Genomic DNA, 142,829 nt, shown 5'->3' with positions numbered 1-142,829 from the left:
AAAAGTGATAGATAAAGGCTTATGAACTTTTTCCTTCTTTTATACACCAATTATTGGAGCAACCTGGAATTAAGTCTATTACTTAGTTCATCAATGTACAATCATACAGTAATTAATAATAAAACTTCTTGCTATTGTCTCTTTAAAGCAGCGAGACATGAAACTATATTATTAGTTGCTACACAATTATCTTTCTTCCATAAAGTTTTGGTAAAATATGAATGACTGGAGTATAAAATGACATCAAACCTGCCATGGCTCTAATTTTTGCAAAGTGGCACAGCTGTGCCCAATAAAAGGTCCTCTCCCTGGAACACAGTGCAGCATGTCATCAAGGGCATGTGCAAGAGCATACACAGCTTTATAAATATTATACTCAGGCCTGAGTTCAGTCACATCCAAAAGTTCAGTCTCAGCATTCCTAAGCTCTTCTTCTCCAGTGCAAAGTGTCCCACCATCTTCCAACCAGTCTGCTGAAAATCTACAGTGAAATGTATCTTCCCAAAACTGCTTCACCTAAAATGCACAACAACCAGAGAAACAAAAACAGGTCAACAAAAATAACCTACAGAAAATTTGACTTGAAGTTTATTAAGTTACCCTCTCACCATGTTGTTTGCACTATTCTGTTCTGCGGGATTAATTTTTAACAAGTAGTCTCTAAAGCCTGGTATTTCTCCTCGTCGGATGGCAATGCCTAGTGTTCCACCAAGGAATGGCATAAATTCAGGGGTATGGAGTCCACCAACTACTGTCCAAGCTTCACTGGCAATCCACTGCAAGCCTGTCACATTTTGTTTCACCACCTGTGGATTGCATTGCAGTTATGTTTTTACTCTCTTGTAATACATTACCTGCAATGTGTTTTATGATATTTTCCCTAACCTCTGTCATGAGATGAATCAGGTGTATTTGATGTGCAAACACAATGACAACACGAGCTGTGGATCTGGCCATCAGATCCACAATTTTCTTATATTCATTTGGATGATCTTCCCAAGGTAAAATCTCTGAGTAGGCCAAACAACCTCCACTTAATTGAAGAAAGTCAGACTTGAAGGATCTGGAAACATGGAGGCCATAATCATCATCACTGACTAGCAGACCTACCCATGTCCAGCCAAAGTGTTTTAGAATCTGAATCATAGCACGGACCTACATGAAAAGAGATTGAAGTTGTTAGTGTACATGTGTAAATATTCTTTTAGTGAAAATTTGCTTGTTCATGTCTAATATCAAAAAGTTAATTTAATGAAAGTTTAAAAAATAACATTAAATAAAAGTTAACTTCTCATGATAACACTTTTTACCTAAATACATTGTATTTTTATTTAAAGAAATACTTTTTGCAAATATGCAAAATTTTGCAAAAAGTATTTCTTTGACTGGTTTGGCTCATGTCTAAGTTTTCTGTCAGTAATTAACCTCAGATAAAAACTTAATTCTTATTGTGCAACTTTCTACCTGGAAAGCATCACTTGGGATTGTTCTAAAGAAGGATGGAAACCTCTGTCGATCACTCAGACAGGAGCAAGTGGCAAAATAACTCACCTGTCAAGAAGCATATATTATAAAATCCAATTGTGCAAATTGCAAGGGACATTCAGATAATTTTATTTAACAATGTAGATCAATTAAAATGCAGTATATCAGAAGCACACAAAAAAGTAGAATTGGGAAACTCACAATAGGAAGCTTGAATAAACCAAGAACACTTGAGGCAGCAATAGAAAATGTGGAGAAAGGATCACCCACAATCCCCACAACTGAAGGGGTCCCTGAACAGTTCTCCAGAAGCCAAAATTGCTCCTCTTGACCGCTGGCTAATGACAATGCTGCACTGAACCCAATCTCAAGTGTAGCACAATTGTCATAAAGGCTGTATCCCAGAGTCACATTAGGAAGTATCTTCGAATTCTTGTTTATCTCATCAATAGCAAAGGCCATGGTCATGGCATGTCTGAATCCAGGGGTGTCAAATCTAAAATACACAAAAAATGAAAAAGAGTAACTAAATTCTAAGCAATAATAGTAATGAGAGAATTTTGTCAGCTACATGGATGAGACTTACCCACGGCAGTTAGGCTGATCTGGCTCTGAGGTGAACGTCCGCTCAGGGAATACAGAACTGTAATGGACTTCAAATAACCCTCCCAGAATTACATCCCCAGGCCTGTGTATGCCATTGAGATTAAATTTATTTTGCAATTTACAGGATGAAGGTGGAAAGGAAGACTCCAGAAAGGAAGACAATAAAATCATTAACAGACAGATAAACATAAGCAAATATCTGACAAGAAAGCCCCCCATAACTGCCTCATTCTTTTTTATTTGTATTCATGGCTCCTTGATTTTATATAGAAGCCTATGTCAACCCCTTTCATCACTTTTTGATCCACACCCACCAGGGCATGGACAGTAATGTGGGATGGGCATAATAGAAATTTCATAATAACTGTGCTACATCAGCAGGTATTGTGAAAAATCCAAGCTCTTAGCAATATTACACATTTTATAAATAAGGTTAATTTTTAAAAACTGTTGCTTTGAAAATCAGAAGACTATTCTTAATCTACCTGTATTTCTTTGAAAATACATGCCAGTCACTGGTTATATAAATCCTATGATTTACAGTTCACAAGAAAATATAAGGCTCTCACCTTAGGTGGCACTTAGGTGGAAAGAGATCTTTAGAAAAATTTTTCTTGCATTGCCAAGGAAATGCACACTACATTGAATTTTGAAAATGATGACATACTTATTTTCAGTAAATTAAAAAAAATACTTTATTTACTACTACATTTACTGCAATTCCCCTATGCAAGGGCGTAGATTTGATTTTGGCATTGGTGGGGACAGATGATTCAACCATCGAACAGTGCCTTGTTTCTTTTTTTTTCCCTTTTTCTCTTTGCTTCTTGATAAAAAAAGGAGAAATATACTTGCCTACATATCCTATTCTACATGCTTTTAAACCATTTAAAATTACAATTCATGGTTTTATATGTGAATTAGATAATGTTAAATTACTATTAAACAAATGGCTGACTAAGTATTTTAGACTTTAGTTTACTTCAGTCATATTCCATATAAATCAGGTATCATACAAAAATAAAAATGGCTTCAAATACAGTCATGACAATAAAAGAATATGACTTTGAGGACTTAACAACATTACTTCAGTTATACTGCACCAACATCTCTGATACATTAGCACTAAGGGAACACTGAATGACCTGGTGGTTTTTGTCCTTAAAACTACTCATCTAAGATTACCACAAAGTAAAAGATCTCTCAGCAAAATTATGCAACATTTTAGGCACCATTGCCCCGATCAGATCAGTGAGCTGAGATGTTTTATTCTAAACATGAACTACTGTTACAGCAACAGACATGGACTACTGGTGTCCCACACCACAACTCAATGTCCGCTATGTGAAGGAGCCAAACACATGCCTTCTCCTCTCGTTAACTGAGATAAACTGCTGGCATATTGGTTTTACATCTATACTGTCCAGTGTCTCCTGGTGGACATACAGCAGCATTGTTTAATCTCATTTGAGTCATTGTTGACCTTACCCATCTTTTTAGTCTTCTGAGAGCACTGAAGCTTCTTTTAGCCTCAGTACATGCATTTTATCCTCAGATTAAAATTATTACTATGTGCTTGATATAATAATAAAAATAATGGATTGGATTTATATAGCGCTTTTCAAGGCACCCAAAGCGCTTTACAATACCACTATTCATTCACTCTCACATTCATACACTGGTGGAGGCAGCTACAGTTGTAGCCACAGCTGCCCTGGGGCAGACTGACAGAAGTGAGGCTGCCATATCGCGCCATCGGCCCCTCTGGCCAACACCAGTAGGTAAGTAGGGTAAAGTGTCTTGCCCAAGGACACAACGACCAGGACAGAGAGCCCAGGGATCGAACCGGCGACCTTCCGGTCACAGATGCGATTTCCAACCCCCTGAGCCACGGTCGCCCAACATGTACCTCACCTTTGGCCCTGGCTCTTCCCCTCTGACTGCACTAGGACATATTGCCACCTGATAAAATAACACATTGATTCGTGCCATATAAAAAGTGAGACATGTCAATTCAGATTCTTTGTCAAATATACACTAATAAATCAATTTACTTCAGCAGCCTAACAATTGTCATGATAATAAATACTAGTTAATCTATAGCACCAAATCATCAGTCAGTCGCCTGTGACCTCGCATCTTCACCTCTGTCTGAGCTACAACATGGCAGAGCTGCCTCTGTCACCTGATAAATAACAGTGAGACATTCCAAATACATGCAGTCACATATGTGCTTCAAATACAGTAATGAACCAATAAGTCATCATCCAATTTCACCTGTGATCTTGTATCACCATTATTTTCTATCACCTGACAAATAGGACATACCTGACAATAAGAATAAAATGTGGAGCTGCTTCAGTGTTTCTGTCAATTTGTGCAGATCTTGACTCATCAGTAATGTTTGTAGGGTGAGTGCATTTTTAAAACAATTTGTGTAAACTGCACTACAAGATGAAATATTTGCAAAATCATGACTACCTCATGATATTTTGTCTCAAAAATTAACCCTATGAATATGTCAGTACCATTAGGATGAAATTATTGTCTCACCAACATTTTAACGTTAGACATACAATTTTAACAGCCTCTGTAAACTAATATCCTGGCTTGCTCGAGGCTGCCGTTTTCTCTGACAGTTTCAATCAAAATTAGAAATGCTGCTCTGAGACTGAGAGAACTAATGCATGTTGTGCAGTTACTTTCCAAAACACGTTATTCATGGTTATATTTTTAGACTGATGTGGGCCAAAGCCTAGCACAGCCTGTAACATTATTATGACGGACACATTTTATGAGTGAACTTGGCTTTAAGTGACTTACAGGTTTCTTTGAAAAATACTTTCTTATATCCAGGTTCTTCCTTTTTGCTGCCATCCTCCTCTCCTCCTCGCGGCGCAGGCTTGCCGCTGCTAAAACTAAACAGAGCTCCTTGAAAGGCACAACCAGTCACTACAAAAAGTAATTTACACTAAACCACATTATTAGGTTAGCAAAGAGCAATATTTTACTTTTGGGTTATGCAAATTATTGGGTTGGAAAAACTGAAAACTTTAAGTTGAAATGTCTTAATTTTAAGTTGGATTAATGCAAAATGTTTATTTGACAACAATTAATTTATTAAGTACATGTAACTTAAATCAGTTGTGTTAATCTAATGTATTAACTTCATTTCAAAGAACTTAATTAAATTTGGTGTTACCAATTGAAATAATTCAATTAAGTTGGTTCAACTATTTTCTTTTTTCAGTGTAGCCAGTGACACAACAAAAAGTAGTCTCGAGTTCTTGCCGTTCTGTCTGCCTGTAGTTTGGGGGTGGTAACCGGAGCTTAAACAGGCTTTGGCTCCTAAGGCAGTACAGAACATTTGCCGCAAGTAGGAGGTAAATGGGCCCCAGTCAGAAACAATCTCAGCCAGAATGCCATGTAATTTAAAAACATGTTCAACTAAAAGATGGCAATCTCGGACGCCGTGGGCAATTTTTCCAAGGCATTGAAATTGGCGGCTTTGAAGAAATGGACTATGATCATGAGTATGACTATATCTTTCCTGAAAAAGCTGTGAGTCCTGTGACAAAATCTAAGGCAATGTGCGATCACGGGCGATGGATGTGGGATGGATAGTGGTTGTAACAGACCAGCCTGGGGTTGATTTTGGGCTTTATTTCTAGATCAGACGGTGCAAACTGCCAGGTAGTCTCTTGCATATCTCTCTAATGTCTCCCACCAAAAATACCTCTTGAGTAGGGTGGCAGTCTTCCCACATACATACATACTGCCGGTTAGCTGGACCCAGCCAGGATCTGGTTCTATGTATAAACTCCATGTGATAGTGTCCTGCACCTCCTACATTACTTCCCCCACTTCACAGTTAGCAGGAAGAATGGGTGCCACCTCCATGGTTTCTTCACCTGACTCAAACTGCTGAGAAAGAGTGTCTGTTTTAATATTTCTTGAACCTGGGCAATATGAAATGGAAAAATTAAAACGAGCGAAAAACAGTGACCACCTTGCTTGCCAAGCATTTAGTCTTTTAACACTATGTAAATATGTTACGTTTTTATGATTTGTCCATACTATTAAGGGTTGTTCCGAACCCTCCCGGTCTCCCACGGCGCAATTTCTCTTGGCTCTAGTCAAGCGGCGCATAAAGAAAGTACGGGGTTTTAGTCTGGCAGAGGTCTGTAAACCGCCCACCTGTATCTCCAAGACTATTTTTTTTTTTTTTTTGCCTGTCCCATTTGGTTCTTTAGCCGTCAGAATTGTTGTCTGAAGACCAACAAAGATACCCAATGGATTTATTTTGCCAAATGGATCATCGTGGCATTGCCGTATTGGTCCATTTGATCGACCTTTGTTTTTATTATTTATTTTATTTTATTTTCAGTTGTTACAAATGGGACAGACATGAGTGAGGGATAGGAAAGGGAGAAAGAAAGAGTAAGGAAAAGAAAAACAGAAGGGGAGAGGGACAGTGAGAAAGGGGAAAAAAAATCTCCTGGATGACCTGTTGAGAGAAAAAGAATAGAAAACAAGCAACAAAAAAAAAAGAAAAAGCAACATACTAAACACAACACCATCGCATTAATCTAGCTAAGTGTAAACAGCAGTAAATACTAAATATTGAATGTTGTTGTGCAGCACGCAGGAGAGACAGCACACAATGTGCTTTGAAGTAGCAGCCAAGAAAGGTGTGCGAACAGTGAACACCTGTGTGCACACCTGTGTGGATCAGCGCGCTTGTATTCAAATGGTTTCCACATGTAATGGTCTGCAAGAGGATGTAGAGAGCCATAGCCCCGTCCCGCAGGGCATGAAGCAGGCATGGAGGAGATCCAGGCCCCAGACATCCAGAGGCCCCAGAGTGCGAGATCCCAAGGAGGACCACCGGAGGGGCATCCGTGCCACCCTCATGGGAAGGGCTGAGGATCCCCAGACGAGGCGTCACCCAGTAGCCACCGAGCAGAAGCTAGAGGGGGCTGCACCGGTGTGCCCGCCGACTCTGCCGGCAGCCAGTTGTGCCAGAGTGAACCGAGCCGCAGGCCCAGAGGCCCGAGGGCCCCCCCCCCGCGCCCCGGAAGAGGCCTGACCGAGCAACAGGCGCCAGGCCCCACCAAGTAGCCACCGGGTGTGAGCTGGTACATACCTGAGCGCCCAGCCCCGGACACCAAGAACCACCAATGCACCGACCCCTGAGGGCATCAGTCACCGGCAGGGAGTGTGGTGAGGGGAGATAGGCCTCCACACTTTGGAGGGCCTGGGAGTTCCCAGAGAGGTGGAGTCTAAGACCCGACATGACATATAGACACAGACAAACAGGCACACACAGACACAAACATGCATTCCCACACTCATGCACACATATACAAACACTCAGCACTCACCCAACATAAGGATTGACATAAATGGACATGTACATACAATCACCCTCCCCAAACATACTTGGTCCAGGTACCCTCGACCCCAGAGGGGGAAACAGAACCCAGACCCAAGAGATGTTACCCTTCCCCCCGGGGTAGAGGCAAGCAGACCGTCCCAGGCTCTGCAGCAGGGAGGCCAATCAGACAGCCAACATCTCCTCCCAGCCCCCCCGCCCTGGTGGCTAGTAGAGAACGGGGGTGTGTGAAGACCCCATACCTCCCTCCTCCCACTCATGTGTAGTGTTGCTGCGTGTTGCTCTAAAGTGCATTTAAAACAAGGGAGAGCATGGTGCTGCTGCCAGAGAGCAGCAGGTGTTAGCACGGCCCATCCCGAGAACCCTCAATGTCTACATGGATTTAAAATTGAGAGGTGGGCACCGGCGCCAGAGGTAGGTTTGAATACACAGACCGTCCACTGGACGCCATTAACGTGCCCACCCTCAAGGCCCTATATATATGTGTGTGTTATGAGAGTGTAAGTAATGTGGATGTCTAAGTTGTGAGATAAAATTGAGGCACAGGTGGCCAGAAGGGGACGGGGGGGGGGATGTCTCCCCTGCACCCTGGTGACACACCCGCACCCCAAGGCCCTACCTGTGTGGGTGGGTGTGGTGGAGCGGGAAGAGGGAGGTAGTGATGGGGGAGGAAAAGAAGGGAGGGGGAGGATGCCCCTGCCTAGGGCCAGCTCCCCCGCTGACCCCAGTAGGCACCCCCCGTCCTCTGGTACCCACCAAGGCAAGGGAGCCCAGGCCCATCCTGACCGGGGCCCCAGCACGGAGGCGAAGCACCCCCGAACCCCAAGCCCCCACGCCTGCCCCGGATCCACTCAGGGGCAGCCAGGCCACCAGGCCAGTAACCTACGTTTGCCAGCACAGACCATCCTCCAGCCCCGCTGCACGCAGCCACGAGGAGAACAACCTCTAAGAGCGACCAGAGCCACTAACCAGGTTATGAACACAACCCCCGGGTTAAGCCCTCCAGGGATAATGTCTCTAGGGGTCCTCCAGGCGTCCATTGCCTTGACAGTGTGAGCAGTTGTTGGAAGATGTAAAGCCCATCTTGAACATCCGATGACCTGTATAGTCAACACGTTCTCACTCCCAACTCGTCAAACGTGTGACGCATGGTCAGGCTCCCTCTGCTGCACTTATGGACGCGCAGGGTACCCCCCTCGCGTCGGGAATTGACGTGAAGGGTCCTCCGATTGAAGAGATTGCCGCGGAAGAGCCTGTTGTCCGTATATTTATATATTTCCGAAATCACTTTGTAGTGACGTATACTGACCACAATAAATTATATAATGTAAACAACTACCTGAAAAACAGGTAGAACGATACTTTTGTATGGTTTATTGCATTTATGGAGGGAGTGATGTATGCTGGGTAATGGCACAGCTAGCTACTGGGTGACTTTATTCACCCGCTTCGGCTGTTATCAGTCCATACAATGGGCGTTATTAGCACAAATCAGTCCCATAGATATGGGCCATCTCCTGCTAGATTGTTCAGAAGGTTGTTCTCATCCATCCAGATGGAGGATCACTACCCAGCCAACATTTATATGTGGGGCCCATATGGTTTGGAAATGGGCTGAAAAATGGGCCCCATATAGGATTGTCCGCGGGTTCCGTAATGGCCCCATATTAAATGCCCATATAGGTGTTATGTTAGGAAAATCTGGGAACTAAATGGGCCCCAACTGGGAAAAGTACACAGAAACCCACCTGGGCCCCATCTTTCAAGTTTTTGTGGGTACCATGTAGGCACCACATAGGCTAAAAAGAGGGTTTTAAGTGGGATTGTCCGCAGGTTCCATAATGGCCCCATTTTATAAGCCCATCTCGGTGTTATATTGGTAAAATCTGGGAACTAAATGTGCCCCAACTGGGCAAAGTACACAGAAACCCACCTGGGCCCCATCTTTCAAGTTTTTTGTGGGTACCATGTGGGCACCACATAGGCTAAAAAGTGGGTTTTAAGTGGGATTGTCCGCGGGTTCCATAATGGCCCCATTTAATAAGCCCATCTCGGTATTATATTGGTAAAATCTGGGAACTAGATGGACCCCAACTGGGCAAAGTACACAGAAACCCACCTAGGCCCCATCTTTCAAGTTTTTGTGGGTACCATGTGGGCACCACATAGGCTAAAAAGTGGGTTTTAAGTGGGATTGTCCGCGGGTTCCGTAATGGCCCCATTTTATAAGCCCATCTCGGTGTTATATTGGTAAAATCTGGGAACTAAATGGGCCCCAACTAGGCAAAGTACACAGAAACCCACCCGGGCCCCACCTTTCAAGTTGTTTTGTGGGTACCATGTGAGTACCACATAGGCTAAAAAGTGGGTTTTAAGTGGGATTGTCCGCGGGTTCCATAATGGCCCCATTTTGTAAGCCCATCTCGGTGTTATATTGGTATAATCTGGGAACTAAATGGACCCCAACTGGGCAAAGTACAAAGAAACCCACCCAGGCCCCACCTTTCAAGTTGTTTTGTGGGTACCATGTGAGTACCACATAGGCTAAAAAGTGGGTTTTAAGTGGGATTGTCCGCGGGTTCCATAATGGCCCCATTTTATAAGCCCATCTCGGTGTTATATAGGTAAAATCTGGGAACTAAATGGACCCCAACTGGGCAAAGTACACTGAAACCCACCTAGGCCCCATTTTTCAAGTTCTTAGTGGGTACAACATGAGGAAAACATGAGCTAAAAAGTTGGAATGGCATTAGCAGTGGGTTCTGTATTTGCATCTTATTTCTAGTTTGAATTGACTAAGTTCTGGCACCGAGTGGGCCCCATGTAGTAAAACAGTCACAAAATCAATTTTTCAGACGGCTAATACGGGTTCTGTGACACAAAGACACCAAATATATTAAAGCTGACCGCAAACAAAATCTAGTTTGTAAATAAAACCATTTCAAAAATCACGAGGGTACACAAAACAACATTTTTCACATTTATTTTGTCCAACAACTGTGATTTTACGTAACTGTATTCCAAAGTGCGTAAACGTTTAAAAACTAGAAATGTCAAACTACAGCAAAATTCCTTAGATATTTGGAACTGTAGCAACATGGGGAAAAAGTCAGATGGAAAACTCAAAAGCTTATCTTGAATCAGCAGGGTTTGTTTTTTACAGAGCCGTAAGTCTATTTTGTACCCTTGCAGCCCTCGGTCCTCCTCTGTCTTTAGCTCCACTGAACCACTTGGACAGAGCCTTCTCTGCTTCTTGCAAGTTGACTTTTGATGTTAAATAATTCTTCAGTGCCTCTGCAAATGAAGAAGAAGAAAAACGGGCAAGCCAAAGTAAAGTTAATCTTAGCTTACTTCATTTGGTGATGATTTTCAAAGAACAATGTTTATTTCACTTTATTGCCTCAAAAAATATATACAAATTGCATGATAACCAATCTCAGTTACACTTTCAAACACTTTATTAAAAAAGTTTAGTTTTCTAAAGTTCAAATGTCTCAAGTGAAACTAACTTACCATACACAACATTAAAAAGACGCAAATCTCTGAACTTTTTTTCCCCATGTCGGCCAAGCATGTTGTACTCCACAGCCAGCTCAGGTGATATGAGGAATTTCATCATCCTTCTTGTGGCATCGTCTACACTTGTTTCCCCTGTATCTGCTACCATGGCAACCTGAGGGGAACATACAAAAAGGACAGATTAGATACTGGCATCTGGTTAGGATGCCTCCCTGGTGAGGTGTTTTGGGCACGTCCCACCAGGAAGAGACCCAGAACACCCAGGACATGCTGGAGGGACTATGTTTTTCGGCTGGCCTGGGAATGCCTTGGGATTCCCCCGGAAGAGCTGGGCCAAGTGCCTGGAGAGAGCGAAGTCTGGGCCTCTCTACTTAGTACCGGATTGGGTCGAGGGGCAGCAGCCTAAGCTTAAGATAATGGACCGGAATGGAGGATAAATGGACACTTTACATATTACTTAATGTTTACTGTGTGGTGATAAAAAAAAAATGGTAGTAAACACAAGCTAAACTAAAAAAATTAATTGCACTTCCTTAACCCTTTATCCCCAATAATGTTACGCAGGATAACTGGTAGGTCTGGTAGGTTTTTTCCTCTACTGTATACTATATGAATGTAATCAAGGATTAATAACAGAAAGAAAAAAGAAATTGAAATTTTGCCATTTTTACTAAAGGCAATCAAAATGTACATGAATAAAATATTTAAATTAGTCAATTCAAATTAATAACTCTAAAACACTGAACAAAATTAAGTATTTGACCCTGTGGTTTATTTTCGGACATCTCTTTTCTTCTAAAAGTCCAGGCGTGTTGGGCCCCTGGCAGAGCTCAGGTTTGACGAGACAGGTTTGGAAAAACCTGTCGCTGGCGACTTTTTGGGGGCTAAAGGGTTAAAATAAATAGGAATTGGCCAAAATTTGTATAAACTATGAAATAGCAGAACAAAAGTAAAAAAAAAAATCTTTATCTGTTATCAGAATCAAATATTTGATTAGAATAAAAAATTTAACTTTCTGGAAGATTTCTCGTTACATCTGTCATAAAAGTAACAACATCTCAGAAAAGAAACATGATAGCAACAGAAAAATATGATAGCAGTGTGATGTGATGGTCCCTGGCCAGATTTTTACACATATTATAAGCCCTGTGACACAAAAACCACAGAACTCTGACACGCACAGACTGTTTTCCTTCGTGCTAATGAAGAAAAATGCTGGTCTGGTATGTAAAAGGGAATTTATTCTTCCAGGACCTGAAGCTCCGTAATGCAGCCCTCCAACAGCCAAACCTATCTGTTCTCTGATTGTCTTGATGCATGCTCAATCATCCAGGTAAGTAAATCTCCAAAAGTTGATTCTGTTCATCTGGACGTAGCGCTTGCAGCATTTTCTCCCACTGAAAATGCTACGTCCAGATGAACAGAATCAACTTCTGGAGATGTTCTCTGATTGGATTGTTTAATTGGTGATTGACATGCAATTGACCAATCAGCTGAAAGGAAGAAAAATAGGGTCAAAATTTGGATGTGTAAGTATAAATCCACACACAGCCAGGAAAGCCGAGCGCAGAGTTGTTTGTAGCACCAATTCAGCCAGAGTGGAGCCAGATGGATTTTCCATCCATCCACACTGTAAAGTCTATAGACCAGCAAGTGATAAATTAACAGTGTTGTTGGTATTTTCTAAAACAGTTGTATGCAATAGGAATTGCTGTTTATAGTCCTCCTGTATATCTGCATGTTCCCTCCCAATTAAAACCTGTGATAATGGAGATTCAAATTCATGTCATACCTATACCAACAGTTATCAAGTATCCAGATCGACCTTTACTGATGTGCTCTGTCAGTGCGCCCCAGGGCAGCTGTGGCTACAATGTAGCTTGCCATCGCCAGTGTGTGATTGTGTGTGTGAATGGGTGAATGACTGAATGTAGTGTGAAGCGCTTTGGGGTCCTTAGGGACTAGAAAAGCGCTATAAAAATGCAGGCCATTTACCATTTAAAGGAAAATTGTTATTTCCATGTATTTTCCTGTTCTGCCTTCAACTTTGAGGACTTCCCCCCACATTTCTAGTTGTGACAGTGCACCTACAACAAAAAAAATCTGCTGTGATTTACATTTGTTGAAAGAGCAATTTTGTAAAATAGTCTATTTTTGTATGCACAGTTTACAAATCTGTCCTGTACAGCATGGACTGATTGCATGCTAAAAAGTTGTTGCTTAAAAATAAAACAATAAATTTTTAATTAATAACATCAGCAGAAAGCCTTGTTATTAATTAGATGTACAATTTCTATAGAATACGAAACAACTCAGTTCATTTTTGATCATATCAATACCAGCATATTACACAACTAGTGATGGGATTTTCGTCTCTTTTTAGAAAGCCGGCTCTTTCGGCTCCCAACCGGCTCTTCAGGTTGTTTTGTTGCTTTAATTAATTTATTATTAACAACAATATAAAATTATGAACAAAAGGAATTACTAATGTAAAAAAAGAAACGTGGTTTTATTTATATATGTTTATATATAAATATATATGGTGGCCCCTAGAGACAAAGCATGTACAAACTCCAAAACCCATTTCTAGCGTCAACTGAACTTCCAAAACAGAGCTATCTAGATCACTTAATTTACACAATTGAAATCATATGTGTATTTTTTGTGTATTTATACACAAGCACTCATATATATTCATAAAAAATTCCAAAAGCTGTTCATTTACCTGTTACTACCACACACCAAATCCGGTCGTTGGTACTTCCTGGCTTGTGTAGCCACTAGGTAACAAAATCTCAACACTGTGCCTAGCATCCTGGAGCACCTCTGTTGTGTTTTGTACGTGCTTTGGAGTTTGTACGTGCTATGGAGTTTTTACGTGTTTTGGGGTTTGTACGTGCTTTGTCTCTAGCAGCCACCGTAAATATACTTTTATTTATTCTCTCCACATAAAATGTAATAAATAAATCATATAATACAAAAAAAACAACTATTTACATTTCAACTTTTAACTATTTAAATTTTCAGCTTTTTCCTTTTAAACAAATTTAAAGTGAAACAACACAAAACACTGCAAACCACAACACAATTAAATATAAATTATAATATGAAAACAAACAGAAGATGCACATTCTCTGTCATATGGGCCTGCATGAATAAACTTTCTGAATCCTTTATCATCCGCAATTGAAAATAGTTGTGGATGATTACTATACCTTTCTAATGTGACGTTGTTGTCCCTGGCTCTCTTTCTCTCTCTCTCCCTCCTGCTCTGTTACTGTGCTACTGCGTGTGTAACAACCGCCCCTCCCCCCTCTTCCCAGCGCAAAGCACAAGGCTCGCGTGCAGAGTGAAGCGGAAAAAAAGTGCGAGAGAGAGAAAAAACACGCTTGTGTCGTTCACTTCAAAGAGCCGTTTCGTTTTGACCAACACATCACTAACAACCATGATGAAAAACGCTCATCTGCTTCCATCACCATCAGCTGATTAACATTGAGCTGCTGCAGTCAACACCATCAAACTAATTTAGTGTTTAATGTTATGTTATTGAATGCTTTTATTTTTAAATCTTTACCAGCGCTTAAAGACTGTAGATGTTCACACCTGGTGTTAGAAAACCGAGCTCACTGCAGTATTTTTTTTTATAACAGGAAATTTTAATTTTTATTGGTTACCGTGTTTATTACCACTTTTATCAGTAATGTACTTCCTATAAAATATGGATTTGATAAGTTACCGGTTTATTGAAATCAGCTAGTGAACACATCGATCACTTTATTGAACTACACGCCTTACACTCTTGTGAGCTCTGGTTACTAACAGCAGGTGTGAATGTTTGGAGTCCAAAACGCAGATAAAGATTAGAATAACAAGGCAATGTAAAATCAGTTTAATGCAGTTGACAGTAGCAGCTCAGATGGAAATCAGCCAATTGTGAGGAGAGCAGCGGACCAAAACTGTCAGAGTTGTGGGTCAAGTGAAGAGAACACTGTTGGCATTATTGTTAGCATAAAAGATGAAAATTAAATAAATGTTAAATTTTAAAATAGATCATTGCCTCCTGTGCCTAAATAAATATATATACTTAATACCAATAAAAAAAAAAAGGATGCCCCAAAGACCATCACTTTTCAAAAATAATAATAATAATAATAATAAGTAATACAAATAATATGAAAGTTACTTACATGTCAAAGATGGTGCTTGTGATCTTGAAGAATCTAAACGTGATAAGGAAATGAAAGAAAGTGCATGAGAAAATACAAACATTTTTGTTTTTTCCCAGGATAATTCAATATAAAAGATTCTCTTACTAATGCACAAAATGAACAGTGTAATTAAAAGTTTGAAAGGCACTGCATGTGTTTATATGATAAACTGACTAATTCAAGCAGCAAAAGTCACAGGAAGATATATCAAAATGGTGACTTATGCCAGAACAAATGACTTGACAGACATAAATCCTAAATTCCTTTAAGTAAAAAAGGAATTACTTTTTTATAAGTGGTCCCTAGTGGTTTTCAAATTATTACATGGCTTGTTAATTTTTTATTAAATTATTAAGAAGCCAGATGAGTTCAAAACATTTACAAATTACTATAAAGCACTATCCAAACTTCAAATCAAGTGGCAAAATCTCCAAATTAAAAGTACTCGCAAACTATAAAAATTTGATTATACTTAAAAATATGCAAAAACTAATTTAGTGGAATTTTTACCTGCTCAAGAATACATTGAACATGCAATATTTAATTGAAAAGAACAAAATTTGTGTACTTTTAGAAAGGATTATTAAATATTTGGGGATAAAGAGGGTCTCGTACATTTACGGGCATCTAATTTCCTGGATTTAATGGTTTAAAAGTTTAATAGGTCTTTGAAGTTGATAATAAAATTGAGTCCATTATTAGCAAAAAGAATTTAAAAAAAAAAAGAGCAAAAAAATGCTTAATATATAATAATTGTTTTAAACTTAAGCTTTGTAATTGTAGCAGATTCCATTATGTCTGTAATTTTTTATTTAGCCCCACAGTAGTAAAAGCCATAAATGGGAGTTAGATTTATTACTAGTATTTTACACAGCATTCAGCTATAATAACATGTTCTGCATTTTCCTACTTCACCATCTGATCTGAACAGCTGCACTCTCTTAATTAATTAATGACCTAACATTTCTCAGTAACCAATAACTAGATGGAACAGCACAGTATCTAAGAGAGTGATCAGACAGTGTTTGAGCTAAAGACACTGTGTGTTTCTTTTGGGGGCTTTTTACACACTGATCCACCACCGTTTTCCCATAGTACAATGCATATCTGGTAACATTACCGTATTCAGATCAGAAAACCGTTTCAGCTGCAGGCATCTACTCCTGTAATTTAAACAATCACCTTGCTACACTGCACATGAATATTACGTAACATGGTATGACTAGCTCATGTTCAGACATTTAAGATACTGTTCAGCCATTTTGTTTACTGGGTAGTGCATAATGGCCGAGTTAGCTGAGCAGGAATCCACTAAAGCCAAAAAAATAATATAAATTTTTTAAATTAATTACAAAAACCTTATAGGAAAACCCAAGAAACAGTTGCAGAAGCACAGAAAAAAACTGCCGTGTACGTTATAGTGTGTAAATTCAAAAACTGTATAGAGAGAATGGTGCAATGAAAACAGAATAAGATAAGATGAACTTTATTGAGTAGAATATAGGCAGTAAGAGTTTTTTAATTAACTTTAAATTATGTTTGCCAAAGACAATGCAGCAAATTAACCCAGTTCTACCTGCTAGCTAAAGATGTTATGCTTCTCCCCCTTATACCGTTTAGGACGACTATAGAAAGTTACTAAAATAACCATTGATGAAAACGTATCAAACTTTAAGTTTTTACCTTTGTCATAGTTTTCGATTCTTTGGTATCCTTTTGTCCTCCACGTTCTTAAACACCAGGGAGAGAAAAGGCGCAACAGACGAAAGACCGCGAAGACTAGACGCTAGGCAGTGCAATCTGCTCCTCCCTCTTTTTAAACGAGCCAATAGGAGCTGCTCACATTAAAAACAACTTTATTTAAAAAGTCGTTTTACACCTGATACAAAAATTTTAAAAGTCAAACAATGCACAAGTTTAAAAGAACAATTTTATTTTTAAAAGTTTTTTAAGCATAGGGATGGTTAATATGTTTTAAAAAGTAATATATAATATTTATCAAAAAGTGTCACCCAAATCAACATCATAATAAAAATATAATTAATAAAAATATAATAATGATAAGAAGAAGAATAACAGTTTACCTAAAAGCTCTTCTAACATTAGACTGGTTTTGAAAAGTTTCAATAGTGTCAATACACCATAAGGACAAGGGAGTTTCACAGTTGAAGTGTGACTGCTTGAAAGACCCCATTCCCTCTCCTTTCCACTAGTTCAAAGAAAATATAAATTATTTCTGGTTATATAATTTGAGGGCACAAGTTTGAAGAGTAACATTTTAACAGATCGGTAATATACTTCAGGAGCTTTACTGGATCTGATTAACCAAAACTTCCATCTTCCATGTAACTAACTGTCTTTTCTCTAATACAGTAGAGTGTGTCTGATCTACTAAAAATCCTCAACTGCATGTTTGCTCAAGTACATAGTCTTAATTGTTTGAACAACCAGTAATCCTTAATTTGCAAATGCCAAATCTGGATTTTGTCTGTGTAATTCACTTTTATCTTAGGTTTTTTATTCGTATTTTTTGCTTTTCTTTTTTTCTACTCTTGTGTCCGTTTTAATCACTTATTATTGCTGCTGTGACAAGTGAATTTACCTAAGAAGAATCATGAAGTCCTTATTTTATCTTATCTGAGCCTCACCATGCAGCCTACCATGCAGAGTTCACATTAAGTACATAAAATGAAATCTAAAATTAAAAAGTAACCAGTTTCAAACCAGTTATTTGGAATAGTGTGCAGAGTGTTTTGAGTAACATTGAATGTTCAAAAACACCAAAGTTCCTATAGTCTCACTTGACAGCTGGGTTGTAGTGTCTGATAACACATAACATCGTGAGGTCTCAATGTGGACTTTGAGTACATTTGCTAGCCAAGGCTAAATACTGAGAGGGTCAAAAATGAAGGGTCAAGAACATCTGACTGTACGTAAGGGTAGCATAGACTGAGGTTGTGCCAAATATGTTAAAGTTAGTGTGATTTCTTAGAGAATGGTACCACGTGGGTGCCGTCTGCAGGTTATAAAAGAGAGTTATGTTCATACTTTCTTTTGAGATTATTTTTACAATTTGACTTTCAGAACTCCCTGGGTTGTGCGCAATCTGTGATGGGCTTGTTTGGAATAAATCCTCCTTTATTCAAATAACACTTTCTCAGGCTCTTCACAGAAGAAGAATCCTCACATAAGCATGTGCTACCATTTTGAACCAATGTACACATTTACCATCACTAACCCAACTAGGACCTACATTGGATGCCCACCCATATGGATTTGATGTTAGAAACGCAAGTGGGTCCCATATATACTAAACAATCTTGAGCCCATGTAAAATATATGCCCATATTAATTTAACACAACCCATTTGGGCCCCACATAGACATGTTTTCAGGGTCTGACTTGCATTTGCCCATGTGTGACACATATAGTTTGACCAGGTGGGCCCCACCTATGTCATCAGTACCAAAAAATATATACCGATTACCTCACTTTGCCCCACCTGGGGCACACAGCAAATGCTTTTCTTTAAATGACTGTGTTTGCCCATGTCTAACCCAGGTGAAAAACCCAAGTGGGTCCTACGTGTGTTTCCCATTTTGAAACAAGTGAAGTGTTTCCCATGTTTGACCCAGCCAGGACCTACTATATGTTTCCACTCGGTTTTGCCCATATGGCTTTCATGTGAGAAACCTAAGTGGGTCCCATATATACTAAACAATCTTGAGCCCACATAAAATATATGCCCATATTAACTTAACATAACCCATATGGGGCCCACATAGACATGTTTTCAGGGTCTGACTTGCATTTGCCCATGTGTGACCCATATAGTTTGGCCAGGTAGGCCCCACCTGTGTCATCAGTACTAAAAAATATATACTGATTACCTAACTTTGCCCCACCTGGGGCACACAGCAAACGCTTTTCTTTAAATGACTGTGTTTGCCCATGTCTAACCCAGGTGAAAAACCCAAGTGGGTCCTACGTGTGTTTCCCATTTTGAAACAAGTGAAGTGTTTCCCATGTTTGACCCAGCCAGGACCTACTATATGTTCCCACTTGGTTTTGCCCATATGGCTTTCATGTGAGAAACCCAAGTGGGTCCCATATATACTAAACAATCTTGAGCCCACATAAAATATATGCCCATATTAACTTAACATAACCCATATGGGGCCTACATAGACATGTTTTCAGGGTCTAACTTGCATTTGCCCATGTGTGACCCATATAGTTTGGCCAGGTAGGCCCCACCTGTGTCATCAGTACTAAAAAATATATACTGATTACCTAACTTTGCCCCACCTGGGGCACACAGCAAACGCTTTTCTTTAAATGACTGTGTTTGCCCATGTCTAACCCAGGTGAAAAACCCAAGTGGGTCCTACGTGTGTTTCCCATTTTGAAACAAGTGAAGTGTTTCCCATGTTTGACCCAGCCAGGACCTACTATATGTTCCCACTTGGTTTTGCCCATATGGCTTTCATGTGAGAAACCCAAGTGGGTCCCATATATACTAAACAATCTTGAGCCCACATAAAATATATGCCCATATTAACTTAACATAACCCATATGGGGCCTACATAGACATGTTTTCAGGGTCTAACTTGCATTTGCCCATGTGTGACCCATATAGTTTGACCAGGTGGGCCCCACCTATGTCATCAGTGCTAAAAAAATATATTGATTACCTAACTTTGCCCCACCTGGGGCCCACATAGACATGTTTCAGGGTCTGACTTGCATTTGCCCATGTGCGACCCATATAGTTTGACCAGGTGGGCCCCACCTATGTCATCAGTGCTAAAAAAATATATTGATTACCTCACTTTGCCCCACCTGGGGCCCACATAGACATGTTTTCAGGGTCTGACTTGCATTTGCCCATGTGCGACCCATTTAGTTTGACCAGGTGGGGCCCACCTGTGTCATCGATACTAAAACATATATTGATTACCTAACTTTGCCCCACCTGGGGCACACAACAACAGCCTATCCTTAAACGACTGTGTTTGCCCATGTCTATCCCAGGTGGAAAACCCAAGTGGGTCCTACATGTGTTTCCCATTTTGGACCAAGTTAAGTGTTTCCCATGTTTGACCCAGCTAGGACCTACTAAAAGTGCTCACTTGGGATGGCCCATATGGGTTTAATGTGAAGAACCCAAGTAGGCCCCATACAAAAAGCCCAGTTTGAGCCCATGCCCACATGGTACCCATCCAGCCCGAGCAAAAACCAGGTGGGGCCCATATATACATGTTGGCTGGGTAACAGGAGCTTGGAAGACTCCAGAATCCACTCTGGCTGGAATCCGGTGGATACAGCAGTGTTTACAGGTAAGACCATTTAAACGGACAGCATTTATAGAATGACCATTAAACGTCAGCGAGTGTCAGTAATGTTAATGTGGTTATGTTAGTAATACACAGAGTGCTAATATAACAGCTTTAAGATGCATTTGTAGATATTATTACGTGTTTTACCGTCTTTATGGTGCTAGCTTAAATTTACGCGGTGTAAACGTTAGCCTATATTGGAGTAAAGCTGTTACTGGTTAAACGATGTTAGCACAGAAATATTAGCTTCTGTCATGACTGATGAAGTTACTAGTTAATAAAGTTTCCAGTAAAGTGTTTAATCGCAGCCACAGACTGACAGCAAATATCTCGATTAGCTTCAGTGCATCTGTAATAAATATGTGCAAGTTTCAGTGCTTCGTTTAAACTGTATGATACTTATACTGACCCAGGGTCAGTGTAAAATACAATCCTAGCTGTGTGAACAAAGCCTGGCTGCTTTAATCCTGCATGACAAACCTCAGGATGCAGGCTATTATTACTCTTTCCTGCTGGCACACCTGTCACACCTGAGAGTCAGCTAGAAACTTACAGTGACGTGGACATCATGCAAAGACTGCCAGACTCTGTAATACTGCAAATGATCAGTGACTCAGGTTATCACTAAACTTTAAACGGCACCTCTGTGTCTCTGTGTGCTGAACATTTAGGATTGAGTCAGGCTGCATTGACTGTGGGACTTTAATGTGTTAAAAGCAGGTTGAAGACGGCTCAGAAACATTTGAAGATTAAAATTTAGCATTATGGCTGCTGGTGGTTTGTAAAGCCTCTACTCAGCTGTATTTTTGTTACTAACTTATGTTTGTTGTTGTTTAACACAGATTTCAGAAGAGCAAATATGCTTAATAGTTTAACTAGATTTCATTTGTCAGTGTGGGACTGCTGAGTCACCTGAAGAACTCATTTCATTCATTCTCCACATGATGTTCATTTACAGAAATGTTTCACAGGAACTGATTTCTCCCAAAGGTTGAACTAGTGTGTTTCCATAGATTACCTCTGTATGAATGTACTTCTTAAATGAAGGCAAGTGTTTGTCCTTTTTTGTTCCTCAGGTACAGTACGTGATATCAAGGGCAGGCGGTCAACACTGGGGGTAGACAAGAAGCAGACGTACTTCCAAGAGGGAGCTGCAGTGAGGTCAGAGGTCAGAATCTGAAACGGCTCAGGTTTATATTTTAGAGGTTATAAAAAATCAAAATGTATTTATAAAGAAACCTTTAAATAATAGTCATAATTATGATTATTATGAGAAATATCAAACATTTAAGTGGATTTTCTGTTACACATATTGTGTTAGCCCTGCGATAAACTGGCAGCCTGTCTTTGTCCTGTATCAGCTGGGATAGGCTTCATCCTCCCGCGACCCTGAATTGGATACATTGTATTCCAATTATGTAATCTGATCATTTACAAACTCAAGGTATCTAATCAAAATGTAAGTAATAATTATAAAATGGGAAAGCAGAAATAAGTGTGACATAAATGCAAATGTGTGAGCTGACATAGAGGACAGCTACATGCAGTCTGAAAAACCTTTGTTGTCAAGTTTGCAGGTCTATCAGCACGAGACATTCTTACATAGAAGAGTCTGTTGAAGTCTCTAACTCAGTGAAGCATTATTGGTCCCATCTGTTTGGATAAATATAATAACCTGATGTTTGTCCATTTATTGACACATTTTCTTAAGTGCTTATCCAGTTCAGGATCACAGTGGAGCTGCAGCTGGATATGTTCACTAAATAAACCTTACAAAAGTTAACAATAAACCTGCATCCATGTACGTTGTTGTCCACAGGATGAGAAAATCAAAGTGGAAGACTGTGGAACATGTTAATAAATGTTTGTGTGTTTATGCCTGTGTCTTTCACAGGAGGCGCTGGAAGGTTTCCCTAATAGTTCCTGGTGAATCAAAGCAGAACCATAAAGGTTGCTGGACTGCATGATGGCCTTACCCCTGAGCCGTCATCCTGTTAAAGGAGGAACCAGTTAGAAGCTGTTTTCAAAGTAGCTGAGCAGATTTCATCTCAAGTAAGCAATTAACTGTTTGTTCATCTGTTTAAGGACGTCGTTTGAGTGTCCAGTTGAATTAATTCTACTGGCTCTCATGGTCATTTGTTATTATAGACATATTTTTCATGTTCATCCAGCTATTTAGTAAATTCTATCTATTTAGTAATATCCGTCAGCTATAAAATGTAATATAAATATAAAAATATCTAAATATCTCCTGCCCTTTATGTTTTAATGATGTAAGTCTGTTATCGTGTTACATTAGCATTCCTCACATATCAATGAGATGCTGTACAGTACAATCCTACTGACACAGCAGAGGGATAATGACGGCTATTCAACATCGTTACACGACACATTCGAGCTGCATGACGCAGACAAAGTGACTAAATCATCTTTTTGTGGTTTATTGTCTTCAATCCAGCAGACAAAGCCGATGGCAGAAGATGTCGGAGAAGAACTTCAGGCCGTGTACTGAAAAGGTATTTTTGTCTTGTTATCAAAAGACATTTGGAGTGACGGCTTCTACAACTGGTTGTGCTAAAGTAAAGCTTACAGTCTAAGAAATCACAGTGTTGATATTCAGCACAAAGAGAAAAGCTCACTTGTTTGAATTTATTTACAATCATAGTTTTATAAATTCTGACTGTAAACAGCGTTTACAGCTCTGATATTGTTTGACACTCGATATCAGGTGATAGTGTTTAATTTAAAGGTTTCTGTGTACCAATGAGCCATTTACACTGATCAGTATCACTTTAACTGTAACACATTCATTATTTAGATTCAACAAAGAAATAACTGAATGTAAAAATGGCAGCCCACAGGCAGGTTTATAGAGATACATGCATGCACTATGAAATTTATGTATCCCAGATAATTGTTATTCATCTAGTCATGGCAGACCTACCTCTTCCTCCCAAGTTAACTGCAACCCAAAAGAACTAGTGGGGCTATTTACACACTCACAACCAGTGTGGGGTAAAAAGAGCCACCAAAAAGCTGTCAGCCACAGATGTGCTAGAAGAGTTAGAAACTCTACTTATGGAGAAACTTTATAAGTCTAACAGAGGACAGGAACTCCTGCCCAAATAACATGATATAACCCCACATACAGCCCAGCCATAAAGTGAACCAAGTCATTTAGTTAAAGACAGCATGGGACCAAATGCATGTAATAAGCCTGCATCAACCTGACATTTCTTCCTCCTGAATTAAATGAATGAATGGATGAAAGTTAAATGACTACAAACGTAAAGCCACTAGTTCCCACACTGGAGCTCCCTGACACTGTGTGTTAACCGTATTTAGCTTGTATCAACAGTTGTAACAGGCTAAGATACGTGAGACACTGCATTGAATGATTGTTCCTGTCTTAATGGTTTCAGCTCAGATGTTCTGCTTTTTCCTTTCAGTAGATCAAAGCAGCTCGTGCTCCTTCTACTTCCAATTTAGAAGAAGAAGAAGAAGAAGGCGAAGGCTTCAGCGAAGTGGCGTTCATGGTCTCAGTGAACAGTCACGGTCACACACTGCATGTGGTTTTAAAAGCAACATGTCTGTTCACCACAACAATGGAGATGTGTAATATTAGTGCAGCTACGGTTTGTTCTTGAACATCAGTTCTGTTTTCTACTTTGATCACTTAGACCAAAAAAGTGTTGTTTTCAGATTCTTTCTTTTACATCTATAAACCACCTGTTCATTTTTTATTACAATTAGTTTCACATAAATGTTAGTGTTTCCTTTATGATCTTTTAATGCTTACACTACACTGTACACGTCTACATTAGAGAAATTTCTGTTGACTCAGAGTTGTGAAATGTTCTTTTATTTGATACACAATATGAAGTTCATAATTTTCTTACAAATAAAACTCTAATGACAAACATGAACAGCTGTGCTTATTTCTGAGACATGAATTTTTGAATGTGTTGATATTTAGACAGTGTGCATCTGTATGCTGAAACTGTAATGGTGAACCTGAGGTGATGGTCAACAGAAGGCAAATATAAAACAATATTGAAGTAATGTCTTTACCCTCTGCAGCGTGTGGACGCTGTGCACGCAATCACCTTATTCACTGTAGTAAACGTGCACCGCTAGCTCACGTGACTGACTGTCTCCATGGTTACATCGTATATTATTAGCTATGCAAACAGCTTCCAAAGATGCCGCCATAGCTCTCTGCAGCTGTAACACTTTCACACTTTGCAAATCATTTCACGTTTTTGATAGTTATGAAGACAGAAAATGTTTTTAAGGTCATGCTAGGCGGTTGCTATGGTGGTTGCTGTGGACTTGGCTGGACCGCGTCCGATTCCTGTTATTAGCTGTCCGCCGTAGGAAGGCTGCGTTCCATTTACAAGTAGTGACAGTCTGCCGCAACTCGGACTCAAACCCCGCTTTGTTCTTTAATTATAGGCCTTTTATAGCCGTTCATGACACGCACACACACACATAAAGCATTTTGCCTCACCATGAGAATGCAAGTTTACCTAACCTAACCTTAAAGTGTCTGATATAGGATAGAAAAATGAAGCAACCGGAGATTTAATGATGAAGACTCTGGGTTCTGTAGTTCACGTTTTACAGTCCTGAATGACTCTTTGCATATGATTTATTGAAGAGGACTTTAGAATGCACTTTACATTTAGACTGTTGCTTACAGTTAGACTGTCAGGGTGTACATTACCTTGTACTCAAGCATCCCAGGACAGAGCCCTGCCCCACCATGAGCCTGGGTGGATACGTGGTTATAATATATAAAAGGACCGATACTGAATATGAATATTTCATGAAAATTGAATTATAATACAAATTAGTAATAAGGGTTTCTCTGCGCCCTTATCTACCCCAAATTCAAAGAGCTGCGGGCAGAGAGGGTGACAGGAGAGGATGGCACTGAAGAGAAGATGTTCGGTTTCTGGAGTCTCCTGGTCCTGTCAGTAGGATGCATCTGCTGTGTCTTCTCATGGATGCTCACCTACCTTGACTCGTTCCAGCCTGGTATGCATTTCCCAACACTGCGGACAGTGGCCCACGTCAGAGACGTTTAATATTTATTACATATGTCTGAATTGCTAACCCTAACCCTAGCTCAACAGACCACAATGCCCTGGACTGTCAGTATTATTACATGCTGTGAACATAAGTAGCTTTGATCACAGTTTATGTTGTAAAAGAGAAGGAATATTGAAAAAAAGATCAACATTGTGATATTATTTGTTCCAAACTGACCAGAAACATGCTTGTCAGACTCTCACAGCAAAAGATCAGACTCACTGTGCATGACTGCTCAGGCCCAATGATGTCTGTTAGATTGTCAGTTGTTTAGTGCTTCTGTACAGTTAGAGTCACCGTCTCTATTTCAGAATAATTAATATGCGGAAAACACTAAAAGTTGATTGTCTTCCAATATTCTAGCATAATTAAAAAACTTTGACTTTGTAAGTACATATTATTAGTCCTAATGCCAGCATGATTCTTCATAACTCCTGCCCCTGAACTTTAAAATTTACCCGATGAAAGATCATTTACAGTGGCACTCTGTCAGGATGATTCTGACCATAAGATCACTGTATTAATCTGAATCCTTCTGCAATGTGCTGTGAATGAATGCTGATGCAATTCACTGTGGGAAAGCTGTTAATAAAATGAATCTGTGACACATGCAACACATTCACAGAGGAAGAGGACACAAAGGGAGGACACGCAGAGGCTGTGTTGAAGTCAGAAATCCAAATCTTTATTAAAAAACAGGCGGCGGTAACAAACAGGAAGACAAGCAGTCCATCAAACAGTCTACAGGGTCAAACATACAGAGAATTCAAACAGCAGTAAAAAATAACTGGACAGTGAAAAACTTAAAGCAATGTGTGACGCAATAAAAGGAAGCAGCGCAGTATATTCACTGAATTATAATCAATTACAAAAGAGAAAAACAACGATTTCTAAGGATTATTTTCTTAAATGCAGTTAAGAGTGTGGCAGGTAAAGATGGAAACATACAGAATGTAAACTGTGTGAGTTTGTGAACTTTGTTAGAAACAAATGAGGTAAAAAACAAAACAGACAAAACACAGAACGAGGCTCTCAGTATTCATTAATAATTAGAAAGAAAAATTCTGGTCGTGGATTTTTACAGTCTTAGTTCCGCTCGCTGTCATCATTATAATCTTCATGATCAATGGTGAGGTCCTGAGGTGGGCGGGGCTGTCTCTGGTGATGTCACCATGAAGGAACAGCATCTGGCACGTGTTGCTGAAACATCCCAGTACACTGGTGTAGTTTCCTCTCCAGCTGTTTGACATGTGACACTTGAACATTAAGGGGAAGAAGAAGAAACAGTGTTAGGTCAGGTGACCACATGGTTTCTAAAGTAACTGACAGGAAGTAACCAGGCCGTTAGAAATGGATGGCATGTGTTTAGAGTTACTGGAGTTGGGTAACTCTACTTACCAAAAGCAGAAGCACACAGATGAAGGATCAGATGCTGAATGTTGCAGGAACATGCTCATGTGCGGTGGTCATTCAGTGCTGCAGGTTAGACAGTCCAAGACTGATATGCTGCCCATCTGAGAGTTTGAAAACACACATGCAAAGATTTATTTTGTATTACAGTCAAAGTTGGATGTTCATTTTTGTCCTTTAAAAATGTTTGTGTATTTGAAAGCACTAACATTTAAGGATGACTTGGATCGTCTCCTTTAAAGGGGAGACAAGTGTATCCACTGATCCACGTCACTTTACCTGGATGATGACTCCTCTCCCCCTCACTCAGAAACACTCCTAATATAACCAAACAAATAAATAATATTGAAGATTTACTTACATCATTACAAAAACATCAAAAACATCTCCCTTTGATTCTATTTCTCCATTCCTGCTGAACATCAGGCAACAAATATCTCAATAAATCACAGTAAAATGTAAAGCACATTTTTTCTCTGCTTTGTCTAACCTCTGCAGAGCCTCTGTCAAGAAAAACATAACTGTAAGCATAAAACAAATATACATTCATAACACGTCACTGGACAAACCTCGGTCAGTTGATTTCCTCTGTGCAGTGCAGACGAACATCAGTCAGCAAGTCAAGGTGGTGAGATGGACTGGTGTCCTTTGTGACTCTGCTGGTTCTTCTGAGGAAACACCACCGTCTCTCCACACCGTCACCATCTGTGAGCACAAACTGCTGCTCTGCCAGCATGTAGGAATCACATATCACACACAGGGGTGAAGAAATATCAGAGCTCAACTTTGGATGCTTTAGATCTAAACAGATCAAAGTAGCTCTTAGTTTCAGCAATCAGTGAACAGACAAACAATGATACCAAACTGATTCTGTATGAATACAATATGGTATTTTCAATACAGCTGTCAAATTAATTTATTAAAACTAATACAGATATATGTATTTTTTTTTTTTTGATAAATTAGTTTGCTAAATTATAAGAATATATTTTTATTTTTTTTTCATTTAACAATTGCAACTGAAAGAAATTAAATATTGAACAAAAATATATTGTCACATTCTGAGCATGCTCAGCACGCTGACAGACTTGAAGTTGCTACAGATTTTAAGAAGTGATAATTATAGGGAAGAAACTTCTCTTTTTCATCCGTTTAATCAAACATTAGATGCCTCAGCTGTCTCAGTCCTGTAGCGTTCTGCAACTACAACTAACCTGAGGCTTGGATTTGGCTGCAGGTGCCCCTGTACATCCTTCTCAGTGCTTCACACATGTGGGTACCATTTAATCCCACTTCTTCCTGAGCTTTGCTTCATCACAAGACCAAAGGTGGCATCCCGTGTCACAGTCTTATCATCATCCAGAAGAAACATTTGAAGAAACATCATGCAGAAGAAACATTTACGCGCCTCCTGGTTTTGTTTTCTGATCCTGCGAAAAGACTGAGGACAACAAAGCCCAGAGAACACGAGATAAACAACATCCAACATTCAGACTCAACAGCCTCCATAAATGAAGAGCACCAGGTTGGTTCAGTTATAGTAGATATAAGCATACTTCACATTACTGGGTATGAATAATAATGAGGAGGCAAACTTTGAAGATGCAGAGCATGATGTCCCATCATCAGACTGTAAACAAACATCCACCAGGCTTCTTTGTTGCCAAAATTGATGATTCTCCCATCAGGGATCAGTAGAGTGTATTAACCTGTGGTATAAGCAGCAGTCACTGAAATATTACTGTTTCAGATAAGAAATCTAGCACATAAAAGCCAGGGTGGGAGGGATCTCTGCAAAACGACTTACCTCTGCAAGTGTGAAGCTCAACAAAAATCTGACTCTCAAGTCACTGACAAACAAAACCTCCAGCTGGGAGATAGAAAACGCTGTCTGGGTCTTGCTGGATGTTGCTGGTCAGAGTCCACACATTAGCAGAGTGCTTCTTGGTCCCACTGACCCATGTGAACAGTGACTGTGGAGAACTGTTCTGGAAAATAGAGAAGAGAATTAAAATAACAAAAAGCCAAACAGGATTTCCACAAAGACTGTCTTGGAATCAGCAATCAAAAAGATCACTGGTTCATATTAAATATGAACAGGTTCCTTAAATGTACGCAGTTCAGATCTGATTTAATTTAATTTCCTTCACACAGCACATTCGTCCAGGCTGACAGGTAAACATAGAATTAATCTCAGGTAACATGACTCATAGTAGAGTTTCAGTAAGAAATATTGCAGGCTCTAATATTATTACCACACAATCCAAGGACACACCAACAGCTCAGATTTGTAGAACTATTTAAACAAATGTCTTCTGAATATTCAATTCATGTTCACAGTGGGAGGGGGGGGGGGGGGGGGTCGTGGAATTTTTAAAATAAAGTCTGCAACACAGAAAGAGCTGTGATCAAGCTATTTATTACTGCGCCAACACACATCAAACATCACAGTTCAGTCATGTCAGCGCTGCCACAGAGGTCGTGCTCCTCCTCCTTTATGCATTCCAAGGAAGAGGGAGGAAGTTAAACTGATCCTACCACACTTCACATGTCTCGCTATGAAACCTAACGCATCAATGGTTGTGCTGTTTTGTGCCCTTGGCCTTATCAGCACCTGTAAAGGGAGTTGTTTTCTCAAACTGCTGACGCTGAAGTAAGTTCAACTAGTTTTAGAAACTTTCACTGAACAGTAACAGTGTCACAACTAAGCACATGCATAAGCACTTAAATACTTTAAATGATAATAACAGAAAATTTCTTTTACAGGAGCTAGAGCCTGTCCCAGTAGTCATAGGTAGAGCACACCTGGACAGGTCACCAGTCTGTCAGAGGACTAACACAGAGACAGACATCAGAGTAACAAATCTATTTAAAATTAATGTAAGTTTGCTGCAGCTGTATGTATGAACATGTGTTTCTGTGTTCACAGTCCACCTCTCAGGAACCTGCAGTTGACTTTTAGTCAACTTTAAACAGACCTCACAAAAGGCTGATGTGGCTGGATCAGTAGTCTGATTTAAGTACGATACCTTTGGCCAGGGATTACTCTGGTGCATCGCTTCACTGCAGTCTTACGTATTTTCCCCACACCTGAATAAAAAATACTGATATATACAAATAACAGCTTCAGCTGATGCAACCTGACTCAATCCTAAATGTTCAGCACACAGAGACACAGAGGTGCCATTTAAAGTTTAGTGATAGCCTGAGTCACTGATCATTTGCAGTATTACAGAGTCTGGCAGTCTTTGCATGATGTCCACGTCACTGTAAGTTTCTAGCTGACTCTCAGGTGTGACAGGTGTGCCAGCAGGAAAGAATAATAATAACCTGCATCCTGAGGTTTGTCATGCAGGATTAAAGGAGCCAGGCTTTGTTCACACAGCTAGGATTGTATTTTACACTGACCCTGGGTCACTATAAGTATCATACAGTTTAAACGAAGCACTGAAACTTGCACATATTTATTACAGATGCACTGAAGCTAATCGAGATATTTGCTGTCAGTCTGTGGCTGCGATTAAACACTTTACTGGAAACTTTATTAACTAGTAACTTCATCAGTCATGACAGAAGCTAATATTTCTGTGCTAACATCGTTTAACCAGTAACAGCTTTACTCCAATATAAGCTAACGTTTACACCGCGTAAATTTAAGCTAGCACCATAAAGACGGTAAAACACGTAATAATATCTACAAATGCATCTTAAAGCTGTTATATTAGCACTCTGTGTATTACTAACATAACCACATTAACATTACTGACACTCGCTGACGTTTAATGGTCATTCTATAAATGCTGTCCGTTTAAATGGTCTTACCTGTAAACACTGCTGTATCCACCGGATTCCAGCCAGAGTGGATTCTGGAGTCTTCCAAGCTCCTGTTAGTGATCCTCCATCTGGATGGATGAGAACAACCTTCTGAACAATCTAGCAGGAGATGGCCCATATCTATGGGACTGATTTGTGCTAATAACGCCCATTGTATGGACTGATAACAGCCGAAGCGGGTGAATAAAGTCACCCAGTAGCTAGCTGTGCCATTACCCAGCATACATCACTCCCTCCATAAATGCAATAAACCATACAAAAGTATCGTTCTACCTGTTTTTCAGGTAGTTGTTTACATTATATAATTTATTGTGGTCAGTATACGTCACTACAAAGTGATTTCGGAAATATATAAATATACGGACAACAGGCTCTTCCGCGGCAATCTCTTCAATCGGAGGACCCTTCACGTCAATTCCCGACGCGAGGGGGGTACCCTGCGCGTCCATAAGTGCAGCAGAGGGAGCCTGACCATGCGTCACACGTTTGACGAGTTGGGAGTGAGAACGTGTTGGTATAGTGCACTCTATGTAGTATTTTGTATTGTATTAATTGCAGACTGGGATTTTTAATCAATTTAAAGGTTTTTAAGCATACCTGAAGTTTTGGTCTAAGCTGACTGATAAATCTGCTTCCCACTTTGCAATAGGAAGGGATATTGATTCATCTATTTTAGAAAGTGTTCTGTATATTTTAGATAATAATTTGGGGGATTTAAGAGTAAGAAAATGTACCGCACTTGGTGGTGTTTGTAATTCAACTTGACTGAGGTTAAATTTCTTTTTTACTATGGATTTAATTTGTTGATATTCTAAAAATCTTTTCTTGTTGATCCCATATTGTGTAACTAGTCTATCAAATGGAATAAATTCTGTTCCCTCTAATATATGTTCTAAGTATTTAATTCCTTTACAACTCCAATCTGGAAAATTAATCATATTATTGTTTTGTAATATGTCAGGGTTATTCCAGATAGGTGTACGTTTGCATGGGATTAATGAAGACTCCGTTATTTTTAGAAACTCCCACCATGCTGTCAGAAAAAAGCTGATGTTGATGCTTTTAAAACATTCATGTCTTTTGATGTTTGAGCTGATAAATGGTAGGTCTGAAATCTTTGCATAGTGCCTGTTCAACATCTAGCCAGGGCTCATCTAAGAAGGTATGTTTTAGCCATTCTGAGATGAACTGAAGCCTGTTGGCTAAGAAGAATTGGTGAAAATTAGGCAGATCTAATCCTCCTCTATCCTTGGTTCTTTGTAGCATTTTTAAACTGATACGCGGGGGTTTATCTTTCCAAAGGAATTTAGAAATATATGAATCCAGAGATCTGAACCAATCTTGTGATGGTTTGTTAGGGATCATTAAAAATAAGTAATTTATTTTTGGCAAGATCATGTTACGGATTCAAATATTGGGGATGGACACAAGAGGAAAAACCAAAATAACAACACTGGTCCGGCCAGGTTGAGTCAAACGATGATTTTAATGATCACACGCGTGGGAGATGGACACCGTACGCAGACAGCATCAGATCTCAAAATGGTGGAGCATTGATCAAACTCTAGTGGCCCCCACCTAATCATAAAAGCCTAAACATTCACATTCTTTCTCTCACACAGCGCCTAAGCTACGACCTTGGCTCCCTGTTTATCTGCTCCTGCTGAGATGGGGCAGAAAACCTCTCCAGTATGTTCTGTTCTCTTCTAATCAGACAAATAAGGCGATGACTTTCTGCGAACAGTATTTCTTATAACTCAGCAGTATAATGCATCATAAAACAATATCATTCATTCACAATAAATCAGCAGTCTAATGTAATGCAAATCAGTCTAACAAATGTAATAGTTATCACCTTCTTCTAATTCAGGAGAATAATGCAAACTAAAACTACATAATAATTCACAATCATTAATTAGGGGTCTAACATGGCATAAAAAAATATTGTAATCCTACAATCATCATTTTTATAGTGGCGACCCTTCGCATGAGTGATATGGGTAGAGATTTCCATCTAGTCAGATCGCCTTCTACTTTCTTTAGAAGTGGGATGTGCTTTAATTTAGTTAAGTCTAAAAGCTTAGGCGAAACATTAATACCTAAATATTTAATATTTCTAGATTGTAGTGGGGCAGAAGAAGACTTATGGAAGGAGCAGTTAATGGGAAGAACTGTAGATTTTGGCCAGTTAATTGAATAATCTGAAACTCTTGAAAACCAGTTTATTAGAGTAATTACCTCAGAGAGGTTGGTTTGTGAGTTTTGCAGAAAAAGCAACACATCATCCGCATAGAGACTGATTTTATGTTCTATGTTCTTACATTTTATGCCCTTAATTGCTGTAGCCTGTCTACGAGACTACTGTTGGGCGACTGTGTTTCCCTTTTTGCACCCGCGAAGGAAAACATGTGAACATGTGCTAGGGTCTCTCTCTCTCGCTTACAAACACAAATGATTGTCGATAGAGAGAGAGGCAAGCTCCTAGAAGCAAGCTGTCCCATCCTGGGCAGCAAGCTGATCCTTCAAAGCACCATTTAACGACTGCAGGAAATTTCCCTGCAGGTTAAATTCACCTGCCTCAATGGCGGCGGTACGGAAATCAATCAAATAGAAATGAATACCATGGAGTGTGCATACAGTGCAGCTGCACTCCAGCAGTGTGAAGCAGTGTGACAGTTCAAATGTTTAGGAGGGAGATGTCGAGGAGAAAGAAACTGTTCCTGTGTCGGGTGGTCCTGGTCTGCAGGCTTCTAAACCGTCTGCCAGAGGGCAGCAGGTCAAGTCTGCTTGTGAGGGGTCTGTGATTATTTTCCCTGCCTGTTACACCAGTCCCCGGCCTCCTTCCTTCCACTTAGCATACAGCCTCAGAGTGCTGGATTTGGAGGATTTGGGGATTTGGGGTCTCCTCCTCTGGCCAGCTTACTATCCCAGGAGGGTACCTGATCATGGGCAGAGTGTAGGTGTTGATAGCCCGGATGTTGTTCTTACCGTTCAACTGACTCCTCGTGGAAGGCCTGACCCTCTACAGGTACTTGGTGGTTGCAATTTTTCTAGCAGTTCTGAGTGGTTTCCATTTGCCTGTGGGAAGATACTTGTAGCCGTCCTGTGGCTGATGATTGTTCCATTCCATAGTTGGTATCAGTATCCAGTCTTGTTAGTGATCTCACTGAGGGGGGTTTAGGCCTATGCAGAACAGCAGTGGGGACAGAGCTGTTCTGCATAGATCCCACACTTGATGGTGAAATTGGCCTCTAGTTTTACACGCCACGTCCCAATTGAGTTCCTGATGAAGGCTCTCAAGGTCCTGTTGATCTTGTACAGTTCTAGGCATTCCAGGATCCAGTTGTGGTACATTGAGTCATAGGCCTTCTTTGTCACGGTCTGTGTGGCAGACCGTGGGAGTGTAGGGAAGGAGGACCCAGGCGCGGTGCTCTATGTACAAGCAGTGCATTTATTTACAGTGATGGACAGACATGACAATAAATCCCGTGCTCTCCCGACTCCCGTGACGTGTCCTCTTTGCAGTGCTAGTTCTCCTGTCTCCGCTTCTCCGTGATGAGCACCCCTGTGCTCGCTGTCCTCTCGTCTCCCCGTAACTCCTGGGGACATAAGAGAGAGGAAGCCGTCAGACACACAATAATGCAGCAGACTCAAACTAGGAACTGGTCGTGTCAGGGTCCTGGGTCGGAGTGACCCAGGATCCCTGAGCAGTTATGAATTATATTATTATTGTATTGATATTTGGTGTTGCTGTCCTTCTCCCTGTTTGCGCGTGTGTGTGTATATGTGTTTCTGCGGGCGCCTTCAGGCCTGGTGGGTGCGGCCCAGCTGGCGGACTGGCCGCACCCGAAGCCACACACCGGCTGCTGATCAGGCCTCATCAGGGGAGCTACTTAGGAGAGTCTTGGAGCTCCCACTGACGCGGGATCATTGCTTGAGACTCCACGTTAGTCACCCAGTTGAGCTTGGTTAGTGTGTGTATGCCCGCGGTTGTATGTGTCCTGATGGCTGCTTCTATTGTGTTCCCAGGAGAGGTGTGGAGTGCCAGACAGCAGCAGCACGGGGGGTGCTGAGACACGGGAGCGGAGAGCACAAACACTGGGAGAAGACACGACATGGGAGTCTGGGGAAAGCACGGGGATTTATTGTTGTTTAGTTCCATACACTGTAAATAAACGCACTGATTATGTAACGGAGCGAAGGTGATTTTTTTTCAGTGTTTTTAAAGGAGGGGAACCTTGCTCCAAACGGACAGAGCAGTGGAGCCGCCAAGGGAACGCACACGAATAAAAACTGCATAGTTAAAATATAATTTATTATATTTAAATAGTTAAAAATCTAAAATGAATTAAAACAACCCTGGCCAGGGGACAACACAATAAAAATCAATAAAACACAACAGTAAAAGTCCAGTGGCGTCCGCCACGGTATAAAAGTCAAGAAGAATTAAAAATCCAGTGAAGCAGTGCAGGAGGGAAACCCGGCAGCATCCTCGCCTTCCTCTCCGCGTTCTGTGCACCGGTGCGCTAAAGAAAGGAAGGCAGCGGCAGTCACTACTCTTTTAGGCAGCTTTCATTCATTAAAAGGGGACAAGTCAAAAGACTTAACCCGGGTGGGCAGAGCTCTCAACTCCGCCCGCTGCTTCTTTGTAACCGCCAATCGGCACTGGCCCGCCTCGCCGCCTCTAATCTCCCGCAGTGCTTAATCTGGCCTCCTGTTGCTGCAGCAGTCGGACCGCTCGCTCCGCATCCCTGGTCGCTGACACTGTATCCTCCTGCCCTGCTTGACACCAAGCTCCACCAGTCCTATCTGTCACTGAGCACTCTCTGTAAATTACCACTCGCTCCTTTCCTCTCAGGTGTGTCCAATTAGTAAAACGGGAAAAGGGCGGAGTCTCTCCAGGACAAATTGACAGATGCAACCAAAACATGCAGTATAAATAAAACACTCCACAAGATATAACCAAAACATGCAATATAAAAAATAAATAAGCACACTTCACATTAAAACACAGCAAAGTAAAACAACATCCGTCCTCCCCTGGATGACATCTACACACAGAGCACCGCGCCTGGGTCCTCCTTTTCCTCACACCCCCCACGGTTTTCCTTGCCAAACCGTGACAGGTCGAGAGACTGACGGGAAGCCACGCAGTGATCCAGCGTCGGAGAGAGCTCCACCACACTCCGACAGGCCTGATCAGCTGCAGGTGTGTCAAGGTCTTCAGGTGTGGCCAATCACCTGCCAGGGCCACACCCACACACCTACATGCACATATGTCTACAAGCAGGGAGAACGAGGGACAGTGATACAAAATACATACATTATAATATTAGTCCATAACTGCTCAGCGTCCCTGGGTCGCTCAGACCCAGGACCCTGACATTCTTGTAGTCAATCCAGACAGGTTGCAAAACCACACAAATCCCAATGAAAGTTGAACAGAACACAACTGAAATAGAAAAAAAACACAATTCCATGGATTACATTGCCCCCTTTTCCTGTTTCATATGTTAGGCTATGCCCTCTCTATTTTTGGTAATTCCACACCGGTGGAAACCCAAACAAAACATGCATTAAGAAGCCCTAATTCCTGTGTCTCAATCTCGTGGCCTATGTCACCGCTACTCGCGTCCGCATAATGAAGTGAAGAAATATTTTTTACAATTATTACTCAAAAATGTATTTAATATGAAGACAATAGTGTTACAGGCATAGCCCTAAAGAATGTAGCCTCATGGGCAGTGTATTCCGTGCCGCAGGGAGAATGTACTGCTATACACGTTATGTGTCTGTGAGCGTGAGGGAGGGAGAAAAAGGAGAGTCAAAAAGTACAAGTTGTCACCGATCAGAAACGGGAGATGGAAATATAATAATAACCACAGCAGCCAAAAAGAGTGCCTGATGAGCCCAGTTGTAAGCAAGCTGCCAAGACTGGACTGTACACTGTGTTTGTGTTTTCCTCCGAAACAATAAGTTCTGTTGGAGCAGCGTTTCAATGCCTCTCTCTGTCTCTCGCTAGCAAAGTTGACCCAGACAACAAAGTAAAGCTAGTTCCCAGCTACGAGTCTGACACTGAACCCGACGTATTAGCCAGAGGTCCCTAACCCTTAAATGCACCTTAGAACACACATGCATCAACACTACAATGAGCGGGTGGAGGGAGGTTTGGAGTCTTCTCTCACCCCAATTCTCTGCGGCCTGCTGGAGCGGGGGGGCTAGGAGGAGGAGTTGGCTGTCCGACTGCGGTCTGGAGTGTGGGGCCTCCCTGCTGCTGCTACGGAGTCCCGGCGGTCTGCCTCCCCCCACCGCAGGGAAAAGGGTAACACCACCTGGGTCTGGGTGCAGTTCCCCCCTCCAGGGGCAAGGGTACCTAGACCCGGTTTGTAGAGTACGCTTGGGGAGTGTGATCGTGTGTACAGCGTCACTTTATGTCTGTCTCCACGTTGGTTGAGTGTGGAGTAAGTGCATATGAGAGCATGAGGGTGGGAATGGATGTTTGTATATGTGTGTGCCTGTATGTCTGTGTCTATATGTCAGGTTGGGTGTCAAGCGCCACCTCTCTGGGGACATCTCAGGCCCTCCAAGGTTTGGAGGCCTATCTCCCCCTACTACCACTTCCCCTGCCAGTGGCGGACTCCCTCAGACATCGGTGCGTTGGTGGTTCTTTGAGTCCAGGGATGGGCGTCCAGGTACACACCGGCTCACTCCTTGGCGGCCGCTTATCGGGGCCTGGAGCCTGGGGCTCGCTCGGGCCACTTCGGAGGTGGGGTGCCCCTTGGCGGCCGCTTATCGGCCTGGGGCTCAGTCACTCAGGCACGGCTGGCTGCCGGCGGAGCTCACGGGCGCGTCACTGCAACTCCCCCTGGCTTCTGCTCCGCGGCTGCTGAGTGAGCCCTCATTTGGGACTCTCCTCAGCTCTTTCTGGGACAGTGGCGCGGCTGCCCCTCTGTTGGTCTTCCTTGGTCTCTTGTGTTCTGGGGGCCTCTGGATGTCTGGAGTTTTGATCTCCTCCATACCTGCTTCATGCCCTGGAGGACGGGGCTGTGGCCCCCCCACACCCTCTAGCAGATCATTACATGAAGGAACCTTTTAAAAAAACAAGCGCGTCCATGCTCACAGGTGTACACACGGGTGATCACACCCACAAACTACACCCTTTTTGGCTCCTACCTCAAAGCACACTGTGTTCTGTTGATCTTATGTGCTGCACGTTTAATATTTAGTATCTACTGTCATATTCCCATATATCATTGTGATGTTGTTTATTCTATTACTCTTGTTCTCTTCTGCTTGTTTTCTTTTTTCTTTCTCAGCAGGTGATCCAGGTGATTGATATATGCATTTTTTTTCCTGCCCATTCTGTTGGTTTTTGTCTTTTGCCCTTCTCCCCCGTCCCTCTTCTCAGCTGTTTCTCTTTCCCTCTTTCTTTCTCCCCTTCTTTCCCCCAGTCAAGTCTGTCCCGTATTCAGTAAGTGAAAATAAAATTAAAAAAAAAAAAAAAAAGCCAGAGGTCCCTTTACTACGGTTCGGAGCCGCGGACCTGTTTTATACGCACGGAATAGTTTTCTATACGAGATCGCTGCAAAAAGTGCAGCCTTACGTAATGTCCACCCTACTGTTATTCATTTTATATTAAGATTTAAAAATCTAGTTGGTATTGGTATGGTAAGTAGCCTTCAGTAATAGTAATAAATCACACAGCAATAGTACATTCATACATGTTTTTTTCCTTAGAAAGAAAATCAGCATAGACAAATTATTATTTTTTTCATATATTTCAAACCCTCACAAATGCAATCAGGCAAATAATAATAAATAATAGTAATACAAAGAATAACAAGTACAACAACAATTACAGTCATTTAATCATTAATGTAATAATTTAATTCTTGAAACACTTCTACAAAGCCAACATTTCAATATACTGGTTCTTCTTCAGGGAGGAAGCAATCCAGTATATACTATGGTTTAAAAAAAAAAGCAAGAATGCAAATACAAAGCAACAGTAATGCTAATACATATGCACTTAAAATAGTTTATTCATTTTAGTTAAGACTGCTGAAAACTGATACCTTATGACTTTGCCGTGCCACGACCAATTATTTCCTTTTTTGTGTTTCGCTCTGGTTTCAGCAGAATTATGTAACATTTTGGTCCAAACAGTGCCACCAATAGGCCAAAGCTTGAGGCCAAAATGGCAAATACCTCTACTGCATCTGCATATTTACCTGGAGAGTTGACATAAGCAGGAACAAAGGCCACCCACACGGCACAGAAGATCAGCATGCTGAAAGTGATGAGTTTGGCCTCGTTGAAGTTGTCTGGAAGATTCCTGGCTAGAAATGCTAGCAGAAAGCTAAGGATAGCCAGTACACCAATGTAACCTAGTAGCACTGCAAAGCCAATTGTAGACCCAACCACACACTCAAAAACTATTTTGTCATTGTAGTACTGAGTGTTTTTATAAGGAACTGGTGAGGAGGATATCAGCCAAGCAGTACATATAGCTGCTTGGATTGAAGTAAGAACTAATACTGTCCCTCTCTGCTGTACAGAACCAAACCACTTAAGATTGGTTCCCCCTCCTGGCTTTGAGGCTTTAAACACTGCCACAACAACCATTGTTTTCACCAGGATGCATGAGACACAAAGCACAAAGCTGATCCCAAATGCTGCATGTCTCAGTTGACATGTCCATAGCCTTGGTCGTCCGATGAATAACAGTGAACACAGGAAGCATAGTTTCAGTGATACTAAAAGCAGGAAGCTCAATTCTGAATTGTTGGCACGGACGATAGGTGTGCTGCGATAATGAGTGAAGATCCCCAAGACCACAGCACAGATAAATGTACCCAACAATGAAGCAGTTGTCAAGCAAATACCCAGAGGTTCATGGTAGGAGAGGAACTCTGTTTTCTTAGGAACACAGCGATCACGTTGAGGGCTTGACCAGAAGTCTTCGGGACAACTGGTGCACTCCAAAGAATCTAGTGTAAAGTGGAAGATACATTTTTTTGTATTTTCAGCATTCACCCTAGTGAACCAACTGCTTATATCAGAAACATTTTATGATACTAACCTGTTTCATTGCTGAACTTTCTTTCAGAACAACGCACACAGTCGAAACAGCACGCAGGTTGCCCATTTTTTCTAGCCATGCGAGTACCTGGGGGACAGCTTACACTGCACACTGACTGCACTGGCTGCAAGGTTAGTTATACCACATATATTGTACACAACATTATTGTATTGTACTGTGTCACACAGAACTATTTAAAAACAACATTAAACAGAAGTAACCTGTTTAGAGTCAGAGTTCCAGAAGATTTTGTCTTCATCAAGTCTGAGTTCTTCACCTTTCAAGGCTGTCTTCTTAACCACGCCCACATTCTGAACCTTCGTACTTCCATCAGGTAGCCATTGCCAATTCATGATATCATATATTGGCAAGGCATCACCATTTTCATCAAATGACACTTCATCTCCAAATGGAGTAGTGAAGTGAACTTTTTCCAAATAATGCATCAACTAAAAAAAATAAGATCAAGAGATTACCATTGAAAGGGACGTGAAAAGGAGACTTGATTATAGACTCAACTGATCATTCTTAATTCTCAACTGATTTTATTACAGCAACTAAGGATAGTTTAGTTTGGCATTGCAACTTGTGGAATAACAGAATTTGCAACATTGTTTTTTATTTCAATTTACTGAAATTAACAATCTTTAGTCACCACAATGTCTAGTCAAATGTGCAGTTATTCATTTTTATTTTGCAAATAAATTTGCTCATCTCACACATGTAAAATAACTATGTTCTAATGACAATGTTAATAAAATCTTGTGTTTCCAAAATCTGTCTTTAACACCAATTACTCACGTGAAAAAGAAGTTCACAGGAACACTCTTACTATTTCCATAGGAATTAAAAGGGTAAGTAGCAGAAAGGTATTGCTACTCACATGTACTTTATTAACTGATCATCAGCAAGTGTGACCACCTCTATATAAACAGAAGATTCAGGAGTTTGGTGTTCTAGAGCATTCACGTGTGTTAACACAATGCCAAATTCTTCCCAGGAGAGTGCGTCCCAGCAAGGTTGCCTGAAAGTCAGACTATGCACTGCTTACAGAATTTCCAAAAACCCAAGATCTACATTACAGATTCTACAAGATTAAATTATCATGTTAAATGTGTAAGTTTGTGACAGTACAATTTGAAGAAAACTAAAGTGTTGCAATGGACGAAGTGCTGTACATAAACATACCTACAAAATCAAAATAACTAAAGCAATGTTGTTAAAAAAAGAGCCAGTCTTCTGCAAAAATGTGAGACATTGATAAATCATGCAGAAATTGATTGCTCCAAGTTAATGCTACTAAAGGTGGTTCTCCAAGCTATTGAATCAACAGAGAGAGGGCACACAATCTCTACTTTTAAAATTAGGCTTAAAACTGTCCTTTTTGCTAAAGCATATAGAGGGATGGATCAGGTGAACCCGAATCCTCCTGTAGTTATGCTGCAATTGGTCTAGGCTGGTGGGGGATTACCATAATGCAATGAGTGTTTTTTCTTCAGTCACATTTCTCACTCACTATGTGTTAGTAGACCTTTCTGCATTGAATCATACTTGTTATTAATCTCTGGCTCTCTTCCACACCATGTCTTTTGTCCTGTCTTCCTTCTCTCTCCCCAACCGGTTGCAGCAGATGGCCGCCCCTTGCTGAGCCTGGTTCTGCCTGAGGTTTCTTCCTATTAAAAGGGAGTTTTTCCTTCCCACTGTCACCAAAGTGCTTGCTCATATGGGGTCTGATTGTTGGGTTTTATTCTGTATGTATTATTGTAGGGTCTACCTTATAATATAAAGGGCCCTGATGCAACTGTTGTTGTGATTTGGCGCTATATAGATGAAACTGAACTGAATCGAATTGAAAGAGTGTACTTAGTTTTTCACAGTACTGTATAACGTCCCATTTAAACATTCTTTTTCACTTGAGTGTAAGAGCTGAATTTTACAACAATAAAAATAAATGTTAGTGTGTTAACCAATACCACACCTGCCATGGCTCTAATTTTTGCAAAGTAGCACAGCTGTTCCCACTGAAAGGCCCCCTCCCAGGTGCACAGCGTAGCATGTCATCAAGGGCATATGCAAGAGCATACACCGCCTTGTAAATATTATACTCAGGCCTGAGGTTAGAAACATCCAAAAACTCAGTCTCCATATTTGCTAGTTCTTCTTGTCCAGTGCAGAGTGCTCCCCCACCTTGTAACCAACCTGATGGAGGTGGAGCAAATCTACACTGAAAGGTGTATTCCCAAAACTGTCTTACCTGAAAAATATTTCAAACAGTCTTAAAAAAGATATTTTCATTTTTTTTTTTTATTTTGTGAGTACAAGTGTATTTTAAAGTTACAATCTTACCATGCTATTTCCATTGTTATTTCTGTCATAAATGTCAGGATGCATTTTCATTAGAAAATCCCTGAGCCCTGGTATTTCTCCTCGACGAATGGCAATGCCCAGAGTGCCACTCAGATATGGCATGTGTCGGGTTGTTTGGAGTACAGCTGCTGTTGTCCAGGCTTCACTAGCCATCCACTGCAGCCCTGTTACATTCTGCTTTATCACCTATTTAGAAATATAAGGAACAAAAAGAATCTGTACATAGTCTAGGATTGAATCATTACAAATCTTGAAATCATTACATACAGGGATGGAAATTGAGACCTCAGTAGTGGTAGGAAATGTTGGTTTACTTGCTATGCATTATGCTTATTGGTTCTTTTTTGCACATGTGCTACAACCAGCTGATTTTGGTTCATGTGACAGAGGAGGAAGATAGTGGCACAGTTTGATGAAAGTAATTTTCATATCCACTATGGACATTACTTTTATTTTTTTGTCCAAAAGGACATGAGCATGACGGTAAAGTGCAAACTTCAACCTGAGCAAAAACAACTGCCTCATCCTGCTAACACAACTTCAGATCTTTACAAGCATCTGCAAAGATAGCATGCTAATGCTAAACTAGCCAAGAATCAAGCATGATGTTAAAACTGAGGGAATGATGACCCCAGCCCAGCAAACAGACCTTGAACTTCAAAAGGTAACAAAACCAGTCACGAGCAGGCTGTAGCCTCCTATTCTATCTGTTCATGTTTCTAAAGTAGAATCTCTGTGGCAATGACTTTGAAGTCTCTTTGTGCTGTTTTCATCTTTGCTTTGTGTTGTGGGCTTTGTTTTCCTACCCGAAATACAAGGAGAAAGATTATATGTGTGTCCTAATTTGGATAAGGAGTTGTGCTGGTGTGTGGGGCTGTAGCCTAAAATGCTAATTATGAAACAGAGAAAAAACAGAGAAACGCAAAAGTAATGTAGCAAGTAGTATAACGAATTTCTTTCTCCTGAGAGTAATTAAGTAGCATACTACATTACTTTAAGAAAAGTGAGCTGGAAAATATATGTAATAAATTACTTTTTTTGACTAATGACCCCATCACTGATCACAACAAAGAATGGAAATACCTCCAGCATCCATAAATATTTGACCACACAGCATGCAATTCATTTGCATGAATATAATGTCTGTAATATAATTTACATCTCTAATTACTAAGCAAGAGGCGGCTGATGAATACAATTTGATTTAGATATACCTCCTCCATTAGTTGAATCATGTGGATTTGATGTGCAAAGACAATTACCACACGTGCTGTGGACTTCTTCATCACCTCAACAATCCTCCTTAGTTCAGCTGAGTTTTCACCCCAGGGCAAAATTTCTGAGTAGGCAAGACAACTTCCACCAGACTGAGCCAACGCTTGTCGAAATGATCTCGCTACATGGACTCCATAATCATCATCACTTACCAGCAGACCAGCCCACGTCCACCCAAAGTGTTTTAGAATTCGAATCATTGCATGAACCTACATAAAGACCAGTGAAATTCTTAGTTTAGGCTTGAATTATATTTCAGTGCAAACAATAAAATTACATAATCACAGTTTTTCTTTCTAATCAATTTGCACAATACGTAATCCAGAAAAAAATGAAAAATTGAAAAAAAAAACTGCGTTGTTTAGTTCGGGGTAACTTACATCAATTCACTTGCTGTAAAATACATTTGCTCTTTGTAGAAGAAAGTTTTACCTGAAAGGCATCACTTGGAATGGTTCTAAAGAAAGACGGAAACTTATGACGGTCACTTAGACAAGAGCATGTTGCAAAATAGCTCACCTATCAAAAAACACAATTGAAATCAAAACAGATTGATGCTGAGAAGCTGGAACTAATATACAATGTATATTTCCTATTTTTTCATTTTGTCATTTCTCACCCTAGTGAGAAACATTAACTTTAATACAGCATGCCAAAAGCACATGTAAAATACAGGACAGGAAACTTACAATTGGCATTTTAAATAAACCTATTACATCAGAGGTTGCAATAGAAAATGTTGAGAAGGAATCACCCACGATCCCTACAACTGGAGGGGTCCCCAAACAGTTCTCGTGAAGCAGAAACTTTTCCTCCCGACCACTGACTAATGATAATGCAGCACTGAATCCAATTACAAGTGTGGCACAGTTGTCATAAAGACTGTATCCAAGAGTCACATTAGGTAGCAGATTGGCGTTTTTGTTGATTTCATCAATAGCAAAGGCCATTGTCATGGCATGCCTGAATCCAGGAGGGTCAAACCTTGTAAAAAACAAAACAAAAAACCCCAAAAACTCAATATTGAAAATTAACAAAAGTATAAAAATCTGCACCAGTGTTTGCTTTCATGAATTGGTGCATTTAATGCATGAATATAGTACTTACCCTTGGCAACTCAACATGTTTGGCTCTGAGGTAAACGTTAGCTCAGGGAAAACAGAGGTGTAGTGAACTTCAAACAGCCCCCCCAAAATCACATCTCCAGGTTTGTGCATCCCATTAAGATAAAACTGTCTCCTTAACTTGCAGGTTGAGAAAAGAGACTCTGAGATGAAAAAGTGGGATGAGAAGTAAATCATGATCACATAGAAATACAAGAACTTCAGTGTGTCAAAAAATGGCCCCATAATGACTCTTTCTCTTTACACCACTTTTCTTATCTTAATTAATGCTTACCTCATTTTATATCTCCTCTGGTTTCTTTTTCATTGTAGTATAGCACCACCTACATGCATATTTTATGACAGGGCATCCACTTTCTAGGTACATATTAGCTCATTAGATAAAGAATACCCTAATGACAATGTCAACTTCTGGACAACTTCCAGACTATGCAAGATTTAGTGCAAGTAAAGTAGAGTAGTAAAGCAAGTAGTAGAATCAATAAATTCGGCATTACTAACTTAATATATTTTTTGCTGCTGCCCCTGCGGCATTTTTGTAGAGAAGACAAAGTTGCTATTTTTGTAAAAAAACAAAAACAAAAAACAATAAAGGCCATAAAAGTGCTGTCAAAATTAACACGTTAACAAAGATTAATCAGTGATAATTAAAAATAAATAAATAATGCAATTAATGCATCTGGAGCGCAGAATGACTCAAAATCCCTGAAACGTTTCTGTCAACGCATTTCAGGCAGTTTGTCCAAGAGTTACATTCGCACATGTGCAAATGGGCAGTAGGTCTGGCAGTGATGATAAATGAACATTGGCCCTCTTGATGGGAAATTTGAGTATTAAAAAAATAACAAGACTGAACAGTTGACTGACATAAAGTCATATGCACATTGTGGAAGAAGGAATTTTCTTCTTCAGCTTAAAATATCACATTGACGTGATGCATACATTAGTCGGGCCTGCTGCTAGCACATTGGCTAACGCGTCACTCAGCTTGCAACGAACCACCTCACAGCGTATCGGGGGCTCAGTACGTCTACCTCGCAATTTTTGACTGACACAAATGGCAAGTGGATTGCAACAAACTGCAGAGCTATTAATATCGTTGAGAAAACGCGGTTTAAATAGCTTTGGTTCTTATTACCATTATCTATTTGTTTCTTACTGTATTACTATTTATATTTCATTCCTGCACAGTTGGTGTGCAGCTTCCATAATTTTGCTGTGTATATGTACAGTGACACAAAGTGCTGTTCCATTCTATTTTATTCTATTCTTTTTCACAGAAAAACTACTGCTTATAAAAACATTATCAAAAACATAGAAGAAAATTGGCAATGTAAATAAATCAAGTTTCTTTACTTACTTGTCTACAGTTTTATCTTTAGTACTGTTAACACTATGGAGACCAAGACTCACGCGTAGACATGTATCTTGTTGATTGTATGTTAGGCTTATTCTGTACAGCTGGCTCTGAAGTCAGTGACCACTCAGAGAAATCTAAGGAGTACTGGCCATTATACATGCCCGTGGAACCTAAATCTCCAGTTCAGTCACCCATTCTTGCTGATGTTTGCTTCCATGTTTTTACTTTACTTTTTTTGTATAGCAACAACAACGCTGATCAGAGCACCTTAAATTGTGATTGTGATTCCAGATAAAGTAAGAGCAATTCTATCTGAGCAAGTACTGGCTGACACTGAAGAGAAAAGGTCTTTTTAACCAGAAGAGGAAAAACAGCAGAGAATATAATAGAAACAGTCATGGTTATGTTTTTCATTTTTGGTGTATATATTAGTATTAGCCTCTTTTTTTAAGTTGTTAGTATTTTAAGATGTGTTTTTGTGATTAGGCTATAATTCAAATGTCTTCAGTTGACAGTAAAAGATGAATTGCTCATACTTTATTTAATCGTGTTGTCCACTAGGTGGTAGTAGCAGAGTGAGACTTTACAATTATAGCTTCTTTTAATATTTCTTAGTAAATTTCCAGCATTAATTTGCCAAAGACTCTGTGTGGAAATATTGTACAGTTACATGACTGCAAACATGCCAACTTAGAACTCTCAACACATAAACTGAGCTAAATGTATTAAACATCAAATGAAGAAATACTGAATGATAAGATAACTTTAGGATATCTCCAAGCCTTATCGGGGACAAAGTTTTGTTTTGTTTTGTTTTGTTTTTTTAGCTAAATGAATCCAGCTAAACTCATAGTATCTGTCAAGGCTATTTGTAATATACACTCCTGTTTAGAGTAATGAATGACCTTTCAGACTTTTAATCAAAGACCACTGCGTAAGATCATGTCCTCTTGAAGGCGTAGAGCAGAGCCCTTTCTCTAAAACCCTATATAAATTCCACTTACACACATACCTGGCATCAGGGAGAGATGGCAGTCTCAGTTCTTTTAATTGGTCTGGTATCTGCTCTGTGTTTGTTTCAGCTGAACTCAGTTTTTGCCTTGGGTGTGTCTCTGGATAGTCTGAATCAAAGGAGTAGCTTTACAGGTGCTTGGGCTGGTACTGAAGCTTCTTCTGTGAAATGTAAGTTGCAGGGTAGCATTCATCTACCTGCATTCTCAATGGATGGGGACTTCATTATTGGGGGTGCTTTCTCTCTCCTGTCAACAGCTCATATGGTGTGAAACCTGTGGATTGATTAACACAACATCTTATTATCATCAATGCAATTGGCAGGGCCGCTACCCAATTTAGCCCCGTGTGAGCAGAAATCTTAGCAATTTTATTCTTCAGGTTTAGATTCATTCTTTCTACCTTTCCCTGCGACTGGGGGTGATATACCGTGCCAAATCTATGTTGCAACCCCAGCTTCTGTTCTACCTCTGCCAAATCTTTGTTCTTGAAATGAGTCCCATTGTCGGACCTAATCCGCTTAGGGAAACCATGCCGGGGGATGTAATGATTGATTAAACACTTAATCACACTTTTTGCATCCTCCCTCTTGGTAGGCCATGCCTCAGGCCAACCCGTCAAAGCATCTACACTTACCAGTAGATATCGAACTCCTCCTGGGCCTGGATCAATCATGTCAGTGAAGTCAATGACAATCTCTTCACCTGGTCTTTCTGGAATGGGGAACTTACCTGCCTCTGGTTTAATCACTGGCTTCGGATTGTGCCTCCCACAGATCAGACACGTCCTAGCCTTCTCCTTGATCATATCCTTCAAAAAGGGATGCCACCAATGGCACAGATGTCTCCCCATCTGGGCGACACCCACATGTCCAAAACCGTGCGCTTCGGCAATCTTCTGTTTTGCCAAGTTGGCTGTCAACACTGGTCGACCGTCAGGTCCTCGCCAGAGACCTCCTTCTTCCCAGGCTCCTCGACTCTTCCAGATCCCCTTCTCTTCTGGGGCAGCCTCCCCTTGGGCCTTCCTGGCTTCCTCTAGCATGTTAACTCCTATTTCTTCTTCCACCGTTATTTGTACCATCTGTCGTGATGCTTTATAACCCGCTGCCTCTTTTGCAGCTCGATCGGCTTCCTGATTTCCTCTGGCCATCAGGCCGGTCCCTGAGGAGTGGCCTTTGCATTTTATGATGCTCACCTCCTCTGGATCTCCCAAGGCCTGCTCAAGTTCCTCCATTTCTTTTTTGTGGCAGATTGGTGCGTTATCTGCTGTCCTGAATCCTGCTCTTCTCCATTGGGCCAGCTCCACATGAGCCGCTCCAAAAGCATAAGCTGAGTCCGTGTAAATGTTGACTCTTTTTCCCTTTGCAAGTCTCAAAGCTCGACTTAGAGCAATTACTTCTGCTCTTTGGGCTGACTGCTGCCCTTCAAGTCTTCCAGCCTCCTTCACTTCAAATGCAGCCCCTTTTCTGCAAACTACCGCGTAGCCTGCTTTTAATCCTTCATCATCCCTGTAGCAGCATCCATCAGTGAACCAATCTTCAGCTCCTGTCAGAGGTTCTGCTTTCAAGTCTTCTCTTATCTTCTCGTCCACTTCAGCTCTCTTTGCGCAGTCGTGAGGTTCTCCTCCTGACTCCATTAAATCTGCCATGTTAATTCCTTCATGTGTGAAGGTCAAGTTAGGAGCGTCTAAAACTTTACACACTCTCTGTTGTGTAAGAGGTGTCATGGTGAAGGCTTGTGAGTTAACATATGCCACCACACTGTGGGTGGTCAGCACCTTCAACGGATGGTCCCTCACTATATGTGCTGTCTTTTGTATAATTTTTGACACCCCAATGGCATGCTGAGTGCATCTCGGGTGCCTTGTCTCTAATGAATTCAGCCTGATGCTGACGTACATAAGTACATCTCTTCCTCCCCCTTTTTTCTGAAACAACACCCCATTAGCTATCCCGTGTGTTTCAGAAACATCAAGATAGAAGGGTTGCTCATAATTAGGGATAGCAAGATCAGCCGATCTGGATAAGTCCTGTTTTAATGCAATAAACGCCGACTCAGTGGCCGATGTCCATGGCAGTTCAGCCTTAAGATTTCTGACACCTGCCGTTTTTACCAAATCCCTCAACAGGGCTGTTTTGCCTGCATAATTTGGAATGAAGTGCCGGCTGTATCCTGTTAACCCCAAGAATGAGAGCAACTCCTTAACCGTACGCGGTCTTGGATGTGTCAAAATCTGATCACGATGAGTGTTTAGCAGACCCACTGATTTGTGAGCAATGACACGGCCCAGAAATGTTACTTCTGGTCGGACCAACTGCAACTTTTCTTTACTGACCTTGAAACCGCACTCAGCGAGTCTCTTCAGTATGGTAAGTGAAGCTGCCGTGCATGCCGAAGCAGATGGAGCTGCAATGAGCAAATCATCAACATATTGCACTAGTGAACACCCCTCTGGGAGATGGCATGGCGATAAAGCTTCTTTCAACACTTGGTTGAAAATGCCAGGAGAAAGTGCAAACCCTTGTGGCAACCTTGTGTATCTGTACTGTTGTCCCCCATATGTGAATGAAAAAATGTCCCTCAGAGACTCATGCAATGGGAGACAGAAAAATGCATTCGCTAGATCAATACATGTAAACCACTTCTGGTCTGGTGTTAATGCCGTCAATGCTGTGTATGGGTTTGGGACTGGCACCGTGTCAGTACGTAAAATGGCATTGATGGCTCTTAAGTCATGTGCCATTCTGTACTTTCCTGTCCCATGCTTCTCTACTGGTAAAATAGGAGTATTCCAGTAGGATTGAGAGGGCTCAAGCACCCCTACTTTCAATAGCCCCTCAATGGTTTCTGCAATTCCCTCCTCAGCTTCTCTCTTTTGCCTATACTGTGGTTTCCAAATTGGCGTTTCAGACTTCAGCTGGAACAAAACGGGCGAACACGTTGCCTGGCCCACATCCGTAGGCCCTGCTGACCACAAGGTGTCAGGAAGAGTCGCAAGTGCGGCAACTGCATCCGCATGGTCTGTTCTTTCTCTCCCATGGATTCTTGAGATTTGTTCATGCTCCAACATCACTGTGTCCTCTGATTGACAAGTGATACGATAAATTTTGCATTTTGGCGAGTACCAAACGTCTGGAATCTGAGTAGCTTGCCAGCCAGGTTCCTCGAGGGCTCTCTTGACCATCGTCCCCAGCTCCTTCGCCTGATGACTCTCATGGACCGCCAATGTTATATGGGGCACTGAATCAGGTCCCATTTTGAACCAAGGCCGTTGTTCGTCGGTTAATTTTACTGCTGCCGCGACGCCCTCCGGACCGACATAGATGTTTTGAGAACACACATTCCAAGTCTGGCCTTCAAGGTCAGACTGGAACAGGTCCCTGTAAATTTCATCATCATTTCTATCATAATAGAGGGTGACATGGAACGGATCCCTGGGGAGAGAGAAGACTGCCAAGGCCATAATCCACGGTTTCCACAACTGATATTGTCTTAGTATGCCTTCTTCCACCACACGACCCCAATAGATGTCAGCGGTCGTTTGTTCACAGTCTTTCAGCAAGTACTGGTTCTTTGAAAATGTCCCCAGGCACGGAAACTCTTTTCCTCCTGGAAGTGTAACTGTTAGTCCATCAGCTGAACACATGATGGTGGCCCCCAGTTTAATGAGCAGATCCCTGCCCATCAAGTTCACAGGCACATGGGGAGACACCACATAGCTGTGCTTCAATGTCTGTTTTCCCAGCACCGTCAGGGCTGGATTGGTTGTTGGCAGCGTCATGGGTACCCCAGAAAACCCGACAACACTGACCACATGGTTGGAAAGTGTGGCACTGTTTGGTTTTTGTTTCAGTGTTGAATAGGTAGCCCCAGTGTCCACAAGGAAGGTCATTTCATCTCCTTCCACACTCATTGACAACATAGGATCTGCCACTCCCATGTTGTCTGGTCTCTGTGGGTCCCGTCAGTACAGCTCCGCCTCTCCGCCCCAGTAGCCCAGGGGATACTGAGCCGCTGGCGCCATGCCTGGGTTCGGAGCTTGATGTCCCCTTGTCTGGCCCACTCTGCCTCGAAAAGTTCCCTGTGCCTGGGGTGATGATGGATAACCTGCTTCTAGCTGTCGTGGTGTAGGACAATCACGAATCCAATGTCCTCGTCCTCCACACCTTAGGCATACATTCGGGTCCAGCATAGGTCCCCCCAGACCACGGCCCCTTGGTCCACCTCCCCTTTGGGATCCACCACGTCCCCTCAACGACCTAGTAGTCCCCCAATTCCCCGCGGGTCTTCCTTGCCTTGGGAATTCATTGGTCGGCCATCGGTCATCAGGGTACAGAACCGGATTCAAATCTGGCCAATCAGGCCCCGGATCGCCCCGTGGCTGCGCCACCAGCATCTTCTTAGGTCCATCTTTGTTTTCCTTTTTCTTTTCGTTTAGTTTTTCTCTCGCCTCTGCCAATTTCAATTTCACTAACTGCCCTTGCGCCTCCTCCAGCTCCTGTTTCTTCTTGTTCACCTCGTCTTTCTCCAGCTCAAGTCGATGTATAATGTGCCTCTCCCATTTTGCTGAATCCGCCACCGCAAAATCAGGATTCTTTTGTAAATCTGTTCTTACTCGTTCTGGGAGACCTGCTAATACTGCAGATCGGAACCACGCCCTTGGTTCACCATTCTGCCCAGGATGTTCACCAGTTTGAAGAATCCACTGTTCTTTTGCATGCTCCATAAACTCTCTAGGGGAATGTTCTGGGATCCAAACAATCCTAGGTGTAGTGCCCATGTTATGAGTCGGATACTTCTCACGCACTGCGTCAGAGAGAGCATTTCGCACCCTTGCATAGGGGACGTCGTTTGGTTGGCATACAGTTCTTGCTATCTCTTCTACATCTGCGAGGCCTCCTCCTCTGAAGGTCCTCCCACCGATAGCTCGGAAATCTCCCAGGGCCAATTCCTCTCCTTCTGTAAGACTTCCTAGTCTCCTCAACCAAGCGGCTCCTCCCTCCGTGATTGGGGGCAGCTGCTTCACCAGAGCCTCAAGATCTCTGATATTGTAGGGGTGGTAGACTGGTTCACCCCTTACACCCGTCAATAAAGGCATTGTGAGGGGTAATTCCTCCTCTGCGTCACCCTGCCCTTCTCCAGTTGGCAATGCAACAGTCTTCCTCTGGTTCTTCTCAAAGATGGACGGTCTTTTATCTCTTGGTTCCTCCAGAACCCTCCCAGAGCGAAGGGTCGTCCTTCCTGTGGAAGCCTGAAAATTTGGGGCAAATCCTCCCCTTTGCAGGTTTGACACTTCTCTGGATTTTCGTGTGTTATTTTTTACTGAGGCCGCCAAGTCCTTTTCCAATGCATAAAGTGTTTGGGCTACGCTACGTGGTGTTGCTACGCCTTCCTCCTCTAATTTTCTCAAGAGGCGTTCCAGCTGTATCACGGCCTCCCGATTGTCAGATTCTTTTCCAAAAACGTGGCCTTGCCACTGTTCTTTCTCAGAATTATCAACCGTTGACCTCTGATTAGTTTTATGGGTCGCCTTTGATGGCGCCTTCTGATACTGCATTGAAGGTGAGTCTTCCTCTGAAGTCCAGACCTCCTGGGATGGATTTTCCTGGCTGGGCTGTTGCGATGTCACCTGACCGGTACTTGTAGACGCCACAGGTTGAGCTTCTTCTGTAGCTCTATCTGGGCTAAAAAGAGAGGGAGGAATCAAGATCAACCCCCGTGTAGTAATTCCTTGTGATGTCCCAGCAACTGGGTGAGGCTGACTTACCTCTGATGCAGCTGCCGCTGATTGAGACTGCATCGGTTTCTGTGCAGGTACCCCTGATTGAGACTGCACTACTCCTGTGTCTGCCTCCACTGTGGCTGGAGCAGATGTCGATGGTGGAGGATTCTCCTGTAAATTGACAATTCCACCTGTCACTTTTCCTGTTTTTCCTTCCGGCCCCCACATAGTACCACCCTCCAGAGCCACCACTGGGCAAATATAAGGTGGGGGTGGGCCACTCAGGAAGTCCTTCAGGCTGGGATATAGCTTTCCCTCAGCCTCAGCTTCCTTCTTTAAGGCTGGCTGGATGTCGTTCACTCCCTCTTGCATCCAGTGGGAAACACCTTGGGAGATAATCATAAGCTTACAATACTTACTTTGTTTTTCCATCATAAGTTTCTTTTCAGCCTTTATTTTTCTCCCCTGGAAACGTCCTAAAGATTCCTCTTCAAGCTCCTTGATTCTCTCTTCACATTTCTCCCCTTCTAGTTGAAAGATGGAGTGCAAAGGGATTCTATCCTCCAATGTCTTCTGTTGATTTTCACATAATTCCTTCACTTCTTTTTCTAAATCCTGACACTGACGAGCAATCTCTTTTGAAGAAGTCCCTTCAGTCATTTTAATGGCTTTCTTCAATTCCTGTATTTGCTCCTTCAGTGGCTTGTATCTCTTTCCCCCACCAGGGGTCGCCTTTTCCTCTTTAGCCATTTTGCTTTTTGACCTCACTTACCTTACCAAAATGGCCGGTCTTAGGCTCCTCCCTTAGGGGTTGCCTCGTTGTATTTTCCTTTCGGCAGTCAGAATCTCACAAGCTGGTCAAGCCGAACTTCCGCTAGGCTCCAGCCTGAGAGAAAGAGACCGCCCACAGACACACATACACTCACACACACACTCTCTAATCCCCCTTTCAAGCTAAAAGCTTGACAAACATCTACTACAACAGTTTTAAGCACGCAAAGCCAGCGAAAATTCACTCTCACATTCACTTCCCTAACAACTACAAAGTTTTCACATACACGAATAATCCAGACAATCTACCATGCACCGTTTTCCCTCCTTATACGAGAGACTCGACCAACTTTTAAAAGCCTTATTTACACAACATCAAATAAAGCACAGATCTCTGCCTTTTCCAGGTAGAGAAGGAAATACGACCCAACTAAAATCTCCCAGCAATCACACAAAGTTCTCAAATTTTGTCAAAATATTTATCCCCGCACTCCTACCTTCCGGGAGTTTTACACAAGGGATCATTACTCATGAAATTCTATTAAACCATAATCACATTAGGAAATCACAAACACAAGACTACAAGGTTTAGTTTATTTAATATACTGAAATCTTTTAACCATACTTCTGAGACCCCCGTTCACCTAACGAAAAGAAGCTCAGAAGGACAGAAAGGGAGAAATAGAGAGATGAAACCAAGGGCCGCAGCTGTACACACACACACTCCGCTCGTACTCGCGCGCGTGTGCCCGCTACCGTGCAGCACCACACAACCCCTCCTTTCTCCTAAGGAGAAATACACACACACACACTCTCCTCTTCTCTAACAGCGAGAGAAGAGAAAGGCGTTTTCGTTTTTTCGTTCTCTGGATCCACACAGAAGAAATTCAACAACACAAGACAGTTTATACAATTTACACTTTTAAATGCACACACACACGGGTAATTTATATACAATATACACACGGGCCCGCATAGACGTCATATGCCAGAAGAGGTTACACCTAACTTTTTGACTAATTTAAAAGCACCTATAGCCCAGGCCTAGCCTTGCTGGTCAATACACGCCTCGGGAACGCCCTCCCGATAGCGCTCGAATTCCTAAGAAAACACCATATGCCAGAACAACTTCTCTTCTCTATTTCTCTGCTGGTGTTCCTAAACTTTTCCACTAATTTAAAAGCATCTTTCAGCCCAGAACCTAGCTCTTGCTGATCAATTACACGTCTCAAGTACGCCGCCTTGAAAAACGGTCAAATTACTAAATTCTAATTACTTTTAAAACTACTTCCCCGCCAGGAAAACACGGAGCTCCACCGGCCACGTGACACATCACAGATCACGCTTTTGGCTTTACTTAAAGCTCAGTGTGCCCAACGTTTAGATAGGATGCAGCCAGGTCTGACCTTCTTAACCAATCAATGCAGTAGAAGGCAATCACTCATAGATTACCTGGCCAATTAACCGGGAGTCCCAAGTCCCCAGCGGGAGGCCAAACCGGGCTAGAACCTAACCACGCGTCCGCGATTAGCGGTCAGCGCCACCTGCTGAACAACTGCATTCTTAGAGAGCCTAGCTTCTCAGTCCTAAACGAATTTACTTTTTTTAAAAGCCTCACTGTTGGACCCCTGCCATCCAGTTTCATTTATCTGAAGCCCGAGACCGTCTCTGCTACCCAATTAAAACCAAATGCCCTACACTACCCAGGTGACTGCTGGCATCCAGTCAACCCACATTTAAACCTCTTAAACCGTATTTATTTGTTTCCACACACCTTAAACCGTATTAACTTAAACACATAACTTCTTAACTCAAAATTCACCCCCAAAATAAACAGCAATAAATTTAGTCAGACTACTATGCCCTATTTTAAAACTAATTACTCAAGATCACTATGGACCAACGCCAGAAGCCCAGACTGAGTGAATATTATTTAATTAAATTTAGTTTTAACTTCCAATATAGCGCCTTTGGATAAAAATCAACAGGTGGCACTCACCTTTTCTTATGTCGCCTGGCGTCACTCAGATAGGCTGCTGGCCTTCGCCCCTTTGTCACCTCAACGCGCGACGAGCTGCAGGTCCCACTCCTCCCCAACCGGGTTTCGGCACCAGGAATTGTTATGGTTCGTTCGATTTAGGGAAGAGAAGAAAGCAAGCCCAAGCCGAAGTAGGTGTCAAAAATAGTGATCTTTATTACACACTTTGTGCACTAAGTGTGGGAAAAGACAATTTGCAATCGAATCCTCTCGTCAACTGAAGCATCAGTCTCCTTATATTGCCTTTATGACATCACAGTTGGATCTTTACTGGAAATGATCTCAAATGATAACAATTCCCCGCCTATCACAAAGTTTTCCCTTATATAGACATCAACTGCTACTCTTAAGAGAAAAACAAGTGTGTATTACATTGTGCATTTTGTAAAAGTGTATCTATCAGAGAAACTGTCCTCAGACGACCCTCCTATTATTACTAAGTGTGTAGGTGAACGTGCGTGTGTGTTACATAAGTGCGTGCATGTGGTTACAGGCCGGCGTACGTGCAGAACTACACGCAGGCGGGCCAGCGCCCAACAGGACTAGTGGGTCTGTATGGTGTGACTGCACTAAAGTGCAACAACTTAAGTAGATAACAAGAATGATACAGAACCTCAATGAACAGTCAGTGTGCATTAATATTTGCTCAGAGTAACACAGTTGTAATTAAAAGATTATTCTGTCTACAGATTCAACAATGGTAAATGATTAATCAATGATAAGTGATTGTGAGAATACAAAATAAAATATCTCCTGATCACAACTCCTACACGCAAACAGTGAGCCATGATTATACCATCATGCCTGAGCCAGTAAGATGCAAAGGGAGGTCAGTATGGAAAAAATTATGAACATGTTGCATGTATTGTAATGGTAATCTTTCTTGCTGTGTGTTATCTGTATGAAATTTCATCTTAACAAAATCTATGTAGCCTACAATTTTAACAGTGAGGTGACTGTCTGTCTGCAGCATAAATGTCGATGAGCTGCAGTTGTCACATGCAATGGTCTTTGCCATAGAAGAGATTAACAACAATACAGAGCTGCTGCCCGGAATCAGGCTTGGGTATCAGATCTATGACTCATGTGCATCAGTTTCCATGACAGTGCATTTGGCATTTCAGTTTTTGAATAGCTTGGACCTTGTGTTTCACACTGGCAAAAACTGCTCCCAGTCAGGTATGGTGATGGCTGTTGTTGGTGAGTCTGGGTCTACGCCATCCATCAGCATGTCACGGATCATCAGTCCCTTTAACATTCCTCAAGTAAATACTTTAATTTTTTTTTTTCAAACTAGGTGTTTAAAATATGCATGCACATCTGCAGTTCTTATAGGATTACCTTGTCTTCTTTTGTTTTAGGTGAGCCCCTCTGCCACATGTACATGCTTGTCTAACAAGCAGCAGTACCCAAGTTTTTTCAGAACAATCCCCAGTGACCAGTTTCAAGCTGCTGCTCTAGCCAAGTTGATAAAACACTTTGACTGGACTTGGATAGGTGCTGTTCGGTCAGATTCGGATTATGGAAATAACGGCATAGCATCTTTTCTAGAAGCAGCACAGAGAGAGGGGATCTGTGTGGAATACTCTTTGTCCTTCTATCGGTCCGATAGAAGGACAAAGAGTATTCCACCCACATAGCAGGATTCAGAAAGTAGCAGATGTTATCCGCAGGTTTCTATATGACGTGGGAATTTAGTTTCATTTATTTAATGTAATCTTTCATGATGTTATGAGACAGTCAAAAAAATTATTTTGTCTCTAAAGGTCAAAGGCTGTAGTTGTTGTGGCATTTGCATCTTCAGGAGACATGAAGATCCTGTTTGAGGAGTTATCACGTGAGCCTTTCCCACCTCGACAATGGATAGGCAGTGAGTCATGGGTGACCAACCCGGGATTAAGGAAGTACAGCTTTCTCGCTGGGACCATTGGATTTGGAATTCAGAAATCTGTAATCCCAGGTTTCAGAAACTTCCTGTTAAATCTCTCTTTTGCTCAAGTGGCTGTATCACCATTGCTTACTGAGTTCTGGGAGGATTCCTTCAACTGCACAATAAAAGAAAGTGAGAAACATTTTTCGTTTTTTGTTTTTCTTGGTTGTTAGAGTTTCTTGTAAAATGTCTGGTCTTAAAAAGGCCAGACATGTTCTTTTTTGTAATTTAAGCAATTTCAAATCCAACATAATCAAAAAGGTCCGTTACTGCAACAAATCATAATCTATATGTTTAACCTTTAGGTCAAGTTTAGGCAGTCAGCCAACACTATTACTGTGGCCCCTTTTCTCAAACGTGACTCTTTGTTTGTTGAGTGATATGTTCAAAAGATATGATGTTAAATGGATGAATTCAATTGTCTGTCATTTTGGTGCCTTTTTTATTTTTAGGTAATTCTGCAGGAAAGAAAGTATGTAATGGAACTGAAGATATAAAGACTCTCCAAACCCCGTACACTGATACATCTCAGCTTAGAATTAGTAACATGGTGTACAAGGCTGTGTATGCAATTGCACATGCCATTCATAATGCATTATGTCAGGGAAGAAATGTCACAGCTCAGTGTGACAAACTAACCAAATTACAGTCCAAGCAGGTCAGTAAAAACGAATCAGTCATTGCCAACATGTTTCACTGTCTCTAAGAAACGTTAAGTGAAACATTACTTTTAGTTGTTCAAATATTGTTTTGTTTTTTCTTTCCACTCCCTTTATGTCTCAATTCATCCTTACAGATTCTAACTGAGCTGAAGAAAGTAAATTTTTCCCGAAATGGATATGATGTGTCATTCGATACTAATGGGGATCCTGTGGCTATTTATGAGTTGGTTAACTGGCAGAAAACTATGGCTGGCATAACTGACATAGTGACTGTAGGGCTGTATGATGCATCACTGCCAGAGGGCCAGGAGTTCCAGATTAACAAAAACATCATCTGGATGGAGGGCAGCACGAAAGTAAAAAGTCAAATTAATGTAATCTTTTCAGTTTTATAGCAAACATTTACATATGTTACGCTGCCTTTTTATATTACACAGGTGCCAGTGTCAGTGTGCAGTGGGAGTTGTCCTCCAGGAACTCGTAAAGTGCTGCAAAAAGGAAAACCCATTTGCTGCTATGACTGTACCGCATGTCCTGAGGGAGAGATTAGTAATACTACAGGTAAAGTAAAATGCTTGTCTGTGCATGTAAAATGTTTTTATGATGCAAATCTGCAACATCGAATACATTACAAGAATAAATTTGTAATCTATAAAGCCAAAATTACAAGAAGCACCTTAACTCATTTTTTTCTCCCATTCAGATTCTGCTGATTGTTTACCCTGCCACATGGAATTCCAGCCTAATGCAAAGAGAGACACTTGTATTCCTAAACCCATAGAGTTTCTTTCTTTTCAAGACATCCTAGGAATCATCCTGGCTACATTCTCAGTTCTTGGTGCTTGTCTGACTATTATCACAACTGCTATATTCTTACGTCACAGGACATCTCCAATTGTCCGAGCCAACAACTCTGAGCTGAGCTTCCTGCTGCTCATCTCACTGACTCTGTGTTTCTTATGTTCAATAACTTTCATTGGAGCGCCATCTGAGTGGTCCTGCATGCTGCGCCACACTGCATTTGGCATAACCTTTGTACTCTGTATCTCCTGTGTACTTGGGAAAACTATAGTGGTTTTAATGGCTTTTAAAGCCAGACTTCCAGGTAGTAATGTGATGAAATGGTTTGGTCCTCCACAACAAAGAATGACTGTTATGTCTTTCACCTTTATTCAAGTTTTAATATGTACTATTTGGTTGGTACTTAGCCCTCCATTCCCAATAAAAAATCTAACCGCATACAAGGAGAAAATCATCCTGGAATGTGCATTAGGCTCTGCTGTTGGCTTCTGGGCTGTGCTTGGTTACATAGGCCTACTTGCTGCCTTTTGCTTTGTTTTAGCTGTTTTAGCCCGCAAGTTACCTGATAATTTCAATGAAGCCAAGCTTATCACCTTCAGCATGCTGATATTCTGTGCAGTGTGGATCACCTTTATCCCAGCATATGTCAGCTCTCCTGGAAAGTTCACTGTGGTTGTGGAGATTTTTGCCATTCTGGCCTCCAGCTTTGGACTAATAATGTGTATATTTGCTCCAAAATGTTTTATCATATTGTTTAAGCCTGAGAAGAACACCAAGAAACATGTACTGAGCAAAAATTAATCATAATTTAGTGGTTTAGAAATTGTTAATGTTACAATTCAAAGTCAAAATTGCATATAATTGTAAATCAATTTCTGGATACTGGCTACACATAATAGACAACTGCCTGACTACACATATGCACCTACACAGACATACAAACTTCTGGTATTTTCTCTTAACAGGGTCTCTCACATGGTATTCATCATCAATACTTTCATTATTGTTTGCTATTATTACTGCTATCCATATTATTATTATATTATATCATGTCAGTGCTGACCGATTTGGTTTAAATGAGTCTCTCTGTGTTGGTGGGTGATTGGGGAGTGAACTGGGCATCTGCACTGCACCCTCAGCACTTTTGGTGACTTGCTCTAGACCCAACCGTTTCAAGTGGTTAAAAGGAAAGTCATAATTTAATAAAATCTCTTATCTCTGTATTTACATAATGATTGATTTATTTTTTCATTTATTTTTGCTACCTATACTTTGTAATGACACTACTATAACTGTTATTTCATATTATTATCATTATTATTATTGTTGTTATTATTGTTATCGTTATTATTATCATTATGGGCATTATTGCATTTGAGAGCATTTTTATTTCTTTATATAGTTTATGTAGTTTGCATTACTACATGAAATTATTTCATTTACCATTTCAACCAACACACAAACTGGACTGTACATAGTAAACAGATACTGGACTCACCTTAATAATGTTTTTGCACAACTTGCTTGTCTTTTTTGTCTGTTCACCTGTCCTTACTGGACCTGTTTGTCTTGTTTACCTCACAATAAAACTAAAAAAGAGGAATTCCACACCTTCAAAGCACATAACCGAGTTCTTCTTCTTTGTTATTTAGAAAACTTTTTCTGTGAAGTTATTATACATTTTTTAAATTATTGTTTGTATGTGTCAATTTATGAATACGTAATTCAGAGTAATCAGAGTAGGGGTAGTAATAGTGAATATTGAAATAAATGTAAAGTCACATTTCACAATAACACAATAACAATATAATTCTGATTTATTTTTCAGTTGTTTCGTACAATGGAATCTAACATTTCCATTTGAATCAAACATGAGGTCCAAGACTGCAAATTTAAGTTTAAAGTGAACTGAGTGAGCTCTGTCATCTATACACATATCTCGCACCAATTTAATCATTTAGTTATGATGCAGTGGGAAGCACTAAGAAACACTGAGTCTTATTATTAATGCGGATGCTACGTTGACATGTAGACACTTAAATGTTCTTAAGCAAGGACACAGCATCACTGTCATCTCCCAAGCAGAAAAATACACCTGCTGTGCCAAAAAAAAAAAACTGTTTAGTAATGATGTCGAGGAATACAACATAATGTCTGCTGCGACAATGGTCCACATTCACAAACCCCACAATTACAATTTGCTCACTCAGAGAAAACATTAATTTAAAAAGTACATTTCAAAAAGTCTAGTTATAAAAGTTTTCAACTGTTGTTCAAAAACTGTTGTTCTGAAAAGTTGCCGAAGCAACATTTTCATTCATTATGAACAGGAACAAAATCCCAAATTATAGGATTTAATTAACAGCAGTTGGTAACAATATTTCAGTTTCATTAATTTACTTCAAATATGCAGCTGGTAAGCATGGTGAAATACCAGCAAGAACATAAAAGAAACAAAAAACAAAAATTAAAAAACATTATAAGGTAAATGGAACAATTAAAACATCAAGCCAGGTGTACTAAAACAGATTTTTCTCTTAAATTAAAAAAAATAATAATAATAGAAGAACAGATTGGCAATTATAGCCCATCTGGAGGTTCATAAAGCGTAGAGTTCTTTTTTTTTTTTGGCTTGAGACTATGCTTTGCAATCATTACTTTAATCAAATAACATTAATGTGTATTGTATTGAACAAAGAACTAAATACAGAAAACAATAGAATTGCATATTATTGTCATTGTACATGTAAAATAAAATTGTAGGTGTGTCCCACCAACTGTGCATGGCATAAAAATATACATAGTATTAGAGCAAGAATAAATACATGCCGGAAAAAGGTAGAATGGTTTCTTCACAGAGAACAGCCCAAGTCGGGTGTGAAAAGGCACCCAAGCCTCCCAAGCCTCGTCAGCTGCCTGAAACTCATAGAGGAGCTCAACATCTTCATTGCTGGGTATGAGGTAACCCCTCTCCCCTAGACCCTGCTCCCCACTTCCCTTTCAACCAGCAGACCCCTCTCTCCCTCCAGGAACATGAAGTCAGAAGCACTCTGATGGGGCGACCGTGGCTCAGGGGGTTGGGAAGCGTATCTGTAACCGGAAGGTCGCCGGTTTGATCCCCGGGCTCTCTGTCCTGGTTGTTGTGTCCTTGGGCAAGACACTTTACCCTACCGCCTACTGGTGTTGGCCAGAAGGGCCGATGGCGCGATATGGCAGCCTCGCTTCTGTCAGTCTGCCCCAGGGCAGCTGTGGCTACAACTGTAGCTTGCCTCCACCAGTGTGTGAATGCGAGAGTGAATGAATAGTGGCATTGTAAAGCGCTTTGGGTGCCTTGAAAAGCGCTATATAAATCCAATCCATCATCATCTGAGCCCGGTGAATGCCAGAATAACTAATGGCCTTGATGGCATCCCAAGGGCTGTGGTCAAAGCCTGTGCGGAACAACTGGCAGGGATACTCACAAAGCTGTTCAACCTCTCCCTCACTCATGCCACCATTCCCAGCTGTATGAAGGCCACCACCATTCCCCAAAAAGACTGATATAGACAGCCTCAATGACTGCGAACATACAGCCCTCACATCTGTAGGCATGAAGTGTGTCGAGTGGATAGTGTCTCAAGGTCTCTTGCACCCTGCCAACCACCTGTTTGACCTGCTGCCCTCTGGCTGGCGCAGGGGTTAATCATGTCTCACACCTTCAGGCTCACAAACAGCTTTTTCCCCTGGGCCATTTGGACATCAACAAACACTATCTCTCCACACCCGACCGATGTCCACTCACCTCACCAATCTGGGCCATGGTCTGAGTAACCCTCATCACTCAGACCACTCACACATGGTCTCTATACTCAGACCAAGTCCTGTACTACTTCAAAGCACTGTGTTCTCCAATGCATACCTTTCTCTTGTTTTCTATATATCGCTCTTGATTGTATATATTTTTCCAGTTTATTGTTTATTACAACTATTTATTACTTATTACTATTATTTAGAAGAAAATTGGCAATGTAAATGAATCAAGTTTCTTTACTTACTTGTCTACCGTTTTATTTTTAGTACTGTTAACACAATGGAGACCAAGACTCATGCGTAGACATGTATCTTGTTGATTGTATGTTAAGCTTATTCTGTACAGCTGGCTCCGAAGTCAGTGACCACTCAGAGAAATCTAAGGAGTACTGGCCATTATACATGCCCGTGGAACCTAAATCTCCAGTTCAGTCACCCATTCTTGCTGATGTTTGCTTCCATGTTTTTACTTTACTTTTTTTGTATAGCAACAACAACGCTGATCAGAGCACCTTAAATTGTGATTGTGATTCCAGATAAAGTAAGAGCAATTCTATCTGAGCAAGTACTGGCTGACACTGAAGAGAAAAGGTCTTTTTAACCAGAAGAGGAAAAACAGCAGAGAATATAATAGAAACAGTCATGGTTATGTTTTTCATTTTTGGTGTATATATTAGTATTAGCCTCTTTTTTTAAGTTGTTAGTATTTTAAGATGTGTTTTTGTGATTAGGCTATATTTCAAATGTCTTCAGTTGACAGTAAAAGATGAATTGCTCATATTTTATTTAATCATGTTGTCCACTAGGTGGTAGTAGCAGAGTGAGACTTTACAATTATAGCTTCTTTTAATATTTCTTAGTAAATTTCCAGCATTAATTTGCCAAAGACTCTGTGTGGAAATATTGTACAGTTACATGACTGCAAACATGCCAACTTAGAACTCTCAACACATAAACTGAGCTAAATGTATTAAACATCAAATGAAGAAATACTGAATGATAAGATTTAGGATATCTCCAAGCCTTATCGGGGACAAAGTTTTGTTTTGTTTTGTTTTTTTAGCTAAATGAATCCAGCTAAACTCATAGTATCTGTCAAGGCTATTTGTAATATACTCTCCTGTTTAGAGTAATGAATGACCTTTCAGACTTTTAATCAAAGACCACTGCGTAAGATCATGTCCTCTTGAAGGCGTAGAGCAGAGCCCTTTCTCTAAAACCCTATATAAATTCCACTTACACACATACCTGGCATCAGGGAGAGATGGCAGTCTCAGTTCTTTTAATTGGTCTGGTATCTGCTCTGTGTTTGTTTCAGCTGAACTCAGTTTTTGCCTTGGGTGTGTCTCTGGATAGTCTGAATCAAAGGAGTAGCTTTACAGGTGCTTGGGCTGGTACTGAAGCTTCTTCTGTGAAATGTAAGTTGCAGGGTAGCATTCATCTACCTGCATTCTCAATGGATGGGGACTTCATTATTGGGGGTGCTTTCTCTCTTCACTCCTACACGCAAACAGTGAGCCATGATTATACCATCATGCCTGAGCCAGTAAGATGCAAAGGGAGGTCAGTATGGAAAAAATTATGAACATGTTGCATGTATTGTAATGGTAATCTTTCTTGCTGTGTGTTATCTGTATGAAATTTCATCTTAACAAAATCTATGTAGCCTACAATTTTAACAGTGAGGTGACTGTCTGTCTGCAGCATAAATGCCGATGAGCTGCAGTTGTCACATGCAATGGTCTTTGCCATAGAAGAGATTAACAACAATACAGAGCTGCTGCCCGGAATCAGGCTTGGGTATCAGATCTATGACTCATGTGCATCAGTTTCCATGACAGTGCATTTGGCATTTCAGTTTTTGAATAGCTTGGACCTTGTGTTTCACACTGGCAAAAACTGCTCCCAGTCAGGTATGGTGATGGCTGTTGTTGGTGAGTCTGGGTCTACGCCATCCATCAGCATGTCACGAATCATCAGTCCCTTTAACATTCCTCAAGTAAATACTTTAATTTTTTTTTTTTCAAACTAGGTGTTTAAAATATGCATGCACATCTGCAGTTCTTATAGGATTACCTTGTCTTCTTTTGTTTTAGGTGAGCCCCTCTGCCACATGTGCATGCTTGTCTGACAAGCAGCAGTACCCAAGTTTTTTCAGAACAATCCCCAGTGACCAGTTTCAAGCTGGTGCGCTAGCTAAGCTGGTAAAACAGTTTGGCTGGACTTGGATAGGTGCTGTACGATCAGATACAGATTATGGAAATAACGGCATGGCATCTTTTCTAGAAGCAGCAAAGAAAGAGGGGATTTGTGTGGAATACTCTGTATCTTTCTATCGGACCCACCCACATAGCAGGATTCAGAAAGTAGCAGATGTTATCCGCAGGTTCTTACATCAAAGATTTTCACTCTGGGATTTATTTTTAATGATTTTTTACAAGGTTTTTTTGTTTGTTTGTTGGATTGATATACAAAAATAAGTTTCTGACTAAACATTTTACATACCGGGTAGCTTAAAAAAGTCTTCTAATAAGTTGTACTTTTTTCACAAGATCTACATCTATGGTAGTGGTGGCATTTGCACCATCTGGAGACATGAGGATCCTGCTGGCAGAACTTTCACGTGAGCCTTTTCCACCTCGACAATGGATAGGCAGTGAGTCATGGGTGACCAACCCGGGATTAAGGAAGTACAGTTTTCTCGCTGGGACCATTGGATTTGGAATTCAGAAATCTGTAATCCCAGGTTTCAGAAACTTCCTGTTGAATCTCTCTTTTGCTCAAGTGGCTGTATCACCATTGCTTACTGAGTTCTGGGAGGATTCCTTCAACTGCACAATAAAAGAAAGTGAGAAACATTTTTCGTTTTTTGTTTTTCTTGGTTGTTAGAGTTTCTTGTAAAATGTCTGGTCTTAAAAAGGCCAGACATGTTCTTTTTTGTAATTTAAGCAATTTCAAATCCAACATAATCAAAAAGGTCCGTTACTGCAACAAATCATAATCTATATGTTTAACCTTTAGGTCAAGTTTAGGCAGTCAGCCAACACTATTACTGTGGCCCCTTTTCTCAAACGTGACTCTTTGTTTGTTGAGTGATATGTTCAAAAGATATGATGTTAAATGGATGAATTCAATTGTCTGTCATTTTGGTGCCTTTTTTATTTTTAGGTAATTCTGCAGGAAAGAAAGTATGTAATGGAACTGAAGATATAAAGACTCTCCAAACCCCGTACACTGATACATCTCAGCTTAGAATTAGTAACATGGTGTACAAGGCTGTGTATGCAATTGCACATGCCATTCATAATGCATTATGTCAGGGAAGAAATGTCACAGCTCAGTGTGACAAACTAACCAAATTACAGTCCAAGCAGGTCAGTAAAAACGAATCAGTCATTGCCAACATGTTTCACTGTCTCTAAGAAACGTTAAGTGAAACATTACTTTTAGTTGTTCAAATATTGTTTTGTTTTTTCTTTCCACTCCCTTTATGTCTCAATTCATCCTTACAGATTCTAACTGAGCTGAAGAAAGTAAATTTTTCCCGAAATGGATATGATGTGTCATTCGATACTAATGGGGATCCTGTGGCTATTTATGAGTTGGTTAACTGGCAGAAAACTATGGCTGGCATAACTGACATAGTGACTGTAGGGCTGTATGATGCATCACTGCCAGAGGGCCAGGAGTTCCAGATTAACAAAAACATCATCTGGATGGAGGGCAGCACGAAAGTAAAAAGTCAAATTAATGTAATCTTTTCAGTTTTATAGCAAACATTTACATATGTTACGCTGCCTTTTTATATTACACAGGTGCCAGTGTCAGTGTGCAGTGGGAGTTGTCCTCCAGGAACTCGTAAAGTGCTGCAAAAAGGAAAACCCATTTGCTGCTATGACTGTACCGCATGTCCTGAGGGAGAGATTAGTAATACTACAGGTAAAGTAAAATGCTTGTCTGTGCATGTAAAATGTTTTTATGATGCAAATCTGCAACATCGAATACATTACAAGAATAAATTTGTAATCTATAAAGCCAAAATTACAAGAAGCACCTTAACTCATTTTTTTCTCCCATTCAGATTCTGCTGATTGTTTACCCTGCCACATGGAATTCCAGCCTAATGCAAAGAGAGACACTTGTATTCCTAAACCCATAGAGTTTCTTTCTTTTCAAGACATCCTAGGAATCATCCTGGCTACATTCTCAGTTCTTGGTGCTTGTCTGACTATTATCACAACTGCTATATTCTTACGTCACAGGACATCTCCAATTGTCCGAGCCAACAACTCTGAGCTGAGCTTCCTGCTGCTCATCTCACTGACTCTGTGTTTCTTATGTTCAATAACTTTCATTGGAGCGCCATCTGAGTGGTCCTGCATGCTGCGCCACACTGCATTTGGCATAACCTTTGTACTCTGTATCTCCTGTGTACTTGGGAAAACTATAGTGGTTTTAATGGCTTTTAAAGCCAGACTTCCAGGTAGTAATGTGATGAAATGGTTTGGTCCTCCACAACAAAGAATGACTGTTATGTCTTTCACCTTTATTCAAGTTTTAATATGTACGATTTGGTTGGTACTTAGCCCTCCATTCCCAATAAAAAATCTAACCGCATACAAGGAGAAAATCATCCTGGAATGTGCATTAGGCTCTGCTGTTGGCTTCTGGGCTGTGCTCGGTTACATTGGCCTACTTGCTTCCTTTTGCTTTGTTTTAGCTTTTTTAGCCCGCAAGTTACCTGATAATTTCAATGAAGCCAAGCTTATCACCTTCAGCATGCTGATATTTTGTGCAGTGTGGATCACCTTTATCCCAGCATATGTCAGCTCTCCTGGAAAGTTCACTGTGGTTGTGGAGATTTTTGCCATTCTGGCCTCCAGCTTTGGACTAATAATGTGTATATTTGCTCCAAAATGTTTTATCATATTGTTTAAGCCTGAGAAGAACACCAAGAAATATTTAATGTGCAAAAATTAATCATAGTATATCAGTTTTTTGGAAATGATTATTGTTGCAATTCCAAGTCGAAATTGGATATTTTGTATGTCTTTCTAAATCAATTTCTGGATACTGACTACACATAACACATAACTACACATAACTGCCCAACTGCGCATATGCATGTGCACACATCGACACACACACACACACACACACACACACACACACACACACACAAAGTTCTGGTATTTTTTCCTAACAGTTACTCGTACATGGTATTCATCAGCAATATTTTCATTATTGTTTGTTATTATCATTGTTATTATTATTGTTGTTGTTGTTGAGTGTTCCAAATTGTCCTACTCTGGAACACTCTGGGTTCCAGGGTATGTCACTAGATGGGTTGGGGCTGTGGTGGGACCTCTGGGTTGGCCTCGACCTCCATCCACTGTGCCCAATCTCTCCTACTATGAGCCAATTAATGACATTATTTTTTTTTATTGCATCACATCAGGAAACAATTTTTTTTAAGGAATAAATATTAATTATTAAAAAAACACGTGAAAAGATAACTGGAAAATTTCATCCCTCATTACTATGTCTTTGCTGTCTTTTTTTTTTTTTTTTTTTTGCATCACAGAAGATTAGGGCTTTTAATATAACAAGAAATATGACAAGTAAATGAACAAGTAAATGAACAACTTTATTCAAGTTTTAATATGTACTATTTGGTTGGTCGTGAGCCCTCTAGTCCCAATAAAAAATCTAACAGCATACAAGGAGAAAATCATCCTGGAATGTGCATTAGGCTCTGCTGTAGGCTTCTGGGCTGTGATTTGAGAGCATTTTTTATTCTTTATATAGTTGAAAAAGTTTTCATGACTATCAAATTATTTCTTTTACCATTTCAATCAACACACATAATGCTCTATACATAGTTATGAGACTACACTATAATAATATATTTGATGAATTTGCTTGTCTTTTTTTTGTTTGTCTGTCCTTACTGATCATTTTTGTCTTATTTACCTCACAATAAAAATACAAAAAGTAAACTGCACACTTTCAAGCACATAGCAGAGTTGTTTACTTTTGTTACTGAGAAAACTTTTTTAAATAATTGTACATTTTTTATTGTTGTTGTACATGTTAATGTATGAATATGTAACTCAGTGTTAAGTGCATAAATAAATTTAAAATCACATTTCACAATAACACTATATAGCTCTGAATTATTTTTCAGTGGTTTCATACAATGAAATCTAACATTTCCATTTGTATCAAGCATCAAGTCCAAGACTGCAAATGTAAATTTAATGTGAGCTGAGTGAGCTCTGTCATCTATATATCAGTTATGCTATAGCAGTTTTCAACTGTTGTTCAAAAATTCCTGTTCTGACAAGTTACCAAAGCAATATTTTCAATACTTAATAACACCAACAAAATCCAAAATATTAGGATTTAATCTGCAGCATCTGGTAAAAATGTTTCAAACTTTCATTAATTTCATGCATGGCCAGTAGACGTGGCGAAAATAATCAGCATAATCAGAATCAGAATACTTTATTCATCCCGAGGGAAATTAGGGTTACAGCAGGCAGCACGCTAATGGCGCATGCGCACTTACAAAGGAACCTTCTGACCAACTTTACACAAACATCACATTGGGCAGACATGTCAGAAAGGTAGGCTGATAGGAAAAAACAACGAAAATACACTACATGAGGTAAGAGGAGGAGAAAAAAAAACTCCACTCAGACTGAGCTCCTAGTGGGAGAACAGTTTGATAACAGAAAAAACACCTCAGCACAAAAGCACATGACTATCAATACACCATAGAAACACAAGACAAGCAACAGGGGTGGGTAAAGGGTAAGAGAGAGCCGGTGTAGACAGCGCATCCGGTCCTGCAGCATCTGTGCTGGTCCAGTTGACTGCTATCTTCCCCGGTAGGGCACAAGCATCGAAGGCGTTGGAAAGGGAGGGGGAATGAGTGAGTGCTTATCAGTGTAAGTGTGTGTGTGTGCGTGTCCATAGTTTAGCTGAGACAGTGTCCTTCGGCCTATCAGGCTAAGTAAACAGTCCTCCAGCCAATCCAGGTGTCCTTGCATGGGATGGGAAGAATAGCCGTAACATTTGAAGAATAGATTGGCAATTTTAGGGACGGGAGGATCTGATGCTGTCAACTGAGGAGTGGTAAAAAGGCCAACGACAGCCACTGGTCCAGGTCATTCCTTTTCAGGACACTTGCCTGATGGGCCTTCATTAGTGTGGTTGGTCAAGGTGAGATTAATCGAGATGTGGGTGCCCAGAAACCTAAATGTGGAGACGGATTCCACCCATTCTCTATTTACGAGAGGAGACTCGTGAAATCCATGATGAGTTCTTTTGTTTTATGAACATTCAGCTTCAAGTTTTCTTTGGAGCACCAGCATGACAAATTCTCTATTTCCACTCTGTACACTGTCTCATCTCCATCAGAAGTGAGCCCAACCACAGTGGTTACAATGAGGTTGGTTGGGTGGATTGGTGTACAGCAGGGGTCGGCAACCCTAGGCACGCGTGCCACAGCTGGCACTCAAAGGGTTAACTGATGGCACGACCATAGCTGGACTGGCCATCGGGCATACTGGGCATTTGCTCAGTGGGCCAATGATTTTCTTTTTTTTTTTTTTTTGTAACGGTATGAAAGGTGGTGGATTGGCCAGATGCTGTCCGGTGTGTAAAAAATAACTCAGTTATTTGGTGGTGGCTATGGCGGTGCATCCACAGATTCAGTAACATTAGCAAGTGGTGGAGGCCAGCAGGTGGATGAGAGAAAGCGGAGGCAAGAGGAGAGACCCGAGGCAGCCGCCGGTCCGAGTGTCAGGTGAACTGAACTTCAGATAAGAAGTTATGACCTGCAGTCTATCTGGGTCAGATATAAACCAAGTTTAGGTGGAGTTTATTTTTGTTCTGCTGACTTTTTACAGTCTCGAGACACAATGCATTTTTGGGACTTTCAGGTGAATGGACCAATGTTTTATTTTCTGATCAAACCAGAAAGCTTTAATGAGCAGCTAGATTTGTCTTGCATTAACTGGCTGAGTTAATGCCAGTTAATGCGACATTACACATTAACATGTGTATCTCTGTATTAACAAACATGCTATATTGGTCCAGTTTATTTTTCTTATCGTTGTTGTGAGGAGACCATAAATAGCATTTGCATTTTCTGTTGTACAGTTCATTTGCTGTTATGGAGTTCTTGTTATGGATAAAAAGTGTCTTTTTTTGGTTTCAAAATAGCTGATAACTATCCGCTGATAGCTGCCAACATCTGAGAACAAATATAATTCTATAAAGTGGTTCTATATAGTGTGTAACTGTTAATATAGAACATTATTAAATTTATTGCTAATGCAATCATATGGCACATTGACTTCTGAGGAAATTTTAGATGGCACTCGTCATCAGAAAGGTTGCCTACCCCTGGTGTACAGCAATATACTGGGTGTACAGTACTGGGCTAAGAATGCAGGCCTGCAGGGATCCACTGCTGAGTGAGAGTTTGGTGGAGAGGTAGGGGATGAGTCTGACTGATCTGTCCCGTTGGTGAGGAAATCTTTGATCGAGGAGCGGGTGGCAGGGGGGATGTGAAGATGGTCCAGTTTGTTGATAAGGATGGGATTATGGCGTTTAACACTGAGCTGTAGTTCACAAAGAGCATCCTCACCTAGCTGTTCATGTTCTCCAGATGACTCAGCCCTCTGTGAAGGGTGATAATGATGGCATCCTCTATGTACTGAATTGCTCTATAAGCCTTTTTGTGTTATATATGCCATTTTGTTATGTTGTCCTGCAATGCACTGATAACTTTCAGGTGATGTCTGTTAGTTACAGGAACTAATAATTACAAGAACTAATAGATATCAGCTTCAGCCTGAACTGGGATTTTAATTTGGATAGGACTGACAGTATCCCACCCAAGATTGTGAGTGCACCATGGGTTATTTTGGGGAAAAACAAACAACACAGATGGTGCAGGGAGAATAAACAAAAGCTGGCATGCAGAGCTGGCTATTATCTCCAGCTGCAAAACAGCAACACAAACAGCCCACTTCCAATCATCTTCCTCAGCAATGCCAGATCCCAGCAAACAAAACGGAAGAGCTACAGTCAGAGATTTACTACAACTGCTTTGTCCAGGAGTGTTGTCTACTGATTGTGACGGAATCTTGGCTCCATCCAAACATTCCTAATGCCTCAGTAGAGGTACAGTGGGGCAAAAAAGTATTTAGTCAGCCACCGATTGTGCAAGTTCCCCCACTTAAAATGATGACAGAGGTCAGTAATTTGCACCAGAGGTACACTTCAACTGTGAGAGACATAATGTGAAAAAAAAATCCATGAATTCACATGGTAGGATTTGTAAAGAATTTATTCGTAAATTAGGGTGGAAAATAAGTATTTGGTCACCTCAAACAAGGAAAATCTCTGGCTCTCACAGACCTGTAACGTCTTCTGTAAGAAGCTTTTCTGTCCCCCACTCGTTACCTGTATGAATGGCACCTGTTTGAACTCATCATCTGTATAAAAGACACCTGTCCACAGCCTCAAACAGTCAGACTCCAAACTCTGCCATGGCCAAGACCAAAGAGCTTTCGAAGGACACCAGGAAAAGTATTGTAGACCTGCACCAGACTGGGAAGAGTGAATCTACAATAGGCAAGCAGCTTGGTGTGAAAAAATCAACTGTGGGAGCAATCATCAGAAAATGGAAGACATACAAGACCACTGATAATCTCCCTCGATCTGGGGCTCCACGCAAGATCTCATCCCGTGGGGTCAAAATGATCATGAGAACGGTGAGCAAAGATCCCAGAACCACACGGGACCTGGTGAATGACCTGCAGAGAGCTGGGACCAAAGTAACAAAGGTCACCATCAGTAACACACTACAACGGCAGGGAATCAAATCCCACAGTGCCAGACGTGTTCCGCTGCTGAAGCCAGTGCATGTCCAGGCCCGTCTGAAGTTTGCCAGAGAGCACATGGATGATACAGCAGAGGATTGGGAGAATGTCATGTGGTCAGATGAAACCAAAGTAGAACTTTTTGGTATAAACTCAACTCGTCGTGTTTGGAGGAAGAAGAATACTGAGTTGCATCCCAAGAACACCATACCTACTGTGAAGCATGGGGGTGGAAACGTCATGCTATGGGGCTGTTTTTCTGCCAAGGGGACAGGACGACTGATCCGTGTTAAGGACAGAATGAATGGGGCCATGTATCGTGAGATTTTGAGCCAAAACCTCCTTCCATCAGTGAGAACTTTGAAGATGAAACGAGGCTGGGTCTTCCAACATGACAATGACCCAAAACACACCGCCCGGGCAACAAAGGAGTGGCTCCGTAAGAAGCATTTGAAAGTCCTGGAGTGGCCTAGCCAGTCTCCAGACCTCAACCCCATAGAAAATCTGTGGCGGGAGTTGAAAGTCTGTGTTGCTCGGCGACAGCCCCAAAACATCACTGCTCTCGAGAAGATCTGCATGGAGGAATGGGCCAAAATACCAGCTACTGTGTGTGCAAACCTGGTAAAGACCTATAGTAAACGTTTGACCTCTGTTATTGCCAACAAAGGTTATGTTACAAAGTATTGAGTTGTATTTTTGTTATTGACCAAATACTTATTTTCCACCCTAATTTACGAATAAATTCCTTACAAATCCTACCACGTGGATTCATGGATTTTTTTTTCACATTCTGTCTCTCACAGTTGAAGTGTACCTCTGGTGCAAATTACTGACCTCTGTCATCATTTTAGGTGGGGGAACTTGCACAATCGGTGGCTGACTAAATACTTTTTTGCCCCACTGTACTTGGCCAGACATTACACCACCAGGACCACAACCAAGACTCCAGTAAGGGAAGGGTTGGTGGGCTCTATGCTTGTGTGCTTCAGGACTGGTGCCATAACAGTAGAATAAAAGACGGTCCCTGTTCACTGGACTTGGAGGCGATGTCCATTTAGCGCAGACCCTTTTCTCTACCCCACAAACTAACGATAGCCATAATTACCATTGTTTACATTCCTCCTCAATGCTAACGTTAGCGCAGCACTCAACCACATCTAACTTATTATCAGTAAACAGTAGAGAGTGCACATGTCCATATTGTTCCTGGGGACTTTAATAAGACATGTTTGAAATCTGTACTCCCCAATTCCACCAACTTGTTAAATGTCCTTCAAGGGGGAAATAGGGAACACTACGGTACTACGGTTATGGTACACTAGACCATGTGTACCGTAATAGCATCCAATACACACTCAACACAAGGCTCCAGCCTGTCTCTCTCAACCACCCAGGTTAGGAGGGAACTGAGGAGGATTAATGGCAAGAAGGCAGCGGGTCCAGATGGCATCAGCTCGAGGGTCGTCAGGTCCTGCGCGGACCAACTGTGTGGGGTGATGGAGCACCTCTTCAACCTGAGCCTGAGGTTGGGAAGAGTCCCACAGCTCTGGAAAACCTCCTGTGTTGTACCAGTGCCAAAGACTTCACGCCCCAAGGACCTCAACAGCTACAGGCCGGTGGCTCTGACATCCCACCTGATGAAGACCCTGGAGCGGTTGGTCCTGGCTCAGCTTCGGCGCCTAATAAGCTCATCACTGGACCCACTTCAGTTTGCCTACCAGCCTGGCATTGGAGCGGATGATGCCGTCATTCACCTCCTACATTGTTCCCTCGCTCACCTGGAGACCGCTGGAAGCACTGTGAGAATCATGTTCTTTGATTTCTCCAGTGCCTTCAACACCATTCTTCCCTCGGTTCTAAAGGACAAGCTGGTGAACTCTGGAGTGGACCATCACCTCACTACCTGGATCCAGGACTACCTCACCGACCGACCACAGTATGTGAGGACTCAGGGCTGTGTGTCGGACAGGGTCGTCTGCAGTACGGGGGCCCCACAGGGAACGGTTCTGGCTCCGTTCCTCTTCACCATCTACACTGCAGACTTCTCCCACAATTCCACCCAGTGCTTCCTGCAGAAGTTCTCTGATGACTCTGCAATAGTCGGCCTCATCACTGATGGGGACGACAAGGAGTACAGAGGACTGACTCAAGACTTTGTGGACTGGTGCCAGCTGAACTACCTCCAGATCAACGCCAGTAAAACCAAGGAACTGGTGGTAGACTTCCGCAGGCACAAGCATTCTCCACTGCAACCACTGAACATCCAAGGTATGGACATTGAGGCTATGGACAGCTACAGGTACCTTGGTGTTCATCTGAACAATAGACTGGACTGGACTCATAACTCAGACGCCCTCTACAGGAAAGGGCAGAGCAGGCTGTACCTGCTGCGGAGACTCAGGTCGTTTGGAGTGGAGGGCCCACTCCTGAAGAAATTCTATGACTCTGTTGTGGCTTCTGCTATCTTTTATGGCGTGGTCTGCTGGGGCGGCAGCATCTCTGCTGGGGACAGGAAGAGACTGAACAGGGTGATCCGAAGGGCCAGCTCTGTTCTAGGATGCCCTCTGGACCCAGTGGAGGTGGTGAGTGACAGGAGAACGGCGGCTAAGCTGTCATCCCTGATGGACAACATCTCCCAGGTCTTAGGACATAAGCAGTAGAAATTATATTAAAGACTTATTTGAAGGCTATTACATAAGGGTATGTCCTTTTGAAAAAAAAAAAAAAAACAACTTATATAAATGCCTATATAAATGAGTGTAAAAACCACTCATATGTAAACACCTGACATCAGGCAGGGATGAAGGTAGCAGGTCTTATAATTGGTCTGATATTGGCAGTGTATTTTTTTCAGTTAAAATCAGCTGCTGACTGGGCTGTGTGTCTAGATTGTCTGAATCAAAGGACTAGGCTTACTGGAGCTCGTCCTCGTACTGAGGCTTCATCTGTGACATGTAAGCTGCAGGGTAGCACTCGTCTACCTGCATTCTCAATGGATGGTGATTTTATCATTGGCGGATCGTTCTCCCTTCATGCCTACATGCACACAGTTTACAATAACTACACCAGCATGCCTGAGGCTGTGAAATGCAAAGGGAGGTCAGTAAAAGCAGTATGTGGGTGAGCAAAGATGAAAACAAAAACAAAAAGTTTCTCTCTCTGTCTATATATATATATATATATATATATATATATATATATGTATATAGATATATAGATATAGATATATATGTATGTGTGCATATGAATACAATGAAGATATGTGCATATCGTTATTGTATTAGCCTTTTGTCCTTTCACTTGATCAATCTTGAAATTAATCTTATTCTTTGTAGAATAATTCTAACAGTGACATAATTGTCTGCAGCATTGATACCCGTGAACTGCGCTTTTCACGTGCGATGGTCTTTGCCATAGAAGAGATCAATAACAGTACAGAACTACTACCTGGAATCAAGCTTGGATACCAGATCTATGATTCATGTGCGTTAGTACCTGTTGCAGTGCACGTGGCATTTCAGTTTTTGAATAGCCTGGACCCTACATTTTCAACTGGTAACAATTGTTCTCAGTCTGGTATGGTGATGGCTGTTGTCGGGGACTCTGGATCTTCACCTTCCATCAGTATCTCACGTCTCATCAGTCCATTTAACATTCCTCTTGTAAATAATTTGAATTTTTAGCATATTTTTTACATTTAAGATATGCATGTTCATGATTTTTGATTCTATAGCTCTTTCAGAGGTACAATATTTTGTTTTATTTATGTATGTGTATATATTTTTTTTGTATTTCTTAGGTGAGCTATTTTTCCACATGTGCATGTTTGTCTAACAAGCAGCAGTACCCAAATTTCTTCAGAACAATTCCCAGTGACCAGTTTCAAGCAGCTGCTCTAGCCAAGTTGATAAAACACTTTGGCTGGACTTGGATAGGTGCTGTTCGGTCAGATTCGGATTATGGAAATAATGGCATGGCTTCTTTTCTAGAAGCAGCTCAGAAAGAGGGGATCTGTGTGGAATACTCTTTATCTTTCTATCGGACAAACCCACAGAGCAGGATCCAAAAAGTAGCAGATGTTATCCGCAGGTTTCTATATCATAACATGTGAATTACTGTATGTGTGGAAATTAGCGTCCTTTTTTAAGTAAATTTTTATGTCATGTTATAATGCAGTAAAAAATGTTTTTAATGCATTATGTTGTATCTCAAGGTCTAAAGCTTTAGTTGTTGTGGCATTTGCATCTTTTGGAGACATGAAGATCCTGTTGGAGGAGCTTTCACGTGAGCCTTTCCCACCTCGCCAGTGGATAGGCAGTGAGTCATGGGTAACCAACACAGAATTAACGAGGTACAGTTTCTGTGCTGGGGCCATTGGATTTGGTATTCCGAAGTCTGCAATCCCAGGTCTCAGAGACTTCCTGCTGAATCTCTCTTTCTCTGAAATCACTGCTTCATCGGTGCTCACTGAGTTTTGGGAGGATGCATTCAACTGTAGACTGAAAAAAAGTAAGAAAGTGGTGAAAACATATGTTTATGTTTGTTCGTTTTTCTGTAGGTACTGCTACTGTAGACGAGAAAGTGTGCGATGGAACTGAAGACATACAAAACCTCAAAAGCCAATATACTGACACATCTCAGCTCAGAATTACTAACATGGTGTACAAGGCTGTGTATGCAATAGCACATGCCATTCATAATGCAGTGTGTCATGGAAAAAATGTCACAACTCAGTGTGACAAACTAACCAACTTAGAGCCCAAACAGGTAAGATTAAACAAAGGATGAATTGTGGTATTGTTATTAATTATTTAACTTTTAAACATTTTTCTTTCTTTCCCCTGCCTTTCTGTCTTAACTCATCCTTTCAGGTTTTAACTGAATTGCAGAAAGTAAATTTTTCCCAAAATGGTTATGATGTGTCTTTTAATGCTAATGGGGATCCTGTGGCTATTTATGACCTGGTAAACTGGCAAAAACACGAGAGTGGCATCACTGAGATAGTAACTGTAGGACTGTATGATGCGTCACTACCAGTGGGCAAGGAGTTTAGAATTAACAGAAATGTAACCTGGATGGAAAATAGCACAAACGTAAGTCTATGGACAAGAATCTAAATATTTAAATTTTGGAGCATGGAATCCTTACACTTATATAGCAAACATTTAAATCTATTATGGTTCGTTTATGTCGTTCACAGGTGCCAGTGTCAGTGTGCAGTGGCAGTTGTCCTCTAGGAACTCGGAAAGTAATGCAGAAAGGAAAACCCATCTGCTGTTATGACTGCATAGCATGTCCTGAAGGAGAGATCAGTAATATTACAGGTAAAATCTAATGTGTGTCCATGTATTTAAAATCGTTTTATACTGAAAAATACAATTTACAATGAATAAATTCCTAGCAGCCTCTCCTTTTTTTTTTCATTTAGATTCAACTGATTGTTTACCCTGCCACAAAGAGTTCTGGCCTAATGCAAAGAGAGACACTTGTATCCCTAAACCTGTAGAGTTTCTTTCATTTCAAGACATCCTTGGAATCACCCTGGCTACATTCTCAATTCTAGGTGCCTTTCTTGCCATTATAACTGCGGCTATATTCTTTTATCACAGGACATCTCCAATTGTCCGAGCCAACAATTCTGAGCTGAGCTTCCTGCTGCTCATCTCTCTCACTCTGTGTTTTTTATGTTCATTAACTTTCATTGGAGCACCATCTGAGTGGTCCTGCATGCTGCGCCACACTGCATTTGGGATCACCTTTGTACTCTGTATCTCCTGTGTACTTGGGAAAACTATAGTGGTTTTAATAGCTTTTAAAGCAACACTTCCAGGTAGTAATGTGATGAAATGGTTTGGTCCTCTACAGCAAAGAATGACTGTTATGTCTTTCACCTTTATTCAAGTTTTAATATGTACAATTTGGTTGGTAGTGAGCCCTCCAGTCCCAATAAAAAATCTAACCACATACAAGGAGATAATCATATTGGAATGTGCATTAGGCTCTGCTGTTGGCTTCTGGGTTGTGCTCGGTTATATAGGCCTGCTTGCTGCCTTTTGCTTTGTTTTAGCTGTCTTAGCCCGCAAATTACCTGATAATTTCAATGAAGCCAAGCTTATCACCTTCAGCATGCTGATATTTTGTGCAGTGTGGATCACCTTTATCCCAGCATATGTCAGCTCCCCTGGGAAATTCACTGTGGTTGTGGAAATTTTTGCCATTCTGGCCTCCAGCTTTGGACTAATGCTGTGTATATTTGCTCCCAAGTGCTTTATCATATTGTTTAAGCCTGAGAAGAACACGAAAAAATGTTTAATGAACAAAAACCAATCATAATGTATCAAAGCTTTGTTAATTATTGCTCTTCCTACAGCAGCAGCAAATTGTACGTATTCAGTGCACATAACAAAGATTTTCATTTTCTGATGTTATTTAAATAAAGGATTTCCATTATCCATTGTTTGCCAATTGTTGTTTAATGTGCAAATACTTCATTTAAGTGAATAAATAAATATAAGTTTACATTTCTTAATAAAACCAGATTGTTCTGAGGTAGTAGTTTGACACAGCTGCTGTTAATTATTCTATTTTACTACAAAGCAAGTTTAAAATTGCAGATGTCACTTTAATGTCAACTGCGTGAGCTTGGTGTTATGATTGTCTTATCCACCTATTTTTCACAATTTTAAACACACGTTCATGCAGTGTTCTCCTCGGAAATATGTGTCACTGAAATTCATGTTGATGCTACTTTGAGGTGTAGCCGACATATAAATGCATTTAATCAAGCACAAATGATTGGACCTCCCCAAGCAGACCAATAACCTACCAAGTAAGCCAGCAGGCCAAGATCGGAGTACTCTACTCTGGTGATATGGTATTATGAGGTGGGGTCATCCCATTTAGCCCTAACTATAAGCTTTATCAAACAGGAAACTTTAAAAGATTATCTGAAAGGTAGAGGGGTTGTCTGTCTTCTGAATCCAAACTGAAAGCTGTTTCCACAGAAAAGGGCCCTGAAAGCTGAAGGTTCTGTCTCCGATTCTACTTTTAAATAACTTAGAAACTGCAAATAAGCCTGTAGTCCAAGTGCAAAGCTGTTTATATGGGTGTTATGGTACTATGAGGTCTCTAAGATAAGTAAAACCTGATTATTCAACATCTTGTATTTAATGAGATGGATTTAACCCTGGCGACCTGTCCAGGGTGTACCCCGCCTCTTGCCCTATGACAGCTGGGATAGGCTCAAGCACCCCCGTGACCCTGAAAAGGATAAGCGGATGTGAATGGATGGATGGATGGATTTAAATTTGATTTGGATTTAACAGGAAGTCAATGTAGAGAAGCTAATATGTGATACTCTATTTCTTTTTTTTTTTTTAATTTATGTTTTATTAGTTTTCTTATTTATACAACATGTACAACAAATTCAACTTAATCACCGTGGGGGGAAAAGCAAAGCAAAACAACAACAACAACAAAAGAAACAAAAGGACCAAAACAAAACCAAACATAACACAAAAACAAACAAACAAACAAAGAAATACAATGACATTATACAAAATCGGGCCTTCCATTTTGGACATATTTCAACCATTTCAACCAATATTCTTCAAATGAGTCCGCCTGCCACTGTTACGGGTCCCAAGGATGAAGACCACGATGACAAATATGTTACCTGTAAAAGCCGGTGAAGAGCAGAGTAAGGAAGACACGATGTGTCTCTGCTTTCCTCCAGAATGTGTCTGTGTTAATAGGAAAATTGTACTTAGTAGTCAGTATAATCTTTTAATGATATAAGTTTGCATATGGTAGAATGCTGCATGTAATCATTTGTGTGTAGAAGTATATAGTTGGTGGCATATTGAAAGAATGTCTCATCCTAGGAGGTCTGTAACATTCTAGGGTGTTCACCCCCACATCCTGGGAGCATGAGAGAGGTCGTACCTTGTCTTATTGTTTTACGGTAGGATTAACGTAGCTATGTCAGTTTTAGTTTAAGTGCTTCTTTACATATAGATGAACTGTTGGATTTTCCAGACCAGCAGGTTAAGGGAAGTCGTTTATGGGGCCACACTCTAAGGAAGGAACTCAGCCTGTAAGGAACAAACGCTCACTGAAGTATAAATAAAGACAGGGGCAGTTTCTCAGTGCGAGTCTCAGTTTGGAGGCTGCCCTTGCTAGCAAGAAGTTCTGTGTGTTTCTCTTCTCTGAGTCTTTACTGAAGAAGTGTTTTAGAGTATATATCTTGACAGTCTGAGTCTGACTTACTTCACACAAATAAATGCTATATAAACACTAAACATGAGCTTTCAATATACACAGCAAATTCAAAAGTGTTAAATGTTTTGGTGTTAGTAGTCTTCTTGCAAAAGTAGAGTTAATTTTACTCTAAGCAGAGTCACATTCTTTTAATGTAACTCTGAGGTGTAAAATGATAGTAGTTAAAATCGAGTGTTAAAAATGAGTGTTTCTATGTCAAATCTGGAGGTGTTACAATGGAAACATTAACTCTTGACCTCTTAACTCTGAACTCCTACAGGGGCTATGACACCAATAGAGTAAATTCACAGACTCCGCCCCCAGCACCATAGGCTCCAATCAAAGCTGAAGTGAAGCAGTTTCAGAACATTTTGCTCTACATATTTGAGTTGTTTGCCATGCTTGGTAAGTCGTTTTTTCAAAGATTGTTTCAATTATTATTATTAGCTTTTACTTCTGTGGCTCTTTGGAGTTGTGACCAAGCTGTGTGAAAGGCATTAGCCATGTTGCTCGGTGATAGCATAATATTCTGTTTTAGCTAGCTGAAAGGTATTGTTTGCGGGCAAATACCACAGCCTTGAAAAAAAGCTTGCATGTGAATTTTCAGTCAAATGTTTGGTCAAATACACCTAAAACAATGTCTAGAATGTGAAATGTTGGTATATTGGTGCTACTTGAAGCCTGAAAATGATCTCCGATAAAAAAAAATACTTTACACAAGTAATGGCTCAAAAAGGATTCCTTTTTTTTTTACTGTGCTGCAAATGATTACCGGATTATTTGTGCCATTAATTAGTGTCAACTAATTTTTATTCAATCTCCACATAGGATATGCTTGTGAAGATGGAATATTTAAACTCCCAGAGAGCAGCCATTTGGCTTTTCTACCTATAAAACCCGGAGAGCAGCCAAATGGCTGGTAGGCTTTTAGCTAAGCTTTAGCTTCAGCCAAGTGGAAGCTAAATTGGCTAGTCATTCATATGTATATTAGGTTGTTACCTGGGAATTCTAGCCAATTTAGCTTCCACTTGGCTGAAGCTAAAGCTTAGCTAAAAGCCTACCAGCCATTTGGCTGCTCTCCGGGTTTTATAGGTAGAAAGGTAGAAGCCTGGCTTTGCAGGTGATATGGGGGAGAGCAGAAGTGCGTTGAAGTTCCACAAAGTGATGAATGAAGGACATGCATATTGTATCCGATTGTTCAGTCTGACATCACTAGCCGTGTCTGGGTCTAAACTCCGCTGCAGGTCCATATATCAAACGATCACTATGACATTACTGAGAGTTGAAAAACTGTCTAAAGTCTTTCATCTTTAATAAAATGATCAGCGTTCTGCTCTACCAGGTGTAAGAATTGAGTTTAACATCCAGGCATCCATGAAAACGGAATTTATGACATTTAACGGAGTTAGAAGTTAGCAGGGAGTTAGCTCGCTAGCTTCTATCTAAATACAATATAGCATGTCCTGACTGCGGGGTTTTGGAAACAAATTAAAACGTACAGCTCTGCTATCACTTCCAGCATAAATGAAGACAGAAAACTAAACAGCAGTGATGTTTGTAGGGTTACTGAAGTTGGGCTAGCTGGTATACAATGATGTGCTACGTGACCGCTAGCGACACAGCTATGTTAGCATAATATAAACAAGCTAACTTTTTTTCCACTCGATAAAAGTTAACGTGAATGTTCTCGGTGGTCAGGAACAAATGTAATCGCATGGCAGGATGCTGTAAAAGGACCAAACTTCAGCCAGGAGAACAACCGAGATAATCCATCCACAATACGAGGTTAGTCATTCATATATTCATATTCAGGAAGAGCCTCAGTTGCAAGTATCTAAAAAAATCTTGATTTTCTAACCCAAATATTTTCTTAAGGTCCTGGAAACTCATCACTTTTCCATTTTTCAACAAGGTACTGTATGTGGTGAGACCTTTATTTGCCCATGTTTTGAATGTCGAGTCGATCTGACTAGGCAAAAATTCTGGGTCATATGCAAACCACTTAAGGAATCCGGCCCTCTGGTTTAATTGATACTTTTTAAGTACTCTTTCCCATATCTTTATTGAACTTACTATCCAAGGGTTGCCCGGGTCTCCCAGGAGTCGTAACTCTGACGGATCTCCTATCAGTGCCCCGATAGGGAAATTACCTCCCAAGGACAATTCCACTTCTTTCCATCTTGAACAGTATCCAGGTTTACACCAGCCCACCAGATTTCTTATTTGTGTTGCACTGTAGTAGTCCTGTAGGCAAGGGAGGCCTAATCCTCCTTTATCCTTGGGAAGCTGAATTTTTATGAACTTAACTCTTGGCTTTTTACCCACCCATATAAATCTTGAGAGGATCATATCCCATTCTACAAAGTATCTATCAGGGTTTTCTATAGAAACAGACTGGAATAAGTACAGTATCTTTGGGAGCATATTCATTTTTATGATATCCACTCTAGAAGAGATGCTTAGATAAGGGGTTAATGACCATCTGCTAATATCTAGCATGATATCTTTTTTAAGTAGGGGGTAGTTGATTTCTTCCAAACTGGTTATATCCATTGATAAGTTTATGCCCAGATATTTGATAGTTCTTTTGTCACAGCTTAGTTTGTATTTGCTGAGCAGATTTATTATTTTTTATTTATTTTCATTTATTTATTTATTTTTTTTTTTTTTGGGGGGGGGGGGGGGGGGGCTATAAAAGCTACTAAGAATTTGTGTTTTTTGTATATTCAATTTATATTGCGAGTATAGCCCATACTCCTTTACCACTGACATGAGCTCCATATGTGATTCAGTAGGTTTTGATAAGTAAACCAAGACATCATCTGCGAACAAGGCCAATTTCTGCTCACTTCCAGCAATATTAATCCCTTTTATTTTACCTTTCAAGCTTAAAAGCATCTGAAAGTTCACCGTTAATCTTTATTTTTGCAGTTGGGCTATTATACAAAGCCCTCAATATTGTAATGATGGACCCATTAAACCCAAATCTAAGCATTGCTTGCAATAAAAACTCCCATCTCACAGAGTCGAAAGCTTTTTCAGCATCTATCAATAATATATCTGGTATTTTATTTAAATATGTCTAATAATTTGCATTCATTAGCGTTCATTAGTCAAACCTCAGATGCAGGAGGAACAATACAGTTTTTGTTCTAGTTGCTGGATGAGCTCTTTATGCTTTCAAGGATATTTGAGGGTTTGTGCGAGTTTGCCCCACCATTCTACATGTGTTTTGTGGACTTGGAAAATGCACTAATCGCATCACATGGAGTGTATTTTGGGTTGTGCTTCTGGATTATATGGTGTCTGGCCCATTGTTATGAGACATTTGGTTCTTAGTTGCAACAGTTAACTTTCGTAATCACTTCCTACAAATCATCAACTTGTCTGCTACACCCCATTTCTAAAGGACTTCTCAAAGATGTTTTACCATTAGTTAATGCTTTAATCTTAAAGCCATGAAGCCAGATGACATGTATCAGTTAGTTAAACTGCAAGAATGTCTTAAAGACATAAAGACTTGGATAACCAAAATTCTAAGTTCCTTTTTCTAAATTCAGATAAAACTGAGGTTTTTGTACTTGGCCTTAACATTTCTGGAACATGGTGTTTAACCAGATACTTCCTGGAGTTCCTCGAGTTGCTTTTGACCTGTTTAAGACTATGCTTCCTCTTTACCGTCACCCAGCCAGCCTGTTTCCCTGGCTGCTTGGGATAGTCTGCTACAGGGGACTGGCTAGCTATGTGGTTTTCAAGGGTGCGAAGCCGAGTCTCCAATTCATTGATCATGGCCTCCAGAGTTAAAAATAGGTTACATTTATTCCAAGCAACATAATTGCTAGAGGCTGAGGAGTAACTAAACATCTGACACAATGAGCAGGAAAGTGCAGGAGGGACAGGTGAAGAGGCCATGCTGATAGCAAGGTGGCTACGAGCTAAAATATGTCCTTCAAAGTGCATCTTAAACAAATATGCAGGAGTGCATTTCTTACATTGGCATAATATTGTTAAGGTTCACATAATATTGAGGAAGGAGAGTACAAACAACCATGGTCCAGAATATCTTGGTCAAACAATTGATTTTAATGAATACAGGCGTGGGAAGACCACTCTGTATGCAGACAGGAATTAATCTTCGACTTAATCAAAGCATACACAGATTTTTATAGCATCAGGGTTTGAATTAACGACGCCCCTTCATACGTCACAGACAGAATATATACACACGTCAAATCAAAACCACAATGACTTTTAACACAGTTTAAAAGAACGTTGTCTTCGTCTCGTCTGGAACACGAGCCCCACATCCTACCAGACGCTGTTCCTCTTTCCAGAGACAAACATGACCAACCTCTCACCTATAAATGAGTCTACTAATGTGTGTGTGTGTGTGTGTGTATGTGTTGACCTTACATGCCCTCTCATCTCACCCGTTGCACTTCTGACCTTTTACCAGACCAGAGGCTCATCCTTATGTGTAATAACCTAACTGAAACTATATGTACTATGTTGAATAAATGTTTTAATCAAGAACCTCTACTAAGAGCTTAGTAAAAGAATATAAAAGTATAACAGACAATTTGAATAACCTAGTAATTCAAATAGCCTCGTCTAACCTGCTCAGAATAACTTAGACTCTGCTTTCACTTCTGCAAACTCTCTGCAACTTCCTGTCAGGCTGCAACTTAGTCTTTCTAAAAGACACACACTGTTTAAACCTCTGAATACAATATCAATGCTGCAGATTATATTATTAATGCAATGGTAATGATGATGATTATTTAACAATAGCAGTAAAATAATTTCCCTGCTCCACAATATCTCTAAAATCAGAAACATCCTGTCCCAGAGTTATGTTGAAAAACTATGCCTCATAGTACCATATCATCCCAAAAGTGCAATTTGACTGCTGGCTAGGGATGGGTACCGATATCTGACATAAACGGTAGTAACCAGACCAAAAAGCAACGCACATTTCGGTGCTTTATTTCGGTGCTTTATTTCGGTGCTTTTTTTTTTCTTTCCTGAATTCCACCATGGCCGGTCCCAAGCCCGGATGAGAAAGGAGGAGGGTTGGGCGTTGGGCTAGCAACTCGACCCCATAAAAACTTTTACCGCTACGGAAACGACAAGAGAGAAATATCGAATACGAGATGTTAGCGGTGAAGAGCGCCGTCTGATGACTTGGAACGTCAGAACTTTAGTCCAGAGTGGACGGTTAGCACAAGTGCTGCGCGAGTTTGAGCGATACATGTTGGACATCTTGGGCCTGAGCGAGGTAAGATGGACTGGAAATGGGCGAACGAGTGGCAGCCGCACTGGTCAGTTGGCAACCAGTCTCTGAACAACTGATCGTGGCAAGATTTATCTCCACCCATGAGAAAACCACTGTGATTGAAGTTTGTGCTCCGACCGAGGACGCCGATGACATGGACAAGGACGCCTTCTACGACGAGCTTCAAATGGTTCTGGACGAGGTGCACCGGCATGACATCGTCATACTCATGTGCGACTTCAACGCAGAGATTGGACCTGATCGAAATGGCTTTGAGCAGATGATTGGCCCGCATGGATCGGCCGCGAATACAAATGACAATGGCCTGCGATTGACTAGTTTCTGTGCGGCAAACAATCTCTGCGTCGGGAACTCATACTTTCGTCATAAGCAAATTCACAAGAAGACGTGGAAAAGCCCTGGTGGTCTAACAGCAAATGAGATCGACTACATTTGCATATCGAGGCGATGGAGGTCAGCTACTGCTGACGTAGTCACTCGACGCGGCGCGGATGTTGGGTCTGACCACTATCTTGTTATGGCAAAGCTCCAGTTGCGGCTCAAACGAACAAGACAAGATGCTTGCCGCGTACGCCCTTTCGATGTTGCCAAGCTCAAGGATTGCGATTTCCGCAACCGATATAACGCTGAGATCCGAAATCGCTTTGCCATCTTGAATCAGTTACTAATTACTGATTACTTCCCCAAAAACGTAATCCCGTTACTTTACTGATTAGGGAGCAGCAGCCGTTCTTCTCTGGGCGAGTAGCTTAATGTTGTCTGTGTGTAATTTACGTTGAGTAGGCTAACCACGTTATTAAATTAATGCATGTAAGGTGAACTAGCAAACACAGTCATAGTTACATGCGGCTGTCTTCTTGTTTGATGGCAGATACTCCTTTAACCCTGGCCAAAAAGGCTAAAATTACCAAAGAAAAAGTGGACGAAATTCATAGGGCAGCGACAAAATTTATAGACAAAGATCTCCATCCATTTTCAACGGTGGAGTAACCATAAAACAAAAGACTGCTAAAAATAAAAACATAAGAGGTTTTTGGACAACGTTTGTGTTCTCCATTCTTTAAGCACCAGTTCTAGCACCGTTTGAGCACTGGCACCGTTTCAAAAGTACCGGTTTGGCACTAGTATTGGATAGAGATGGACTGATCCAATATTACGTATCGGTATCGGTCCGATACTGACCTAAATTACTGGATCGGATATCGGAGAAAAATAAAAAATGTAATCCGATCCATTAAATATCACGAAAGCACCTCACAAAACTTGCAACACGCCGTAACTCACCTCAGAATGTTAGCACGTCGGAGCAGTATGCATCACGTGATAGAGCAGCACGTTTAAGCTTGATCAGCTGTTGTTAGAATGTATTTAATATTACTTTCTACTCGAGGATCTTTTTCTACGTAGCTGACGCTGGTAACTGTGCAGGGGCGGATATAGCAAAGTTTAGCCAGGGGGGCCGATAGGGCATTAACAGGGAAAAGGGGGCACAAAGACATACTTTTCTTTCTTATTCTCATTTAAAATGTCTAGCTTTTAATAAATAATTATCTGACACCCAAAGTTTTAATTTGATGCAAAATGAATAGAAGTCCATTACTGTATATAGTGACTATTAAGTCTAATATATATACCCTAGTAAGCTATAGTACTTTTTCCTTTGGGAAGGTACCATCTGTGCAGTCTGCAATTTTGTTGAAGAAAGATGTTGAATCTATTTAATATTTCTTGAAAAATAATTGATTTCTGTGCATTTTTTTTCACACTGCATCAAATTAAGGTTGATTACGTCGATTAAGCATCATGAGGTGGAGCGTGAGGGGTGGTTCCCTATTTTTTATTTATTTATTTTTGTTGTTGCTTGGAGTTGGAACCCTATTAGTTAGGTTGCTTAATATTTATGCTAAGTACTCTTTAAAATACCAGAATAGGGAGGATGGTGTAGGTTTAAGTTTATTAGATTGATCAGTATTGCTGAACTATGAAATTTTTTTTTGCATACAGGTATAACAGAATAGCTTTAGTGTAGTTGTTGTTTTAAACTTGAGTATGAACTTATACAAAATGCAGCAAGATATTTAAAAAACAGTTTTGTTGATTAAAAAACACTATATCGGATTCATATCGGTATCGGCAGATATCCAAATTTATGATATCGGTATCGGTATCGGACATAAAAAAGTGGTATCGTGCCATCTCTAGTATTGGATAAAACCTAAACGATACTCATCCCTACTGCTTGCTTGTGGTTCAATACACCTAGACTATTTTCAAGATTAGGCTTAAAACTTTACTTTTTGATAAAGCATATAGTTAGAACTGGATCAGGTGACCCCAAATCCTCCCTTAGTTAAACTGCAATAGGTCTCGGCTGCTTGAGCCTTCCCATGTTTCACGGAATGTTTCTTTTTCCTTCACATTTTTTACTCGCTGTATGTTTATACACTACTTTGCGCTGAATCGTTACTTGTTATTAATCTCTAGCTCTCTTTCACATATTGCCCCCCCACCCCCCACACACACACCCCCACCCCCAGAGACTGGTTCTGCTGGAGGTTTCTTCCTGTTAAAAAGGAGCCTCTCCTTCACACTGTTGCCAGAGTGTGCTTGCTTAGAGAGGGGGTCATCTGCTTGTTTGGGTCTTTTCAGGGGTTTTTTGTATTATTGTAGGGTCTTTACCTTACAATATAAAGTGCCTTGAAGCAACTGGTAAAAAATGTAATGTAATGAATTGAACTGAACTGAACTGAACTGAACTGAATTGAATTGAAATGAATTGAATGGGCTGGAGACTGCTTGCTCAGTGTCTCAGACCTGGAGGAAAAAAAAGTCAAAATGAACTAATACTGAGTATGACATATCTATCACCCACCTGGCTCTCATTCAGAGTTTCTTTCTGACTTCTCTAATGGTAAGCTCTGTATCCAGGCTGACAAATACCAAAAGTTCTGTTGAAACAAATAATCTTTTAACGTTTTCTTGAAAAAAAAGTATGAATTATTTTGCAAATAGAATTTTAAGAATTAGAGAAAAATATTTTTTTTTAACAATCTCACAGGTTTGTAATTATGTACAGCAAACAGATTTTCTCTCTTGAACTCCCTCCACAGCCGTGGCTCCAGGGTAAGGGTCCAGTAACACTGTGCAACTGAACTGCTTCCTCTCACCTCTGACCAATTTGCCTTGGAAGACCCTACCGGGGGGAGATAAAGCTCCCTGACAACATAGCCATTGGGATCACTGGAAACTATAAACCAGTCCACCACAATAAGGTGCCAATTCACTGAGATGTTTCTGGCGGGGCACAGCCCAAAGAAACGGCATGACCTGATCTCCTGTAGGCCCACCAACACCAAAGTGTCTCTTCATTAATTACTTTTTCATTTACTATGTACTTACACATTGCATTTAATCATTACTTAGTATTGGTCCCTGGCTGACAGTTTGTTTTTTGTCCTGCCTTCCTCCCATCGCAGATGTTTTCCCCTCCCTGAACATAGCTCTGTCAGTTTTCTTTCTAGTAAAAAGGAGTTTTCACTCCCTGCTCTTTTAAATTGCTTGCTCATAGGGTGTTATTTTATTGTTGAGGTTTTCTTTTTTTATTGTCTTTACCTTACTATATAAAGTGCCTTAAGGTAACTGCTGGTGCTATATGAATAAAATTGAATTGAATTAAGTTTGGTTTATTAGGTTATTAACATGGAAAACTGAAACAGGCAATTTTCCATTTAATACTCCCGATTCTTATTATCAAACATGTAATAACAAATGTGATTACACATGAACTACGAAATTTGGTAACAAGCTTTATCATTGGTGGGATTGTTGGAAAGCAACAATTCTAGTACAATTATTGCTTTGGTTATTCTGTTTCTTCTTCTTCTTCTTAATAATAATAATAATAATAATAATAACATCATTTGCCAGCTAGCCAGTCTCACACAGTTTGTTTTAGGCAAGCCATTCACACCTCAAAATAATCAGCTTGATCATGCGCTACATGATTCAATTCAGAACAACACAACCACAGCACAAAGTAGGGGACAAGTAGAAGTCACATCCATACACAATGGACCCCAGTCCAACACAATGCAATACAGAGTCTGGGATGTAAGGAGGCTCCTGCACTGTTTGGGTAGCATTTACTCCCTATTGTTGTGATACAAACTCCAGTAATAAAATGAGGTTACTTCTAGATTACTGTCACTAATTTGAAAAAAATCTTCCAAAGGCTACGTTATCACATTATAGCATATAGATTATCATATTGTTACTAAAATTACTCAAATAAAAATACTATATAACTATAATATATAAAATATAAAATTTTTGCCTCATAGACATTGTTATTTTACTTGCCATTCATGATCACTATTTATTATTTCACTAATTAAATTTCAGTTTCTTTAAATTTAAAAATCCATAGTTGATACTCCGCTTCCTGTTCAGTAACATCTTGATAATTTCATAGAAATAAATTGTAATTTTTTATTATTTTCTCCCTACTTAAAAATTAATACCCCACTATTATAATGTTAGTTCTAATTTGTAATATAAAGTCCAGCTGAAAATATTTTACAAGAAGAGAACACAGACATGGAAACACTGTAGAGGTTACACTCAAGACTTGATCAACCACCACTGGATAGGGGCACGCCCTCTTGAAGAAAACAAAAAAGAAAAAAAAAACAGCCTTTGTCAAAATACCTATATAAACCAGTAAAACTCTCTTACACTCATATACAAACCACTGACATCAGGCAGGGATGGAGACAGCGGGTCTTACAATTGGTCTGATATTAGCAGTGTATTTTTTTCAGCTGAACTCAGTTATCGTGTTGGCTGTGTGCCTAGATTGTCTGAATTATAGGAATAGGTTTACAGCAGCTCATGCTGGTACACTGGTTTCATCTGTGAACTGTAAGCTCCAGGGTAGCACTCGTCTGCCAGCATTCTCAATGGATGGAGATTTTATTATTGGGGGATCGTTCTCCCTTCATGCCTACATGGATACATTTTATAACAACTACTCTAGCATACCAAAGCCTGTGAAATGCAAAGGGAGGTCAGTAACAGTGAGATATATTTGATAACAACATATTGGATTGTATAATGGGGGATTAAAGTTGACATGTATTGTGTTTAAAGGTGCTGAATTATCTCTGTGTCGCACCAAAAACAAATGTAAAGCAATAATGCTGGATAATTTGCAATTTTTCATTTAATTTTAAGTTTTATTCCAGTTTTAAAAGCTTCATAAATTAAAGTGTGTTAAGCAACAGTTTCATAAGTGTCAACCCAGAAAACAAAAGATAAATTCCAGTAGTTATCTGACAGTGGTTCAATCCTCCAAAATGTCCTTCATATGTAGCCTTGTAGCCTTAATTCTAACACTTGCTTGACTGTCTACAGCATTGACACCCGTGGGCTGCACTTCTCACGTGCAATGATCTTTGCCATAGAAGAGATTAATAACAACACAGACCTGCTACCTGGAATCAAGCTTGGATACCAGATCTATGATTCATGTGCATTAGTGCCTGTTGCAGTGCATGTGGCATTTCAGTTTCTAAATAGCTTCGACCCTGTGTTTTCCACTGGTAACAATTGTTCTCAGTCTGGTATGGTGATGGCTGTTGTCGGGGACTCTGGGTCTACACCATCCATCAGCATTTCACGTCTCATAAGTCCCTTTAACATTCCTCAAGTATGTATTTTTTTTAATTTTGGCACAAAATTTACATCTCCATAAAATTTGAATGCACAGTTATTTAATGAGTAGCACTGTTTTTTTGTTTTGTTTTAGGTTAGCCACTTTGCCACATGTGCTTGCTTGTCTGACAAGCAGCAGTACCCAAATTTCTTCAGAACAATTCCCAGTGACCACTTTCAAGCTGAATCACTAGCCAAGCTGGTAAAACACTTTGGCTGGACTTGGATAGGTGCTGTTCGGTCAGATTCGGATTATGGAAATAATGGCATGGCTTCTTTTCTCCAAGCAGCACAGAAAGAGGGGATCTGTGTGGAATACTCTGTATCTTTCTATCGGACAGACCCACAGAGCAGAATTCAGAAAGTAGCAGATGTTATCCGCAGGTTTCTATATCACAGATATAACATGTGGATTATTGTATGTGTTGAAATTAGGTTCCTTTTTTAAGTAATATTTCATGTCATATCATGAGACAGTCAAAAAATGTTTTTAATGCTTTATGTTGTATCTCAAGGTCTAAAGCTTTAGTTGTTGTGGCATTTGCATCTTTTGGAGACATGAAGATCCTGTTGGAGGAGCTTTCACGTGAGCCTTTCCCAACTCGCCAGTGGATAGGCAGTGAATCATGGGTAACCAACACAGAATTAACGAGGTTCAGTTTCTGTGCTGGGGCCATTGGATTTGGTATTCCAAAGTCTGCAATCCCAGGTCTCAGAGAATTCCTGCTGAATCTCTCTTTCTCTGAAGTGGCTGCTTCGTCAGTGCTCACTGAGTTTTGGGAGGATGCATTCAACTGTAGACTGAAAAAAAGTAAGAAAGTTTTCTTGCTTACAGAAAAACATCTAATTTGTCAGATTTATCAAAATAAAAAGTATGAAATCTAGATCAAAGTTCAGTGGTGAAAAGATATGTTTATGTTTGTTCATTTTTCTGTAGGTGCTGCTACTGTAGACGAGAAAGTTTGTGATGGAAATGAAGACATACAGAATCTCCAAAGCCAATACACTGACACGTCTCAGCTCAGAATTACTAACATGGTGTACAAGGCTGTGTATGCAATAGCACATGCCATTCATAATGCAGTGTGTCATGGAAAAAATGTCACAACTCAGTGTGACAAACTAACCAACTTAGAGCCCAAACAGGTAAGATTAAACGTATATGTTAATGTCATTGTCTTTTATTATTTCTGATCTCACATGGATGACGTGTAATATTACTATTAATTTTTAAAATATCAAACTTTTTTTATTTCTTTTCTTTCTGTCTTAACTCATCCTTTCAGGTTTTAACTGAACTGAAGAAAGTAAATTTTTCCCAAAATGGTTATGATGTGTCTTTTAATGGTAATGGGGATCCTGTGGCTATCTATGAGCTGGTAAACTGGCAAAACCACGAGAGTGGCAACACTGAGATAGTAACTGTAGGACTGTATGATGCGTCACTACCAGTGGGCAAGGAGTTTAGAATTAACAGAAACATAAACTGGATGGAAGATAGCACAAAAGTAATGAGTCAAGAATCTATATAATTAAATTCAATGAGTATGAAATCCTTATAGCTGTGCAGAAAATATTTACATCTATTACACTTCCTTTATGTCTTTGACAGGTGCCAGTGTCAGTGTGCACTGACAGTTGTCCTCCAGGAACTCGTAAAGTACTGCAGAAAGGAAAACCCATCTGCTGCTATGATTGTATACTGTGTCCTGAGGGAGAGATTAATAATATTACAGGTAAAACTGAATGATGATTATTATCAATATCTGTAAAATTGAATAAAATAAAAAAAGAATCTCTCTTTTTCTTTTTAAAAAAATGTATTTCTTTGATTTAGATTCAGCTGACTGTTTACCCTGCCACAAAGAGTTCTGGCCTAACTCAAAGAGAGACACCTGTATCCCTAAACCCATAGAGTTTCTTTCATTTCAAGACATCCTTGGAATCATCCTGGCCACATTCTCAGTTCTGGGTGCCTTACTGGCCATTATCACCGCAGGTGTATTCTTTTATCACAGGACATCTCCAATTGTCCGAGCCAACAACTCTGAGCTGAGCTTCCTGCTGCTCATCTCTCTCACTCTGTGTTTTTTATGTTCATTAACTTTCATTGGAGCACCATCTGAGTGGTCCTGCATGCTGCGCCACACTGCATTTGGGATCACCTTTGTGCTCTGTATCTCCTGTGTACTTGGGAAAACTATAGTGGTTTTAATGGCTTTTAAAGCGACACTTCCAGGTAGTAATGTGATAAAATGGTTTGGTCCTCCACAACAAAGAATGACTGTTATGTGTTTCACCTTTATTCAGATTTTAATATGTACTATTTGGTTGGTAGTGAGCCCTCCCTTTGCAATAAAAAATCTAACCACATACAAGGAGAAAATCATCCTGGAATGTGCATTAGGCTCTGCTATTGGCTTCTGGGTTGTGCTCGGTTATATAGGCATACTTGCTGCCTTTTGCTTTGTTTTAGCTGTTTTAGCTCGCAAATTACCTGATAATTTCAATGAAGCCAAGCTTATCACCTTCAGCATGCTGATATTTTGTGCAGTGTGGATCACCTTTATCCCAGCATATGTCAGCTCTCCTGGAAAATTTACAGTGGTTGTGGAAATATTTGCCATTCTGGCCTCCAGCTTTGGACTAATGCTGTGTATATTTGCCCCAAAGTGTTTTATCATATTGTTTAAACCTGAGAAGAACACGAAAAAATATTTAATGAGCAAAAATCAGTCATAGTATATTAATAATTAAAAAATTCTTAATATTGCAATTGTGAACTGAAATTGTGCTTTTTGTACTTACATGCCAATAGTTAAATTATTTATTATTCATATGTGTAACTCTTTAATATGTGAATGTTTTATTGTGATTTAAGCACATAAATAAATGATGGTAATGGTGGTAATTCATTTATTTATTTATTGGCGCCTTTAAAGACCCTCAAGGTCCCCTTAACCCTTTAGAGCCGGTCGGAGCAGGCACGCTCTGTTTTGCATAACTATTTTTAAATCCCGGTAGCTCTGCAACCACGTAAGCTAGCGTAATAATTATTTTTGCATATGAAACCGGAGGAGTTGTACTTACATCTTATGCCATCAGCTTGTCCTAGGTCACAGTTTCCTTCCACATATAGCTTTGCAAAAACTGCATAAAAAGCGCTTGCAGGAACAAAAACATGATATTCCAGAAACACGCCTTGCCGATCCAATCAGCTGTTCATAACACTTCCTACGTTGGAACAGACGTCAGCGCGAACTTTTGCATGTCCGCCATTACCTGCCCGAAACCGGAAGTGATGTCATTTTCGCGGAAATGTAGTTCTTTTTTACCATCAGGGCCTGAGGGCCTAAACTGGTGTTTTTAAAAGTTATCTTTGACTTTATGACTTTCTGTGTCTTTTCTGGGATGCTTAGGACTCATATTGCATTGCTGTAAATAGTTTATTTTGATGCATATGCTGCTTTTTTGCAAATTTGCAGTATAATATTTATTTTCGTTTTTCCTGCAGTATATAAAAATTGGTGTATTTCAAAAATAAAACTATGAAGACACTCAAAATAAATTTCCTGTGGTAGGAAACTATTTTGTGCAACTTTTTTTTTATTTACAGTTTTGAGGGATAAGCCTCTTAAATTTCTCTAACTAGAAATTTATGTTAAAAAAGCAAAAACGATTTTCAATTTTTTTGTAGTTTATTGCACTTTTTTGCAATTTATGTAATTACTATGCACTTAATGAATATATATTATTAAAATCTGGGCTATAATTGTTGTATTGATGTATAGCAACTTGAAATGCTCCCAAAAATGGCACCACACCATGTAAAAATATAATATAAGCTCTGGCGGACTTGGTTCTATGGTAGGTCTTAAAGGGTTAATTAGTACAATAAAAACACAAGGTAAATGAAAAATAAAAAAAACAAGTATGAAAGTATAAAAGCAAGTATAAAAGTAAACACGGTAAAAAAATCGACTAAGATGGAATCATGATGTAGGGTATTCAGTTTTTAAATAGATGAGTTTTAAGACATGATTTAAGAGTGGAGAGAGCGTTTGTAGTCCGGAAACCTGATGGAAGTGCATTCCAAAGTCTCGGGCCAGAACAACTAAAGGCTCTGAGTAGTCAGGAGAGCAGGTGGAACAGATAAAAGGGAAGCTGAAGAAGACTGCAGTGTACAAGGGGGTGAGTATGTATGGAGAAGATCAGACAAATTTGGGGGAGCGAGGTTATGCAGTCGTGAGCTCTCAGAATTGGCTCTCTGAGCAAAAGAATGACAACACCACGGAACGCAAGTTTGATACCATCATGGGGAAGCTCGTGGTTCTCCAACGGGAGATTGAGAGACCAGTGTCAGAGTGTTAAAGAACAGCTTTGAAATTCTCATGAGTTGTTGCAAAAGAAAAATTACCATCATAATCCGGCTACCCCTTCGGCGCCAGCTGTGGGCTCAAGGCTAAGGCCGAACAAAAACTCCCTGATAACGACTGTGTTGAGTCTCTTCCTTCCCATTCCATGCAAGGCCACCTGGGTTGGCTGGAAGACTGTTTACTTAGCCTGGCAGGGCGAAGGGCACTATCTCAGCTGAACTATGGACACGCACACACATACATATACTGATACTGATAAGCACTCACTGACGCATCACCCTCCTCCCCGGATCCAACGCCACCTCCAACGCTTACCTCCCCTCTGATGTGGACATCGGGTCAACTGGAGGCGCAGTCAAAGATTGCAGCGGTCCCAGATCAGATGTACACACTGGAACACTTTCCCATGTTGCTTGTCTGTGTTTATTGTGTTATGGTGTGTTGATACCTGTGCATTCCTGTATTATCCTTTTGTGTTACACATTTCGATGTTTTTTTCCTCGCTACCTAGCCTGACCTGTCTCCCCAATGTGATGTTTGTGTATTGTATGCAGTGTTGGTCAAGTTACTTGAAAAAAGTAATCAGTAACTAATTACTGATTACTTCCCCAAAAAAGTAATCCCGTTACTTTACTGATTACTTATTTTCAAAAGTAATTAATTACTTAGTTACTTAGTTACTTTTTAAAAACACGATTTACAACCTGAAGAGGTGATAAAGCGATAGATCTTTCAGCCCAATTCTACTTTTTCTACATAATCCATCATACAAAATGTAATCAAATGGAAAATTCTCTTTTTTTTAACTTGTTTTATCAGTTTTAATCTTTTAACTTTATGCATCAAGCAAAAATTTAATTATATGCAACATTCTCTGACTTGAATAAATTAGTTTAACATTTAAACCTATTTTCTGCACATTCCAGCACATAAAATAAAATATTTTTTGTGTTTACACTCACTCTTTCAAATAGATGCAAGTAAAACACAGCAGAAAATAAATAAAGTCAAAGACTCAGCGGTCCTGTTGCTCTATTTTCGCCTGTAAAGCAGTACAGCGGTAGGCAGAGGTTTACCCTGGTGCAGGTGTGCCGCAGTCAGTTGAAGAATCCACGAGTTTCTCTGTGAATTTCCCATTACGTCGTTGCGCACTCGGTGCTTGCTTGGAAGTTTAGGGGTTTTTTTTCGCTGGTTTTATCAGAATCAGAATCAGAAAGGGTTTTATTGCCAAATGTTGAGCGGGTTTACAACATTAGGAAATTGCTGCGGTGCTTCAGTGCAAACATACTGTTATAAATTAAGCTTAAATAGACATGAAAATAAAAATGAGAATAAGAATTAAAAGTGCTAAGTAGATAGATATATACATGATATATACATGAGTGCAGGTGGTGATCAGTGCCAAACATGGAATGATGCAGTAAACACAGCGTAGGGTCATGTGTTAGTGGTGGGAACAGTCATACGGTTATTGTTCATGTGTTCAACAGCAGAGGGGAAGAAACTGTTCTTATGGCGAGAGGTTCTGGTGCGAATGGACCGGAGCCTCCTGCCTGAGGGGAGCAGGTCAAACAGACTGTGTCCAGGGTGAGAAGGGTCAGCTGTGATCCGAGCTGCACGCCCCAGTGTCCTGGAGGTGTACAGGTCCTGCAGAGATGGAAGTCTGCAGCCAATCACCTTCTCAGCAGAGCGCACAACACGCTGCAGTCTCTGTTTGTCCCTGATAGTGGCTCCAGCGTACCACACGGTGATGGAGGAGGTGAGGATGGACTCGATGATTGCAGTGTAGAATTGCATCATCGTCCGTGTTGGCAGGTTGAATTTCTTCAGCTGCCTCAGGAAGTACATCCTCTGCTGGGCTTTCTTAATGACGGAGGTGATGGTGGGCTCCCACTTCAGGTCCTGGGTGATGGTGGTACCCAGGAAGCGGAATGAGTCCACAGAGGTGATGGGGGTGTCAGTCAGGATGATGGGGGGGAGTGGAGCTGTGTGCTTCCTGAAGTCCACAATAATCTCCACTGTCTTCTGGGCATTCAGCACCAGGTTGTTGTGGCTGCACCAGGACACCAGACGTTCAACCTCCCTCCTGTAGGCAGACTCATCCCCGTCCGAGATGAGTCCAATAACGGTGGTGTCATCTGCAAACTTGATTAGCTTGACAGACTGGTGGGTGGAGGTGCAGCAGTTGGTATACAGGGAGAAGAGCAGGGGAGAAAGAACACAGCCCTGAGGGGAGCCGGTGCTGATGGTCCGGGAGTCCGAGACATTCTTTCCCAGCTTCACATGCTGTTTCCTGTCCGTCAGGAAGTCAGTGATCCACCGGCAGATGGGATCAGGCACATTCATCTGGGAAAGCTTGCCTTGGAGATGGTCTGGAAGGATGGTATTGAAGGCAGAGCTGAAGTCCACAAACAGGATCCTGGCGTAGGTTCCTGGGGAGTCCAGATGCTGCAGGATGAAGTGTAGGGCCATGTTGATGGCGTCATCTACAGACCTGTTGGCTCTGTATGCAAACTGCAGGGGGTCCAGGAGGGGGGCCATGAGGGTCTTGAGATAGGAGAGAACCAGGCGCTCAAAAGACTTCATGACCACAGATGTCAGAGCCACGGGTCTGTAGTCATTTAGTCCAGTGATCCTAGGTTTCTTGGGGACAGGGATTATGGTAGAGGACTTGAAGCAGGCAGGCACATGACATGCCTGCAGTGAGGAGTTGAAAATGCCAGAAAACACTGGGGCCAGCTCGTTTGCACAGTGTCTGAGGGTGGCAGGAGACACACCGTCTGGGCCGGGAGCTTTTTGAGCATTCAGACTCTTAAACTGCTTCCTCACACCTTCTTCATGAATATGAAGAGTTGTGGTGGGAGGAGGTGGTGTGAAATCCTCTTTTGTGTGGGGTGAGGAGGGGGGTGTTGTAGGTGAAGTGTTTGAAGGTGGTGATGGCTCTATGGAGGGGGTAGAGGTGGGGGAATGAGTGTCCAAAGTGTCTCTATTGTTGGGGCCGTTGCAGGTGTGAAGGCTGCCTGATGGCTCGTCAAAACGGCAGTAAAAGTCGTTGAGGGTGTTGGCCAAGAGCAAGTCATCAGTGGAGTGGGGGGTTTTAGGCTTGTAGTTGGTGATATTCCTAAAACCTTTCCACACAGAGGCCAAGTCATTCACTGAGATCTGCTGCTGCATCTTCTCAGAGTGCTGGTGTTTAGCAATGTCCACTTCTTTAGTGAACCTGTACTTGGCCTCTCTGTAGCAGTCCCTGTCTCCGCTTCTGAACGCCTTTCTCTTTTCCAGCCACAGCTTTTTGAGTTTAGGAGAAAACCAGGGTTTGTCATTGTTATAACTCACCCTGGTGTGTGATGGCACAATGCTGTCCTCACAGAAGTGGATATAGGAGGTGACAGTGTCCGTAAACCACCGTTATGGTGGTTTTATTTATTTTTTGTACAGTAGGAGACTAACACTGAATAAAACTAATTTATGATCTGAAAAATGCATGTCCAATACAGCACAGTTCTTCAGGATGACACCAGTGCAGCAGAGAAGATCCAAAATATGTCATTTGGAGTGTGTGCAAATAGCCATATATTGGTGTAAGTCGAAATTGTTCAGACAGGATATAAAATCTCTTGTGGATGAATTTGATGTGCTGTCCATGTCAATATCAAAATCTCCCAGCAGTAGTATATTTATTTGGAGATAAGAGTAGAATTTCAGAAAGATAGTCAGAAAAGTATGTTAAAAAGTCAAAGTTGGGTTTATGATAGATGGTAAATAGCAACTAAAAGTGTGGGAATTGGGCCATTAATTTGTTTGATAATGGATTGAATAGAGGAATAGGCAGGAGCAGAAAGACAAGATACCTTATACCTCATCCGTGTGTCCAGACCCACATCCAGACACACGGGGTTGGCAGGTGTAAACAAATCCAGGCAGAGTGGTGATATTGAGTTTGGCGAAATCATTTGGACACTGCCAAGTCTCTGTTAGAAAGTCAAGTTGTAATTGGCCTCGCTAGAAGTGTGACTAGCTGTCCAAACAGCTCCGTTCCCTGTGGGGCCCCCACAGGGAACGGTTCTGGCTCCGTTCCTCTTCACCATCTACACTGCAGACTTCTCCCACAATTCCACCCAGTGCTTCCTGCAGAAGTTCTCTGATGACTCTGCAATAGTCGGCCTCATCACTGATGGGGACGACAAGGAGTACAGAGGTCTGACCCAAGACTTTGTGGACTGGTGCCAGCTGAACTACCTCCAGATCAACGCCAGTAAAACCAAGGAACTGGTGGTAGACTTCCGCAGGCACAAGCATTCTCCACTGCAACCACTGAACATCCAAGGTATGGACATTGAGGCTGTGGACAGCTACAGGTACCTTGGTGTTCATCTGAACAATAGACTGGACTGGACTCATAACTCAGACGCCCTCTACAGGAAAGGGCAGAGCAGGCTGTACCTGCTGCGGAGACTCAGGTCGTTTGGAGTGGAGTGCCCACTCCTGAAGACCTTCTATGACTCTGTTGTGGCTTCTGCTATCTTTTATGGTGTGGTCTGCTGGGGCGGCAGCATCTCTGCTGGGGACAGGAAGAGACTGAACAGGGTGATCCGAAGGGCCAGCTCTGTTCTAGGATGCCCTCTGGACCCAGTGGAGGTGGTGAGTGACAGGAGAACGGCGGCTAAGCTGTCATCCCTGTTGGACAACATCTCCCACCCCATGCAGCAGACTGTGACAGCACTGAGCAGCTCCTTCAGTGGGAGACTGCGGCACCCACGGTGTGGGTCAGAGAGATTTCGCAGGTCTTTCCTCCCCACTGCTGTCAGACTCCATAATAAAGACTTTAACTGATCAAGCACACACATCCATACATATGCAATAATACTAAGTGCAATAATCCTTTCTGTCATCGTTGTATTTTTACTCAGTTGTATATAGTATTTGTATTTGTATTCTATTTTTATCCTATTGTATATTTATTTTATTTTATTCTATTGTATATAGTATTTTATTTTATTCTATTCTGTACAGTTGTGTACTGTATTTATTCTTATTGTATTCTAATTTTTGCCTCATAACTTTTGCACTGTCCACTTCCTGCTGTGACAAAACAAATTTCCCACGTGTGGGACTAATAAAGGTTATCTTATCTTATCTTATCTTATCTTAAACATGAACCCAGGAACTAGATATTTGGCAAAGTCGGTTGGCTCGGGGCATGGTCACGGTGAGCACAATTGGATTTATATGGTGTCTGAACAAGAGGGGTAAAGTCTTTGTAGCTGGTGGATAGGGGCTTGTACAGTTCATTATGAGAAGCAGCACAGTTTGTTTTGTTTCCTCCTTTTACAGCAATTTCTTGAAAGGCAGGTGCAGGGTCTTTGTATTTAGTTTTGACTGGGGCTGTTGATTCTGCTGCACTGATAGCTGTTTGTTCCAAAACATACTCTGCAGTGTGTTCTTGGATCTCAGCTAGGGAGTTTGAAGCCTAATTCAAGTAGACCAGCTTCTAAATAATTAGCTTCTGCTATGGCAGCTTCCTTCTCTTGTTCTGCTCTCAGTGCATCGAGAGTAGATTGTAAACGTGCTTGCTCAACTTTAATTTCTATTTCTCTCTTTGCATATGAGGCTCTTGCTTGAGCAGCTTCAGCCTTTGCTTTTGCTCTGTGCAGTTCAATGCTAGCTGACGAGCCTGCCTTTGATGGTGGTTTGTGGGAATGGACTGACCCTGTCTCGCTTTTGAAAAATTTATTTTCAGACATTTTAGATTTCTTGTATTTTGATTGCGTCCATATGTACTTTACTTGGCTTAATAGGATTGTCGTAGCTCCACGCAGTGGCTTCTGTAGCTTTGCTGCTTGCCGTGGTGCTGTCTTTTCGCTGTAATTGGCCTTGCTAGAAGTCTGACTAGCTATCCAAACAGCTAAACATGAACCCAGGAACTCCAGACAGTAGATGAGATCTTATGAAGTTTACTGGTTCTTTCATTTTGTGAAACTGCAACAATAAAGCATATATGGAAATGTACATTACTTATCTCTACTGTTAACAACAATATGTGCCTTAAACCAATGACCTAACAATGCGATTGAGAAGCTAGCATGACGATTAGCACCGTAAATTAGCATATGAACCGGCGATCTCATTTACATATGAATAGCGTATTGAAAATGTGCTAACTGTCATCTGTCAAACATAAAGACAACACTTGGCGTGTCTCATTGCTTTTTACCATTAAATACTTACAGACAATGCGTTAACAAACACCCAAAAGAAGTGGAGCGGCCATCTTGAAACAGCATAGCAAGAAAACATCAACTTCCTCTCTAACTCTTCTTCTACTGTCATAAAATATCGACTTAAAGCGGCCACTGGGTGGCGCATTTTACTAACATTTAAAACATAAAATTAACCAAACAGTAACATAACATAAGTGTCTGATTATTAAGAAGATCATAGACAAGTGGCCCCTTGCTGGAAAGCGATCGGACATTGAGCAGTCAAACAGAGACAGGATAGTCGCTGCTAGCATTGTAAGTCGACCTGGCAAGGCTAGCAAGCACACTACGGTTAGCAGTCCATCCACGAGGCTTCCTAGCAGAGCAGCGCTGAGATGACCACAGGGATGTATCGGGTTCCTGCTGTCGATCTTGTAGTTCTGCATGGATCCGCAGTGGACATACTTTCAACGAGGGTGCCAGACAATGTCTGTGTGGGGCAGTAAAGCTGGTGAAAGGGTCAAGAGGTGCTGGAAGCGTAAATGAGATACAATGATGCAGTGTATCTTATGGTGTGTTCACACCGAACGCGATGGACGCGAATAGAGCGTCAGGTTTACATGTAAAGTCAATGGAAAGGCGCGATGACACGCGATTGCGGGTCCCGCGAAAATTCGGAAGCAGATTTGCGTCGCGAAAACGCCAAAACGCGTGAAACGCGTGTCAGTGTAGCGCGTCTGGCGCGTTTGACTCGCGAATAAAACCACATGTGGGAGTTTTTGTGTTGCATTTTGTGCATACGCGCGTTTCGCGTCTACCGCTCGAGTTGGAAAAAGCTGAACTCCAGTGTCAAATCGCGCCGCGACAACCAATCAGGAGCCTGGTGACGTGGCTGTGACCTAGGTCAAAGGGGCAGATCCAGCCAAATCCCTTCATACTTCAATGGAGGGAAGGCTAATCAATGCGGTAGCAAACAACTCGGAGCTGTACGACACCAGCTGCTTTCTGTACCGAGACAGGAATAAAAAGGACCGAGCTTGGAGGAAGATATGTGAAGAGATCGGGCAACCTGGTAAGTTCTCTCTTGTAATTTCTTTCTTTTGAAAGTTTTTACTGACCCGGGGAAGCCGCACAAAAGCTAGCAAGCCACTGCTATTTTCCCACTGACGTACAAATACCGTTCTGCTTTTATGCATGTTGTCATTTAGGAATATATTTTATTGTTTATTAATAAACAGCACACAGTGGTCCCACTGTTCATCCGTCACTGCTTTGCTTTTTCGCTGATTTTTTATTGCACAGTACAGCATTGCATTCTGCAGCCTGATTGACAAATCTGCTCCGTGCCGTGTCTCCTGCGCTTGCCAAATTTATCACGTTTGGTTTTGATAACCATCACGTTCAATAGAAAAAACAGCACAAAAACACCCATAACTATGACCCTCATTCAGAAATAGACACCTGCACCGCGAGGGAAAAAGACGCACGAAAGTGGCGGGCAGATGAAGACAAACCGCGGCATAATAATACTTTTACGTTTTGCAATCTACAAAGGTTTGCACTTTGAGAATCAATTGTGAAAACTGTGACCAATGTTCATGTGTGTGGGGAAAACAGTGTATAAAGTGCGTGACCAGGGGCTAGTTATTCTGAGAACCCCTGCTGCAATAAATGAGGGACCACTGTCTACTCTATGATTATTATATTCAACCTGTTAACATTTAATACTGTATTGATAGAACCAACTGATTCTGCAGCAGAGCCTCCCCAGTCCCTGAGCTCCTGCTGCTGCACCCACAGATATGTACAGCAAGCACTGATACCTTTTTAGTCGGTGGGATTGCCTTGTGATCACCTTTACTAAATATCTACAACCAATCTGGTTATATCCTGTTTTTGGTTTTGTTTTGTTTTTTCAATGTTGAAATTAAAATCTAGTAGCAGTCTTCTCATTTCTTTGTGTTTTGTGCTGTTTTACAGGCCCACAGGGGAGGACGGCTCCGAGGCAGATGAGGGACGGGTCCCAGGACGGTCCATCGGCAGTGGAGCTGGCCATCCTGGTGTCCCTGAAGAGGCCACACCAGTCTCCAATGGAGCATTTCCTCCTCAGCCTTGTTCCTGCTCTGGAGAGCAGCTGGTCCTTTTTATTCCTGTCTCTCTGTAAATTCTTATATTTTATATATTTATGTTTAATGTTTTTCTGTTTGAGAATTTTAATATTATTTCAAATAAATTTTTATAATGACTAATGTCTCAGTTCTACTACACAGCAAATGTTGGCACACGACTTGACACATGTAGAATTTATTTCATATTATACTAATGACAAAATATACTAATACAGTGGGATGCAAAAGTTTGGGCAACCTTGTTAATAGACATTATTTTCCTGTATAAATCCTTGGTTGTTACAATAAAAAATGTCAGTTAAATATCATACAGGAGACACACACAGTGATATTTGAGAAGTGAAAAGAAGTTTACTGGATTTACAGAAAGTGTGCAATAATTGTTTAAACAAAATCAAGCAGGTGCATAAATTTGGGCACCACAAAAAAGAAATGAAATAAATATTTAGTGTATATCAATGTGTGTGTCTCCTATATGATATATGGGGTGCCTTTGTCTGGACGTGCTTCCCATCCAGAGCTGCACAGCACAGAGGAAAGTTCCAGCGTTCCTGGAATCCCTCTGTGATGGACTGCCAGTCTCCAGGTGAAGGCGCAGCCATGAAGTTGTCCACTAGACAGTCCCAGATGGCCGTCGCTGCCTGGGGGGTGATCTGGCTCACCGTGGACACACCGACTCTGTAACTGAATGCTTGGTCGTGAAGGAGTCCCCGGTGACAAGGAACCTGGACAAAATTGTTCAAAATCAGTATTATGTGTACTGCAGTTACAAAATACATTATTCAAATTCCAAAATACTTTTGTGATGTCAGATTTAAATCACAAAACTTAAATCTTACATAAAACATTTTGTAATTATAAGGATAATTACAAAATGTATATTAGGTAATGTCTAAAACAGTTGTGTTTTGTTTTAACTTTAACATATCATAATTAGATTGGTAGCAACTTTTACAACTACAGTGAGTCAATCACTCACAATTCCTAAACATGTCAATCAGGTAGGAATGAAGTAAGACATTAATAGAAATAAAGAGTTGTATGTTGACATGTAGCCCTTTCCTTGCTTAAATCATTAATATTTTTGAAAAATTAATCTGTGATAAGACATAGCTTATCAAGATAGAACCATGTAACTAAAGATGAACCAAACTGTTCACAGTTTTATCTAACTCTGTTTTAAGAAAGGCTGGTGACCCCTGCTATAGAGTCTGACAGCTGCAGGGATTATATACAAATATTCAACTATCCCTGACTCAAACCAGGTCTAAATAAAAAGGAGTGAGTATCACTACAAAGGTTAACTCAGTGGTCCTAATGCTACAGTTTGATATCAGCAAACACCGAGCGCATACATTGATAGGACACCACAGCCATGCTATCATCGCAAACACTGATAACAGCATAAATCGAATTAAATCGGGACTTGATGAGAGCTTCTGAGTATCACTAGAAATATTATAAACAGTCGTCTCTGTACCACAGTTTGCTATCAGTAAACACCGACAGCATTCACTGTTAGCATAGCACATCCATGTTAGCAGTGTATAAATGGATGGTTTAGCATATTAGCACAGGTATCAATAAAGGACTACTGTAGAGGTAAGCATCAACGACACAGCTCTCAGTTCTCACTCCTTCTTTATTCGTCTCCAACATCAACTGCGCATATTGCGCCACAAAACACAGGAACACACTTCCTATACACTGGGTGTGAGTGGAGCCCTCTAGTGGTCCACCACACTACCGTATTAAACACTTTTACTAACCTCAGGCAGACGGACAGGCGCTCTGCAGGTGGGATTGAGCGCCTGTAATTGGTGTCTAGGCGGGCGATGCTGGGACCGACGAGGGAAAGCAGGTCCTCAAACTGGCCGACGGTGATAGCGCTGGAATCGGCCGTCATCCAGGCGCAGCTCCTGGAGCAAATGGTGAAACTCACCAAACTGCTCACGCCTCTGGAGGACCTGATGGACCCAGGTACGGCGAGGACGTCTTTTACGCCGCTGCTCTGCTCTCCACAGTACATAGAGAAGGGAGACTCTCTCTTCAAGCGCTAGCTCGACAGCTGCCATCTTGCAAAGATACCGGTCTGGCACAACTTCCTCCCACATTCCTCCCACATTTCCGGTTCACGCGGCGATGGATTTTTCTTGGACACGCGTTGAGACGCGAATGTGCACGTGTCAAATTAGGGGCGTTTGGGGCGTTTTGTTCGCGTCCATCGCGTTCAGTGTGAACACACCGTTAGAGTGGAGGAGACAGGCCTTGTATGTAAGGACTGCAGAACAAACCCAGCGAGAAGAGCCCGGAAGAACAGGACCTTAACAGTCATGATGGTATAATGTCTGAAAGCCGTCTGTCCGAAAGCAGCCCAGCGGCTAACAGCGGATGTTAACAGCTGATGCTAACAGCTGATGCTAACAGCTGACAGTAAATATGTCCAGAAAAATGCCAGCCAAACAGGTAAAGAAGAGAAACACTTTACCTGGCCACCCCTACCAGCCCTGCTACTTGATCTAACTCACAATCAAGTCTTGATCAGTTGACAGTGCTACTCCTTTTCTCATCTGAATGTCCAAGACATCTGGCCACAGAGCTGATGATATCATTACAAAAATGATCATCAATCATCAAACTGTAGTGTTCTGTTTACAAGTGCACCTGTGGACACTCAAGCTTAAACATGGTGTTTGTTATGGGCAGACTATGGTTAGCACAGATATCCAATAACAAAACACCACTCAGTAAGGTAAGGATCTACTCCTCCCAGTCACACCTTTCCAGATCACACTGCCATTGCTCATGTAAGCATTTTAGTCCCCTAAAAGCACAATTGATGCCCTGGTAAGGGCACCTTCCCAGACCCTGGGACTCCCAAAAGGCCTAGTATTCTGAACTGCTGTTAAGCACAAAAGGGCAAACAACAGTCAGAACCAGGGAAAAACGTAATGTACAGGCACCGAAACAGGAGCATGCAAATATGCCACCCCTGCCCAGTTCCTTTCACTGGAACAGAATCCAACCTCTCTACAGGAGACAGACTGTAGATCCTGTGCATTGAGGTAAGCCTAAATGTATCCGTTGAGTATTTCTCAACTCAGGTTCAGAAAGCTGAACATTATTGTTAATGCTGACTTAAATTATTTTTTAGAGGGTTTTTTTTTCCATTGATATAAGATAAGTAAAGAGTGCTGCCATGTAGGGAAGGTGCTAAAGAACAGTAATTGGTTTGTTTTTGTTTCCCTTCATACCTCTTATTATGCAATCAGAGCAGGTTTTTGAAGACACAACATCTTATTTTTGCTTATCAATAAATTGTTTGAAAACTATGACTTGATGAGTTAGATTAGCATTTAATTTGTATAGCAACTTATTAATTATTTAGGTCCTAGTGGTTTAATATAAAATGACAACAATGCTGGATTCAAGATTAAAACACAGGCATTAGAAAATACAGACATGATTTTCTATGGATTACTATAGATATATTATTAACAAAAGTAGAAAAATCAGAAATGCATTTTGCATGTCTGATTTATAGTTAATACTCTGAAACTACCACAACTGTTTTCAGGTAAAAAAAAAAAAAAAGCATTATAACAATATAATAGTGTCCAAATATCATGTATAAGACATTATATCATGAAACATTTGAGTCCAAATACTGCACAGAATTTCACGTTTCAACAGGTTAAAGTTCTCCACTAGTCCTGCATGCAGGTAGTCTTTATCCCTCAAGCTTGGGTCCTCTACCAGAGTCTTGGGAGACTGATGATCCTGTGAAGAATCTCTGTTGTTCTTAGGACTGCATTCTTCTAGACAGACATCTCAGATTTCATTTCTGAAACCTGCCGGAGCCACTGCCCCAATTTGGGAGGTCACTGGTGAAATGCTTTGATTACCACAGAGACCACCATTGCATTCTCCTTCCACATCTTCTCTAGCTCCTCTCTCAGCCTATGGTATTTCTAGAACTTTCTGCTATGTGAGATATTCACTAAGCATATGATCAGTTGTGGCTATCTCCTTATGTATCAGCTGGGTAATAGTAGGGTCAAGCTTAGCAGACTTTCAGAAGGTACTTCATATAGTCTTAGTAACTGGCCAAAGAGGGGCCAGGTTTCCAGCTTAGCCATAATCTTCTGTCTCAGGTCAGCTGCTCTGGTATTCAACATGTCTTGGTATCCAATCTTGGAGTGTGTGTCATTTGTGGAAGATGACTTCACTTCTATGATCTGACTGCTCCACCTGCTGTTAACTCCAAGGGAAAGTCATTTTCACCTCAGAGGTATCTAGTTTTTACGTAATTGCATAAATAATAATAATAATAATAATAACAATAATAATAACTTTATCTATAAAGCGCTTTCAAATTGCTGTACAACTAAAGGGATAAATAAAATAAAAGCAATACATAGCAATACAGGTAAGAGACACAATACAAGTTAAAAACAATAAAAATTTAAAAACTAAAAGCCATAGAATTAAGACATATAGGATAAGGTGAACAAATGTGTCTTCAACTTAGTTTTAAAAACCTCCACAGAGCCTGCCTGCCGAATATCTTGAGGGATATGATTGATTGTATAATGTATCATTTTTTATATAAATACAAATCATATAAATTTCAATTTAATATTACTTATCTTAAAAGCAAAAACAAACAAAAAAGTGTTCATAACAAGTCATTTGAGTAATACCTTGGTGTGTAATTAATGGTACAATGTGTATTACCTCTGTATGTCCACATTATTACATCACTATTGAATAGTGCACAGTGCTTCCTGAAGTAGTTTATAAGAGGAGAACAGATAGATTAAAACAATAGTAATAGTAAGGCTATGCACACATTTCATACAGAATAAAGACTTACTCAAAGATGACCAAGAAAGGGGATGTCCTAGTGATCATTAAAAAAAATCTTGTCTGAAGAGCTATATAATCCAGTAAAAAAGCATTTCCACCCGTATACACACAACTGACATCAATGCGGGATGGATGATCTTATAATTTGTCTGGTATTGGCTGTGTGTTTGTTTCACCTGAACACAGCCTTGGCTGTGTGCCTAGATGATCTGAGTCAAAGGGCTATGCTTACAGGCGCCAAGGTTGGTACTGTGGAATCATCTGTGAATTGCAAGCTGCAGGGTAGCACACGTCCACCTGCATTCTCAAAGGATGGGGACTTCATTATTGGCGGCACTTTCTCCCTTCACTCTTACACGCAAACAGCTTATAATAAGTATACCAACATGCCTGCACCTGTGAAATGCAAAGGAAGGTTAGTAAGTGGAAGAAGAGGGTGCTACAAACACGTTGGACTATGTAAAATTAAAAATGTTTTCACATGTATGATGATTCATGGTATATAAGTATTTATAATATAATTCTTCTAACAATAGTAAGTCATTTAGATTTTTAAAATAGTGTTTTTGTGTTTTCAGAACTGAATTTTTTACTTATATTATAAATATTTAACAGTAAATTGTTATCTATAATTTTATATTGATTTCTGGTCAGGCAGTGATTTGATGTACCTAAACTAGCTGTTTGCAACATTATTGCCGCTGAGCTGAATTTATCACGTATAATATCTTTACCTGAATTGACAGTCAAAATTTTAAAATGACATGATTGTTTACAGCATTGACACTGTTGAGCTGCAATCCACAAGTTCGATGGTCTTTGCCATAGAAGAGATTAACAACAGCACAGACCTGCTGCCTGGAATTGAGCTTGGTTATCGGATCTATGATTCATGTGCATCAGTACCTGTGGCAGTGCATGTGGCATTTCAGTTTTTAAATAGATTGGAGGCTCAGTTTAACACTGGTAAAAACTGCTCTCAGTCTGGTGTGGTGATGGCTGTTGTTGGTGACTCTGGGTCTACGCCATCTATTACCATGTCACAACTTGTTAGTGCTTTTAACATTGCTCAGGTAAATATTTTGCCTTTCTAGAAAACGTATTTGTTGACTGTTCGCGTTTGTGCAGCTGTTTCAGAGTTATTCTATTTTATTTTTTGTGATTTAGGTGAGCCACTTTGCCACATGTGCATGCTTATCTGACAAGCAGCAGTACCCAAGTTTTTTCAGAACAATTCCCAGTGACCAGTTTCAAGCTGAAGCACTAGCCAAGCTGGTGAAACACTTTGGCTGGACTTGGATAGGTGCTGTCCGGTCAGATTCAGATTATGGCAATAATGGCATGGCTTCTTTTCTCCAAGCAGCACAGAAAGAGGGGATCTGTGTGGAGTACTCTGTATCTTTCTATCGGACAAACCCACAGAGCAGATTTCAGAGAGTAGCAGATGTTATCCGCAGGTTTCTTTATCAAAGATAATTATTGTGCATTGACTTGTGTAATTACCTTTAAAATAAATGTTTGATCATGTGAAGACATTTAAAAAACATTTTCCTAATGCACTACATTGTCTCTCCAGGTCTACAGCTGTAGTTGTTGTGGCATTTGCATCTTTTGGAGACATGAAGATCCTGTTGGAGGAGCTATCACGTGACCCTTCCCCACCTCGCCAGTGGATAGGCAGTGAATCATGGGTAACAAGCACAGAATTAACACAGTACAGTTTCTGTGCTGGGGCCATTGGATTTGGTATTCCGAAGTCTGCAATCCCAGGTCTCAGAGACTTCCTGTTAAATCTGTCTCCCACTCAAGTGTCTGCCTCGCCAGTGTTTACTGAGTTCTGGGAGGATGCATTCAACTGCAGTCTGAAAAAAAGTAACAGTTTCATTTGCTTTTAAATCATTTTCCCAAAATTGTAGTGTTACAACAGCTACTGCTGCTCATGTTTTTTCCACTAATGGTAATGGTCAAATATGAAGTGAACGCAGGCATATGTCTGCATATATTCTCCCTTGATATAATGACTTTTCAGGTCAAGTTCCAGTGGTTTAGTTTAATTTTTCTTGTATATCAATATAATTTTATCCATTTACAAATGTAAGTCATTCTACTAAAATAATTTTCTAATATCTATGTAACAGGCCTGTAATCTAGTTTTACTTACAGGCTCGAAAACACTATTATCTGTGTTTTTGTAATTATAGCTCCTGCCATAGAGAAGAAAATGTGTGATGGAAATGAAGACATACAGAATCTCCAAAGCGAGTACACTGACACATCTCAGCTCAGAATTGCTAACATGGTGTATAAGGCTGTGTATGCAATAGCACATGCCATCCATAATGCAGTGTGTCAAAAAACAAATGCCATAGCAAAATGTGACAAACTAATCAAGTTACAGTCCAATCGGGTAAGCAGAACTGAACATGTTAATGCCAATGTCTTTCATAACTCCTAATATAACTTAGATAAAAAGAACTATCAATGTGTATTATTGCAATGTCCCATGTTCTTCTTTCTCTCTCTTACTGTCTTTACAGGTTTTAACTGAGCTGAAGAAAGTAAATTTTTCCCAAAATGGATATGATGTGTCATTTAATGCTAATGAGGATCCTGTGGCTATTTATGACTTGGTTAACTGGCAGAAAAGTGGGAGTGGCATCATTGAGATAGTAACTGTAGGGCTGTATGATGCCTCACTACGAGTGGGCCACGAGTTTAAGATTAACAGAAACATAACCTGGATGGAGGATAGCAGAAAAGTAATGATGAGAATCTGACTTATTAAACTCTGGTGAACAAGTTGCTGCTACTTTATATCTGTAATATTTATATCTGTTATGCTACCTTGTCTTGACAGGTGCCAGTGTCAGTCTGTACTAACAGTTGTCCTCCAGGAACTCGTAAAATGCTGCAAAAAGGAAAACCTATCTGCTGCTATGACTGTATAGCATGTCCTGAGGGAGAGATCAGTAATATAACAGGTAAAATCAAATGTTTCTCCATGCATTTAAAATCATTTTATACTGGAAAAAATACAATTTACAATGATTTAATTCCTAGTAGCCTCTTATTGTTAGGATGCCTGGGTCGTTGACCCAGGGTTTTGAGTTTATATATCATTTATCATTTCTATTCTTTGGTTTCTTCGTTAGAGTTATGTCTTATGGTTTATGTCTCTGTGTAATCCTTAGTTGCTATATCCTGTGTCCAGTCAGTGTCTGTCTGCCCTGGTCCCATGTCTTTGTTCCCTCTGTTGCAGTGCCTGCATGTGAGTCTGTGTCTTTAGTTCAGTCTGTGTTATGTTTCCTGTTTTATTTTGAAGGTCCATGTCTGATGTTAATGTATCTGGTTTTGCGTCCCCTTGTCTCGTTAGGCCTGATTTGCCCCAGCTGTGTTTCCCTACTGTTACCCATTCCCTGATTGCTCCCCCTGTGTATTTAAGCCCTGTGTTTCTCTATGTCTGTGTTGTGATCTACCCCCATTTATGCTGTGTGTTCTGTCTTTATGCATGCCTGTGAAAGTTTATTTTGTATTTTCGGGTTTTGTTACGTTTTGCCATCCAGCAATAAAGCTGAGTTTTGAAGTATACTTTTGCCTGTCGAGGAGTCTGCACTTTGGGTCCTTTTCCTGCCTGCACACAGCTGTTACTTGACACTTATTGGGTTTTTTTTCTCTCTTATTCAGATTCAGCTGACTGTTTACCCTGCCACAAAGAGTTCTGGCCTAATGCAAAGAGAGACACCTGTATCCCTAAGCCTGTAGAGTTTCTTTCATTTCAAGACATCCTAGGGATCATCCTGGCTACATTTTCAGTTCTTGGTGCTTGTCTGGCCATCATAATTGGGGCTGTATTCTTTTATCACAGGACAACTCCAATTGTCCGAGCCAACAATTCTGAGCTGAGCTTTCTGCTGCTCATCTCACTGACTCTGTGTTTCTTATGTTCATTAACTTTCATTGGAGCACCATCAGAGTGGTCCTGCATGCTGCGTCACACTGCGTTTGGCATAACCTTTGTACTCTGTATCTCCTGTGTACTTGGGAAAACTATAGTGGTTTTAATGGCTTTTAAAGCGACACTTCCAGGTAGCAATGTCATGAAATGGTTTGGTCCTCCACAGCAAAGAATGACTGTTGTGTCTTTCACCTTTATTCAAGTTTTAATATGTACTGTATGGTTGGTAGTGAGCCCTCCATTCCCAATTAAAAATCTAACCACATACAAGGAGAAAATCATCCTGGAATGTGCATTAGGCTCTGCTGTTGGCTTCTGGGCTGTGCTCGGTTACATAGGTCTGCTTGCTTCCTTTTGCTTCATTTTAGCTGTCTTAGCTCGCAAATTACCTGATAATTTCAATGAAGCCAAGCTTATCACTTTCAGCATGCTGATATTCTGTGCAGTGTGGATCACCTTTATCCCAGCATATGTCAGCTCTCCTGGGAAATTTACAGTGGTTGTGGAGATTTTTGCCATTCTGGCCTCCAGCTTTGGGCTAATAATATTTATATTTGCTCCAAAGTGTTTTATCATATTGTTTAAGCCTGCAAAGAACACTAAGAAATATTTAATGAACAAAAATCAGTCATAATATATTAATAATCTCAAAATGTTAATTTTCCAATCGTTCTTCATTCTGTAGTTAAATGAAATATTTACTACTTTTTTCTTAAATAAGTTCATATTCATATGCCATAATTTTTTCTGCATTTATTTATTTAGTGTATGAACATATATAATTGAAAGTTAATTGTATGAATAAATGTAAAGTCACATTGAAACAGTGTGTTGTTCTGAGTTATTTCTCAATGGTCTGATACAATTTCTTGTAACATTTTGATTTCTTTTAGCATTTGAATTTGTATCAGTCACCAAGCCACCAAGTGCAAATATAATTTTAATGTGAACTGAGTAAATTCGGTCATAGTATGAATAGTATAAATAGCCCAAAAAATTAACACTGTTTTGTTTTTTTCTAAATTATATTTAAAGATTGCCAATTTTAGGCCATCCAGGGATGTGATTTCAAGGCATGTTTTTTCGTGACTTAAGACTAGACTTTACTGTAATCAGTTTAATTAAATTCATGTTTACTGTCTTAGCCTGAAGAAAAATGATATTTTTTGGTGTGCATAAAGTAAAGTGTAAAATTATAATATGCCTTCCCAGATTATCATTGACCCATCACCAAACCAGTCATGGTGAGCAATTTCACAGTCATACAACATTCTCCACAGTTTCTCCAGACCTTTTCACATTTATTACATGTACTCCGGGTGAACCTGCCGGAGTACACGTATGAAATGCACAGGGCGCTAGTGGTAGACCTGCCAATTCTAGTATTTTATGGCAAAAACCAAGTGGGTCCCCTTGATGCTGAGCTATGAGCACTGGGCCCATTAGATTATATCAGACCCTTAGGCCACTGTCACGAAGTCTGCTTTTGATTATTTGGTCAGAAACATTCATAGTGGTGGTCTGTGAGGTAATTTTGTAGGCTGCTGCCTGTGCTCATCCCGTTTCTTATAGCACACAGGAACAGATAACGATCTTGATGATGGGTTAAAGACCTTCTATGGCCCTGTCCAGCTCTCTTAGAGTAACTGTCTGTGTCCTGGAATCTCCTGTTCTTTAGACTGTCTTGGGAGACGCAACAACCCTTCTGGCAATGGCAGGTATTGATGTACCATCCCGAAAGAGTAGGACAGGGGTCTCCACTCTAGTTCTTGAGAGCTACAGCCCCAGTGGCGTGTCTAGAAAATTTTTGTTGGGGAGGCCAGGTAGGGGCACAGATTTAGAGAAGGGTGGCAGATGTAATTGGCAGATAATGTTTAAAAAAATTCTACCAACCGTTAACCATAATTCAGTAACCCTGTAAACCTAATAACCGAATGCACTTTTAACTCTTATTAGAATGAGATTTTAACCACTACGGTGCAAAGTTTTTAGATACTGCGTTGATAAAGTACAAGAGATACAATCAGTCAATGTTTATTCAGCAGTCAAGGACATCAATATTTGCATAGTATTTTTACTGACATGTAGTGCACATATGTTTTGGGCAAAAACATTTTTGAATATTAAACTACAAACATTTGTAACAAACAATTGACAAATTAGCCAATGGCAATGTAAAACTTTATGTGCCAATCAAAAAAAGAAGATAATCTTCTCACAAACTGGTGTTTGATTTTGAAACAGGAAAAAAGTGGGGAAACAAATGAAAAGACTATCATTTGAATAAAACCTGAAAGCAAGTAAATACTTTCTATGCTGCCTTATGGTAAACTTTGGTAATATTGATAAAGAACAACACTGGCTGATGATGAAATACAGTCAGCTGGCATGGTGACACTGCCAGTATTAACCTGCAGGGCTGGACTGGGACAGAAAATCGGGCATTTTGACTAGAGACCGGCCCACCAGGTATTAAAGCCATAAAGACTTTGAATGAAAACAAATGCTGTTGTGACAGTGATGTACACAGTCTTGTTGGTATATGTATGATTTCTATACATTTTACGTCAGATAAAAACTTTGGTTGTAAGATTTAGATAATTATTTAATAAAAGTGAGATATTTTAAATGAGAATAAGAAAGAAAAGTATTTCTTTGTGCCCACCTCTCCCTGTTAATGCCCTACCTGGCCCCCTGGCAAAACTTTACTAGACCCGCCCCTGCACAGTTACCAGCTGTCAGCTACATAAAAAAGGATCCTGGTGTTATTTGTCTCTCAGAAACAGTTCATAACTTCCCTTCAACTCATTCATGTCACCTATAAGGTAAACCCGTTTCTCCATCACAGTACCAGTTATTGTAACTGACAGTAAAAAGTCAGCACAACGAAAATAAACTACACCTAAACTTGGTTTATATCTGACCCAGATAGACTGCAGGTCATAACTTCTTACCTGAAGTTCAGTTCACCTGACATTCGGACTGGTGGCCGCCTCGGGGCTCTCCTCCTGCCTCCCCTTCCCTCATCCACCTGGCCTCTGTGGAAGCTCCGCCATAACCACCTAAAAACAACTGAGTTATTTTTACACATCGACCTGCATCTGGCCAAACCACCACCTCTCATTGTTCATGCCATTACAAAAAAAAAATAAAAAATAAGTCACCGGGCATATGCCCGGTATGCCCGATGGCCAGTCCAGCTATGTTAACCTGCAACCAAATCTGCAGCTCCATACAGCATTGTTACGACTTAGATTATATATTATAACTCATAACTCTTGTGTTAGCTGCCCTCAGTAGCATACTGTCTGATATACAGTGGGGCAAAAAAGTATTTAGTCAGTCACCGATTGTGCAAGTTCCCCCACCTAAAATGATGACAGAGGTCAGTAATTTGCACTAGAGGTACACTTCAACTGTGAGAGACAGAATGTGAAAAAAAAATCCATGAATCCACATGGTAGGATTTGTAAAGAATTTATTCGTAAATCAGGGTGGAAAATAAGTATTTGGTCAATAACAAAAATACAACTCAATACTTTGTAACATAACCTTTGTTGGCAATAACAGAGGTCAAACGTTTACTATAGGTCTTTACCAGGTTTGCACACACACAGTAGCTGGTATTTTGGCCCATTCCTCCATGCAGATCTTCTCGAGAGCAGTGATGTTTTGGGGCTGTCGCCGAGCAACACGGACTTTCAACTCCCGCCACAGATTTTCTATGGGGTTGAGGTCTGGAGACTGGCTAGGCCACTCCAGGACTTTCAAATGCTTCTTACGGAGCCACTCCTTTGTTGCCCGGGCGGTGTGTTTTGGATCATTGTCATGTTGGAAGACCCAGCCTCGTTTCATCTTCAAAGTTCCCACTGATGGAAGGAGGTTTTGGCTCAAAATCTCACGATACATGGCCCCATTCATTCTGTCCTTAACACGGATCAGTCGTCCTGTCCCCTTGGCAGAAAAACAGCCCCATAGCATGATGTTTCCACCCCCATGCTTCACAGTAGGTATGGTGTTCTTGGGATGCAACTCAGTATTCTTCTTCCTCCAAACACGACGAGTTGAGTTTATACCAAAAAGTTCTACTTTGGTTTCATCTGACCACATGACATTCTCCCAATCCTCTGCTGTATCATCCATGTGCTCTCTGGCAAACTTCAGACGGGCCTGGACATGCACTGGCTTCAGCAGCGGAACACGTCTGGCACTGCGGGATTTGATTCCCTGCCGTTGTAGTGTGTTACTGATGGTGACCTTTGTTACTTTGGTCCCAGCTCTCTGCAGGTCATTCACCAGGTCCCCCCGTGTGGTTCTGGGATCTTTGCTCACCATTCTCATGATCATTTTGACCCCACGGGATGAGATCTTGCGTGGAGCGCCAGATCGAGGGAGATTATCAGTGGTCTTGTATGTCTTCTATTTTCTGATGATTGCTCCCACAGTTGATTTTTTCACACCAAGCTGCTTGCCTATTGTAGATTCACTCTTCCCAGTCTGGTGCAGGTCTACAATACTTTTCCTGGTGTCCTTCGAAAGCTCTTTGGTCTTGGCCATGGCGGAGTTTGGAGTCTGACTGTTTGAGGCTGTGGACAGGTGTCTTTTATACAGATGATGAGTTCAAACAGGTGCCATTCATACAGGTAACGAGTGGGGGACAGAAAAGCTTCTTACAGAAGACGTTACAGGTCTGTGAGAGCCAGAGATTTTCCTTGTTTGAGGTGACCAAATACTTATTTTCCACCCTAATTTACGAATAAATTCTTTACAAATCCTACCATGTGAATTCATGGATTTTTTTTTCACATTATGTCTCTCACAGTTGAAGTGTACCTCTGGTGCAAATTACTGACCTCTGTCATCATTTTAAGTGGGGGAACTTGCACAATCGGTGGCTGACTAAATACTTTTTTGCCCCATTGTATTCCATGGCTGCAATAATTCTTTAAGTGTTATTTTTTCCTTGGTATTCTAATTTCACCAAAGTTTACTAAACTCAACAAACTTAATATTACTTACCGGGACATTTATTCTGTCCTCATTTTCTTTTCCTGCAGTGCCGTCTTTCGTGCTTGGCTCTCCTACCTTTGCTAACGTGATGCACATAGCGCAGAAGCCGATGCTGCATTCACTTACACTCGGATATCTGAGCTTCACCGTGAAAACATAATCGGACATTTGATATTTGATTGAATTTTATTGTTTTGCCTTTGGGGTGGCACCTGGGGTGGCCAGTCTGGTTGGGGGGGTGGCCTGTGCCCCCCCAGGCCACCCCGCTGGACACGCCACTGTACAGCCCTGCACCTTTTAGATACATCCTTGTTCCAACAAACCTAATCAAATTATTGACTTGTTACGAGGCCTTTGCCAAATTTGATGGCATGCTGAAGAGGTAGCTCAACCATTTGATTCAGCTGTGTCGGAGTAGGGATGCATCTAAAGGCTGCAGGTAAGTAGCTCTCGAGTACTGAAGTTGGAGACTCTTGGAGTAGGACTACCTGTGCAACCTCTGTAGGGTTCTGGTATTACCTTATTCTACCAGTACTGACACTGACCGTAGCCAAATGCAAAGCAAGTGAAAAAGAAAAGCAGCCAGAAAGACAACCGAGTGGCAACCTGTAAAACCACTCCTGTTCTGTGAGTTGTCTTACTGTTGACAGTCTAGTGGACCTGTTGTTATTTCTAATGACACCAACCGAGTTAAAACTGATTAACAATCCCCTCTCCTACTATATGACCAGACCAATTTTCCAGAAATGTTTTATTCAGCAGTGTATATTGAGCTATTTGGCAAAGCTTTAATAATTTTTTTGCACGATGTTCATAAATTCCTCTTCTGACAAATGATCAAAATTCTTTCTCCATCCATCCAGCCATCCATCTTCTTCCGCTTATCTGGGGCCGGGTTGTGGCAGCAGTAGCCTAAGCCCAGACCTCGCTCTCCCTGGCCAACTTCGCCAGCTTGTTCGGGGGAAGACAAGGCGTTCCCTCTCACCAGATATCCAAACCGATATTATGACCAACAGCTCTTATAGCTGTGGAACCAGTAAACATGAGGTGATACTCAAAAGTAAAATTAAATAAACTCTAACAACAGCTTATCAAGCTTAAACGGGCTTCTGTTGTTTATCAAGGCTGACAAAAAAGTTAACATTTTGTACTAGTAAGTCTTTTGTAATGCCATGCAGAGGCATACTACAGTCACCAGGATGTCCTAGATCAGTGGTCCCCAACCTTTTTTGTGCCATGGATCGGTTTAATGTCAGACAATATTTTCACAGACCGGCCTTTAAGGTGTCCCGGATAAATACAACAAAATAAAATTATCCAAGACAAAAGCTGTGGTATTTTGTAACTATATTAAGCCTTAACTCTAGAGGCCCGGTACCAAATGACTCAAAGACCAGTACTGGTCTGTGGCCCAGGCGTTGGGGACCGCTGTCCTAGATCATAGTACGCGTTAATTGTGATTCATTAATTTCACAAAATAACACATAAAAAAATAACGCGTTCAATCGCGCTTTGTATTCCAAGCCGATTAAACTGATGCACACATCAGAGCTACAAAAATGGGAGAATCAGAAAGCGCGTTACCAGGACCGATCTGAGGCAAATTTCATTCAACCCCAGGTAGGCCAATTATGGATCTTCGGATCCACATTATGTCAGCAGCTATTCTCCACCGTGAACTATGTTAAAAACAAACACCGCTCACGCCTCACAGATGACAGCTTACAATTCTGCGTAAAGATGAAAGTGACTTTGTACAGCCCTGATTTGCAGACGCTGTGCGCATTTGGGATATGCGCAGAGGTTCAGGAGCATTACTTCCATTGTAAACATACCACGGCAGACCCGCTGCTTTTCAACATTTCTTTATTGACCACTTTTCACACACGGTTGCTGTACGCATACAGCCAGCTGTAGCTTTTCAGCTCACAGCCTGACAACACAACAGCAGAGAGAGCACAGACTTTAAGGCGGCGAGGCGTGATTGCAGGTGCCGCTCAGGTGCGTCCGACTCCCATGCAGCGGCACTGCAGACCACGCCCCGCCACACACATTAACCAGATAAAATACATATTTAGGCAGAATTTTGCAAATATCTACTTTTTTTTCGCAGCATAGTGCTTTTTTTCCCAATTACTTTTAAAAGTCAGGTCAAGGCTCCAAAAGTTCAAAGGCGATATGAGGGTGGCGGCTCACAACAGTTTTGTTTGCTACATGGATCCTTTTAGTTCAGCTGGGTGTCTTTCCTTTTGTTATATTTCTTTAAGAGTTCAAAATGTGTTAATTACATAAATAAAATGTAAATTTCTCTGTAGCACTTCATGGATTTCTTCTTCTTTTTTTTCTTTTTTTTTGCCTGTCCCCTTTGGTTCTTTAGCCGTCAGAATTGTTGTCTGAAGACCAACAAGGATACCCAATGGATTTATTTTGCCAAATGGATCATCATGGCATTGCCGTATTGGTCCATTTGATCGACCTTTGTTTTTATTATTTATTAAATTTTATTTTCAGTTGTTACAGACGGGACAGACATGAGTGAGGAATAGGAAAGGGAGAAAGAAAGAGGAAGGAAAAGAAAAACAGAAGGGGAGAGGGACAGTGAGAAAGGGGGAAAAAAAAAATCAAAAAAAATCTCCTGGATCACCTGTTGAGAGAGAAAGAAGAGAAAACAACATAGCAACATACTAAACACAACACCATCGCATTAATCTAGCTAAGTGTAAACAGGAGTAAATACTAAATATTCAATGTTGTTGTGCAGCACGCAGGACAGACAGCGCACAATGTGCTTTGAAGTAGCAGCCAAGAAAGGTGTAATTTAAGTCTACGAACAGTGAACACCCGTGTGCATACCTGTGTGGATCAGCGCGCTTGTATTCAAATGGTTTCCACATGTAATGGTCTGCAAGAGGATGTAGAGAGCCATAGCCCTGTCCCCCAGGGCATGAAGCAGGCATGGAGGAGATCCAGGCCCCAGACATCCAGAGGCCCCAGAGTGCGAGAGCCCAAGGAGGACCACCGGAGGGACATCCATGCCACCCTCATGGGAAGGGCTGAGGATCCCCAGACGAGGCGTCACCCAGTAGCCACCGAGCAGAAGCTAGAGGGGGCTGCACCCGCGTGCCCACCGGCTCTGCCGGCAGCCAGCTGTGCCAGAGTGAACCGAGCCGCAGGCCCAGAGGCCGGAGGCCCGAGGGCCCCCCGCACCCCGGAGGAAGCCTGACCGAGCAACAGGCGCCAGGCCCCCCCAAGTAGCCACCGGGAGTGAGCCGGTACATACCTGAGTGCCCAGCCCCGGACACCAAGAACCACCAATGCACCAACCCCTGAGGGCATCAGTCACCGGCAGGGAGTTTGGTGAGGGGAGATAGGCCTTGGAGGGCCTGGGAGTTCCCAAAGAGGTGGAGTCTAAGACCCGACCTGACATAGACACAGACAAACAGGCACGTAAAGACACAAACATGCATTCCCACCCTCATGCACACATATACAAACACTCAGCACTCACCCAACGTAAGGATTGACATAAATGGACATGTACACACAATCACACTCCCCAAACATACTCTATACCCCGGGTCCAGGTACCCTCGCCCCCAGAGGGGGAAACGGCACCCAGACCCAAGAGATGTTACCCTTCCCCCCGGGGTGGAAGCAAGCAGACCGTCCCAGGCTCCGCAGCAGCAGGAAGGCCAATTGGACAGCCGCACTTCATGGATTTCATAAGCAACACACCTTAGTTGCTCTGTGGATTCTTTTAAAAAGCAGTTAAAAACTTTTCTGTTCAAACAAGCCTTTTGTTGATCTACGTATTTTATATACCTCCATCTCACCAGTCACCTCCACAAACATAAAACAATGAGGCTTTCCCAGGGCAGGCGATACATACAATCTCTCGCAATTCCTGCCGTCCTGCCGTGTGTATCACCAATCTCATTTTTCTCCCTTTAAAAGAACTAGCAAAACAGTGTTAAAAAAAAAATCAGGCCGAGGTTAACCCTTTAAAACCAGTCGGAGCGGGAACGCTCCGTTTTGAGTAACTATTTTTAAATCCCTGTAGAACTGGAACCACGTAAGCTAGCACAATAATTGTTTTTTGCACATGAAACCAGAGGAGTTGTACTTACATCTTATACCATCAGCTTGTCCTAGGTCACAGTTTCCTTCCACAAATGGCCTTGCAAAAACAGCATAAAAAGCACTAGTAGAGCAGTGGTAAACAAAATTCTCTTGCAAGCGCGTTTATTTTATGGTAACAGTTATTAAAGTGTTATTTACCATCATTTTCACAGTTAAGGTGCTTAACTGCTAGATGTAGCAATTTAAGGATAATTGCATTACTTTGCTAGAACAGATGCACTGCCAGAAAGTTTTTGGTGGCACCCTAAAATTTCCTTTCCAGGGCCCTATTTCAGGAAGCCGGTTTAGTGCAAACTCTGAGTAAGTATACGCTGAGTTAACGAAAACTCTGGGCTTTCGGTTTCACAAAGCGAGTTTAGATTAATTCTGAGTGAGTTACTATGACGACACACTCCGTGAAGCTAACCTGCCCCCTAGCAGGTTTACTTCAACTAACCCTGACCTTCTCCGCCTCTTTGTCGGAAACCTGACTGTAGGAAGTGTCAGACACTGCGTGCTCCTTCCTTGAAGAGCCAGTAGATGTTGAAGCCCAAATTCTCCGCAGAGCTCTCCGCCGGGAGAGAGTGATTAGAGCGCGTTTTATCATTTCCTGATGATTTCCTGTGTGAACGTTACCGTTTTTCAGCACAACCTATAATTTATTTGAATAACATCCTCAGGCCTAATATTGCTCATGTGACACATCGCGGACATTCTCTCAGTTCTGTACATATTATTTGTATTGCACTTCGGTTTTTTGCAAACGGGAGCTTTCTGTATAATATTGGTGACGCTGAGCACGTTTCCAAGGCTACCGTCTCTCGGGCAGTCAGGAATGTTACAGTTGCACTGAAACGTCTCCTGTACTCGTTTGTGGTGTTCCCCGGTCATAGACCCACAAGATTTATCAAAGAGGGATGCCACAAAATTGCAGGTATCAGGATGAACAAAACTTAATCCATGATGTGGTGATACTTGAACTACTACTTAAATTTTACATTTATTTTCACGGTTCCCAGGCGTGATTGGCTGTATAGATGGCACTCACATTCCAATCATTGCTCCTTCAGTAAATGAAGGAGACTATGTGAACAGGAAGTCTTTCCACAGCATTAATGTACAGGTACATAGTTCCCTGTAGCATTTCAAACTAACAGATTATTTCATTATAGTAATGGATGCTAATTTGTGTTCTCTGCACTGTGAAGATCATATGTGATGCTGCCAACATTATCACAAATGTGGAAGCCAACTGCTCAGCCTCTGTGAGTGGTGGTGGTGGAGGACCCCCACCTGTTTTTCGGGCCTCCGCTTTTGTTCTGTTGGCTATAACGGGTCGCATATGAGCATACAGAGTAAGCAAATATGTACTTGTAATGTGCTCAGATAATTTCAATAAGTGCTTACAGAAAGAAAATTAATGTAGCCTCTAACTGCAATTGATTTACATAGGACAAACAGACCAAGCACTATGGCTCATAATACAATTACACCTTACCTGTTTGGACTATATTTTTATATTTCATTTTTACTTGCTGCCAGGAACGTTTGGGGCCTGTTGGGTTGCACCTGCGCTCACATCACATCACAAAATAAAATGTATGAAATAAAAAATAAAATATAATATAATAAAATAACTGTCACGGTCCGGGGCAGCGGCCGTGTGAAGAGTGGAAAGGAGGACTCAGATGCAGCACTTACTCAGATGTGAAGGTGATTTATTGACAATACTGAACATAAAGTGGAGATGGCAAAACAGAACTAAGGACGAACTAAACTGGGAGAAACTACACAAAGGGAGTGGCAAACCTGAACATGAAGGGAGAACAGCAGGGAGAGCACGCAGGGGATTCACCGGGTATGAACACAGACGACGCGACGAGGAGCAGAGGAAATCACACACTATAAGTACACAAAGAGACACTGGGAAATCACACAAAGGTGGGGGAAACAGCTGGACCTGATTAACCTGACGAGACAGGGGAACACTAACACCAGGGACCAACAGAGGGAGCACAAACCCAGAACCCAGTATCTAAAATCCCAAAACACAAACCATCCCAAAACAATCCATGAATAATAAAGAGAATAATAACAATAAGGGACACAAACACAAAGTCACTCAGTCATGGCCGCAAGACCATGACAGTACCCCCCCCTCAAGGGCTGGCCCCAGACAGCCACAAAAAACACACCACCAGACCCGGGCGGGCGGCAGGGGGCCCAGGACGGAGGGACCGGGCCACGACCAAAACGGAGGCCCCAGAGTCCCAAACAAACGTTCACAAAAAAAAAAAAAAACTCACAGGGGAGCAGAGTCCAAAACACAGTTCAGGTGGCCGGCCAGGGGCCCGATAACACAGGAGGCCAGGATGGGACAGTTCAGGAGGCCGGCCACGAAGAAGGCCGTGGAGGCGCACAAAAGGTTCAGGAGGCCGGCCGTGCGGAAGGCAACGGTGGCCACTCAGGCGAAGAGGGTCCGGGGGCCGGCCGTGCGGAAGGCAACGGCGGCCGCTCAGGCAATGGCGGTCCGGGGGCCGGCCGTGCGGAAGGCAACGGCGGCCAGTCAGGCAACGGCGCCCGGCCAGCGGTCCAGAAAACGGCCGTTTAGCTCCAGACCCAAACGAGGCTGGGCCAGGCGAGGCTGAGGGCACGGAAGCCGGGACTGCAGCAGGCGGAGACGATGATGCAGACACGAAGGCTGGACCAGACGATGATGCAGACACGAAGGCTGGACCAGACGAGGATGCAGACACGAAGGCTGGACCAGACGAGGATGCAGACACGAAGGCTGGACCAGGCGAGGCTGATGAGGATGCTGATGAGGATGCTGAAGCGGAAGCTGGACCAGGCGATGCTGATGAGGATGCTGAAGCGGAGGCTGGACCTGGACCAGGCGATGCTGATGAGGATGCTGAAGCGGAGGCTGGACCAGGCGCAGTGGGTGAAGATGAGGATGCTGTGGCTGAGGATGCGGGCACGAAGGCTGGACGAGACGAGGATGCAGACACGAAGGCTGGACCAGGCGATGCTGAAGCAGAAACCGAAGCCGGACCAGGCGTGGATGAAGCTGGAGATGAAACCGGGCCAGGCGTGGATGAAACCGGGCCAGGCGTGGATGAAACCGGGCCAGGTGTGGATGAAACCGGGCCAGGCGATGAAGAAGCTGTAGCTGAAGCCGGGCCAGGCGAGGACGAAGCTGTAACTGAAGCTGGGCTAGGCGAAGCTGACGCTGTAGCTGAAGCTGGGCCAGGTGAAGCTGACGCTGTAGCTGAAGCTGGGCCAGGTGAGGATGAAGCTGGACCAGAATCAGGCGAGGATGAAGCCAAGGATGAAGCCGGACCAGGCGTGGATGAAACCGGGCCAGGCGAGGATGAAGCCGGACCAGGCGATGAAGAAGCTGTAGCTGAAGCCGGGCCAGGCGAAGCTGACGCTGAAGCTGACGCTGAAGCTGAAGCTGGGCCAGGTGAGGATGAAGCTGGACCAGACGAGGCTGAAGCTGAAGCTGAAGCTGAAGCTGGGCCAGGTGAGGATGAAGCTGGACCAGAACCAGGCGAGGCTGAAGCTTCAGGCTGAGGCGTGGCAGTAGCAGGTGGTAGCGCTGCAGGTGATGATACTGCAGGAGGCGGCGCTGCAGCCACAGGTGGAGAAGCAGCCACAGGAGGCCGGACGGGCTCCTCGGGCCCCCCAGCCGACGTGGCAGCCGGTGTGGCATGAGGCTGGACGGGCTCCTCGGGCCCCCCAGCTAGCGAAACAGGAGGCTGGACGGGCTCCTCGGGCCCCCCAGCTAGCAAAACAGGAGGCTGGACGGGCTCCTCGGGCCCCCCAGCAGGCGAAACAGGAGGCTGGACGGGCTCCTCGGGCCCCCCAGCGAAAACAGCCGCAGAACCAGTGGGCACCGGGGCCCCCGGCACACATGAAACAAAACCAGTAGGCACGTGGGCCTCTGGGTCATATGAAACAAAACCAGTAGGCACGTGGGCCTCCGGCACCACATGAAACAAAACCAGTAGGCACGTGGGCCTCTGGCACATATGAAACAAAACTAGGAGGCACGCGGGCCTCCGGCACGCATGAAAAAAAACCAGTAGGCACGTGGGCCTCTGGCACGCATGAAACAAAACCAGTAGGCACGTGGGCCTCTGGCACACACGAAACAAAACCAGTAGGCACGTGGGCCTCTGGCACACACGAAACAAAACCAGTAGGCACGTGGGCAGTAGGCCCCTTCAAGTATGTTGACATACACTTCACACAATAAGTGTGCTACACCAACTAAGTCTTATTCTGGCACCAGGCTGACTACAAACATTTCAGAACAGATATACCAGAATAGATTGCCATATGTATAAAAGGTAGCATATGTAGATTAGACTAAACTATTATGTTGTTTTAAGTAAACACCCTTAAACTTACAAGTTTCTTTCACCCACTGTTTTTCAATCCTCATGTTTCTTGCACTTTTTCTATTTCTGGAGCCAGAAGTCACCATACTTAGATGAAAAGGTGTATTGTAGCCGACTAGTAAACTGCTAGAATTTCACTCACTAGAAGCACAAACATATGTGTCAAATCCAGCCATGTATGTTCAAAATCTCCAGATGATATCAACAAAACATGTAGAAGGTTAGTTTGGTCACTGTAATTACAAAAGTGAGGCTACGGTTCTGTAATTGGATGGTTATAGCCATACAGTTGTTAGAAGGTGAAAACTATCCATGTGCTGTGTTGTAAACATCATTTTTAATGCTGTAGGGTTGAACATTTGCCTGTTTGGACTGACCACTGGAGAGACTGTTGGCTTCATTTTCAAACCCTTGAGGTTGCCGTTTGGTTCAGCACTATTAACTGCTCCTAGAAACTGCTATTGTAAATTATGTTTGATGGATGACCTCGAGAAACACAAAACAGCTTATAGGACATCAGGTCAATCCAGTTGTCCTGTTTATAAAGTTAATATACTGATATCAAGACATTAGATTTGACCATTAATGGGTAGAAACAGATACAAATAAAGAAATGTGAGACCTTAGATGTTTAATTCACTGACTGACCTTTGTTAAAACTTGCTTTTGCCGTAAATGATAACACTCCATTACTGCAAAGAGTAAAAGACAGACTATAATATAATCATCTTGCTTCGTAATTGTATGTGTGCGTTTTTTTAAATATTATGCAGGCTATAAATTTTGTTCCCGGGGCCAGACATCTGAGCACTTTGCCAAGTTAGCAGTCATTTGCTGCTATGCAACAGAGAAAATATTTCTTGTTGCCTCTTAATGCACAGGGAGGGAAGACAACATTTACATTATGTAGAGATAATCACGGCTTCATCTGTTAACAGCACAACTTATTGATGTTGGGCAGGGACATCTATGATGTGTGTGGCGGAGCAGTAGCCAGTCTAATGGAAAAGTGTGAGCCTTTACTTCATAATAAATTTATTCCCAAACCCGGGTAATACTTGAGTGTCGGCTAATAAATCTAAACAAGAGAAACCTTTTAGAAACTGATGGAGTCCCTACTTCACTGCTTTCTATCAGCACTAACATGCAACACTTGGATTGGATTACAACGATGCTAATGTATTTTGGCTCTTCTTGTAGGATATATAAGAATGGGTTGATTTTGGTGGGAAGCGAAGTCTGGGATCTAGTAAACAGCCTTCAAACTTCTAAGCTTATCAAAAATCTGAGCAGCTGTGGTCAGAAGACAAGGAAGTTGCGCTTTGGGCCCATTGATGGTCACTACAGCTTGCCAACGGTGGTTGGGAGGATGAAACGCAGCTGCTTCCTTCACATTCTGAAATGGTGAGGACTTGGTGGATGGATGTGAATTGGCTTGTGTGAGGTCCTGGGGGGGGGGGGGGGGGGAGACTCAAATCACAGCTGCAGGGCAACAAGCCATCCACCCGCGTCTCTTTACTTCCTCGCTAGCATCTACGCCCGTTTCCTGCCTAAGTAACGGTATTGCACAGCTGATAATGACGCGTAAAATAATAGCTGCACACATGATGAAAACACTTGACCCCCGACCTAAAGGGGATTTACATCCGACCTGAGTACTCTACTTTCTGTGTGGCCTCAGGAAAGTGTGAAAGGAGACTGATTTGTGCGGGCTTTACTCAGGATGGGAGTGAGGAGCTGTGGTCACAACTCAATCTGTCCCATATGGGAGAGATTGGAAGGGATGAGCTGCATGAGGGGGATCCGTTTGTGAGGGTTTGTCTCATCAAATAGGAACAGGACTGCAGCAGATCAGTCATGCTAAATACCCCAGTAAACTGAAACATGTTTATTTCTTTTTTTTAAATCAATATTCATCATATAGCAATCCCAAGGAGTTAGACTTTGTGCAAGTGTTTAGTGACCCGCGTGTAACAACAGCTTTTATTGTTGACAGTATAAATAACAGCCAATAGCTAACAAGGAATTGGAGCCTCTAGAATCCAGTAGCTGCTGGGGTGCATTTATAGTTTTTTAACATTTCCCAGACTTCCTTGATTATAATTTTGAGTAATACTACATTTATAATCAACAGCAGCTACCATTTTTTACCTCACTGCCTAAACACAAGACATGCACATGAACTTTTGGCTTATGAAGGTACTCACAGGTTTTCTTTGGATGCTCTTTCTTTCCAGTCCAAATCACACAACATCCATTCATTTTCTGAAACCCTTGCTCATATCCCAGCTGTCATGGGCTGAGAGGTTTTGGTTGGCAAAGATTCAGTTTAATTGTGCTAAGTAAGTTAGACAGGCAGCTGTCAGTCGGGGAACATTTATTCAAATAGTAAAATGACCAGTGTGTGTTCCCATCAGAGAAGAAAAAGAGAGAAAGAACAGGAAAAAAAAAAAAGGAATAGACGTCAGCGTGAACTATCGCGTGTCCACCATTACCTGGCCAAAACTGGAAGTGATGTCATTATTCGCACAAAATGTAGATTTTTACCTTTGGGGCCTTATAAGCCTGTACTGGTGTTTTTAAAAGTCATGTTACACTGCTGGAAATAGTTTATTTTGATGCACATGCTGGTTTTTTTGCAAATTTGCATTGTAATATTTTTTTTCCAACAGTATATAAAAATTGGTGTATCTCAAAAATAAAACTATGAAGACACTCAAAATAAATTTCCTGTTGAAAGAAACTATTTTGTGCAACTTTTTTGTATTTACAGTTTTGAGGGACAAACCTCTTAAATTTCTCTAACTATTATGTAAAAAAAACAAAAAACAAAAACGATTTTCTATTTTTTTGTAAATTGCACTTTGTTGCAATTTGTGTAGTTATTATAGACTTAATGCAGAAATATTATTAAAATTTGGGTTATAATGGTTATACTGATGTATAGCAACTTGGAATGCTCCCAAAAATGGCACTACAGCATGTAAAAATATAAAGATAACTCTGGCAGACTTGGTTCTATGGTAGGTCTTAAAGGGTTAACAGATTGATAGCATTTCTCACCAACAATGCTTCTTCTGGTAGCAGATGGGTGCATAAATTAGGAAACAACTATTAGTGCCAACTTTGACAAACAGATTAGTTCTGTGGTAAAAAAAAAAAAAAAAAAAAGTATATATTATTTTTATTTCCAGTTGAGATTGTTGGCCAAATTGAAAGTTTATCATTTGTATAATGACTTTGAAAGAATCAAATATTAGAGTTCTCTTATTAGATGCCATGATAAACACTTTGATACCATTCTCCTATTCTATTAGAGTTTATTTGCAAAGTCTCTGAGTACAACACACCTCAGTATTGCTGTCATTAGACAGAAGTGAGCTTCACTGACTCATCACATTAGAGATTTTACAAATAAATGGTAAATGGCCTGCATTTGTATAGCGCTTTTCTAGTCCATAGGACCCCAAAGCGCTTCACACTACATTCAGTCATTCACCCATTCACACACTGGCAATAGCAAGCTACATCGTAGCCACAGCTGCCCTGGGGCGCACTGACAGAGGAAAGGCTGCCGGACACAGGCGCCACCGGGCCCTCTGACCACCACCAGTAGGCAAACACGGGGTTAGTATCTTGCCCAAGGATATTTGGCATGCAGCCAGGGATCGAACCGCCGACCTTCTGATTAGTGGCTGACCTGCTCTGCCACCTGAGCTACAGCCACCCCTAAATGACATTTATAAGGCCATGCCAAATTATCTCGATATGATTAAGTCCAGAATTTGACTTCAAAATCATCATTTTCCTTTTTTTGAGCATAAAATAGATTTGTTAGTGTGTTTCTGATAATTGTCCTGCTACATAATCTGACTGTACTTAAATTATAGAGCATGAGCATTTGCCTTCAGGATATCCAGTTTGGTATTCTTTGGACTTTGGTCAGCAGTTTTTTGTTGTTGTTTTTGCCTTGCGGCTCCCCCATGAATACCATTTTTGTCCAGTTTCTTTCTTGTTTTTGAATCACAAACATTCACCCTAACTGAGACAAATTCGGTAGGTAATTGGTTTTAAGGTTCATCCATTTGTGGATAATGGCTCTCACTAAGGGGAGGGCGATTACTTTTCCAGGGCCAGGAAACTTTGGATAGCTGTTTTTCCCTAAATAATTGGATGATGGTCAGTAAATCAATTACCCTAACCCTAACTGGAGGAAATGTTGAAACTTCTGAACCGTTTAAATAAAATAAATTAATTATCAGTCATAAATGAAATTTAATTTGTATCATCTTTTGCTACATCTGGCAATATTGTCCAATTTATTGCATAAAAGTTATTGTGCAAATTAATCAGGTTTTCCAGAAAAAAAAAGACCTTAAAAAGTATCCCATCCATCTTTTCAAATCACTCCCTTAATTTGTAAATACATTTCTGTGTTTGCTATTAATCACAACAGAAATAATCTTAATTTGACAAAGTAACCAAAACTTTCCTATGCATATTGAATATGTAGAATTTCAGCTTAAAAATGGAATACTAGCTTGTTGTGAAAAGTCCAATATACTCTGATTAATTTTTGTTCATTAAACATTTCTTGGTGTTTTTCTCAGGCTTAAACAATATGATAAAACATTTTGGAACAAATATACACATTATTAGTCCAAAGCTGGAGGCCAGAATGGCAAAGATTTCTACAACTACAGCAAATTTCCCAGGTGAACTAACATATGCTGGGATAAAGGTGATCCACACTGCACAGAATATCAACATGCTGAAGGTGATAAACTTGGCTTCATTGAAATTATCAGGTAATTTGCGGGCTAAGGCGGCTAAAACAAAGCAAAACAAAGCAAGTAGCCCTATGTACCCGAGAACAGCCCAGAAGCCAACAGGAGAGCCTAATGCACATTCCAATATGATTTTCTCCTTGTATGTGGTTAGATTTTTTATTGGAAAAGGGGGACTGAATACTAACCAAAAAGAACATATTAAAACTTGAATAAATGTGAAAGACATAACAGTCATTCTCTGCTGTGGAGGACCAAACCATTTCATCACATTACTACCTGGAATTGTAGCTTTAAAGGCCATTAAAACCACTATAGTTTTCCCAAGTACACAGGAAATACAGAGAACAAAGTTGATACCAAATGCAGTGTGACGCAGCATGCAGGACCACTCAGATGGTGCTCCAATGAAAGTTAATGAACATAAGAAACACAGAGTCAGTGAGATGAGCAGCAGGAAGCTCAGCTCAGAATTGTTGGCTCGGACAATTGGAGATGTCCTGTGATAAAGGAATACAACTCCAGTGATAATGGCCAGACAGGCACCAATGACTGAGAATGTAGCCAAGGTGATTCCTAAGATGTCTTGAAAGGAAAGAAACTCTATAGGTTTAGGGATACAAGTGTCTCTCTTTGCATTAGGCCAGAATTCTTTGTGGCAGGGTAAACAGTCAGCTGAATCTGAATAAGAGAGAAAAAAAATATATAGGCTCCTTGTAATTTCTGTAATTTTCATATGTTCACAATAAAAACATTTTACATGCATAGAATTTTTTTCATTTTACCTGTTGTATTACTGATCTCTCCCTCAGGACACGCTATACAGTCATAGCAGCAGATGGGTTTTCCTTTCTGCAGTACTTTACGAGTTCCTGGAGAACAACTGTCAGTGCACACTGACACTGGCACCTGTCAACACACAAAGGTGGCATAATAAATATAAATTATCTTGTTCAGTAGAGTTAGATTCTCATCCTTTGAGTCATTACTTTTCTGCTATCCTCCATCCAGGTTATATTTCTGTTAATCCAAAGTTCGTGGCCCACTGGTAGTGATGCATCATAAAGCCCTACAGTTATAATATCAATGATGCCACTTTCACTTTTCTGCCAGTTAACGAGCTCATAAATAGCCACAGGATCACCATTAGCATTAAATGACACATCATATCCATTTTGGGAAAAATTTACCTTTTTCAGTTCAGTTAAAATCTGTAAACATGAATAAAGAGAGAGGGTGGGAGAGAAAGGAAATAGATAAAATAGTGCAATAATCAATATTAATACAAAATTGAATTCAAGCAGGTGATGAGGGAAACTGCCATTAAGATATTTATTTCTTCTGACCTGTTTGGCCTGCAACTTGGTTAATGTGTCACACTGAGCTGTGACATTTGCTCCTCGACACATTGCATTATGAATGGCATGTGCTATTGCATACACAGCTTTGTACACCATGTTAGTAATTCTGAGCTGAGATGTGTCAGTGTACTGATTATGGAGACTGTTTATGTCTTCTTTTCCATCACATACCTTCTTGTCTGCAACAGTATCTAAAAATAAACAAAGACAGAACTGACATTTTAAACTCTGAAATTCAAACTAGTCTCAGATCTCTTTTATGTACTTTCCACTGTGACCAATATTCTGAAAACCATACGTGTGTGTGTGTGTGTGTGTGTGTGTGTGTGTGTGTGTGTGTGTGTGTGTGTGTGCGCGTGTGTGTATAATATTTAATTGAAAACTGCTAAGCTTATGGATCAACAGTGCACCTTGTAACACCAGAAGTTTGACAGGATCATTTAAACCTAGAAACATTCCTTACTGTTTTTAAGTGTGCAGTTGAATGAATCTTCCCAAAACTCAGTAAGTACTTGAGAAGCAGCCACTTCAGAGGGAGACAGATTCAACAAGAAGTCTCTTAGACCTGGAATTACTGACTTCGGAATCGCAAATCCAATGGCCCCAGCACATAAATGGAATCTCTTTAATTCTGAGTATGTTATCCATGACTCACTGCCTATCCACTGGCGTAGTGGGGAAGGCTCACGTGAAAGCTCCTCCAACAATATCTTCATGTCTCCTAAAGCTGCAAATGCCACCACAACTGTAGCTGTAGACCTGCTGAGACGACATAGTGCATTTGAAAAATGTTTTTGTGTCTTTTTACATCATCAAATGTTTATTTTAAAGATAATTAAACAAGTCAATGCACAATAATTATCTCTGATGAAGAAACCTGCGGATAACATCTGCCACTCTCTGAATTCTGCTCTGTGGGTCTGTCCGATAGAAAGACACAGAGTATTCCACACAGATCCCCTCTTTCTGTGCTGCTTGGAGAAAAGAAGCCATGCCCTTATTTCCATAATCCGAATCTGACCGAACAGCACCTATCCAAGTCCAGCCAAAGTGTTTCACTAGCTTGGCTAGTGCTTCAGCTTGAATCTGGTCACTGGGGACTGTTCTGAAAAAACTTGGGTACTGCTGCTTGTCAGACAAGCATGCACATGTGGCAAAGTGGCTCACCTAAACCAAAAGAAATAAAACAGTGTAGCTCAGAAAATACTGCAAACACAAATATCACATGGCATATTTTAAATACAAAAATGGACAGAAATTGGAAATTGGCATTTACCTGGGGAATGTTAAAAGAACTGATGACTTGTGACAAACTGATGGATGTCATAGACCCAGAGTCCCCAACAACGGCCATCACCATACCAGATTGTGAGCAATTGTTACCAATGAAAAACACAGGGTCGAAGCTATTTAGAAACTGAAATGCCACATGCACTGCCACAGCCACTGATGCACATGAGTCATAGATCTGATACCCGAGCCTAATTCCGGGCAGCAGCTCTGTGCTGTTGTTAATCTCTTCTATGGCAAAGATCATTGCACGTAATGATTGCAGATCATTAATCCTGCAGAAAGTTAACTCACTTTTAGAAATTAAACTACAGACTTAGGTTAAATGTCACAAGAAAACATTGTAGGAGTTGTGGGTTTTGACCATGGCCAAATAATGACTTAAATTTTTACGGGCACTTCAACACATTGCTTCATCAGTTAAATTCAGCAGAAATGATTATCATGATAAATCACAAAAATGTATAAATAAATATGTAAAGGCTTGTCATTTCCTGTTTGATTTTTGTAAGATTGTTGTTTAAAAATATGATTTCTGTTTTCAAAAACACAAATATTACTTCCACAAATATAAATGACTGACTATTGGAATATTTTTCTTGGTGATTTTTTTCAGAACCATACAGAAGCAATGTAATACCACAGAAAATAAAACGTGAAAACATTTTCATTCTTACATAGTGCAATATGTTTTGATCACTCTCTTCTTTCCAATACTGACCTTCCTTTGCATTTCACAGGCTCGGGTATGATGGTGTAGTCATTGTAAACTGTGTGTGCGTAGGTATGAAGAGAGAAAACACCACCAATAACAAAGTCCCCGTCCATTGAGAATGCAGGCAAACGAGTGCTTCCTTGAAGCTTGCATTTCACAGATGATACTACCGTACCAGCCCAAGCCCCTGTAGACATGGTTGTTTGAGTCAGATAAGCAGCCAATACCAGACCAATTAAAACAGCTGATCTTTCCATCTCTGTCTGACATCCAGCTTGTGTATATGGGCGTACGTTTGTTTTCCTTGGTTTATATAAGTCTTCTGAGAATTTTTCTTCTTCTTTTCATCTTCACAAGTACATCCCCTTACCAAGTAGTGTTTTCAAAACCCTCAGATATTAATGATAGTCTACGCCTTCCCAGTATGGTTTGGTGTCTTTGGGTTACCCAGGCCAAAAATCCTTTCATAATAAGTTTGATTAACTTTAAACAACAGATATATCTAGAATTTATAAATAGCTTGTCTCACATAAATAAATAGTTTACTAATTATCCATTGACCCAAAACATCCTAAATACACAAAAAATTAAAGCACTTTCATAGCAGTATGAAATTTAAAAAATCTTTATTTTTTGTGTATTTATGTCACTTCTGTAAAAATTCATCAAATTTCAGGCAAAAACAAATTAGGGCAATATCACGATGAAGACAAAGAAGAATCGTGTAATGAGTTGAATGTAGTGATAGAGAGTGTCCCCATAGGGGAGAGACTTGTCAAGGAGCAGATATTGATGGACGTGTAGATCAAAATAATAGAGAAGCTGAAGAGGTGTTGGACAGGTAAGATTATAAGGAGAGAAATGCAGGAAAACAGATGGTGGTGGATTTTGTGGGAAGGGTGGAAATAATTATCAAGAGGCACAGTTACCTTTTCCACAACAAGGTTACTGGAACTTTGGTGTATAGGCTTGAGGGGAATGTCTCGTGGCTGGTTGGGCCTAGCCTGAAAGAGCCACATGTGTCCAATCTCCTGTGGGTCGGCTACCACCAGTAGGAACTTTAGGGGTTTGATACATTGTGTTGATTGGTGGTAGAATAGATAGCAGTTGATCAACAGCTAGTAGTGAGCTGGCTCAGGTGGTAGGGAAAAATACAACCTGGTATACCGAAATAGACACCAAGCATGTGCTATTAGAAAGATGCTAACTGCAGTGTTCTTTCTATTGATACAGGTCTAGATTTGCTCTAGGTCTGGCACCAGTAACACAATCATATGTGATTGGTGGGCCCTTTTGTCACTACCATCATCTCCAAACCATACATCATAGCAGGTCTCACTATCATCTTGTAATCTTTACCTTTCACTCTTGCTGCTATGCTTGTGTCACAAATTATCCCTGACTAAATTGCAGATGTAATCTGCAATTTACTAAATTCTAGTTTCTTTCTCCTCTCAATTCAAGTGCATAATCCTAGCAATGTTAGCCTCTGTTGAATAAATAACTCTAGCCATCATTCATCTTAGTGTAACACAGTTAGGGGAATTGCTGAAACGATTGTATTAATGGGTCTATAAACCATATGGTTGACAACCACAGGTTTAAGGCACTTTACAATTGTGGAAAAGAAAATGACAAAAAATGAAAGAAAAGTAAAACACATAAACTACTAAAACAGTGACTTGGAAAAGTGTTAATCCTTAATGCTGGGTGCACCCTGGTACCCTGACTCCTTAACTGTTATGGAAAACCGATGACTCAAATTCAGTGTCCATTCATAAAAAAATCTCACACACCTTTCACATGTGGAGAATGTTCTACACAGCCGCTTATTATGCACAGTCCCAAATAAAACACGTCCAAGGGGTACAGTCCAAAAATTCCCAGGGTGTGAAAGAAAATAGGGATGGGAAAATGTCAGTCAGTGGTCTTTTTCATAACCAACCGTGTGAGTGATACAGTCCAACCACACCGCAAGGTGCAGCAGATCATCAAGTGGAAAAGAAGGGATTCTCGGTCTCTTTAAGTCCAGGTGGGAAGGCTCGCCATGTAATTCACTGGAGGAATCCACCTGAGGAGCAATCCAGTATACTAAAAAACACCTGACCTGTCTATGGAGCGCCAGGACTGCCATAATGAATTAATTAAATACACCAACACATGGTGGGCCTCTCTGGTGCTGTACATAACTGGTTCACTTCCTATCTCTCTGACAGAACTTTTATGGTGAGTATGGATACATGCTCCTCTAAGATCCATAGAATGACATGTGGTGTGCCTCAAGGGTCGGTTCTAGGCCCTGTACTTTTTAATTTGTATATGCTCCCTCTCGGCAGTGTCATCGGGAGGCATGGAGTGAACTTCCACAGTTACGCTGATGACACGCAGCTGTACATCTCCGTGTCTCCTGATGACACCAGACCAATGGATGCCCTTTTTAACTGTATCTTAGATATACGATCTTGGATGGCAGAAAACTTTTTACAGCTTAACCAGGACAAGACTGAAGTTTTAATCGTCGGTCCTGAGGCTCAGGGAGAGAAACTCTTGTCTAAATTAGAGGCATTTTCACTATGTCCTTCGCTACAAGTGAAAAACCTGGGTGTTATTTTTGACTCTGAGCTTGGTTTTATCCCACATGTTAAACATGTAACCAAAACTGGATTTTATCATCTAAAAAATATAGCCAGAGTTCGCCCTATTCTCTCTCGGGCCAACACGGAGATGCTGATGCATGCTTTTATTACCAGTCGCATTGATTACTGTAATGCCCTGCTCTCTGGTCTTCCTAAGAAGAATATTTCAACTTTACAACTTTTGCAAAACTCGGCAGCTCGTGTGCTGACGAAGACCAGAGGGCGGGCCCACATTACACCGGTTTTAGAATCGCTGCATTGGCTCCCCGTGTGTTTCAGGATCGATTTTAAAGTTCTTTTATTGTTTTTTAAATGTCTTAATGGTCTTGGGCCTTCTTATCTCTCAGATCTGCTTTTACCATACGAACCCTCGCGGACCCTGAGGTCCTCTGGTACTGGCCTTTTAATTGTCCCTAAAGTCAGGACACATACTCACGGAGAGGCAGCTTTTCAGTGGTATGGTCCTCGTCTGTGGAACAGCCTGCCGGAGGAGCTCAGGGCCGCAGAGAACGTACATGTTTTTAAGAACAGGCTCAAGACCCACCTTTTTAATTTAGCTTTTACTGAACGTTTATTTATTTTATGCTTATTTATTCTATCCTGTTATTCTATTATTAATTTAGACTTTACCTAATATTTATTGATTTTATTCTTATTCATTTTTTAATCTTCTTACTCTATTTATATTTATATTTATATTGTATCCTGTTCTTATTTATTTTATCATTTTACCCTGTATATATCCTATTGTGTCATATCTCCAGTGTTTCCTCAGAGGGCGCTCTCTGCACCGGGGCTGTGATCGACTGTGGCTGCTGGGTTTCTGGGGGTCCTCTCAGCCTGGCTGGCCTCCCTCCTGCTGTGTGCCCAGCCTGGAGGCTGCGGTCTGTGACCGGCTCCCGGTGCAGACGGTTCCCTGTTATAGTGTTTCCTCACTTGGCTCATGCGAGCCCAGCCCAATTTTTACTCTTTAAGTGTGCGCGTGTGTGTATGTGTGTGTGTGTGTGTGTGTGTGGAAGGGGGGGGGGGGGGGGGGGGGGATATGTTTGTATTCACATCATTTATGTTAATGAGAGTGTGGGGAGTGAGTTGGAGGGTGGGGTGGGCTGCTTTTAACTATGTAAAGCACTTTGTGCTACATTTTTTTTGTATGAAAAGTGCTTTATAAATAAATATTGATTGATTGATTAAATAATTAATTAAATGTGTCAATAATTAATTAAAATTGGAATTAATTAATTAAATAAATAGTTATGACACATGTAATTAATTAATTATTGACACATTTAATTAATTATTTATGTATTTCACATTTTAATTAATTATTGACACATTTAATTAATTAATTAATTAATTAATTAATTATTGACACATTTAATTGATTATTTATGTATTTCACATTTTAATTAATTGTTGACACATTTAATTAATTATTGACACATTTAATGAATTATTTAATGATATATTTATTTATTTCATTTTGGCAGTCCTGGCGTCTGGCTCTCATCTTGAAATAATTTTATCTGTCAGCCTCACCCATCAAACTCAGGGGGCGGGGTTAACGCTGCCCATGCAGCTTCTCTAACATTTGATTGGTTGCCGTGCAAAGTAAGTCAAAACAGGTCGATCCTATATAATCGATTGCTTGTGTAGACTTGGGGCAGCCAGGTATCCCAGAATGCAGATCAAATCACAGGCAGCTATGGTGGTGGTGTAGTTTTAAAATACCCCGTTTTTCTGTCACCAACTACACTTTTAACAGTGTTTTAGCCGCGAATGTCGCGCAGTATGTCTGGTCAGGTTGTCAACATAGAACATGTTTGCAAAAGTGCTCAGATGTTTTCAGAGATTTCACTAGCTCTGCTAACAATTAGCATGCAGAGTGCACCCAGGGGGTTACGTTAACCGGTTTGTTTACATATTCCACTCTCCGTGTTCCACATGTTGCATTCGCAGATTCTCATTTTCACCGAACGATCGTCTCTTTCCGCCTGGTCTTGTGTCTCTGTGCTTCTGTAACATAAAGAACGAGCTGACATTTTTCTCACGAAACCAGCGATCAGCTCAACAGACCCTCAGTTTACCTGCATGCATCCTCCTCCTCATCTGTTAGCTGTTTAACACCTGCTGCTAATTCAAGAAACACGCCTACGTTACCTGGTGATAGTCACAGTTTAACTGGGCAGCCGGTGCTCGATATAAAGCAATGTCAGCGCATTTTTCTGCACAAGATAAGGAAATATAGTGTTTTCCCCAAGCGCAGAGCTGCTGGAGCTTGTTTCCTTACAGAGCACTTTATAGGCGAACCAGCTTCATCAGCGGCTGATGTCCAATCACCGGCACACAGCTTTGACACCTCACCTTAGTTTTAGCTCTCAGTGGTTAAACGCTGGACTTCATTCACTCAGGTTCTGTCTGTCGGGTCACGTTTACTTCGCTGTTTTATTTACAACTGAGCAAATCGGTTTGGCTGAGGTTAAAGTTACGTTTCATAACTGCATAGTTTCACAGACGTTTAATGGTTCACTGGCACGTGTTAGACTGAACTATTCGCTTTTCTTTATCTGGTGTGTTTTGGATTTAACAGTGAATTTTGAGATTAAACTGACTTTTAAAATGTTTTTATACAAAGAGGAAAGAGAAGGCGCATTTCCACCGAGAGGAGCAGGGTTTCATGTTCATCATGAAGTGTGCAACCTGGACAGAAATATTATATCATCTGTTATTTAATAGTTATTCAACTGTATTCTAAGCACCAGCTGTCTGTTAGAATGTGAATTTTTTTCTCTCTCTGTTGGCAGAGGTATAAAAATGCGCAGGAAAATCTGACGTGCATGGCAAACTTCACCGACGATATTTAGGGAGGAATAAACACACATCAAACATAAACTAGAAAGCGAAAATTTCAGAAGAAATTTTAAGTGTGCCTATGCCGCCGCTAATCAGTGTAGTTTGCCATTCAAACGGCTACAGAGAGCAAAACTCAGCAGAGCAGCCATTCTCCACCATGAACTATGGTAAAACCAAACACCGCTCGCGCCTCACAGATGACAGCTTACAGTTTTGTGTAAAGATGAGGTGACTTCGTACAGCCCCGATTTGCAGACGCTGTGCACAGAGGTTCATAAGCAGACCCGACAATGTTTGCATGAACACGCTTTGAAGCATTACGTTATGGACCACTTTTCACACATAGTTGCTGTACCCACACAGCCGGCTGTAGCTTTTCATCTCACAGCCCGACACATACAAAAAAAAAAAAAAAAAAACAGCCGAGAGAGCACAGACTTTACGCCTGAGAGGCGTGATTGCAGATGCCGCTGAGGTGGGTCCACCTCCCCTGCAGCGGCACTGCAGACCACGCCCTGCCACACACATCAAACACGTAAAATAAATATTTATGCACTTTTGCACTCACTTTTTGTTTTTTGTTATTTTTACACAGTGTTCTGAATGATTAACAATGGTCTACAGCCAATCTTGTGTATTATTATACAAACTTTGGTTGTAAGATTCAGATAACTATTTAATAAAAGCTAAATATTTTATATGAGAGTAAGAAAGAAAAGTACATATTTGTGTCCCCCTCTCCCTGTTAATGCCCTACCTGGCCCCCTGGCAAAAGCTGTGCTAGATCCGCCCCTGCACAGTTACCAGCTGTCAGCTACACAAAAAAAGGAGCTTGGTGTTAGTTGTCTCTCAGAAACAGTTCATAACTTCCCTTCAACTCATTCATGTCACCTAAAAGGTAAACCTGTTTTTCCATCACCAGTTCAGCTCTGATGATTCAGTAAGGACATCTCCTGGTTTCGACCAGCCCTTTTTTACAGCTGTGGCTCCAGCAAACATCAGCTGATACTAGAAATTAAAATCAAATGAATTCTAACAACAGCTGATCAAGCTTAAACTGCTGCTGTTGTTTAGCGCAATAAACAAACGAGAGAAAAGCCGATCATTGACCAGTTTCATGACTGAAGTTTCAACAGGCGAGAGAATGACAGGGGAGGCTGTCAAAGTTCAACATCAGTAACTTAGCGCACACAGCTGTATAGAAACTCCGTCGTGCTAGCTAGCACGCAGTACGAGTTATTGTAACCGTCAGCACAACGAAAATAAACTACACCTAAACTCGGTTTATATCTGACCCAAATAGAGTGCAGTTCATAACTTCTTACCTGAAATTCAGTTCACCTCATGCTCCGACCGGCAGCCGCCTGCTTCTCCTGCCTTCGGTTTCCCTTATCCACGATTGAGCTCTGCGTAAGCCACCACCGGTCGATCGGCGGCCGCCTCACCGCCTCGCATGTTTCTTTCCCCACATACGAGGGGAAAGAGACATACACCGGTGGCTAGCTGCCCTCTGTTATAGCTCCGCGTCAGCCACCACCTCACGCTCCTGCCTTCGGTTTCCCTTATCCACGATTGAGCTCCGCGTTAGACACCACCGGTGTTATTTAATGGTGTATTTAATTAATTCATTATGGCAGTCCTGGCGTTCCATAGTCAACAGGCAGGGTCAGAAGAGTAATTCAATTAATTATGCTGTTCTAGCTATAATCCACAACTTAGGCTTTTGTTGACATCACATTTGGCATCAATTTGTAACTAAAATACTCAAATTTGCAAAAACAATAAAACATCTCTCTTATACAAACTATGTGCTACTGCAATGTATTGTCAGAACACTTTTTTGTAAATTGCAAAATAAGTACTTTTCCAAATACAATATGAAAATATTACTTAGTTCGATTGGTAAGTTTTAAATTTATTGGATATGCAACAATTATTAATCAAACAATTCAGATGAATTCAGTTATTCAACTATAAAGGTCAAAACAGATTAAAACTAACTGAGACATACAATATGTGCTCACCGATCTCAGTGTATCATGGCCAAAGACAATGATATGGTGTCTCCCGGTCGGAACATGCAGGGGTCTAAACTAGTGATGTGCGGATCGATCCTGAAATATCGATTCCTCCGATAC

General features: G+C 41.2%; 8 protein-coding genes, 4 long non-coding RNA genes and 2 pseudogenes across 18 annotated transcripts in view; 8 read left to right on the top strand and 6 right to left on the bottom strand.

Moving 5' to 3' along the window:
• LOC147314752 (extracellular calcium-sensing receptor-like) overlaps nt 1-3,567 on the bottom strand; it is a 5,203-nt gene extending 1,636 nt beyond the window's left edge. Inside the window, exons 1-7 of the mRNA XM_086260414.1 lie at nt 3,538-3,567; nt 2,072-2,235; nt 1,687-1,981; nt 1,465-1,551; nt 886-1,155; nt 609-806; nt 250-516 (exon numbers count right to left, since the gene is read on the bottom strand). Coding sequence (XP_086116540.1) covers nt 250-516; nt 609-806; nt 886-1,155; nt 1,465-1,551; nt 1,687-1,981; nt 2,072-2,235; nt 3,538-3,567 — 1,311 coding nt within the window. The remainder of the gene's footprint in view (nt 1-249; nt 517-608; nt 807-885; nt 1,156-1,464; nt 1,552-1,686; nt 1,982-2,071; nt 2,236-3,537) is intronic.
• Nucleotides 3,568-10,454: 6,887 nt separating this feature from the next.
• On the bottom strand, nt 10,455-17,004 carry LOC147314751 (uncharacterized). The gene is made up of 4 exons (XR_015124703.1): nt 16,897-17,004; nt 15,193-15,225; nt 11,000-11,159; nt 10,455-10,780 (listed from the first exon to the last, which is right to left on the bottom strand). It is a non-coding gene; the product is annotated as an uncharacterized LOC147314751 (long non-coding RNA).
• Nucleotides 17,005-20,310: 3,306 nt separating this feature from the next.
• LOC147314750 (uncharacterized) lies at nt 20,311-22,599 on the top strand. 2 transcript variants are annotated; one of them, XR_015124525.1, is made up of 3 exons: nt 20,311-20,553; nt 21,630-21,714; nt 22,448-22,599. It is a non-coding gene; the product is annotated as an uncharacterized LOC147314750 (long non-coding RNA). The 2 variants fall into 2 exon arrangements; XR_015124526.1 differs by having other exon boundaries at nt 21,630-21,721.
• A 3,722-nt stretch (nt 22,600-26,321) lies between these two features.
• Nucleotides 26,322-31,152, bottom strand: LOC147314749 (uncharacterized). 3 transcript variants are annotated; one of them, XR_015124524.1, is made up of 8 exons: nt 30,880-31,152; nt 28,865-29,045; nt 28,614-28,766; nt 28,272-28,498; nt 27,627-27,783; nt 27,267-27,375; nt 27,046-27,161; nt 26,322-26,903 (listed from the first exon to the last, which is right to left on the bottom strand). It is a non-coding gene; the product is annotated as an uncharacterized LOC147314749 (long non-coding RNA). The 3 variants fall into 3 exon arrangements; XR_015124522.1 differs by having other exon boundaries at nt 27,046-27,375; XR_015124523.1 differs by having other exon boundaries at nt 27,046-27,375; nt 27,627-27,778.
• A 7,815-nt stretch (nt 31,153-38,967) lies between these two features.
• On the bottom strand, nt 38,968-44,964 carry LOC147314748 (extracellular calcium-sensing receptor-like). The gene is made up of 9 exons (XM_086260238.1): nt 44,723-44,964; nt 44,305-44,599; nt 44,048-44,134; nt 43,555-43,824; nt 42,320-42,526; nt 41,952-42,227; nt 40,195-40,422; nt 39,974-40,097; nt 38,968-39,881 (listed from the first exon to the last, which is right to left on the bottom strand). The coding sequence occupies exons 1-9, from the start codon at nt 44,962-44,964 to the stop codon at nt 38,968-38,970; spliced, it is 2,643 nt and encodes an 880-aa protein (XP_086116364.1).
• A 2,322-nt stretch (nt 44,965-47,286) lies between these two features.
• On the top strand, nt 47,287-59,834 carry LOC147314746 (extracellular calcium-sensing receptor-like; annotated as a pseudogene).
• Nucleotides 51,074-53,587, bottom strand: LOC147314747 (uncharacterized). The gene has a single exon (XM_086260237.1). It carries the CDS (start codon nt 53,579-53,581, stop codon nt 51,074-51,076), a length of 2,508 nt encoding a protein of 835 aa, XP_086116363.1. The 5' UTR covers nt 53,582-53,587.
• Nucleotides 59,835-64,545: 4,711 nt separating the features above from the next.
• On the top strand, nt 64,546-67,802 carry LOC147314745 (extracellular calcium-sensing receptor-like). Of its 2 annotated transcripts, none has more exons than XM_086260236.1 (7): nt 64,546-64,821; nt 64,919-65,208; nt 65,375-65,670; nt 66,003-66,196; nt 66,335-66,556; nt 66,638-66,761; nt 66,904-67,802. In XM_086260236.1, exons 1-7 carry the CDS (start codon nt 64,561-64,563, stop codon nt 67,800-67,802), a joined length of 2,286 nt encoding a protein of 761 aa, XP_086116362.1. In that variant the 5' UTR covers nt 64,546-64,560. The 2 variants fall into 2 exon arrangements, with proteins under 2 accessions (XP_086116362.1, XP_086116361.1); XM_086260235.1 differs by having other exon boundaries at nt 64,561-64,821; nt 65,991-66,196.
• A 7,878-nt stretch (nt 67,803-75,680) lies between these two features.
• LOC147314744 (extracellular calcium-sensing receptor-like) lies at nt 75,681-79,054 on the top strand. Of its 2 annotated transcripts, XM_086260234.1 has the most exons (8): nt 75,681-75,820; nt 76,089-76,383; nt 76,521-76,810; nt 76,935-77,230; nt 77,295-77,488; nt 77,593-77,814; nt 77,922-78,045; nt 78,150-79,054. In XM_086260234.1, the coding sequence occupies exons 1-8, from the start codon at nt 75,714-75,716 to the stop codon at nt 79,052-79,054; spliced, it is 2,433 nt and encodes an 810-aa protein (XP_086116360.1). In that variant the 5' UTR covers nt 75,681-75,713. The 2 variants fall into 2 exon arrangements, with proteins under 2 accessions (XP_086116360.1, XP_086116359.1); XM_086260233.1 differs by lacking the exon at nt 75,681-75,820 and having other exon boundaries at nt 76,123-76,383; nt 77,280-77,488.
• Nucleotides 79,055-86,159: 7,105 nt separating this feature from the next.
• LOC147314743 (protein CFDP2-like) lies at nt 86,160-91,694 on the top strand (annotated as a pseudogene).
• Nucleotides 91,695-91,722: 28 nt separating this feature from the next.
• LOC147314742 (extracellular calcium-sensing receptor-like) lies at nt 91,723-94,730 on the top strand. The gene is made up of 7 exons (XM_086260413.1): nt 91,723-91,983; nt 92,083-92,372; nt 92,504-92,799; nt 92,926-93,134; nt 93,275-93,496; nt 93,601-93,724; nt 93,826-94,730. Exons 1-7 carry the CDS (start codon nt 91,723-91,725, stop codon nt 94,728-94,730), a joined length of 2,307 nt encoding a protein of 768 aa, XP_086116539.1.
• An 8,715-nt stretch (nt 94,731-103,445) lies between these two features.
• LOC147314741 (uncharacterized) lies at nt 103,446-105,258 on the top strand. Its single transcript, XR_015124520.1, has 3 exons — nt 103,446-103,636; nt 104,545-104,724; nt 105,212-105,258. It is a non-coding gene; the product is annotated as an uncharacterized LOC147314741 (long non-coding RNA).
• A 4,579-nt stretch (nt 105,259-109,837) lies between these two features.
• LOC147314740 (extracellular calcium-sensing receptor-like) lies at nt 109,838-114,151 on the top strand. The gene is made up of 8 exons (XM_086260412.1): nt 109,838-109,977; nt 110,341-110,635; nt 110,730-111,019; nt 111,139-111,434; nt 111,776-111,969; nt 112,100-112,321; nt 112,420-112,543; nt 113,247-114,151. Exons 1-8 carry the CDS (start codon nt 109,949-109,951, stop codon nt 114,149-114,151), a joined length of 2,355 nt encoding a protein of 784 aa, XP_086116538.1. The 5' UTR covers nt 109,838-109,948.
• Nucleotides 114,152-131,531: 17,380 nt separating this feature from the next.
• LOC147314739 (extracellular calcium-sensing receptor-like) lies at nt 131,532-135,356 on the bottom strand. Of its 2 annotated transcripts, XM_086260231.1 has the most exons (8): nt 135,212-135,356; nt 134,477-134,765; nt 134,078-134,367; nt 133,664-133,959; nt 133,186-133,391; nt 132,829-133,050; nt 132,625-132,748; nt 131,532-132,520 (listed from the first exon to the last, which is right to left on the bottom strand). In XM_086260231.1, the coding sequence occupies exons 1-8, from the start codon at nt 135,316-135,318 to the stop codon at nt 131,622-131,624; spliced, it is 2,433 nt and encodes an 810-aa protein (XP_086116357.1). In that variant the 5' UTR covers nt 135,319-135,356; the 3' UTR covers nt 131,532-131,621. The 2 variants fall into 2 exon arrangements, with proteins under 2 accessions (XP_086116357.1, XP_086116358.1); XM_086260232.1 differs by lacking the exon at nt 135,212-135,356 and having other exon boundaries at nt 133,186-133,379; nt 134,477-134,752.
• Nucleotides 135,357-142,829: the final 7,473 nt, after the last annotated feature.

This window comes from Aulonocara sp. 'chitande type north' Nkhata Bay, linkage group LG14 (assembly GCF_057382095.1).
Source record: "Aulonocara sp. 'chitande type north' Nkhata Bay isolate Kocher_YH1m ecotype deep benthic linkage group LG14, A_spYH_male_GT1.1, whole genome shotgun sequence".
NCBI classification, from domain to species: Eukaryota; Metazoa; Chordata; class Actinopteri; order Cichliformes; family Cichlidae; genus Aulonocara; species Aulonocara sp. 'chitande type north' Nkhata Bay.
This window is presented reverse-complemented; position numbering and strand designations above follow the sequence as displayed.

Bases quoted from the DNA above. Each gene is read 5' to 3' on its own strand.
- LOC147314748 (XM_086260238.1), bottom strand. From the start codon at position 44,964: ATGGGGCCATTTTTTGACACACTGAAGTTCTTGTATTTCTATGTGATC. The intron at 42,527-43,554 runs GTATATCTAAAT...ATTTCTAAATAG, and splicing joins TGATTCAACTAATGGAGGAG to GTGATAAAGCAGAATGTAAC. The intron at 39,882-39,973 runs GTTAGTATCATA...ACTTTACACTAG, and splicing joins AAAGTTCAGCAATGAAACAG to ATTCTTTGGAGTGCACCAGT.
- LOC147314739 (XM_086260231.1), bottom strand. From the start codon at position 135,318: ATGGACGGGGACTTTGTTATTGGTGGTGTTTTCTCTCTTCATACCTAC. The intron at 133,960-134,077 runs GTTTCTTCATCA...TCGTCTCAGCAG, and splicing joins GTGGCAGATGTTATCCGCAG to GTCTACAGCTACAGTTGTGG. The intron at 132,521-132,624 runs GTAAAATGAAAA...TCTCTTATTCAG, and splicing joins AGAGATCAGTAATACAACAG to ATTCAGCTGACTGTTTACCC.
- LOC147314744 (XM_086260234.1), top strand. From the start codon at position 75,714: ATGGATGGTGATTTTATCATTGGCGGATCGTTCTCCCTTCATGCCTAC. The intron at 75,821-76,088 runs GTCAGTAAAAGC...AATTGTCTGCAG, and splicing joins GCTGTGAAATGCAAAGGGAG to CATTGATACCCGTGAACTGC. The intron at 77,231-77,294 runs GTAAGAAAGTGG...CTGCTACTGTAG, and splicing joins CAACTGTAGACTGAAAAAAA to ACGAGAAAGTGTGCGATGGA.
- LOC147314740 (XM_086260412.1), top strand. From the start codon at position 109,949: ATGCCTGCACCTGTGAAATGCAAAGGAAG. The intron at 111,435-111,775 runs GTAACAGTTTCA...CTCCTGCCATAG, and splicing joins CAACTGCAGTCTGAAAAAAA to AGAAGAAAATGTGTGATGGA. The intron at 111,970-112,099 runs GTAAGCAGAACT...CTGTCTTTACAG, and splicing joins TCAAGTTACAGTCCAATCGG to GTTTTAACTGAGCTGAAGAA.
- LOC147314747 (XM_086260237.1), bottom strand. From the start codon at position 53,581: ATGGCTAAAGAGGAAAAGGCGACCCCTGGTGGGGGAAAGAGATACAAG.
- LOC147314745 (XM_086260235.1), top strand. From the start codon at position 64,561: ATGGTCTTTGCCATAGAAGAGATTAACAACAATACAGAGCTGCTGCCC. The intron at 65,671-65,990 runs GTGAGAAACATT...TTTTATTTTTAG, and splicing joins CAACTGCACAATAAAAGAAA to GTAATTCTGCAGGAAAGAAA. The intron at 66,197-66,334 runs GTCAGTAAAAAC...TCATCCTTACAG, and splicing joins CCAAATTACAGTCCAAGCAG to ATTCTAACTGAGCTGAAGAA.
- LOC147314742 (XM_086260413.1), top strand. From the start codon at position 91,723: ATGATCTTTGCCATAGAAGAGATTAATAACAACACAGACCTGCTACCT. The intron at 92,373-92,503 runs GTTTCTATATCA...TTGTATCTCAAG, and splicing joins GTAGCAGATGTTATCCGCAG to GTCTAAAGCTTTAGTTGTTG. The intron at 93,135-93,274 runs GTAAGATTAAAC...TCATCCTTTCAG, and splicing joins CCAACTTAGAGCCCAAACAG to GTTTTAACTGAACTGAAGAA.